The following is a 135,000-nucleotide window of genomic DNA, read 5'->3' as shown; positions in this document are numbered from 1 at the left end:
ACCAACGTCAAGTCTGATTGGACAGAAAGGCAGCGGGGGAGCATCACTTTAGATACGCAATCAGTCACAATTAAGGGTTACAAATACAGAGTGCTCTTTTTAGGTTCTGACATAATCCTGATCCTCAGTTTTTAGAATGTGACGTGCCTCGCAGCTCGCCTCGCAGCTCGCCTCGCAGCTCGCCTCGCAGCTCGCCTCTCAGCTCGCCTCTCAGCTCGCCTCGCAGCTCGCCTCTCAGCTCGCCTCTCAGCTCGCCTCGCAGCTCGCCTCTCAGCTCGCCTCTCAGCTCGCCTCGCAGCTCGCCTCGCAGCTCGCCTCGCAGCTCGCCTCGCAGCTCGCCTCGCAGCTCGCCTCTCAGCTCGCCTCGCAGCTCGCCTCAGGCTGCAATCAGGACCTCTCTGACCTTATGGAGGAATGAGAATAAACGACAATAGATGACAGAAAGGGTGCAGCTGTTTCATGAAAGCTCTGACATTTGGTCGTCTGGACGAAGCGTGTCGAGCGTTTCCTCCAGAGATTTGATTTCACTTCTTTCAACTCGTCAGGACCTATTCTTCCCCAGGAGGCAAAGAGCAGCTTCTTTCCAACACAAAGAGCAAGAAGGGTTTCTCAGGATATAGGAATGTGTGCAGCTTTGATATCCATCCATTTCATCTACTGTAAGAAGAGACACTACATACTGGTATACAGCAGGAGAGGACTCTTTAAAGTGGAGACACTACATACTGGTATACAGCAGGAGAGGACTCTTTAAAGTGGAGACACTACATACTGGTATACAGCAGGAGAGGACTCTTTAAAGTGGAGACACTACATACTGATATACAGCAGGAGAGGACTCTTTAAAGTAGAGACACTACATACTGGTATACAGCAGGAGAGGACTCTTTAAAGTGGAGACACTACATACTGATACACAACAGGAGAGGACTCTTTAAAGTAGAGACACTACACACTGATATACAGCAGGAGAGGACTCTTTAAAGTGGAGACACTACATACTGGTATACAGCAGGAGAGGACTCTTTAAAGTGGAGACACTACATACTGATATACAGCAGGAGAGGACTCTTTAAAGTAGAGACACTACATACTGGTATACAGCAGGAGAGGACTCTTTAAAGTGGAGACACTACATACTGATACACAACAGGAGAGGACTCTTTAAAGTAGAGACACTACACACTGATATACAGCAGGAGAGGACTCTTTAAAGTGGAGACACTACACATTGATATACACCTGAACAGTATCAGGAGAGGACTCTTTAAAGTAGAGACACTACACACTGATATACAGCAGGAGAGGACTCTTTAAAGTAGAGACACTACATACTGATATACAGCAGGAGAGGACTCTTTAAAGTGGAGACACTACACATTGATATACACCTGAACATTATCAGGAGAGGACTCTTTAAAGTAGAGACACTACATACTGATATACACCTGAACATCAGTAGGAGAGGACTCTTTAAAGTAGAGACACTACACATTGATATACACCTGAACATCAGCAGGAGAGGACTCTTTAAAGTAGAGACACTACATACTGATATACACCTGAACATCAGCAGGAGAGGACTCTTTAAAGTAGAGACACTACATACTGATATACACCTGAACATCAGCAGGAGAGGACTCTTTAAAGTAGAGACACTACATACTGATATACACCTGAACATCAGCAGGAGAGGACTCTTTAAAGTGGAGACACTACACATTGATATACACCTGAACATCAGCAGGAGAGGACTCTTTAAAGTAGAGACACTACATACTGATATACACCTGGACATCAGCAGGAGAGGACTCTTTAAAGTAGAGACACTACATACTGATATACAGCAGGAGAGGACTCTTTAAAGTAGAGACACTACATACTGATATACAGCAGGAGAGGACTCTTTAAAGTGGAGACACTACACATTGATATACACCTGAACATTATCAGGAGAGGACTCTTTAAAGTAGAGACACTACATACTGATATACAGCAGGAGAGGACTCTTTAAAGTGGAGACACTACATACTGATATACACCTGGACATCAGCAGGAGAGGACTCTTTAAAGTAGAGACACTACATACTGATATACACCTGAACATCAGCAGGAGAGGACTCTTTAAAGTAGAGACACTACATACTGATATACAGCAGGAGAGGACTCTTTAAAGTAGAGACACTACACACTGATATACAGCAGGAGAGGACTCTTTAAAGTAGAGACACTACATACTGATATACAGCAGGAGAGGACTCTTTAAAGTAGAGACACTACATACTGATATACAGCAGGAGAGGACTCTTTAAAGTAGAGACACTACACACTGATATACAGCAGGAGAGGACTCTTTAAAGTAGAGACACTACATAATGATATACAGCAGGAGAGGACTCTTTAAAGTAGAGACACTACATACTGATATACAGCAGGAGAGGACTCTTTAAAGTAGAGACACTACATACTGATATACACCTGAACATCAGCAGGAGAGGACTCTTTAAAGTAGACACTACATACTGATATACACCTGAACATCAGCAGGAGAGGACTCTTTAAAGTAGACACTACATACTGATATACACCTGGACATCAGCAGGAGAGGACTCTTTAAAGTAGACACTACATACTGATATACACCTGAACATCAGCAGGAGAGGACTCTTTAAAGTAGAGACACTACATACTGATATACACCTGAACATCAGCAGGAAAGGACTCTTTAAAGTAGAGACACTACATACTGATATACACCTGAACATCAGCAGGAGAGGACTCTTTAAAGTAGAGACACTACATACTGATATACACCTGAACATCAGCAGGAGAGGACTCTTTAAAGTAGAGACACTACATACTGATATACACCTGGACATCAGCAGGAGAGGACTCTTTAAAGTAGACACTACATACTGATATACACCTGGACATTAGCAGGAGAGGACTCTTTAAAGTAGAGACACTACATACTGATATACACCTGAACATCAGCAGGAGAGGACTCTTTAAAGTAGAGACACTACATACTGATATACACCTGAACATCAGCAGGAGAGGACTCTTTAAAGTAGAGACACTACATACTGATATACACCTGGACTTCAGCAGGAGAGGACTCTTTAAAGTAGAGACACTACATACTGATATACACCTGAACATCAGCAGGAGAGGACTCTTTAAAGTAGACACTACATACTGATATACACCTGCACATCAGCAGGAGAGGACTCTTTAAAGTAGACACTACATACTGATATACACCTGGACATCAGCAGGAGAGGACTCTTTAAAGTAGACACTACATACTGATATACACCTGAACATCAGCAGGAGAGGACTCTTTAAAGTAGAGACACTACATACTGATATACACCTGAACATCAGCAGGAGAGGACTCTTTAAAGTAGATACACTACATACTGATATACACCTGAACATCAGCAGGAGAGGACTCTTTAAAGTAGAGACACTACATACTGATATACACCTGGACATCAGCAGGAGAGGACTCTTTAAAGTAGAGACACTACATACTGATATACACCTGAACATCAGCAGGAGAGGACTCTTTAAAGTAGACACTACATACTGATATACACCTGGACATCAGCAGGAGAGGACTCTTTAAAGTAGACACTACATACTGATATACACCTGGACATCAGCAGGAGAGGACTCTTTAAAGTAGACACTACATACTGATATACACCTGAACATCAGCAGGAGAGGACTCTTTAAAGTAGAGACACTACATACTGATATACACCTGAACATCAGCAGGAGAGGACTCTTTAAAGTAGAGACACTACATACTGATATACACCTGAACATCAGCAGGAGAGAACTCTTTAAAGTAGAGACACTACATACTGATATACACCTGAACATCAGCAGGAGAGGACTCTTTAAAGTAGAGACACTACATACTGATATACACCTGAACATCAGCAGGAGAGGACTCTTTAAGACCATGTAACTATATTGCACGAACATAAATTGAATGTTTTCAGTGCTTTCATTTGTACAGTTAGTATAATCCAAACAGAGAATAGATGTCTGATGCATGAAGTGAATGACAAAGCACATCAACGACAGAGAGCCTGACGCAGGTTGTCCGAATGACGTCCTCTCAGTGACCCGAGCCTCAAACACACTGTGACATAATGAAGGGCCCCTTCCTTTAAACCTGTAACATACAGTAACATTAACAGTACAATAATAACACAGTCAAACAATAACACTAAGCTTTTAGAAATAACTGTAAAACATGAATTTACGTCATCTCTTTGCATTAGCAGTGAGGAATGTTAATGCAAATATTATAAAATACGGCTTGATATATTCATGCAGTATACATGCATTATGTATGACGTCTTTGTATTCAAGGATGCCAAGGTTTCATGTGTCATACATTAGCTACAGGGTACATGTTGTTGGCAATGAACGGACCAGACACCTGCAACACTGCAACATAAATAGAAAAAGACGTAAAATAATGCAAGGAAATGACACAATTCTGCAATGCTTGCACTATTTTATCAGTTTTATTGTGTTGCACTGTTGGAGGAGGTGACCTAAGATTTGCATTGTCATAACTACACTTTAGCTGTGTACAAAAGATAATAAAAGCCTTGAATCTTGAAAAATGCAGGAATAAATAAAGTTGTGCAGACTGTTGTCTCCTGAGGGCAGGATGTGCTTTGGGCAGAGGAGCGCTGTGATTGGCTGATGGGTGTCGTGGCGATGCAAGGACATGGCTCTCCTTCATCTGAGTCTGAGCTGTTGTCAACAGACAGCAGAGTGACAGCTGACGTCATCCGACCTGTCAATCATCAGAGAGTCTGTCCCCTCAAAGACACATCAGGTGACTCTGCAGCCTCTTATTTACCCAGAAAGCATCATGTTCAGCTTCTCAAATGTGGTGTGGTCCAAGGTTTTGACTGAGATTAACATATCATACACTCAGTTTCCTACTCCCTCACTGCAAGTTGGACCCAGAAACACCTCAACAAAAACACGCCTGTACTGCATACATCTTATATCAAGTTATATCGAATAGAGTACACAGATATATGTTATGTAGGCGTGTGGTGCAGTGGCCTAGTGCGTTGGTGTTCGGATCAGGGGAGCACAGGTTCAAACCCCACTGCAGTCAGCATGTCGTTGTGTCCCTGAGACACTTCACCCCAAATTGCTCCTGTGGGGATTGGCCACAGTATTGAGAATGTAAGTCGCTTTGGATAAAAGCATCTAACAAGTAACATGTAATGTTAGTCTGTATGAAGTAACCTCTCTGCACACTTCACTTCAGCACATTTGGAAGCATTGCTTTCCAGGAAAGTCCAAGAACATGGTAACATCAACTGCAGATAGCTAAACAGTAGAGTTAAACTAGAGAATGCAATTTCTGAAGAAATTGCTAGTGGGAATGCTTTATGCTGAAAAGCTGACGCTAAACTGCTATGCTGAAATGCAATGTGTAAGAAGAAAGTGAAGAATTTAGATTGAAATGATACATGACCACTGGGGGCTTGAATGTGTGATGAGAGAAAAGAAAGTAAAAAGGCTTGGAAAAGCAGCAGAATATTTGAACTGCAAACATTTGAACTAACTTGATGGCAAATGATCTGTTGCCATGCCAACGGCATTTGATGACATCCCATAATATGCTTAGATGCGTTGATGGCTGCATCGTTACCAAACCTGTGCAGTTTTGGGCCGTTTGGAGCATTTTCACTGAAGTTATGAGAAAACCGTGTTTCATGGCGAGCATTGTGTTGCCATGGCAACGGCATTTGAAGAAATCTCAAAACTGTCCCGTAGATGTCTTCACGGCTGGACTGTTAGCACACATGTGAAGTTTGAGCACTTTTTGAACATTTTATAGGAGTTATAGCGACATCGTCTTTTATGGCGAGGGATGCGTTTCCATGGAAACGGCATATGATGACACCCCATAATTGATGTAGAGCTGTTGAGGGCAGGACCATTAACCATTATCTGAAGTCTGCTGCTCTGAGCATGTCAGTTGGAGTTATGACATCATCGTGTTCCATGACACAGGTGTTTATATTTGAGCTAACAACGTGTCCAGAGATCAAAGGTTTCCATGGTGATGGAATTTAATGGAGACATGTTGAAAGTTGTTGTCACTTCATGCCCTCAAGAGGCATTTTGTTTAATTATTTTGCTTAATTTATTTTTATTTTTCAAGCTACGAGATGTTTTCCTACGTTTGTCATGAATAATGATGTCTCAGGAATGTAGGGTTTGGGAATTATGGCAGGTTTAAAAGAAAATATGAAGGCAAAATTAAATCTGTCCTCCACTCTAGCTGTGACATCACGCACTCTAAAATCTGAAGAAGGCCTCTGTACCAAAGTCTGAACAATGTTTAATATCTGTAAAAGTAAGAATCAGATTTAAAAGTTGTGTTACATGAATAATGTCAGAAAGATGTGTGACATTTTAAAGTTGGAATGAGGTTTCTGAGTGAAAGTATGAATGAACAGTTAGCAGTTGAAGAAGGAGCAGTTAGCAGTTGAAGTTGCATGAAGATTGTTGAAGTCTGAAGAGTTCTCCATTGACTTCCATGTTAAAAATGGGATGTATTATGGGATGTATCTCTGGAATTATGAAAGTTATGAATGATAAAAATAATAGCCATTGATTCCCGACCGAGCTGAACGTTTTGATGTTTGAACGGAGTTTCTGCAATGTTCAATGTGGGAGAAGAAGCAGCGCAAAATAACCCGGCGGAATAATAAAGAATTTTGTGCGTAGCATAACAGATAGTGGGAATGCTGTGTCAGCATTCCCACTAAATAAGCATGGTTTCATTAGTGAGAACATTAGATGACAAGTTGTTTAAGGAGTCCATCACAGGAAATGATGTAAGTTATGTGATATCTTTGACTGATTAAGACTTTCAGGGTGCTGGTTTTTCTTGCATTAAAACCTGTGGATCTCAGTCTACTACTACTGTCTCCACTCTCTTTCTTCAGATATCCAGAAGAGAATAGTTATTCTGCCTCAGAAGACACAGCCTATCCTGGCTCTAAAAGGGTGGATTGAGGCCTCAGTTGATACAAGGACATCATCTTTCATCACAGACTGAAAACCCACCTGTTTCGGACCATTAAATGTCATAAAACAGATAAGCATGTATATAAAAACACCTGTGTTAAGATTTTCTTTCAAATAAATTATACCTAAAAGACTTTAAAATTGTTTTAGACAAGTAAATGTCCATACATTCAAGATATACGAGAATATCAAACAAAATACCAGATTATTGGTTCAGTTAACGGCATTGACCTATTATTAGTTTTTATTTCAGTGGAGCACTCTCTCTGCGTCCCTCTAAACTCTACAATATGAAATGTCTTCGGGAAAGCTTTCACTACAGTCCGAATCCCATTTCTGAGTTTAATTACATTACATGTCATTAGATGTCATTTGTTAGACGCTTTTATCCAAAGCGACTTACATACTCAGTACTGTGGACAATCTCCCCAGGAGCACTTTGGGGTGAAGTGTCTCAGGGACACAACGACATGCTGACTGCAGTGGGACTTGAACTTGCTATCCCCTGATTCAAAGTCCAGCACTATATCCGCTGAGCCACAGCCGCCTGTGTTCCCAGGCTATTCACGGCACCTCTCTTAATTAACAGCGGGCAGATAAGCGACTGTGGCCTCGGAGTTATGACTCAGCCATAACACAAAATTACAATGACTCGCTTTTCATAGGAGTGACATATTTTCCCTGATTGCTTTTGCACTGCCAACCCTTCATTAGTCCAGCCGAACAAATGGAGACGCAACTCTACACTCAGATAGTTTTGGACTAGAAATTGTAAATTGAAGGATGGGTTTTTATTATGTACAGATAGGGATTGAATTGCTCATATTCATCCACTTGTTTTTACCGACTTTCCCACTCTTTTGCCTTTTTTTCTGAAGGTATTGATAGTTTCTCAATTCTTCAATGTCCTCCTGTTACTCACTTTACACTTGACATTTATTTAAAGGTCCCATGTCATGGCCATTTCTACTGATCATAATTCCATTGTTGAGGTCTACTAAAATAGATTTACATTGTGCAATTTTCCAAACTCACATTGGTTTCTCATACAGCATCTCTGTATAGTGTGTATTCACTCTCTGTCCTACACGGCTTGTTGGAGCTCCTGCCCCCCCCCCTCCCTGTGAGCCCAGTGTGCTCTGATGTGTGTTTATGTGTTACAATGACATTTGTTAGCAACCAGAAAATGACACCAGCAATGACAAACAGATGAGAATGCTGCGTGGGGTCTGGGTGCCGTGTTGGCGGGACGTTGCGAGGCTCGCTGCTGCGAGGAGCGGACAGTGTGAGCTGGCTTACTGGTGTGGTTTCCTGGTTGCTGCGTGGGGTCGGCGAGACAGCGAGACACAGCGAAACCCAGCCCTAAACCAGCCCGAGCACACACACACACCCGCAGCTTGGCTGTGAGTCTGTGTGTGTGTGCTCACACACACAGACTCACAGCCTCCTGCCGTCTCAGGCTGAGAAATCCGCGGAGCTGCAGCTGAGAAAAGATTGAGTGTGTGCGAGGAAGTCTTAACGTAACGGCTCCGCGGACGTAACATAACGGCTCCGCGGATTGGTCCATTTGGACCAATTGGGTATGGTCACGTCACTGTACCCAGGAAGAAAATGAGAAATCTCCAACGAGGCGTTCTGGGGCAGCATAGACAGGTCTTCTCTGTGTTAGAGTTTTACTCGCTACAGGGTGTACTTTGAGGGTTTATGACTGCAGACCGGTTACATGCAGAAAAAGCTACATAACACACAAGGGGGCGGGTAATAACCGGAAAAGCATGTCATGGGACCTTTAAATAATAATACCTGCAAATTCAGTCTGACTGAGAGCACAGACAAAGCTGCTACTTCCATGTCTACAGCTTAATACAAAAGGTGACAAAGAGAGTGACAATTCCCAAGAGGAAAGAGGCTTTTCCACTGTATTAAATATCCACTCACTCTGAGACATAATGCAGCCGTCGGATGTTAAATGTGAAGCAGCTGGAAGACTAAAGGTTTTTTTTAGACACTAGTTTTGGGACGATTCATGAATTAAGGACATAGTTCTTGCACATTTTACAACCAGAATATTGGTTATTTATCACACTCGTCTCTCCATTACTAGCCCCAAGGTAGCTAGCTAGCGTTATACTGTAAACAAAATAGGTTTGTAACCAGAAATGGCAAGAGGTTAGAGTTGAGCACAACGGAAAGCAATGCACTACTAAACTACTTCTTATTAAGCAATGATACACTGTAAAAAATATCAAGTTTTTAGGATGAAAACACCCACACTGGATAGCTGTTAATCACAATGGAGCTACACCTTATATTATACGCTGTTTTATCATCTATTTGACTCTAAATGGGACATTATATTGGATTGAAGAACACTTAAAACTAGCGATTGGGACAATAAACTCATTTAAAAAATGTTTACGAAGGTGATTAATGAAGTGAGACGTAGAGTAATTTTCTCGTAGACTTCTATACATATTCTACAAGTTGCCGCCTGCTGGCCATTGCAAATAATGCAGATATAAAGCATTGGTTAAACATTTTAAGCATGCGGTTTGATTCTTACTTTTTAAAATTATGTTTAATAAATAAACACATGAGAAAAATCAATACTAACAAAACAAATTGACAATATTTTATAAAAAAATTGTAGAATTCCGAAATCCTGAAAGGCAATTTTTTCAGGCTAGTTTTTCTCCCCTAGTTCTAGTTTTTATGCTAAGCTACACTTATCATCTAGTTGCTCTAACTGCGTAATAAATAAAGTGAGAAGCAGAGTAATTCATTTCTATAGCTGCCCCCTGCTGGCCATTCAAAAAAACTGTTTTGCGACTCGTGTTTTCAGTTATTTTAAATAATTTGAAAAAAGATCAATACCAACAAAACAATCAGACTTAATTATATTTAAATAATGTAGAGTTTTAAAGTCCTAAAAGGCTTTCTCTTTCGGCATTAGGAGAAAGTCATGCTAGCTTTTCTCCCCTGGTTCTAGTCTTTATGCTAAGCTACGCTAATACTCGCTCTACCTTCATTTTAAGCGTACAGACATGACAATAGTGTTGTAGTGATGTGACGTTCGCGAACGATCCAATTCTTTTGAACGGCTCTTTGGTACGAATGAAGGGAACAGAGTCGTACTAGGTGAGAGCCGTTCTTTTTATCGTTGGTTCACTGCCTGCCATAAATCCACTCGCCTTTACGGGAACTTGCTTTCCTGAATGCAAATGTTCCATAGATGATGGCATAACGCATGCTGCTTGAGTAGTAGTTTGGCTGCCTGAGAGATGGAGCAATTATACATTTTCTGTGAGTAGAAAGTAGAGTTCTAGCAATACAGTCAATCATTACCCTGGTGATTATTTTGCAGATAAACCTATTAACCCCGCCCCCTTTAAAAAAAAAAACATCTCTTTTGAACGGCTCTCTTGAACGGCTCTCTTGAACGGCTCTCTTGAACGGCTCTTTTGAACGGCTCTTTTGAACGGGTCTCTTGAACGGCTCTCTTGAACGGGTCTCGGAAAGGAACGGAGCCATAAGATCCAGCTCCCTTCAAAGAGCCGTAATTCTCATCACTATAAGTGTTGATGGTTCTTTTTTAACTCGCTGCTGTGAAAAGCAAATGAACAAATTCCTTAGATGGATCCGCTGGGTCCAATCAAGATGTGTCGCAACGTTTTAGATATTAATTATAAATATTAAGCAGCAAGCCTCTAACAAGAGAGGGAATAATGCTGTCATCACACTGAGTGGATGAGAGTCTGCTGGGAAAAGAGTGGAGATGATGCTTAATGTTTCACTTCAGATCAGAAAGTGGGTTACCCTGCGTCAGTATGACTCATAAAACACTCAAACGATCATAAGAGAGATAAAGCCTCACTGATAGTTACACATTGTTATTATGGTGCAGAACAGTTTCCGGAGGGGATTGTGAGAGGGCGTCTGCATGCGTCACAACATCCATAATGCATCATCTGTCTCTGGTGAGAGTGTTTGTGGCTCATCAGAGGCGGGAAATCACCAACCCAGGCCAAAGCAATCAAACCTTATAAACACAAGTGGTGGAAGAAGAGCTCTGATCCTAAGTAAAAGTAGAAATACCACAGTGTAATCAGTTTTATGTAGAAGTCCTGCATTCAATTTATGCACCAGGTATTTTTTTAACACAGGATAAAAACAATAAAATAATTAAAAAATATATAAATAAATAGTAAAAGATCATTATTATTTCTCTCTAAAAATATTTTTATGATAAAAGATTTTTGTTATATTATTGTCAAAAAACCTTTATTTATTTTGTAAGGTATTATTTGTATTATTATTTCATTTTTTAGAACACTACATTGCTGTGAAAAGCCATTTAGCATACAGGTTACTTCTAATATTGATATTTGATAGTACTACTACTTTTGTTAGGGTTAGGGTTTGTTGTACTTCCACTAAACAAACATCTTCAAATACAGAATTATGACATTGTTGTAACTTGTTTTTCATCCATAGCATTTCTACATTTACTTCACTAAAAGGAGGCTGTGGCGTAGTGGACTAGTACGTTGGTGTTCGGATCAGGGGAGCACAGGTTCAAACCCCACTGCAGTCAGCATGTCGTTGTGTCCCTGAGACACTTGACCCCAAATAGCTCCTGTTGGGATTGCCCACAGTATTGAGTATGTAAGTCGCTTTGGATAAAAGCGTCTAACAAGTGAAATGTAATGTAATGTAACTAAAGGATCTGAGTTATTGTGCCGCCGCTGCTTCACACTGATGCAAAATAAAGGAATGGAGACGCCATGTTAATATCCTGACGTTTCTCAGCGCGGAGCTGTCGAGGATGACAGGTATTGTGCTTTTCACTCCACCACACTCATGGCTACTAGCTAAAACCCATGATATGCTGCTATAATATGATGCAGTACTGCAATAATGTCCACAATATAATCAAAAGTAACTTTAAGTGGCTCAAATTACAAATACTACAACTATAAAATGCTGTTAAAAGTAATTGTGAGTGATAAAAAGACAAAAATAATGTTTTTAGAACACAACAATCCTTCAAATGGTAGTGGAGTAGAAGTATCAAATAAAAATAGTCAATACTAAATTACAAATACTTCAAAATCAACCCAGTCTCACGGCATTTCGTGTTATAGTCACAACATTTAATCTTTTATTTTAAATCGTATAATGTCGGACTTTTTTTGTCATCTGTGAGGAAAAGAAATGGGCCTCAAAATACTGAAATCTGTATTTAAAAAAAAAGAAATGTCCTTCTAATTTGTCATTCTTTTCTAAATAACACACTGTTATTTACTCAACAATAACACACAATTATCCTTGTTTTTATTTATTTGTTTAATTCCATAATCTCTGGGTTTTTTGGCGTTCGTCAGGAACTGAATTTCAAAATAAAAATAACCGGAAACAGACGTAGCCCTATATGGGACATTTCGAGCATCATTGCAACTGTCACGTATTCAGTTTCCGTGGCAGTTCTTCCAGTTTGTCCAGAAGTCTTCTAATCAGGGCTCTATAAATAGAGAACTACGGCAGATGTGTAATATTTAATGCAGCCGAACCGTGTATTACAATGCCGTTATGTGATGACTTTCAAAGAGAAAAGCAAGCACACTCTGAATAAAGTATTATTTTCTTTTTTTTTAAATGTTTCTCGGATTTCATATCGCATAAACACCAAATCCCAACGTGCATTGCGGCTAAACAATCCAATCACCGAGCTTCTAGCTGAGGATCTTGGGTAATCAGTTCAGTGGGTTAGTGGTGTGTATCGCAATGATGCTCGAAATGTCCCTTATAGGCCTACATCTGTTTCCGGTGACTTTATTTTGAAATTCAGTTCCTGAGGAACGGCGAAAAAGGCCGAGATGATAGAATTAAACGAATAAATAAAAACAAGGATAATTGTGTGTTATTGTTGAGTAAATAACAGTGTGTTATTTACTCAACAATAACAGTGTGTTATTGTTGAGTAAATAACAGTGTGTTATTTAGAAAAGAATAACAAATTAGAAGGAAAAAAAGATTTAAAAAATACAGATTTCAGTATTCTGAGGCTCTGAGCCCCATTTATTTTCCTCACAACCAGTGGCGACTGGTCATTAGGGGCAGGTGGGGCACAGCCCCACCTAGTGTCAGCAGAAAGTATTACAAATAATGATTACAAAAAATGCAAAAAACAAAACCCGATCATGCCCCTCCCTCTCACTGTCTAAGTGAATGGTGACTGTAAAAACTACACTGCGCATGCTCAGAGTATTTTCCTATTACGGCCCAATCCCAAACCGCCCCCTACACCCTACCCCTACACACTACCCCTCCGTTTGCGCGTTCGCGCGGAGGGTCCGCCACATTAAGTGCTGTTCCAAACCAACGAGTGTGGAGCGGTGTGGAGGGGGAGTGGAGTGGAGCGGGGTGGAGCGGTGTGGAGGGGGAGTGGGCTATCAAGCCCTCAAACAGCGACTCTGCAGCGGTGCTGACTTGAGACCGGTCTCTACCTGACCGGAGTCACGCTGTGTGTCCGTCAGGAAACACGCTGTTTACAAACAGTTCCAGCAAACATCCACTGATAAACTGCGATGTTAACAACCTCATGATAACCTCGTATTTTTTTAACTTAGGATCATACCTGTGTTTAGTCTAGAAAAAGGTAAATGTGTGCATTTTATTATAAAGTTGTGTATATTTACAGACTGTTGCAAAAACTAAGAAGCTTATAAACATCAGGTTTAAAACTAAAAGAGCTTTACAGAAAAAGTAACACAATGAAAGATGTTTGGAGTTTTATTTGAGTTATTAATTTACATTTTTTGTCTAAGAGATGCTGATTTGAAACCGTTGTTACATACAGTTACGGCATTTCCTGTTTCTGCCGGAGAGAGGGGAGTTTGTCCCAAAGCTTGCCGCTGTATTTACTCCCTCCATCTGACAGGAGGGAGCCTCGTTCAGCTGCGAGTGTGGCTACAGACGGAGTTCACTCCGTCACGGAGGGGTAGAGTCGAGGGAGTGGTTTGGGATTGGGCCTACATGTGTGTGGCAACTAAATAATGACCATAGGGGCACTGAGCTGCCATCCCCACCATACGTCATCTCACATAATTCAGAGCTGATTGGCTGTAAGTACGTGTGCCGCGAAAAGTGTGGTGTGTGAAGAGGAGACGAGAGAGCTGCAGTGACGCGTCCTAAAACCAAGAAGTAAGCTGCGCATGGCTTCCCTCGACAAAAAAGCAATGAGATTTCTCCATAGGATTTTAGAAAATAGCTGGAAATAAGATCTGTGGGAAACGTACCTGTTAGATAAATGCACGTTTTGTTCAGCCGGATAATATCCACATGTCTACCCTACTTTTATAATTTTTGAATCATAAATCTATCGATTAGATTTCTGATAGACTTTTGAAACTACAAGAAGATAAGGAGGACTTTTACAAAAAAGTAATAGAGATTTTTGTCCAGAAGGATAGGCAAATGGACTTCATCTTCAAGTCAAGGTAAAACCGCAATTTTATTGAAAATGGGATCTTACTAAGAGAGAACAATTCAATATTTAAATGATAAAATTACATTTTTTGGGTATCCTTTTGTTGAACTGTCTGTTTAAAATTAATCGAAGCATCAGACAAAAAAAGCTTTTGAAAATAATATTATATTTTGGTTTAGGTCAAAATATAATATTTGTAAACCTGAAGAGTCAGTGCCTCACCAGCCATGACCCTCACTGCACGTCACTGCAGAAGCTTATAGACATCTAAGTTTTTTGTGCCCCACCACTTTTGTACATATAAAAACGCCACTGCTCACAACGGCAAAAAAAGTCAGACATTATACCAATTAAAATAAAAACAATAATCGTGGCTTGATATTGAATAAGAACATGTTTTTATGAACCACACAGCTTCCGGTCTTCCAAGACCCGACCGGACAAAAAGACGTGTTGCAGGCACGAAACATACTACCAATAGAAATACATTGCTTTTAAAATCGTTCCGTGTGACACGAAAAAAAGGGGAAAATCGTGTTGGTGAACACGAATTAATAGATTAAATGTCGTGACTATAACACGAAATGCCGTGAGACTGGGTTGTCAAAATAGGGCTTGGGTACAGCACTGAGAAAATTCACTTTTTAGTACCACTACTTATGCTGATGTACTTCCACTGAATAAACATTGTTGTAACTTGTTTTTAATCCATAGCATTCCTGCATTTACTTCACTTAAGGATCTGGGTTATTGTGACACTACACACTGATGCAAAATAAAGGGATGGAGGCGCCACGTTAATATCCTCCGGCGACGTTTGTGAGTGCGGAGCTGTCGAGGATGACAGGTTTCAACAGATCGGGTTTGAGAGTCAGCAACATGTGCAGCGAGAGAGAATAATGTGCAGAGAGACCGTGAGACAGATGCTGCTCTGAAGAGGTAACCCCATGAAAACTCTCTGTTTTCTGTCTGAAGCCTTCAGTTGTTGCAGTTTAACGTGACAACACACACACTGAGTCTGTCTGGAGCCATGAATTATGCAGAGGAAGGTTTGTACCGTCGCAGGACAAAAAGGAAAGGAGGATGAAGATGAAAGATGGTGATTTGTATGTTATTGCACACAATAAGAGAAAGAGAAGGAAGACCCTCCTGAATAATGATAAATATCACTACTTTATACAAAACACAAGATAAATATACAAACAATTGCTTTAATAATGAAAGCAAACTTTAAGAACGACATATATTCAACGCATAAATATGAAAGGTTTATGTGTGTTTGTATAAAAAAACTGCTATCAAACAGCAGATAAAAGGTATTTAGTAACTTAATAATATTCCCATCTGTATTTAAACTGTTCTGGTGTTTGTGATTAGTGATAAACATGCTAACCTAAGATGGTGACCTTCGTAAACGTTTAGCATGCTAAACAGCAGCATGTTAGCAATGCTAATGTTAGCGATTAGCACAAAGCACAACAGTGTCAAAGACTCAACGAACCACTAACATGACTGCAGGTGCTAACATGACTACAGCATGTTAGCACTGTGTTTTATTTCACGTTAGCAGGCCAATGTTAGCGATTAGCACAAAGCACAACAGTGCCAACGCCTCAACAAGCCACTGGCATGATTGCAAAGACAATGCTAACATGCATGTTAGCATTGTCTTTACTACCTCAACGAGCCGCTAACATGACTGCTGGTGCTACAACCCAGTCTCACGGCATTTCGTGTTATAGTCACGAAATTAATTTAATCTATTGATTCGTGTTCACCAACACGATTTTCGCATTTTATTCGTGTCACACAGAACGATTTTAAAAGCAATGTATTTCTATTGGTAGTATGGTTCGTGCCTGCAACACGTCTTTTTGTCCGGTCGGGTCTTGGAAGACCAGAAGCTGTGTGGTTCATAAAACATTTTCTTACTCAATATCTTACCTTAAAGGTGGGGTAGGTAAGTTCGCGAGGAAAAGAAATGGCTCAGAGCCTCAGAATACTGACATCTGTATTTTTTGTCATCTTTTTTTCCTTCTAATTTGTTATTATTTGGTGCAGGCACGAAACATACTACCAATAGAAATACATTGCTTCTAAAATCGTTCTGTGTCAAAATACTGAAATCTGTATTTTTTTTTATCTGTTTTTCCTTCTAATTTGTTATTATTTACATTGCAAAACGAAAAAAATTGTGAAATCGTGTTGGTGAACACGAATCAATAGATTAATTTCGTGACTATAACACGAAATGCCGTGAGACTTTGTTGGGTGCTAACATGACAGCAGCATGTTAGCACTGTATTTTATTTCATGTTAGCATGCTAATGGTAGTGTTTAGCACAAAGCACAATAGTGTCCAAGCCTCAAAGAGCCGCGAGCATGATTGCAGGTGCTAGCACTGTTTTCTGTTATCAATTAGCATAAATCACAACTGAGTCCAAGTCTCAAAGAGCTGCTAGCATGACTGCAATGTGCTTCCCTGTCTTTTCAATCTTCCCAACACCTTCTTTTTGCAATATTTAAAATGCCACACTAGGTTTAGGGGTATCTTTAAAATGCACCACATCGACACAAAGACAGCTTCTCTGCCATGTGAGTGTAATGTCAATGCACTTCATCAGCAAAACTCTGCAGGGCGTCCACACAGTCTGCAGCCATTCATACAAATCTGCTGCTAAGACTTTGCACAAGAGCTCAGGCTAGCATGGAGATGGATTTAATGTCTGAGACAGCAGGGGAGACATAAATAAGTCATAGGGCATTTTTTAGCCTTGTCTTCTGTCTGTCTGCTGAAATGACATTTTATATATTCCTGTGATGGATTAAAAAGTAATTTATACAAATAAAACGTTTGTTTGCGGCACGTGTCGTTCGTTGATTGTTCTGCAGGGATTAAGGCATGTTTGGGAAAACGTATTAATATTAGAGCTAGACAATTTACGAGGGAATAAATCATTTAAACTGCAGGCATTTTATTTAGTTATTTCTTCACTTGGGTTAGGGTATTAAAGCCTGTTTGCTCAGTGAAGATCAGGACCGTGTGCAAGAGATCATTATTAACAATGATGACATTTGTGTGTGTGTGTGTGTGTGTGTGTGTGTGTGTGTGTGTGTGTGTGTGTGTGTGTGTGTGTGTGTGTGTGTGTGTGTGTGTGTGTGTGTGTGTGTGTGTAATCCAGTTAAGTTATTATCCTTGACCTTGAGTGGCTGTAGACACATTCGTTACTGTCTGTTTTGGCTTCAGAGACAGACAACACCATCAGATAAGAGCCAGAGAGGCAAATTAGTCTCAGTTCAATCACTCTAACATTTAAATAAATATCAATACAACAACATGTTTAGTATCTTACAGCTTTCCACTCAAAGCTACAGCTCATTATAGATGAAACAAACAGAGTCTAAAGCCAAATGCTAACATACCATGCTAAAATGCTCAAAATGCTAAGGTGCAATGTTAAGATATAATGTTTACCAGCTTAATTTCGCACACAACCGAAATGTCTTGTAATATATTTGAGCGATTGGCACAGGTCGGATATCGTGTTTTCAGGGTGTTGGTGAGTCCTTCGGCCCCCTAGTGGCCAAATAAATCGGTTCATATTTAAGACATCACTTAAAGGTAGGGTAGGTAAGTTTGAGAAACCGGCTCGAGATCGCTAGAATTTGAAAATACACAACCGGAGAAAATCTGCCACTTCCTTACAGAGCCCCTCCTCCAACACACACGAACGCGCACATGACCAATGAGGGCACGAGATAAGTTTGTGCACAGATGGAAGGCTGACAGGCAGGTAGGCCATCCAGTTATTTTAGCCGGGCCGGCTCAGATGATTGGTCGTGCTTTTTACAGTACTACAGCTTCCACAGATGATATTTATTATGGATTTGTTGTCAAAGCACTTCAGATATTCATTGCTATCTGGATGTTAAGAGCATTCCATGGAATATAACAACAAGTGTATCTCGAGCCGGTTTCTCAAACTTACCTACCCCACCTTTAACACAATGATTTGGACTCAAATGCACGACTTGACCCTAACGTATGAAAAAACCAAAGTGACTGATATAAATAACTATATCTAAACATGGACTTTAAACTAAACCTCTGACATAAACGTGATTATGTAACTAAACATGTCAAAATCACCAAACTTGACGTGAAGCTACAGAAAAGTACGCATTTTAACCAATTGAAGGTTCGAGGAGAAACCACCACAGCAGGGAGATCTTTAGCCCCACAGGTATTATTAGTCCTTGTGACTCTATTTGACATTAAAGCTGGTTCGTGGTTTGGCATCACAAGTGAATCAGTTGGCCGTGTTCTTGGTGTGTGAAAGGGTCAGGACTCTAATCTGCAACCACCTGATTCAGTAAGGACGACCAAAATCAATCAAAGCTGCACAGAGGAAATCGATACCCATTAAGAGGCAGGATGCAGGAGAGATAAACAAGTAGCAGTGTGTTATTAGGTTTCGGTTATTTGACGTTTTGTGCGATGTTTGACTATTTTCTTTAGTGTTAAAAGTAAAGAGCTGTTCACATGTTCTATTTCGTGCGGAGAAACTGTCCACTTCCTAAGCCTTTATACCGAAAGTACCTCGATTTGAGTTGCAAAATCAACCAACTAATCCTTACCCTTTCAGTCTTATGTCTTTTTAGTGTTCAAAAACTCGGATAAAGTATAAATCTAACCCTAATGTATTGAAAACATTCATTAACATGAACCTTTTCTATCTACAGTATATGTCAAATTGTTATTGTTTTATCTCTAGCACTTTGCAATTTTGCATTAAAAATACAGTAAATGAAGGCCACAGTAATCTGATGTGGTTTACCATATGAACATACATGTCAATATGGTGTCCGTCTCTCACCTTTTGTCTCTTGTTCCATTATTTATAAATATCTCAATTGTGAATTATTCCAATCTTTACAGCATGAGACAACCAAAACCTTGCAGGAAAATAAATAAAATATCTCCAAAGAAATGTAAAAATGTGGATATTGTTGAATAAAAAAGCGTACATTCAGAACTCAAACGCTGCTCAAAATATTTATTGACAAAATACAGTCTATAAAGACTCACAGCCTTCCAACTAACACATATCAAAGTCAATATCAGATAAAAACTCTCCGTCCTCCTGAAAGAGGCCAACACCTGCAGAAAGATCTAGATCATATTGGGAGAAGTTGAATGGGTTAGCGTCCCACGGGTTCCCCAAAAAGAACTCTCCGGTCCGTCGCTCAGGTGGAACTGGGAGTAAAGTCTCCACGATTTCTGCTGGAAGAGGATTGAAATCGGCCTCCTGGATGGATTTAATCATGTCTTCTATTTCCTGTTTCAGTTCATCATCTGGAACTGATCGGTCCGGTGGAGTTTGCTTGGTTTGGACAACATCCTCCTGTTTTCAGAAAGTAGAGGAATAAAAATACTTCGTTACTGTACTTAAGTACATTGTTCTGGTATCAGTACTTTACTCCACTACTTCTTTTTCAATTACTTTTTACTTTGACTTCTTACATTTTGAACCCAAATACCTGTACTTTCTACTTCTTACATGTTGAACACAAATACCTGTACTTTCTACTTCTTACATGTTGAACACAAATACCTGTACTTTCTACTTCTTACATGTTGAACACAAATACCTGTACTTTCTACTTCTTACATGTTGAACACAAATACCTGTACTTTCTACTTCTTACATGTTGAACACAAATACCTGTACTTTCTACTTCTTACATGTTGAACACAAATACCTGTACTTTCTACTTCTTACATGTTGAACACAAATACCTGTACTTTCTACTTCTTACATGTTGAACCCAAATACCTGTACTTTCTACTTCTTACATGTTGAACCCAAATACCTGTACTTTCTACTTCTTACATGTTGAACCCAAATACCTGTACTTTCTACTTCTTATATGTTGAACCCAAATACCTGTACTTTCTACTTCTTACATGTTGAACCCAAATACCTGTACTTTCTACTTCTTACATTTTGAACACAAATACCTGTACTTTCTACTTCTCACATGTTGAACCCAAATACCTGTACTTTCTACTTCTTACATTTTGAACACAAATACCTGTACTTTCTACTTCTTATATGTTGAACCCAAATACCTGTACTTTCTACTTCTTACATTTTGAACACAAATACCTGTACTTTCTACTTCTTACATGTTGAACACAAATACCTGTACTTTCTACTTCTTACATGTTGAACACAAATACCTGTACTTTCTACTTCTTACATGTTGAACACAAATACCTGTACTTTCTACTTCTTACATGTTGAACACAAATACCTGTACTTTCTACTTCTTACATGTTGAACACAAATACCTGTACTTTCTACTTCTTACATGTTGAACACAAATACCTGTACTTTCTACTTCTTACATGTTGAACACAAATACCTGTACTTTCTACTTCTTACATGTTGAACACAAATACCTGTACTTTCTACTTCTTACATGTTGAACACAATACCTGTACTTTCTACTTCTTACATGTTGAACTCAAATACCTGTACTTTCTACTTCTCACATGTTGAACACAAATACCTGTACTTTCTACTTCTTACATGTTGAACACAAATACCTGAACTTTCTACTTCTTACATGTTGAACACAAATACCTGTACTTTCTACTTCTTACATGTTGAACACAAATACCTGTACTTTCTACTTCTTACATGTTGAACCCAAATACCTGTACTTTCTACTTCTTACATGTTGAACACAAATACCTGTACTTTCTACTTCTCACATGTTGAACACAAATACCTGTACTTTCTACTTCTCTCATTTCCCAAACAGGCTGGTTCCTTTAGTTTGAATGTGTGTTTGGTGGCGTGATCATTATTATTTAGAGTCATTGCGTGCCTATTGATTTGAACACGATCTGTGTATCCATCATTTCCTGGTCTTCTCTAAAGAAGAGGGACCAATGAAAACGTTGTCATGTTGCCGTTGTTCAGCATGGAAACATTCATTAGCTAACAATGACATTATTGTTCTATTAATATAAAGGGAGCTCAGGTACTCTTTAACCTCTTAAGCACGACGGTCCCCCCATTGGACCCCTCCCACCGTTTTTTTTTGAGACAATGTCTCAGGGCTTCTTAACATTTATGAAACTATTAATGTGTAGCACCAGATTAACGGGAAGAATCTCAGCTAACTGAAGATATGAACCATTTTTACCAAAACAAAACACAAGTCTCATAAGAAGGGTCTAAATGACCCCTGAGCGAAAACATTCTAACGCACTGCGGCACACAATTCAAGCTAAAGATACCCTTATTACTTATCGTAGCTGCACATACAATATAGCCGATTAAAGCTGAGACTCCACTGATTATTTAGTTATAGTATCATCACTGAGCGATCCGAACTTGCGACAGGGGAAGCAAACACAGACATCACAACACGTACCTTTACGGAGCTTTTACGGCAGATCGTCTCACCGTAGCTGTCAATTAGGTCAAAAGACGTGTTCAATGGCATTAAAACGAAGGAAAAAAAATGCTATAACTGTTGATCCATAGGTTGATAATGTACCTGTGCCTTTGAAGAAATTATTTATAATCCATAATTCCATTTTTATGTAAAAATCGGAGCGGAAAAGTTAGCTGCTAATGGTAGCCACCAGAGTGTATGCAGCTTCCGGTTTTGGTAACGCGTCACTCTCACTCCTTATTTGTTAACGTTTTGGTGTGTATATAACTTTCCCTCGATTCCATTGGCTCGAGCGGTTATAAAGAGATTCCATTCATCAACATCGAGCAAGGGGGGCCAGAGATAGGTCAAATCCACCCAAATGACCCCAGAAGTGGGGTTTTTGGCTAAATCTCTCTAAAAAGGTCAAATGTCACTTGTTTTGCATCAATCTTGATACAGGGTACTTATTATATGTTGTACTTTGGATTCCTAAAGCTTTTAGTCTACTAACCCATCATCCAAGGGTAGTTTGCACTATAAGTAAAAAAGAATTTTTGGACGGACACTATAATTTACAGTTTTTTACTATGTAAAATCTGAATTTTCTTTAAAATAAAAAACATCTATATTGATTCCGACTTTTCTACATCCAACTCACAGGTTTATCATTACTTTGAGAAAAAAGATTATTAATTTAACCCTTTTAGAAGGGAAGATATGGTCATTTGTTCTGGGAATGTCATTTTCGAGCCTGAGACCTGAAAAACAGGCTCAGGGCTTAAGAGGTTAAAACAGCTGCTAGTTATGGGTACTTTTTACTTAAGGACATTTAGAAGCCCATACTTCTTTACTTTTACTTGAGTAAAGAAGTTTATTCAGTACTTTTACCAGAGTATTTTTAAACAAGAGTATCTGTACTTCTACTTGAGTAAAGGATGTGTGTACTTTTGCCCTCTCTGCCTGTTTTACGCTCGCTCCGTCTTCTTGGATGAATCTGGTCGTAGCTTCGGTCTCTGATCTGATTTTCTCTTTCAGTCTGTCATACTTCTTCCTAAAACCCTCCTGTTTTGGTGGTGTCTGAAACGCTTGGTTTGACAGCGTTCCAGGAGAAGGTGGACAAATGTAGCCTTGATAAGTGAAGCTTTTGAGCAGGCTATTCCTTTTGTAAACTGCGATAGAGTCACGTAGTGGAGTCGCCTCAAAACCAGAGTGCAAAGGCAGAGACAACCATTGAGCCGGCATCAAACACAGCAAGTATCTTTTTCCTGATGGTGCATCTGCAATATGATAACACAAAGACAGTCAAATCATTAATAATAAAACACTTATAATAAAACACATGTTTTTTTCAAATAATAATATCAGATTGGGACAAGATAACTGTGCGACATCCACATTTTTCAATTGGAAAACAGTGTGCAGAATTAAAGCAACTCAGCAATGTACAGTAGATTGTTTTAAATGTTGTATTTTAACATACCTATTGTTGACAAGTTACAACTTTCGTCCATGTTCGCGGATGTCTGAAAATATGCTGTTATTTTGGTAAAGATTCTGTCAACCAATGGTCAACAAAATGGTCGTTCCAGCAACCAAATTCGAAGTACAACACTGGAATACATCATGATGAAGATTGTATATTTTGTATAAAAACAAATGAAACCACGCATAGTAACAAAGCAACAAAGATTTACCACAGCGTTTGTTTTCTACCATTTTTTGTGTTTATTATTTTAGATTTTATCGCTTTACTGTTTTGATTTTTCCTATTAAATACAATCTTTGTCCTAAAAGGATTTTAAAGTAACATTTTAAGCAACTGATTGGCTTTTAGCTAACATACGAGCCTGCAACACAGTCTCACGGCATTTCGTGTTATAGTCACAAAATTAATCTATTGATTCGTGTTCACCAACACGATTTCGCCATTTTTTTCTTGTCACACAGAACGATTTTAAAAGCAATAGCCGCGTTCACACCGGAGTACTTTTCCCGTTTAGTTCCGTTAGTACCCCTTATGTCGCGTTCACACCAAAAAGAGTACTTAGTGCCGGGAACTTTTACCCCCATTTTTAGTGCCTGCTGAGAGGTGGTACCATCCTGGGGGGGAAAAGTGCCCCTAACCCTGTGTTGTAGGCGTAATTTCTTAAGCTAACATATTAGCTTGTGTTGTAGGCGTAATTTGTTAAGCTAACATATTAGCTTGTGTTGTAGGCGTAATTTGTTAAGCTAACATATTAGCTTGTGTTGTAGGCGTAATTTGTTAAGCTAACATATTAGCTTGTGTTGTAAGATGGAATGCAGAATCCATTGACAGGGAATTCTGTTGTTGCCTAGCAACGATATTAGAAAGTAAACACCCAGTAAGCTTCCACTAAAAAGGCGTGTTGTGTACGATGTGCTTTTAACCTGCAAACTGCTCTGCAAAATGTGTTATCGCGGCGACACAGAGCCGCCAACAAGCCTTCAGACTGCTTTCTGTTTCACTCGGAAGACACTGTATCTTTGTTGACAGCGTTTGGAAAAGCAATCATAAATACTGACACAGTCAATGCATTTCATGCATTACAGTATGTAATTAAATAAAATGCAATGCACAGCAGGCAGATCATTTGCTGTCAGAGCCATATCTCCGGCCTGTGTGTAGCACGTCTTGTTTCTGTTACTGGCACCAGTCTGCTCTCTTTCCATTTGCCCTGGACATATGGTCTTCTATATTTAAAGGCATTGGAGTAGAGGACTGTGGGCGATTACTTTCTTGGCAGACGGCCAGTTACAGAAGCCATTTATCCTGTGTGTCACTGTGCCTTTACTCAATTTGCACAAACTTGGCTGGGATTTTTTTATCTGAGCTTCAAACTGCCGCGTGTCCCCGGAGCAAAGATAACAACTCCAGATTCCACCGTCAGTTATATTTCACGCTAATGAATTAATGTACCCTTTCCCCAAATTCAGCCTGAAATATGCTCCCGCACCAAAATGAAAAAATCAAATCAGTCTTGTCACTTGCAGCTGATTTGTTGAGGTCGCAGCTCTCTGTCCTGCTGTGTTCCTGTTAGAGACTCTGATAACACCAAAGAGTCAAGCCATTCATATGGAATCACAAACGTCAAGCTGACTCAGATCAATCAATTAAACACTGTATAAACTCAGCATCCATCCCCATCTCGCTCCTACATTACAAATGACTGATTTAGAATCTGAATCAGACCCGTACGAGGAAACTATTTTAAGAAAACTATAATAACATTAACAAATATTAAAAAATATAGTAAATCCTAGCATTTAGAAAAGGAAGTCAAGAATTGAGTTGTTACGTTCAGAGAAACACCGTTCCTGTCCTCATAGTGTTACCTACAGTAAGCGGTGTTTCATGTTAGAAATGATTACATCAAACTGCCAGAAAGATGAGGTAAAGATCCTGCAGGAACAGATGCACGCCATTATTCTGTAAACAGGAAGATAGTTGTTCTGTTTTGTTCACTTATCAAAGCCTCTCACCAGTCAGCAGCAGAGATTGAGACAAACAGCTCATGGAGACAATTAAGCCCCTTGAATTATATAATTGCTGCAATTTGCGCCAAAATTGTACTTCTTCTCTGACTCATTCCTCGAATCTGAAAACAAAGACATGATGCTCATATTTTTAGATTCAGTGTGACGTACAGATTGCGAGGAAATCATTCAATCAAATTTGATGGAATAACAAATGGTTGTTAACCTGCTTGGAGATCATAGGAAAAAGACTCGCCTTCAAATCCAGAACTTGCTCGACAATCATCACGTTTTAAGTCTTTTTTTAGTATTAAAGTAAAAGTAGTTATCTGTACATGCATCAGTACATTGCAAGAAGTAGCTGCTATTACTTAAATTGACATCTATTAAATGGTGCCAATCCACCAAAATGTGAATAAATATTGAGTAAAGACATAATGAAGCTCTTAGGCAATCCTTCTCGACCCAAACTGTCCGAAAGCCTTCAAAGGAAACGTAGGAATTAACAGCAAGTCGTGTCTTTTGTCACTTTAAACATATTTAGGCCAGTAGTTTCCCCTTGATTGTGGTTTTGATGGTTAACGTAAAAGTGTAGTATAATGTAAGTCCATCAGCAGAGGCACTAAATACTAATATCAACCTGAAAATGAAAATAATATGTCCTATGGAAGTATTCGGATTTTTGAATTCTAATTTGACACTTCTGTCCGGACTAAGAGACGGACATTGCCTTATCCCTATCTAACGTTGCCACTGATAAGAGGAAGTGGACACAGCATATATCCCCTTTTCTCCATAATCTGGACCCAGCTCTCCTTATTCCTCCATTATTTTTACCCAGCATCATGTGTGTCCAAATTATAATAGGGATATCCGATTTTCTGACCAACATGCTAGCTGATGGACAATGGGAATAGAGGGAATCTCTCAGCTTTTGCACTCAATGTTAAAGAAGTGTTCAAAGAAACTGTACTAGGTTTGCCATGCAGGAAAAGGTTCATGTTGGACATCATTAGTCAGAGCAAGAACAGATGTTTAGGGTGGTTGTTGAATCTTAGTCTCTTTAGGATCTCTTATATGTAAAAGGCTCGCAGGTATCTGAACACTTCTGAACACCTTCAAAATCAATTAAGTAGGAAAATCAATCTTAGACTCATTGACTTACATAAAGCCATGACTGTTGATTATTTGGCACAGAAAGAGGAACATGGAAAGACAGAGAGGTTGGAGGTCATGTTGCGGATCATTTATGTGTTTTTAACTCGTCCGTTATTTTCTCAAGTGGCCTCCATTTCAAAGGTGCTGTTTCTGAGCTGAATGTGCTGCAGGGTGTCTGAAGTCCTCTCTCTCTCATGGAGTGTGTTTCTGATTCTACGACGTAATAACACAACTGTGTTCCTGTGTTTGTGTACGTGGATTTGATCTTTTTTCTTCTCCCCAGCCGGAGCCAATCGATTCTCTGCAGGCTGGAACCAGAGCTTTCTGTCGGGGGCTTCAATAGCTGGTGGGTGGACGGATTACTTCATTGTGGAGAGAGAGAGATTTCACATTATATGAAATTAAAACCTGTAATTAGGAAAAACAATGGGCTGGAAATTGTGCAACGCTATTTTGTTTTAATGATTAATTTGGTGTTCGGAGCCCTGCGGTTCTCGCGGGGAAATAAACAGTTTTGTTTTGCTGCAGTGAACACGGATCACTGGAGGAAACCCCGGCAATTTAATCACAACGTTGATGCAAAACTCAGCTTTCACTCAGACGGTTAAGATAAATACTGAAGTGTTCGGAGGTTTGAGACATGTCTGAAAGAGCAGATTAGCCCATCAGTAATGAGCAGCAGTTAAACACCACATTTCTGTGTCTTCTGTGTTTGTGCTTAGAAGGAACATGCCAGGTTTAGCACGATTCATTTTCAACAATTCATCCTGATTTTTGACATTTATACTTTATCTTTGAAATGATGTTTTTACATGATTTCTTCTCGGCTTCATTCTCAACCTTTTGACATGATTGTTCTAACTTTCTTTCACTTTATATTCACGTTTCAACAATATCTGCGGAATGGTACTTCGACTTTATGTCAACGTTTTGACTTTAGAATCTTTTGACATTATTCTCCACATTTTCACCCAATTCTCATGGTTTTTACCACATTCTTTTCTCAACACTTCGACATCTCGTCATTTGACATGTCGACATCTTTCTGACATCTTGTTTCGACCTCATCTTGATGGTTTCTACTTGAATTGTCCATCATGTTCACAGGTATGGACTAAAACCCAAAAGCATGACACAGGTAGACAGAACGTTTAAGAAGTTTACTAATACTGCGTTCACACCGGACGCGATGCAATGTTTGGGGACAGACGCAAATTCGCTCCGACGGCGAGCATGAAGCGGTGGACGTGAATTCTGCGGCGTGATTGAGGCGATTGAAGGGGGCCGCGACAAACGCTCGATTTCAATTCTGTCAACTCGAGCGTTTGTCGCGGCCCCCTTCAATCATATTCGCGTGACGCGATCTCGCGATAGCCAATCAGCGGTGAGGATGTCAGCCTGCCATCACTGACGTTCAACCAGAAAACATCAGCCGTTAGCTGTTTGCAGTTAGCACACAGAGCTCACAGCTCCTCATATCTGTTCAGAAACTAGACAAAAGTTAAACAAGTACAAACCACAGACTGCCTGTGTCATGGTGAATACAGTCGCTGGTTTATTTATGTCTGTAGGCCGTTGTTATGAGTGTGGACGGAGCTTATACCGCTTAGCTTTAGCTTAGCCTTGTCGATCCGCTCTTCATTAGCCCAGATCCTAAAAGTTAACAAAAAGTCGTACCACTATTATGCAGATGACACTCAGTTATACATTACAATAAAGCCTGGCGACTACGGACCATTACAACCACTCACCAACTGCATGGAACAAATCAGTAACTGGATGAGCAACAATTTCCTACAATTAAACAAAAACAAAACAGAGACAATTATCTTCGGTGCCAAAAGGGAGGAACGGACTGAAGTAAGCGCTAAACTAGAAGCCCTACTGCTAAATGCATCGGAAAAGGTGAGAAATCTAGGCGTAGTTCTGGACCCCGACCTCAATTTCAAATCTCATATCAACACAATTACTAAATCAGCATACTATCACCTGAAAAACATAGCCAGACTTAGAACATTCATGTCTCAACAAGACCTTGAAAAACTAGTTCACGCCTTTGTTTTTAGCAGGCTTGATTACTGTAATAGTGTATTTACAGGTCTCTGTAAAAAATCGGTTAGAAAACTACAACTAATCCAGAACGCCGCTGCCAGAGTCCTGACCAAAACAAAAATAGTTGAATTGCCTCTGCGTATGAAATGTGCTATATAAATAAACGTACCTTACCATACCTTCATTCAGAAAACAAGCATTTTAAATGGTTTTCCGCCTGCCGTCTGTCTGCAGACTTGTCAAGCATTCATTCATGGTTTTTACTAACTGGTATCAGTATGTTGTTACTTCGGCATCATCTAGAAACGTGTATTACAATTTAATCACGGTAAAATATGTTCATTTTGTTGTAGCCCCAGAGCCAGCGCGTCTTGTTTGAATGATGCGAGTAAACACAGCTGACAGCCGCGGGGAAACTCGAGCGATTAGAGCGATGCGAATACTTGCATCGCGTCCGGTGTGAACGCAGCATAAGTCAAGCGAACGCAGGGTCAAATCATCGATATCCCGCAATTAGCCAAACAAATCCAGTCAGGCAGAAAACTGGAGGTCCGAACTCCGACAGATCAGATATCTGAGTAATTACAAACTGACCGATGGAGCGAAACACACGCTTGGCAAAACAAACAAGAAAATCAGACAGGGAACAAGTGATGGTTTATATACTGAGGGGTTAATGAGGGAATTAGTTGTAGGTGAGATGGAGGAGATGAGATGACTGAAAGTTATTGACATGCAAAACCAAAAACAACTACGATTGTGTGGAAATTTGACATTGTTGACTGAAACAAATTGTAATCTTCTGTCCATTTTAATCTTGTAAAGTAAACAATGCAGGACAGTGTTTTCTTTAAACTGCCTGCAAACTATCAAGCAGAAAAAACGATGCGAGAGACATCGAGAAGCCGATATGACCCTCTAATCCATCTGAGTGTGTTTCTGAATGCAGAGTCAGGGTTGTCCGGTCAAAGACACACACACACACACACACACACACACACACACACACACACACACACACGCACACACAGCAAATCGTATTTACACACTTCAGATAACATCCTCTGAGCTGAAGCGACAGTTCAGTTCGAGGATGGAGGCCTCACTCGGGCGAGGAGAAATATCTCTTGGACAAAAACGTGAATGTCTTATTCCGATAAGTAATCTGCTCTAAGCTTCCCCTTCGAATCCTCTTGATCTTTCAACCTTTTAGTGCCAGTCCACTTCCAATTGTTCACTTTAACCTCTGTGAATCCTGGGGAAGAATAACTCTCACAGTCGATAAAAAAAAAGACTGCCATCAGATCAAATGTGAGGATTTCACTCTGGCTTTTTGGAGAGTGCATCCTTGAGGTTTGACCCTTGAAAATATACATTTCATAGAAATCAATGCAACTTTAAACAGCTAATTAACAAAAACACATACTACGTACTACATACTGATCTACACCTGAACATTAGCAAGAGAGAACTCTTTAAAGTAGAGACACTACATACTGATATACACCTGAACATCAGCAGGAGAGGACTCTTTAAAGTAGAGACACTACATACTGATATACACCTGAACATTAGCAGGAGAGAACTCTTTAAAGTAGAGACACTACATACTGATATACACCTGAACATCAGCAGGAGAGGACTCTTTAAAGTAGAGACACTACATACTGATATACACCTGAACATTAGCAGGAGAGAACTCTTTAAAGTAGAGACACTACAGACTGATATACACCTGAACATTAGCAGGAGAGAACTCTTTAAAGTAGAGACACTACATACTGATATACACCTGAACATCAGCAGGAGAGGACTCTTTAAAGTAGAGACACTACATACTGATATACACCTGAACATTAGCAGGAGAGAACTCTTTAAAGTAGAGACACTACATACTGATATACACCTGAACATCAGCAGGAGAGGACTCTTTAAAGTAGAGACACTACATACTGATATACACCTGAACATTAGCAGGAGAGAACTCTTTAAAGTAGAGACACTACAGACTGATATACACCTGAACATTAGCAGGAGAGAACTCTTTAAAGTAGAGACACTACATACTGATATACACCTGAACATTAGCAGGAGAGAACTCTTTAAAGTAGAGACTCTACATACTGATATACACCTGAACATCAGTAGGAGAGGACTCTTTAAAGTAGAGACACTACATACTGATATACACCTGAACATCAGTAGGAGAGGACTCTTTAAAGTAGAGACACTACATACTGATATACACCTGAACATCAGCAGGAGAGGACTCTTTAAAGTAGAGACACTACATACTGATATACACCTGAACATCAGCAGGAGAGGACTCTTTAAAGTAGAGACACTACATATTGATATACACCTCAACATCAGCAGGAGAGGACTCTTTAAAGTAGAGACACTACATACTGATATACACCTGAACATCAGCAAGAGAGGACTCTTTAAAGTAGAGACACTACATACTGATATACACCTGAACATCAGCAGGAGAGGACTCTTTAAAGTAGAGACACTACATACTGATATACACCTCAACATCAGCAGGAGAGGACTCTTTAAAGTAGAGACACTACATACTGATATACACCTGAACATCAGCAGAGCAGGGTCCCTTTAAGTACAAAGACTAAATGCTTCTCCAACAAATAAGTAGTAAGAGTTCTTTCTAGTACATCGACCAAATGTCCAACATTTTTTCCTTTAAGCAGCTGCTACAAACATGACTTGTATTTCCTATGTACAGATAAATCCTCTTGCAGATCCATCAGTGACTTGCCATGCAAACACGGCCAATGAAATCCCCCTGTTGTCTAACCATGTTTCCAAACAGACTTCCCGATCATCGTTGATATTAATTTGTAACGACTCCTCTCCCCTTTCGGCAGGAGCTCTCCTTCTCTGTGTCCTTCATTGTTCATCTTTCCTTCATCCATCCTGCGTTTGTTCTCGCTGTCTTCCTTCTCTCTCGGTAACCTTGTGAGTTTGCTTTAATATTCACCGTGATTGAACCTGAGGGGGATGTCTCTCTAATTTATGTGAGATTGGCTTCATTATTCAGCCTCTGATTTGATATGCGTTGGTGAGGAACTTTTGGAAAGCTGCTCTCAGAATCGCTGAGCAAAACTTCTGAAGAGTCGGCTGATCGTCTGGCCCTCAGGCAGAAACTCTGTCCTCCTCTTTTACCCCAGCTAGCGGCGTGGCTCTATGAATGGCAATTATTGTCTCTATGTACAACTTAGTCCGGACAGAAGTGTCAAAAATCGGAATACTTAAAGAGGACATATTCTGTCATGTTCAGGTGTATATCAGCATGTAGTGTCTCTACTTTAAAGAGTCCTCTCCTGCTGATGTTCAGGTGTATATCAGTATGTAGTGTCTCTACTTTAAAGAGTCCTCTCCTGCTGATGTTCAGATGTATATCAGTATGTAGTGTCTCTACTTTAAAGAGTCCTCTCCTGCTAATGTTCAGGTGTATATCAGTATGTAGTGTCTCTACTTTAAAGAGTCCTCTCCTGCTAATGTTCAGGTGTATATCAGTATGTAGTGTCTCTACTTTAAAGAGTCCTCTCCTGCTGATGTTCAGGTGTATATCAGTATGTAGTGTCTCTACTTTAAAGAGTCCTCTCCTGCTAATGTTCAGGTGTATATCAGTATGTAGTGTCTCTACTTTAAAGAGTCCTCTCCTGCTAATGTTCAGGTGTATATCAGTATGTAGTGTCTCTACTTTAAAGAGTCCTCTCCTGCTGATGTTAAGGTGTATATCAGTATGTAGTGTCTCTACTTTAAAGAGTCCTCTCCTGCTGATGTTCAGGTGTATATCAGTATGTAGTGTCTCTACTTTAAAGAGTCCTCTCCTGCTGATGTTCAGGTGTATATCAGTATGTAGTGTCTCTACTTTAAAGAGTCCTCTCCTGCTGATGTTCAGGTGTATATCAGTATGTAGTGTCTCTACTTTAAAGAGTCCTCTCCTGCTGATGTTCAGGTGTATATCAGTATGTAGTGTCTCTACTTTAAAGAGTCATCTCCTGCTGATGTTCAGGTGCATATCAGTATGTAGTGTCTCTACTTTAAAGAGTCCTCTCCTGCTGATGTTCAGGTGTATATCAGTATGTTGTGTCTCTACTTTAAAGAGTCCTCTCCTGCTGATGTTCAGGTGTATATCAGTATGTAGTGTCTCTACTTTAAAGAGTCCTCTCCTGCTGATGTTCAGGTGTATATCAGTATGTCGTGTCTCTACTTTAAAGAGTCCTCTCCTGCTGATGTTCAGGTGTATATCAGTATGTAGTGTCTCTATTTTAAAGAGTCCTCTCCTGCTGATGTTCAGGTGTATATCAGTATGTAGTGTCTCTACTTTAAAGAGTCCTCTCCTGCTGATGTTCAGGTGTATATCAGTATGTAGTGTCTCTACTTTAAAGAGTCCTCTCCTGCTGATGTTCAGGTGTATATCAGTATGTAGTGTCTCTACTTTAAAGAGTCCTCTCCTGCTGATGTTCAGGTGTATATCAGTGTGTAGTGTCTCTACTTTAAAGAGTCCTCTCCTGCTGATGTTCAGGTGTATATCAGTATGTAGTGTCTCTACTTTAAAGAGTCCTCTCCTGCTGATGTTCAGGTGTATATCAGTATGTAGTGTCTCTACTTTAAAGCGTCCTCTCCTGCTGATGTTCAGGTGTATATCAGTATGTAGTGTCTCTACTTTAAAGAGTCCTCTCCTGCTGATGTTCAGGTGTATATCAGTATGTAGTGTCTCTACTTTAAAGAGTCCTCTCCTGCTGATGTTCAGGTGTATATCAGTATGTAGTGTCTCTACTTTAAAGAGTCCTCTCCTGCTGATGTTCAGGTGTATATCAGTATGTAGTGTCTCTACATGTCTCCATGCTTTAATGTTCAGAAAGCTCTTTATTTTTCTCATACTATCTGTGCTGCAGCACCTCTTTTCACCCTCTGTCTGAAACCAGAGCCCAGACTGCTCTGATTGGTTAGCTGGCCGGCTCTGTTGTGATCGGTCAACCGCTTAGAGACGTCCCTCCCCTTAGCCAATCACGTACAATGTGTTGGAGCGCGAGCCAATAGGAGAGCGAGGGTTACATAGTGATGCTGCTATGTTCCTCAAGTAAATAAAGGAGTCCAATGGAGGCGCTTCGGCAGTGGCTCAGTCAGTAGGGGCTTGGACTGTGAGCCGTAGGGTGGCCGGTTCAAGTCCCCGGATCGACCTAAATATGGAGTGTGGACCGCTACTTGGAGAGGTCCCAGTTCGCCTCCTGCCCTGCCGTGGTGCCCTTGACCAAGGCACCGGACAACCCCCCACCCCCCCCCACTCCCATTGCTCCCCAGGCGCTGTACACGAGCTGCCCACTGCTCCTAGTACTAGACTCCTGGTGCTAGACTCCTGGTGCTAGACTCCTGGTGCTAGACTCCTGGTACTAGACTCCTGGTACTAGGATGGGATAGAAGCAGAGAACACTGTGTGCTGTGTGCTGTGTGCTGTGTGCTGTGTGCTCTGCATGTGAGAACATTGAAGAGGGGTTTCATCCCTCCGATTCTATTCTATTAAAAAAAAAAAAAAGCTTAAAAGTCCTCTTTAAATATATATTTTTGAAATGTTCTTTGTGTCGTGTCGGTTTTTGTTTGTGGTTTTTGGGATGTGAGTTTAGGTCTTTGCGGGTTATTTGGCAGTTGCACATTTTTCCAATTAAATAAAACGTAATAGAATAAAAATCTTTATCAAATAAAATATACATTTTAAAATAAAACTAGATAAAATGTAAATGGATTAAAATCAAAATAAAAACGTTTGCTTCTTCTAACACGACTAAGAAACCCAGAAAGATTGACAAAGGGAAAAACATGGATTTGATTTATTTGATGGTCGTGCCTGCAGACAGGAACACGGTGTACTAAATGCACTGCATGTACTTTAACCATAAAACACTTTTATATTCAGTAGATATGATCATGGAAGAGACTCTTTATATTTCCACTTTGCACATAATAGCTGATCTTTTGTATTTTACAAAATGCCATAATCTAAACCAATATCGCTGCGATCCCATTCATCACAGCAGCCTCCTCTAGAGTTGTACAGTACGTCCGTGCTCCCTCTCTGACACGTTTCCCTCCGTCTTATCTTTCCCTTTTCAGCTAGTATGCTAAGAAGGTCATTTGTATTCCACACTCAGGAGGGCAGGGTGTGCTTATCTCTTCAGAGGCTCTTTGAAATACCTCTGATTCTGCATGAAAAGGAGACTCCAAAGGCAAACTGGTGACGGGGTTCAGAGTCGACTAACTACACAGAGATCAAATCCACAGGGTGTGATGGCAGAGGAAGGCTTTGGTGCCGAAACAAAGAACTGGGAATGTCTAGTATAGAGAACACTGGGTCTTTGTATCAGAGGAGGGAAGTAGTGCAGTACAAATACTTCGTTACTGTACTTTCTGTTATCAGTACTTTACTCCACTACTTATTTTTCTGACAACTTTTTACTTTGACTTCTTACATTTTGAACCCAAATACCTGTACTTTCCACTTCTTACATGTTGAACACAAATACCTGTACTTTCTACTTCTTACATGTTGAACACAAATACCTGTACTTTCTACTTCTTACATTTTGAACACAAATACCTGTACTTTCTACTTCTTACATGTTGAACACAAATACCTGTACTTTCTACTTCTTACATGTTGAACACAAATACCTGTACTTTCTACTTCTTACATGTTGAACCCAAATACCTGTACTTTCTACTTCTTACATGTTGAACACAAATACCTGTACTTTCTACTTCTTACATGTTGAACCCAAATACCTGTACTTTCTACTTCTTACATGTTGAACACAAATACCTGTACTTTCTACTTCTTACATGTTGAACACAAATACCTGTACTTTCTACTTCTTACATGTTGAACCCAAATACCTGTACTTTCTACTTCTTACATGTTGAACACAAATACCTGTACTTTCTACTTCTTACATGTTGAACCCAAATACCTGTACTTTCTACTTCTTACATGTTGAACACAAATACCTGTACTTTCTACTTCTTACATGTTGAACCCAAATACCTGTACTTTCTACTTCTTACATGTTGAACACAAATACCTGTACTTTCTACTTCTTACATGTTGAACACAAATACCTGTACTTTCTACTTCTTACATGTTGAACCCAAATACCTGTACTTTCTACTTCTTACATGTTGAACACAAATACCTGTACTTTCTACTTCTCACATGTTGAACACAAATACCTGTACTTTCTACTTCTTACATGTTGAACACAAATACCTGAACTTTCTACTTCTTACATGTTGAACACAAATACCTGAACTTTCTACTTCTTACATGTTGAACCCAAATACCTGTACTTTCTACTTCTTACATGTTGAACACAAATACCTGTACTTTCTACTTCTCACATTTTCCAAACGGGCTGGTTCCTTTAGTTTGAATGTGTGTTTGGTGGCGTGATCATTATTATTTAGAGTCAAAGATGCTTAGGGTTGTCAAAGAATAGATTTCAAAATATTGTTGCTGGTTTATAAAGCTTTGAATGGTTTAGGCCCAAAATACATGTCTGACCTCCTGCTAAATTATGAACCATCCAGATCTCTCAGGTCTTCAGGGACTGGTCAGCTTTCTGTCCCCAGAGTCAGAACTAAACATGGAGAAGTTCAGTTATTATGCTCCAAATATCTGGAACAAACTCCCAGAAACCTGCCGGTCCGCTGCAACTCTTACTACTTTTAAATCCAGGCTGAAGACTTTTTTTTTTTGCCGCTGCTTTTAATTGAACTATTCACATCTTAAACTGCACTGTAACTTTTAACTTTTATCCATGTATTTTTTCTTTTAATGTTTATTTTATTATCTTTTCTTTTTAATGACTGATTTTAAATGCCATTTTCATAATGTCTTCCATTTTTGTAAAGCACTTTGAATTGCCTTGTGTTGAAAGGTGCTATATAAATAAACTTGCCTTGCCTTGCCTTACCTAGAGTCATTGCGTGCCTATTGATTTGAACACGATCCGTGTATCCATCATTTCCTGGTCTTCTCTAAAGAAGAGGGACCAATGAAAACGTTGTCATGTTGCCGTTGTTCAGCATGGAAACATTCATTAGCTAACAATGACATTATTGTTCTATTAATATAAAGGAAGGTCAGGTACTCTTTAAAACAGCTGCTAGTTATGGGTACTTTTTACTGAAGTACATTTCAAAGCCCTCTTTACTTTGACTTGAGTAAAGAAGTTTAGTCAGTACTTCTACTTTCACCAGAGTATTTCTAAACACGAGTATCTGTACTTCTACTTGAGTAATGGATGTGTGTACTTCGATCTCTGCTTTTTATGCATATTTATATTGTGGTATTGGCAGACTGAAGATGTTTTTATGTATAAAGGTGACGTCACATCGACCCCGAAACCCATTTTGATGTATTCTGTATACACCGATGGAAAAGAGGATATTTCCAGCTTCCCGATGATTTCCTTTTTGTGTTTGTTTGTCTCCAAATACTCAGCAAATATTTCACATTAAATGATAACTGTTACCGACACACGATTCAGAGGAAAAGGCCTTCAAAGTCTGCTGTTTGATGATTTACTAACACCATTACATTCATCTGTATCACATCAAAACAAGGCTCTCCTGATTGAAGTAACATCATGGAAAATGTACAAAAAAATATTATATTCAGCTTCAGACTCCCATACCTTTATCTGGTTTTATTATTGCATTTTTAACTGTTTGTAAATCAAAATGAACGTAAAATATGTTGTTTTGGGACTTTTCTAACATGACTAACGCTTTTAAATGGTGCATGATGCCAGAAGAAGCATTGAAACTATGCAACAGCAAAGGTTATATTAAGATAAAACATGTTGTGTATATTTATAGTTTATGAGACATTAAGAGGAAGGCATGATTTCCAACTTCCTCAGAACAGAATTAGCATCCTTGGTTCCTTTTAAAGAAGATTAACGGGTAGACTCTGCATGTTTTCTTTAGTTCAATTAGAGGATATTAAATCATGCTGTAAATGTTGTACAGGCGCCTGTGGTCCAGAAGTATCAGAAGTATCAGCTGGTGTTTCTGTGTTTGTTTCCTCCAGCAGAGCGGGTCAACATGACACCCAGAAGCAGAGCTCTTTATCAGATTAAAGGTGTGAAAGCCTGCCAGGAAAGTGTTTTCTGGAGACATTCATCACTGTCAGACTGCTGTATAATGAAGAGGGGGGGAAGTACTCAGATATTGTGGTAAAAGTAGAAGTACTCAGATCTAGTACTAAAGTAGAAGTACTCAGATATGGTTTTCGAGTAAAAGTAGAAGTACTCAGATCTTGTACTTGAGTAAAAGTAGAAGTACTCAGATCTTGTACTTGAGTAAAAGTAGAAGTACTCAGATCTTGTACTTGAGTAAAAGTAGAAGTACCAGAGTGTAGGAATACTCTGTTACAGTAAAAGTCCTTCATTCAAAATGTTCCTCAAGTGAAAGTATAAAAGTATTCTCATCAAAATATAGTGAAAGTACAGTAAAAGTAGTGATTGTGCAGATTGGTCCATTTCAGAATAATATATATGATATGTTTTATAATGATTGATCATGAAAGTGTTCTCAAAGCTGGTAAAGGTGCAGCTAGTTTGAATGACTTTGTATACTGCAGGGTAGCTTGTGGATTTACTCCAGGTGGAACTAAAGTCTGATTTAACACTTGGTTAGATTTCATATCATTCATCCACATCTGTGAAGTAACTAAAGGTAATAAATACATGCAGTGGAGTATAAGTAAAAGTAGCATAACATTGAAATATGACAGAGAGAGTACATGGAGCCCTTCAAAGACACGTCGTTATTGAAAGTGGAATTTTGTATTTAGGGCTAATTTACATTCAGATGAAATTACGCCCACTCACAAATATGTCTGTTTTGTTCCTCCAGGAAGCAACAATGTCCAGGTCTGGGTACAGAGACTGCAGATAAAAAAGCAGCAGCTGCTCGTTTTTCCATAAAAAAGAAACTAATCCTAAAGAAGGACACAGATTGTGAAAGTGTTTTCTCACCAGAAAGCCGGCTCAAAGTAAACCTCAGTATGTTTTGTGTTATGCTGTCATGTATTTTTGAAATGTATGTGTAGTGTTTTGTTTTGTTCTGTTATAACGCTTTGTGTGGAATACTATGTTTAAAATGTGGTCATGCCAATAAAGCCCTTTGTGTTGTATTGTATTGTAAAACCTCACCTGTGTGTCTCTGACTGCATGATACACAAAGTTCTACACAAAGAAACCTGTGTGTAAAGGTTAAGAGAAAATGAAAAGTACATAATTTACCTCCAACTTTCAGAGCAGCTGACACTTTTATTCCCTCTCCAGCTGTTCAGCCCGACAGAATATAACGTTCTGGAGAAAGGGCAACACATGGCAGAACATTTCTCCTCTGGGTTTAAAGGCCGCTCCACACCCACCTGAGACCAAAGAATGCGTACCGAAGGCGTCCCGACTTTTACGTCAGCTTCGTCGCCTGCGTCGGCTACGCCGCCCGCTACGCCGCCCGCCTACGAACACACCGCAGATACTTCAGTCGACGAGTGGCAATAACTGTCCTTACCAGCAGGCAGCGGTAGTGTGAACAGCCAATCAGAGTGATTGCTTGGGCCGACTTTCTCTGACCTCCCGCGGCCGATTCAACATGTTGTGAAAAGGTGTGAAAAGGTGCCGTAAAGAGACGGCGGTGCGGGACACACCAACCTGAGTAGGGCGCCGCGAATGCCCGACTGCCTCTGACGGCCTCTGACTCCCAAAATCGGGTTGGTGTGTCGCCAGCTTTAGAGAGAAAAATAGCTTTCTGTTCACGATGGAATCTGTTCTTCACCTTTATGGAGAGAAACATGGCGTCCAAACGTGCACAGCAAAACATAAATGAACAGAAGATCTATACAGACAGGAAGAGAGGAGGGATGAAGGGAGGGATGGAGGGATGAAGGGATATTACGATGAAGTGATGAGGGGAAGGGAGGGATGGAGGGATGAAGGGATGTTACGATGAAGTGATGAGGGGAAGGGAGGGATGAAGGGATGTAGGGATACATTGATTTAAGAATGAAGGGATGAAGGGAGAGAAGAAGGGGGTGATTGGATAGAGATGAAGGGACGGAGGGAGTAATGTTACTAAGGGAGGGATGGAAGAAGGGATGAATGGATGAAGGGAGGGAGGGAGGGAGTAATGATACTAAGGGAGGGATGGAAGAAGGGATGAATGGATGAAGGGAGGGAGGGAGGGAGGGAGTAATGTTACTAAGGGAGGGATGGAAGAAGGGATGAATGGATGAAGGGAGAGAGGGAGGGAGTAATGATACTAAAGGAGGGATGAAAGAAGGGATGAATGGATGAAGGGAGGGAGGGAGGGAGTAATGATACTAAAGGAGGGATGAAAGAAGGGATGAATGGATGAAGGGAGGGAGGGAGGGAGTAATGATACTAAAGGAGGGATGAAAGAAGGGATGAATGGATGAAGGGAGGGAGGGAGGGAGTAATGATACTAAGGGAGGGAAGAAAGAAGGGATGAAGGGATGAAGGGAGGGAGGGAGGGAGTAATGTTACTAAGGGAGGGATGAAAGAAGGGATGAATGGATGAAGGGATACATTGATTTAAGAATGAAGGGATGAAGGGAGAGAAGAAGGGGGTGATTGGATAGGGATGAAGAGACGGAGGGAGTAATGTTACTAAGGGAGGGATGAAAGAAGGGATGTAAGGATAACGGGATATGATGGGAGGAAGAGATAATAAGGAAGGGAAGGAATGAAGCGAGGGATGAAGGGATGTAGGTAAGGATGAAGGGAATTGAAAGGAAGAGCAAACACGTGTTGAATGGGAGACAAAGGAGGTGGGATGTGTTGACAGGATGTAAGAGCTGTGGTTCAGATAAATACCGTCTATGGCTGAGAAACAGAATCATGGTTGTTCTCCTGCCTCACAGGAAGTGAGCAGGAAACACCAGCTCCATCTTCACTCTCCTCTAACACACTGCAGAGAGTTCAGCCTGGAGACAATCACATCTCATTTCTTCTGACTCCATCACACTGAACACTTGCCTCCTTCCTCATGTTAGGAGTACATTGAAGCTTGTTGGCTGATTAGAAAGGGAAGGTTGTTTTCGTAGTTTCATTATCAGAGTCTTCAGGAAGTGGCAGCTCCCCGGAGAAGAAGAGCGTTTGTTTGAGTGCAGATTCAGCAGCTCTGCACACGCCAACACACTGGACTAATGACACGAGGAGGATGAGGATAAAACCACGCAGAGGATTTGTTTTAGTAGATTTCGTTAAGAATCTGACTCTTAATGGCAGTTTGTGATTTTGACGCTATTTCAGTGAAACAATGCCGTTTTCAACATTTGACAGATTTATGCTTAATTCTCTCAAAAGTTACTGAAAGATACATTTTTGTGTTTATAAGCTGACCACTACAATGAAGTACTTTGTTTTAGTCACAACATGACATGACTTTTCAATATGTTCACAAGGAGAGACAGTACAAACACATTAAACAACAACAACAACAACAAAGGTATAAGGACATGATTTTAAGAAGATACAGGATGAATTTGTTTAATCACAACTGGGTGTTTACGGTTTATTTATTTATTTATTTGGTTTGTTATTTTATCTTTTCTGGATTACCATTGACCTCTTTTATGTAAATGTTTGTTCATTTGTTTGTTTATTTATCTGTTTATTTATTTGTTGTTGTTGTTTTTGCTTTGTTTGCTTTTCAATAACAAATGTATTTCTTCAAGAAAAATAAATAAATAAATAAATAAATATATGTTAATAATTTAGTTTTTGGGAGAAGGGGTGGGATTAAATAAATTTAATTAAAAATAAATATATAATTTAGAGTCAGTAATATTTTTCTTTATCAATTTGACACTGCTTAAGTTCCCATACTATAGTAATTCTCATTATTATTTTTTTGTATCATTGTTTTCCCCTTTCGAAATAAATCAAATCAAATCTACTTTCTATTTTGTAATGTTGTTTTTAATTCTATTTTGAGATGTTTAAATTATAGTATTGTTTATTTCTACTCTTTAATTTCTACTTGTGTGCAATGCCTTGTTTTTGTTTTATGTTTTTTATGCTGCTGCAACGCAAACATTCCCCAATTTGGGATCAATAAAGTACCTCTTATGATATCTTATCTTAAACACCCACGAAACAAAAACAGACCAGGAGAAAAAGACAGAAAACTCATGAGCACTTCTTCTGTTATATTTACGCCCACAGTTATAACACTGGACCATTCCTCTTTCATGTGCTATTGGGACCAGTTCCTAAAACACTCCTCCAGCGTTCCTCTGAACACGTGTGGAAACCTCTCACTTTTTCAACCCCTAATAATATATATCCGTCGGATCTTCATCCAACCATTTCTGCAGTATTTTAATCATGCAAAAGTATTCCAATAATCCTGGAACAAAGTTATATGGATTTAGAGGTATATCTTTCCCAAGCACTTTATTTTCACAACTGTCGCTCCAAAAAAACAACATTTTAGGGCAAATTAAGATGACGATGATACTGGCTTTTAATGTGTAATTGTTGTTTTATTGCTCGATTTTAATGTGATTTTTACTATATTTAATTGTTGTTCTTTTCTTTTTGTTTTTACTACCTCTGTAAAGCGACTTTGAGCACCTGTAGAAGCGTTTACAAAATAAATGTATTATTATTATTATGACAGTGAGTCCCACAGGCGTCTTTTACACCGGGGACACATTAGGAATATGTCCCCACTACTTTGCATTAGGATTAAAGATGTTCTGACAATAGTGTGCATAAAGAGTTGTACACTTTATTTGCACAAGACAACATGTTCAATCTCAAGGAGTGTTCACACGTTCTGGGTGTAATTGTTTGTGTTTTTATCATGTTCTGTTGTTTTACCTCTTAGAATATTTAACCAATTGTACGGTGTCCTTGGGTGACATGAAAGGCGCCTTAAATAAAATGTATTATTATTATTAATTCTTTCTAAACCAAGCGGTGCAGTTTGGACCTGGGACACGTTTAATATGAGTAATAATTGAATAGAGAATAGTAACTAATTGTTGCTCCAGCTTTGCAGCGTAGCAGTTAGTGCACTAGTTGTCAAAAAAAGTATTGTAAGCGTGTTTATGTATGTATTGTTTTCGGGGGGTTTCTTAATGCAGTAGCGGTTTCTTTAAATGTGCAAAAAAACACTTTTCTAACAAAGTGACGCCCATAGCTAATTCTACATTTCAGTATAATGAAGAGCACATGGGAAGTCAGTGTCTCTTTCACCCTGTCAGACGAGTGAGACACTTGCATTGTTATTATCTTATGTGAAAACAGATCTGTTTTTCCCCGAGGAGATTCATTTCCGCCCTTTTCTTGAGAGAGAGAGAGGACACCTTTAGACCATGTTTTTCAATAACAACGAAGAAAACATGAAAACAACATTGCAGCAAATTAAGAAATGCATATGAAGTGCACACTAGGTTAAAGTGGACAAAGGACCAGGAGGTTATCTTTCTACAAAACCACTCGGGGGTTTTAATTGTATTTTACTTGACTTTTAATAACTCAGGTGAAGCCACATTGCATTATAACTGAACCAGCCAATCACAGTTTTAGAAAGCTTTAGGGGAGATTAAATTAAATTATGGCTCTTTTGTTGAGGAGACTTTTGTTGAGAAATACATCCTCTTTCTCACAGGAGCAATGCAGGATTTCAACTCCAAAATGGTCTTATATTTTTAATATTTTATATCAGGAGCAGATATTGCTCAAAACCTGTTTTATAGAATCGGTTGGGCATTTTGGGAAACACCATTGATGTAGTTAGCATAAATGTCAACTAAAAATACCCCAAAAATGTTTTAGTTTTGCTCTTTGTTTGCAAATCTGTAGCACAATACTTCTCAAACCAAATACCCTCTACTTTACAACCCTGTTAAAGGTGGGGTAGGTCATTTTGGAGAAACCAGCTGGAGTGAATTCGAATTTGAAAATACACAACCGGAGAGAATCTGCCACTTCCTTATAGAGCCCCTCCTCCAACACACACGAACGCGCACATGACCAATGAGGGCACGAGATAAGTTTGTGCACCGATGGAAGGCTGACAGGCAGGTAGGCCATCCAGTTATTTTAGCCGGGCCGGCTCAGATGATTGGTCGAGCTTTTTACAGTACTACAGCTTCCACAGATGATATTTATTACAACAAAACAAAAAGTTTATCTCGAGCCGGTTTCTCAAACTTTAAGGTTTTTGGATGAAAACTGCTCTCTTATTATTTTCTTTGATCGTTTTTATTTTGAAAGACATGCACTGGCATGAAGGTAAGATGTAAAATTCCTTTTTTTAAAGCATAGGGATCAGGAGAACTACAGACAGCAGTGCTTTGTTTAAAGTGTGTTGTTGGCGTTTTGAAATGAATTGTTAGATTATGATTTTCAACATAGAAGTAAGACTATTATCTTCAAGTGGTTTATTTGAGAGTTTTGACTCAATGAGACACTTGTGTTCTGCTTTGTAAGATATCACAGGTATTTCATGGAGTCATCTGTAATAATAAGTCATCTGACGGCTTTCTCCTTCCTTATTGTCTTCTTTTGTTTTTTGAAAAACCTGCACAGACGTATCATTTCTCTTTCTAATAAAGCATAGGAATAAAAAGCACTACAGACAGCCGTGTTTTGTATAAAGTGTGTCGTAAAAACATTGTTAGGTTAAGATTTCAGAGCTTCTCTTTGACATAGAAGTAAGACGTTTATCTCCAAGTGTTTGATTTGGCACATTGAGCTTAAAAAAGTCTGCAACCCCCCAAAAGAAACCTCCAAGACACTTCTGTTCATCTTCTGTGTAAGAAATCACAGGTGAGAAATCTCTGATAAGTAGCCATTTGAAAGCCTTCGTAGCTTCTTATTGTATCACACACACACACACACACACACACACACACACACACACACACACACACACAGACACACACACACACACACACACACACACACACACACACACACACACACACACACACACACACACTCCTGAATGCTAATGTGTCCCGACCAGCCAGCTGCTCCACGTTTTATTTAAAGCCCTTTTGTCGAGGTCCAAATGAAAGTCTAGTGCATCAATTACATTTTCCAGAGTAGTAAAGTGTCGCTGAGTTGACTCTGCGGGGTCTGACAAGATTTAGATTTTAAATGTTTGATGGTAGTTGGCTTTAGACCTCGTGCTCCCTCAGCCCCTCGTCTAATTATTGTGAAGTCCCTCTGATTCAGGCCTTATAGCTTATAGTCTTTATTATATTGTTGCAGAGGGTTTAATAAAGTCATTATTCCAAAAACAATGATCATATTTCATCCTTAACATTAACATCTTAAAAATGAAACGGAGTTCTCCAGCTCGGAAAATGATGCTTTGAGCTATGCTAACGTACAGTAAGCATCCAACCCAGTCTCACGGCGTTTCGTGTTATAGTCACAACATGTAATCTATTGGTAGTGTGTTTCGTGCCTGCACCACGTCTTTTTGTCCGCTCGGGTCTTGGAAGACCGGAAGCTGTGGGGTTCATAAAAACATGTTCTTACTCAATATCAAGCCACGATTATTGTTTTTATTTTAAATCGTATAATGTCGGACTTTCGTTGTCGCCTGTGAGGAAAAGAAATGGCTCAGAGCCTCAGAAAACTGACATCTGTATTTTGACACGAAAAAAAATGTGAAAATGGTGATGGTGAACACGAATCAATAGATTAAATGTTGTGACTATAACACGAAATGCCGTGAGACTGGGTTGTGATATCAGTAACCAAGACTCTCCATACGTTAGATTTTAATTTTATTATTTTAATCTTGTGTGAACTCTGTTGCTGCTCAACCTCCTGAATTTCCCCACGGGGATAAATAAAGGTACATTTTAATGTTCTCTTTGATCCTTTCGCCTCTATCTACTTGTCTTTCATCCCTTCTTTATAACTAATGCTGTTGATGTATTGTGATTTTAAAAAGGTGTCTATTATCATCTGGCCAACAGCTGGATATTAGCAATGTTGGCTAAAGCTGCTCCATTTAGTGTTTTCAGTGACAGTTGATCCATGGGGACTTTCCACCACACTTTAAACAGATAAACTTAACTAAAATGATCTTATCCTTTATATCCAGATTTTGCAAGTACTCGCTTCATTTGGAAGAAATGGTACTCTGACAAGAAGTTGATGAGCTCCAAGGCCTTCAATCCGTAGTTTTTCAATATTGATTGATTACAGGAAGTGACGGCAGATCACCCTCACTTTCTAATCTGTCAAAATGACAGCCTTCAGATTTTTCACTGACGATGACTAAAACTTTCGACCTCTGTTCCTCCCGTTGGACTCTGAAGCTAACACCTGTATTGACGGGTTTTACATCAATGTAAGCTTCACCTGCCAGGCTTTGTAACTCTGCTGGCTCAGCCGTTGCTTTCCTCCTGCTTTGATGAAAGCAGTGCTTGCTGTGAGATTACAGTGTTTTCTATGTGATGGCTCAGCACTAAAGACTCCAGTACCTGGTTGGAGCTCTACTGATAGCTGCTCTCAGGAAAGAGGTTTTGTTATATATAAATATCATTACCATCATTACAAAACACTTGCTGCTATATAACATGTGCAATATCATTATTACACATCTCTAAAAACGGGGGAACAGCTGAGCTGATCCAGATATGCGTCCGCTCTGACGTAATATCGGACATGCGGACCCACGGCCCTATCAGAAACGTTGCTATCAGAAACAATGCCCGACTGTAATATGGTCGGTGTTTACATTAGCAAGCATCGCTAACACTCTGAGCAAAACACATCAAAGACATGTTTTTTATATATCTGAGACCCATAATATACTGTATGCCTAAAAATAGCATAATAGGAGACATTTAAGGGATCTAGTGGCTTGATAGAAAATAAGGAAGTTAGCCACGAGGGGCATGAATGTTACATTACATTACATTACATGTCACTTGTTAGACGCTTTTATCCAAAGAGACTTACATACTCAATACTGTGGACAATCCCCTCAGGAGCACTTTGGGGTGAAGTGTCTCAGGGACACAACGACATGCTGACTGCAGTGGGGTTTGAACCTGTGCTCCCCTGATCCGAACACCAACGCACAACCCACTGCACCACACACCTCCATGTTACTCGACCGATTCCCAAAAGACAAGACTTTTCCACTCAAAGATAAGGACCAAATCCCAAGGAATATCTGCAGGTATGTTGGAGACAAAATGCCTCTTGCTGATTAGCCTCATGAGCCTCTTGAATATCCAAAATGCTAGCAGCGGTCTGGTCTCATTAATAATTTCCACTGCCTCATCATTAAGGTGGATTTATGCTGGTGTGAAAGTACGTCCAGCAGAGGAATTAATCTGTATTATATACAACGTCCAGCAGTGAAATATCTCAACCATCCAACTGTTTTTGTAATGTAGCTTACAAAAAATACACATTTTTATTTGTTTATAACATCTGGTTTTATTTTATTCATATTCACAACTGTTGATATGCACCATAAGGAGCATTTAGATGTACTGTATTTAGATATTCAGCTAAACTTGTCACCTGTATTTTTAGAAGGAAAAAAAACATGTATCAAATAAATGGCTAATTATCTTTCAAAATAAACATCATGATATATTGAAAAAATAAAATGTTAAAGGGGCCCTATTGTGCTTTTTGGGGTTTTCCCTATCCTGTAGGTTTTAGTGCATGTAAATGGTCTCCAAAGCCTAAAATCCCCTGTGTTCCTTCCTCCCTTTTTCTGTATCAAAGCATGTAAACATGTCACAGTCGAGGCAGTAACTGTAACAGTCTAAGCAACGTTTATGTTTGGATGTTAATTTGTGTGCCTTTCTATCAATTTATGATTTATGATTTAATAAATTTGAGTGTAATTAGACAATTGTAAAATGTTCAAGGTTCAAGGTTCAAGGTTCTTTATTGTCAATCTGACATAGCTACAGAGTAATTATGCAGTTGAAAATCTTATGTCACAGGCTTCTCCAACAATGCAACATAATAACATAACATAATAACAATAAGAGCATGAGCAATACAAAAATAATAATAGTTATAAAAATGAAATAAAGTTATGATGTGGAATAGTGCAGTATGAGTCTATATACAAGTTATTGGAATGATATATATATATTAGGTATTAGATACATACTACTGAGTAGCAGTTGAATGTTTGATGTTGTTTCAACAGTTCAATTTTTTAACAGTCTCACTGCCCGCGGGAAGAAACTGTCTCCGAATCTTCTTGTCCTTGCCAGGATGCTGCGGTAACGTCTGCCAGACGGCAACAGAAAGAACAGTTTGTGGCTGGGGTGATGGGGGTCTTTGATAATCCGTAGTGATTTCTTCCTGAGCCGCTGGGAGTAAAGGTCCTCCATGGATGGCAGCTCCGTCCTGGTGATGTGCTGTGCAGTTTTCACCACCCTCTGTAAAGCCTTACGATCGAGGTCGGTGCAGCTGCCGTACCAGGCCGTCATGCTGCCAGTGAGGATACTCTCTATCGTGCACCTGTAGAAGTTGCAGAGTATCCTGGGATCCATTTTGAACCTCCTCAACCTGCGGAGGAAGAAGAGCTGCTGTCGAGCTTTCTTGGTGATGGTGGTGGTGTGAAGAGTCCATGTCAGGTCCTCAGTGATGTGGACCCCAAGGAACCTGAAGCTTTTGACTCTCTCCACCGTAGTCCCATTGATGGCGATGGGGGCGTGTCCCTCTCCCTGCTGCTTCCTGTAGTCCACAATCAGCTCCTTGGTTTTGCTGATGTTGAGATGGAGGTTGTTCTCCTGGCACCAAGATGTCAGGTTTTCGACCTCCTCTCTGTACGCCGTCTCGTCATCGTCTGTGATCTGGCCGATGACGGTCGTGTCATCAGCAAACTTCACGATGGTGTTGGAGCTGTGTGTGGCCACGCAGTCGTGGGTGAACAGGGAGTAGAGGAGAGGGCTGAGCACGCAGCCTTGAGGGGCACCGGTGTTGAGAATCAGGGTGGAGGATGTGATATTTCCCACCCGCACTGCCTGGGGTCTGCCCGTCAGGAAGTTCAGGATCCAGTCACAGAGGGCGCTGTTGAGCCCGAGGTCTCTGAGCTTGATGGCCAGCTTGGAGGGCACAATGGTGTTGAATGCTGAACTGTAGTCAATGAACAGCATTCTCACATATGTGTTCCTGTTCTTCGGGTCCAGGTGTGAGAGGGCAGTGTGGAGGGTGAGGGCTATGGCGTCGTCTGTGGACCTGTTTGCTCTGTAGGCAAACTGCAGGGGGTCCAGAGATTCAGGGAGGGAGGAGGGGATGAATAATTTGACTAACCGCTCAAAGCACTTCATTATGATGGAGGTGAGTGCTACTGGGCGGTAGTCGTTGGGGCAGGTGATGATTGTCTTTTTGGGGACAGGAATGATGGTGGAGTGTTTAAAACATGTGGGGACTACATGTAGAGTATTATCTGGATAGCGAAATGTAGAATGTTTCATATTTGGGATGTGGTCGGTGAGTCATGACCACAATCAGGTCAGAGGGCATTGCCATGGCATTGTGGGTAAGAGGCAACATGGCGACAGAAGAGGGTGTACTCATGCCGTTTAAGTAATCAGGGTTCAAGAGTAAATATTTACACGGTAAATATTTCTCATTTGATGATATGTGTGTGTTAATATTTAAGAGTGTGCTTTACACTTTTTTTTGTATTGTTTGTGTAAAATAAAATTATTTTGTGAGTGACCCACGTTTTGATTTTGCTAATGCTGTTTATCTACGGGCATAAGAGACTGAAACGGCAGCAGCTTCTACTGAAGCCTTCAGAGTAAATCGCCAGAACGCCGACACCTCCTCATCTCCACCGCTCACATGTTTTCTTTTGTGTTGCCATAAGTTAGTCTCTCTGCGTTTCTGCGCTGGGCTAATGCTAATGCTAATAATGCTAATGCGAGGATAATAAAATGGCGGCTTCACAAAACTTTTTGGGAGTTTTAGGGGGGCGTGGTTTGCAATCCGCCCAGCCAATCAGACAGAGGAACCTTTTTCTCCCACGAAAGTCCCTGCTCTCTAGGAGGGACGGAAAAGGGGGTAAAAAGGTTCATTAACTCATTTTAGTTCCGTTTTTTTTTGGTGTGAACGCGACATTTCAGATCCATATCTGAACTAAAGTGGGAAAAGTACTGCGGTGTGAACGCGCCTATTGTAAACTTTCAATGGTTCATTTCTTATAGTTTACACGGTGTCTTCGGAGAAAGAGAGAGCGAGAGGGAGAGAATACAACTTCAAAAGACATCCGTATGTTCGTGGCCTTATTTATTGGACCGGTGTAGATACAAATACTAATATCAACCTGAGAATGAGAATAAGAGGGCCCCTTTAACTGAGATAATAAATGGGGTACTACTTTTCGCAGTGAGATCCCACCCTATTGGCTCTTTAGGAGATTGCAGGTTGGTTGCTCTTGATGCCAAAGCACTGAAGCAAATCGACTACAATTGGAAAGTTGGCAGTTCAATCCCCGACTCCCATCGTCTCCGTGTCAAAGTGTCCTCTGTGATACTCTCACCTGCATTAGAGAGGCAGGGTGCCAATCCAGATGCCAGTTATAAAGGGAGAGGGGAGAGAAAGATTTAAGAGGGAAATCCTTGAAAACAATAGCTTTATCTTAACAACAAGTGGCCTTGCAGTAATAAACTGTTTTAAAAAGTTGCAATCGGAGTTTAAATAACATCTGAACTTAAAGAGTCTTTTCTATGGATGCTCATTCAGAACTGAAGTGACGCTGCCTTTTTAACAAACATGTAGAGGTGTAAAGTAACTAACTACATTTAAGTACAATTCTGAGGTACTTGTACTCGAGTATTTCCATCTTCTGCTACTGTGTACTTCTACTCCTCTACAGTTCAGAGGTAACTGATGTACTTCTACTCCTCTACAGTTCAGAGGTACATGGTGTACTTCTACTCCACTACATGTATTTAATCCCTGTAGTGACTTCACAGATGTGGATGAATGATGTGAAATATAACCAAGTGTTAAATCAGACTTTAGTTCCACCTGGAGTAAATCCACAAGCTACCCTGCAGTATACAAAGTCATTCAAACTAGCTGCACCTTTACCAGCTTTGAGAACACTTTCATGATCAATCATTATAAAACATATCATATATATTATTCTGAAATGGACCAATCTGCACAATGACTACTTTTACTGTACTTTCACTATATTTTGATGAGAATACTTTTCTACTTTTACTTGAGGAACATTTTGAATACAGGACTTTTACTGTAACAGAGTATTCCTACACTCTGGTACTTCTACTTTTACTCAAGTACAAGATCTGAGTACTTCTACTTTTACTCAAGTACAAGATCTGAGTACTTCTACTTCTACTCAAGTACAAGATCTGAGTCCTTCTACTTTTACTCAAGTACAAGATCTGAGTACTTCTACTTTTACTCAAATACAAGATCTGAGTACTTCTACTTTTACTCAAGATCAAGATCTGAGTACTTCTACTTTTACTCAAGTACAAGATCTGAGTACTTCTGCTTTGCTCAAGTACAAGATCTGAGTACTTCTACTTTTACTCAAGTACAAGACCTGAGTACTTCTCAGTGTGTGTGTGTGTGTGTGTGTGTGTGTGTGTGTGTGTGTGTGTGTGTGTGTGTGTGTGTGTGTGTGTGTGTGTGTGGGTGGGTGTGTGTGTGTGTGTGTGTGTGTGTGTGTGTGTGTGTGTGTGTGTGTGTGTGTGTGTGTGTGTGTGTGTGTGTGATGCAGTTTGAATGAACAGGATGTGTTTCTGTTCCTGAATCAGTTTCACGGTTGGCGACCATAGGTTTCTGAATCATGGATTATGAAAACACACAGAGCCAATCTCTTTTAATGGAACGATGAATGCTTTCATTTCTCTCCATCTTGGGTTTTTTTTCCCTCCTCAGAGTGAAAATGATTATTCATACGTTAGCGGCTGCTCTGTTTTCACACATTAGTTATGCCGTGTTGTTTGAGAGTACACAGACTCTCTGCTGAAGATAACGCAACACAACCAGCCGCTGCCAATGAGCAGGAATTAGCATTTGCACTCGCTAATTACTGATGATGATAAGAGAGTGATGAGGAAGTGGGTCGTGACCAGAGGTGGGAAGTAGTGGTGTACAAATACTTCGTTACTGTACTTAAGTACATTTTTCTGGTATCAGTACTTTACTCCACTACTTATTTTTCTGATGGCTTTTTACTTTGACTTCTTACATGTTGAACACAAATACCTGTACTTTCTACTTCTTACATGTTGAACACAAATACCTGTACTTTCTACTTCTTACATGTTGAACACAAATACCTGTACTTTCTACTTCTTACATGTTGAACACAAATACCTGTACTTTCTACTTCTCACATGTTGAACACAAATACCTGTACTTTCTACTTCTCACATGTTGAACACAAATACCTGTACTTTCTACTTCTCACATGTTGAACACAAATACCTGTACTTTCTACTTCTTACATGTTGAACCCAAATACCTGTACTTTCTACTTCTTACATGTTGAACACAAATACCTGTACTTTCTACTTCTCACATGTTGAACACAAATACCTGTACTTTCTACTTCTTACATGTTGAACCCAAATACCTGTACTTTCTACTTCTTACATGTTGAACACAAATACCTGTACTTTCTACTTCTTACATGTTGAACTCAAATACCTGTACTTTCTACTTCTCACATTTCCCAAACAGGCTGGTTCCTTTAGTTTGAATGTGTGTTTGGTGGCGTGATCATTATTCTTTAGAGTCATTGCGTGCCTATTGATTTGAACACGATCCGTGTATCCATCATTTCCTGGTCTTCTCTAAAGAAGAGGGACCAATGAAAACGTTGTCATGTTGCCGTTGTTCAGCATGGAAACATTCATTAGCTAACAATGACATTATTGTTCTATTAATATAAAGGGAGGTCAGGTACTCTTTAAAACAGCTGCTAGTTATGGGTACTTTTTACTGAAGTACATTTCAAAGCCCATACTTCTTTACTTTTACTTTCACCAGAGTATTTTTAAACACGAGTATCTGTACTTCTACTTGAGTAAAGGATGTGTGTACTTTTGCCATCCCTAACGATGATAAGGTTATCAAAATGATCGGAGAGTGGTGAGGAAGTGTTAATTCATGACTCTGATGCATTGATCCCTGATGGATGCTGATGAATGGAGTTAAAGGAACAGATTATTATAATATAATATAAGGCCAGTGTGCTCGTCTCCGCTCTGATGAGCCAGTGTGCTCGTCTCCGCTCTGATGAGCCAGTGTGCTCGTCTCCGCTCTGATGAGCCTGTGTGCAGCGGTGGGATTATGCAAATGGAGAAAAAATGGAAGAAGAAGGAGCGGGCGTTTCCCTGGCAGTCGACTTCAAAGCTTCAGGAGAAGGAATTAGTGCTCAGCCTAATCCCACCGGAGGGGGGGGCTTTATTAATGCACCAGCAAGAGAGGAAATATAAAATGGTGACAGAATGAGAGAGTGGGGTGGAAACTCCACAAGAAATCACCATTACACTTTAAAATATAATAAAAAACTCTGTTGTTTTTCATATTCAGTGTCCTTAGTGTTTACGGTTCTTTTGTTTATTAACCTGTTTGACCTGCTGGGAGGCGCTACAGGCGTTGATTACAGTTCTGAATCAGTAATATCTTTAAAAACTACAAGTCCCTTTCTATCAGCTGTGCACCGTTATGGTGTAAATATAACCTATCTACCAATTGGATCAAATATAAAAGTCAGCCGAATTACTATTGATACTGCAAGGAGACGTATTGTGTGAAAAGAAATGTAAGATATTGTTTAATTGTTGATATATTTATGATCCACGTCACGTATTCAGTTTCGGCGACACTTCTTCCAGTTTGTCCAGAAGTCTTCTAATCAGGGCTCTATAAATACAGAACTACGGCAGATATGTAATATTTAATGCAGCCGAACCGTGTATTACAATGCAGTTATGTGATGACTTCCAAAGAGAAAAGCAAGAACACTCGGAATAAAGTATTATTATTATTTTTTTTAAATGTTTTCGGATATCACATCGCATAAACAACATATCCCAGCGTGCATTGCGGCTAAAACATCCAATCACCAAGCTTCAAGCTGAGGATCTTGGGTAATCAGTTCAGTGGGTTTGTGGTGTGTATCGCTCGAAATGTCCCTTATAGGCCTACGTCTGTTTCCTGTGACTTTATTTACGGCTAAAAAGCCCAAGATTATAGAATTAAACGAATAAATAAAAACAAGGATAATTGTGTGTTATTTAGAAAAGAATAACAAATTAGAAGGAAAAAAAGATTAAAAAAAATACAGATTTCAGTATTTTGAGGCTCATTTATTTTCCTCACAGACGGCAAAAAAAGTCCGACATTATACGATTTAAAATAAAAACAAAAAAATAAAAAGATAAAACACTGGCATGTAATTTACGTTAGAATAAATAGAATGGTTTTGAATAATAGATGAGAGTCAAATCTACGTCACTTTACAGCCCCGCCCACTTTTGGGGAAACCAACGCTGTCATTTGAACGGCGATTTTATTTTTTATTTTATTTAACCTTTATTTAACCAGATAAAAACATTGAGATAAAATCTCATTTTCAATGCTGACCTGGCCAAGAAGGCAGCAACGTTACACATAACACATAACACAAACATATAAAATACAGAGAACATAATTAAGAAAACAAAAGAGGAAAAAGCAGTCACTACATTGTGCACATTAGGACAGTAAGAAAAGTACACTACTTATTACTGCAAGAGCAGCTGGTGGTGAGGACTTCAGACAACTTCAATTTAAAACATGCTATAGAGACAAGTGCCCTCAGTTTAAGGCGTGATTGAAGGTCATTCCAAGACCAAGGACCATAATAAGAAAGACTCCTTTTTCCAGCCTCAGTCCGTACAGTAGGAACCTGGAACCGTATCCAGGCACTGGATCTGAGGTTGTAAGAGTCACAAACTGGGGCAGATCTGACACATATGTAGAGTGGAAGCTTTCCTAAAATGGCTTTATACATTAATACAAACCAATGCTGCATCCTACGCATAGTAAGTGAGGACCATCCAGTTAGGCTATACAGTGTGCAATGATGAGTCCTATAGGGTGCATTTGATATATAACCAACCTGGTCTCACCAGAATGCGTGACTCCACCACGACTCCTTAACACTGCATTGCGTGGTGGAGTCACGAACTTTGTTACATTTACGTGTCTGCACCACGCAAACAACCCCAATGTAAAGTGAATGAGGCTCCTTTGTCGTGGTGCACACACGCATTTCTACAACGTCCAGCAGTGAGTTTTTATTCTATAAAACGTTTTTAAAATCTACTGTATAGCTTGTAGTAACTCACAGGAGGCTTCTTTTATTTTATTTGTATTCATAATCATTTTTATTTTTCGTCAGAATGTATTATGGTGCATTATTCACCAATGTTTGTTCTCAAAAAACAGTGCGTTGTGTGTAATACAACTGTGATTTTTATTAAATTAGTTCGTTTTTAAGGAAGGCCAGAGCTTCAGCTGTGTCAAAGAGATTGTTCCCTTTAGTTAACGTTATTTAAAAGATAATTATATTCCTATTTGATTAAGTACCCTTTATTGTATTACGGACCCAAAGAGCTGAGCGTCCATTCCCATTGGATAACAGAGCATTTTACACCCGGAAGTAAGTATTCTCCTTACTGTCCATTGATTTTATTTACAGTGATATCTGCACTACTCATCAACTCAAAAACACCAGATTATCCTTGTTAATTACACAACATTGATTGGTTTAAATTGTGTACAATGCTTTTGTATTTTCCCCTTTCGATTCGGAGAAACAAATATTTGTTCGTAGTGTGTGGATGGCAGAAGGCACTACACTACCCAGAATCCTCAGCTATAGGACTACACCATGTGCTTAGAACGTGTCCTACCCCCCCCTTAGGTCACAGGCTCCTCCAACAGTGCAACACAATAAAACAGATAGGCTACACAGAACAAATAGTGCAAGTAAATACAAAAAGAAAAATAGTAAAATAGTAAAAAGTGAAATAGTGCAATAAGAGTCTATATACAAGTGATTGGAATATGATATATTAGATAAATAATTTCTAAGTAGCAGCCAGATGAATGTTATGGATGTTGTTTCTAAGTTCAGGTGTTTAATAGTCTTATGGCCTGTGGGATGAAACTGTCCCTGAGTCTGGTGGTTTTAGTCCGGATGCTGCGGTACCGCCTGCCAGACGGCAGCAGACAGAACAGTTTGTGGGGTGATGGGGGTCTTTTATAATCCTGAGGGCTTTCTTTAAGGTTAACCTGGTATTTTTACTCCACTACATTTATTTTAGTTACTTTACAGATTTGGATTAATGATGTGAAATATAAACAACCCTTAAATCAGACTTTAGTTACACCGGAGTAAAATTCAGTGAATTCAGCCAACAATCAGGCGAGATATTTGGTAGTGGGTGCTTGAGAAGACTAAATATGTATCTGCAGATCCCTAAAGCATATTCATTACTCGTTATTCTCTACTAATAGTTCATTAAAAACTGTATATAATGGCTATTTTGCACATCCCTTTCAAGATTTCAAGATTTTCTAAGGTTTATTGACATATCATATACACAACTACGGTGTAGTTATGCAATGAATGAAACACTTGGGTCACAGGTTCATCAACAGTGCATCACAAGACATCTATCGATATCTGTGTACCTCCACCATTAAACATATTCTGCACATTTCTTATACTATCTACATACATCTTATAAGAGTATAATTAATATGTATAATATCAGTTAAAATAAGTGCTTCAACATAGTTAACATTGAAGGAAAGTTGATTGTCAAGTTCCAAAACAAACCATGCAATATATTAGACGTTAAGTACTTTGTCAGGCTTAATATCTGTAGATACCCCCAAAGCTTTTTTCTTATTTAAAAGACGACCTTAACCTAAAGTATTCTTTAATGTTTAAATAAAGCCTTATAAGTTTGTCTGTTTTGCACATCCTCCTATCAGGCACTAAACTGTTTTATTGTAGAGATCACTTACAGTATCTTCTTGATATTTTCTATTCTATATTATTTATATCATTGACCTTCCACTTTCCCACTATATTAAGAGTATGTACTCTTAATATTGAAATGTTTTCATCAAATATAACACATTCAAAAGTGCTTTACAAAATGAAAGACATTAAGAAAAAGGCATTTTAAAACAGTCAATAAAAAGCAACCCAATCTACCTGCATTGCATTACTCTAAACGTGTAATAACGTGCTTTAACCAGTAGGAGGTGCGGGTTAAAAAGCTGTCAAGTTTACAGTGTTAACAAAATAAAATATACTGCTGTTTCTGGTTTAGTTTACGACGGATATATTCTGTTATTGTTTTGATATTTGCAACACAAAAGCGATGTAAAAAACCCACAGCAACACAGAAAAGATGGTCTTAACATGACCCAGCGGTCTAGTAGTTAATAAAAAACAATAATATCAAAACAAATTATTACTACTAACTTTATTGTGAAATTAAAATAGAACGGTAAAAGAATAGTTTCCGGTCCATTCTGAGGCCCGATCTCTGTAGATAAATAAAGAACTACGACAGATGTGTAATGTTTAATGCAGCCAAACCATTCATTACAATGCATTCATGTGATGACTTTCAAAGAGTAAAGCAAGCACTGCTGAATAAAGTATGATTTGATCTTTGACGAAACGTTTTTTTCATTGGAATGCAGTTGGAGGTCAACCAATCACAGAGCTTGAGGCAAAGCGGAACAATAGCTGAGGATTCTGGGTAGTGTAGTGTCTTCTACCATCCACACACTCCGAAAACATATTTGTTTCTCCGAATCGAAAGGGGAAAATACAAAAGCATTGTACACAATTTAAACCAATCAATGTTGTGTAATTAACAAGGATAATCTGGTGTTTTTGAGTTGATGAGTAGTGCAGATATCACTGTAAATAAAATCTATGGACAGTAAGGAGAATACTTACTTCCGGGTGTAAAATGCTCTGTTATCCAATGGGAATGGACGCTCAGCTCTTTGGGTCCGTAATACAATAAAGGGTACTTAATCAAATAGGAATATAATTATCTTTTAAATAACGTTAACTAAAGGGAACAATCTCTTTGACACAGCTGAAGCTCTGGCCTTCCTTAAAAACGAACTAATTTAATAAAAATCACAGTTGTATTACTTACAATACATTGTTTTTTGAGAACAAACATTGGTGAATAATGCACCATAATACATTCTGACGAAAAATAAAAATGATTATGAATACAAATAAAATAAAAGAAGCCTCCTGTGAGTTACTACAAGCTATAAAGTAGATTTTAAAAACGTAATATAGAATAAAAGCTCACTGCTGGACGTTGTAGAAATGCGTGTGTGCACCACGACAAAGGAGCCTCATTCACTTTACATTGGCGTTGTTTGCGTGGTGCAGACACGTACATGTAACAAAGTTCGTGACTCCACCACGCAATGCAGTGTTAAGGAGTCGTGGTGGAGTCACGCATTCTGGTGAGATCAGGTTGTATATAACGCAGTGCAGCATGGTAAAGTGGGCGATCAAGCCTGAAGCCACAGAGCTCTTCTCTTACGGCCCGTCCACACAGCGGCTTTGGAAAAAGCTTGCCGGCGGGCGTGTCTGAAGCTCGACCAACATCCAATCACATGAATCTCCCGCCCCTGACACACAAGCAGCGGTTTGATTCGCTAGAGCTTGTACTGGCATATGATTTGATTGGCTGACGCTTCCACCGAAAGCTTCAGAAGCTTCAAAAGTTGAACATTGCTCAACTTGTGCAGCCTGAAACGCCAGGAAAGCTCCGCTCTGCTTCCCACAATGCAGTTCGGCTAAAAGTGACGTCACCCCATTCAAAGTGAATGGGCAGAAGCGTTGGAAGAAGCTTCCAAAGCCGCTGTGTGGACGGGCCGTTACTGTCCTTTCTTCTTAGAGGAAGTACAGAAACACGTAACTCTGGATTTGTTTTAATGTTTGAGGAGCAATAAACGACACAGCAGCTTGTTGGCGTGATACAACTATTATTTTCTGCCTCGCTCATGAGAGTAACAGCTGGAGAAATTACAGCCTCGCCTACTGATTTTAATTTAACCATATATCGAGCCCGATTGTCGATTTCAAATGTGTGCTCTAAAATGATATTTATAAATTACTATTATCATTATTATAAGCAAGACAATAAATGGCAAAGATATGTAGAAAATAAACGTATTGTCCTACACGGCTTGTTGGAGCTCCTGAAATGAGACTTGTGATACATGTCCACAAAAATGAGGAAGCGTGTGTGTAGGTCAGAGTGTGTATTTGTGAATGCGGAGGAGGGGGAAAAGTGCAACACAAGGAGGTTCAAAGGGAATTTTTACAGCATGCTGGGATCACAGGGAACATAAGCCGCGTTCACACCGGAGTACTTTCACCGTACTTTTCGCGTTTTAGTTCCGTGAGTACCCCTTATGTCGCGTTCACACCAAAAATCGTACTTAATCTCGGGTACTTTTACCCCCATTTTTAGAGCCAGCTCAGAGAGCGTACTTTTCTGTGGGTGAAAAGTGCTCCAAAAGTTCCCCAGTGCTGATTGGCTGGGCGAATTGCAAACCACGCCCGTACAACTCTGAAAATGTTGTGTGGAGACGCCATTGTTTTTCCTCGCTACAAAAACACAACGCTCCGTGCGTTGTGTTTGTTTTTGAAAGCAGTTATGGCAAGCATCAAGAAATGATGAGGAGGTGTCGGCGCTTCTGGAGATCTACGCCGAGGACGCGACCCAAGGAATGCTACTGAAGCCAGTTCGGTAGCTTTCACTCGACCTGGGAATTGTGCACAGCCGGCTAAATATAAAGAAACTCAGGACTACAAACAGCGGATTCAGTGGCCAACGATGACTACCACGATGAAGGTAAAATCAACTACATGCACTGGGGTTTTAATCTGCACAATAATGGTCTCAGATGTACTTTTATTTGCTCAGTAGATCAAGCTAGCCATGCTAGCCATAATAGGCTAACACCGGCCCCGGCTAGCTACATCTAGCTAGCTAGATATTCTCCGCTGTATGAAAACGTTTTGACTTGTGAATAACTGTGCAGTGTTTCTGTAATTTGCTTCACTAACTCATGGCACTAATCGTCTGTTTCAGGCGAGGATGGACAACTCTCGGGATTGGAAACAAGTGAGCTTTGCATTCTAGATCACAGCGCTTTGTCGTCCTCCTTACCAGCAACCAAACGCAAAGGTACACACACTGTAACTTTGTCTTGAAAGAACGTTACGCATCGAACTGATGTTCACAATCATGTTTATTTCATAATATTCATCATATTTTATGTTTAACTTGCCTCATAAAATAAAAAAAAGGGAGATTTCAGTGCTTTTTTTACATGTAGACCACATTAGACCAGGTCCTGATCTAAAACCACTATACCTAGACTCATCAAATCTGGACTGGATTATCCCAGAGAGTCAAAAGATTCTTTATAACACAGTTTCAGATTTGTGAAACCTTAATTCTATTTGTGAAAATACAAAAAACACATTCCTAGTATGTTGTAAAACTACATGGCGACTAAACTTGTATATTGTATATTGCTTATTTTCCCCTCTTAGGAAAGCGGACACGGGATGCGAATTTCTTTGACACCGCCCAGGCGTTGGAGGACCGGCGTGCCGTGGTGAATGAGTCGCTGCGTGGAGATCAGATGGTGCTGTTCACCAAGGCCCAGGAAACGGAGGACAAGATGCTCACCTCGATGGAGCGCCAGGCAGCAGATGGAGCGCCAGCAGCACCAGGATGAAGTGTGGGCGCTGCGCCATGAGGAAGCGTCGGCGCAGCGGCAGGATGAGCGACAAACTGCATTTAATAACAGTTTATTTGGTATAGTTTTTGTAAATACTGACACACGACACACAACGTTGCACTAAGGTGTGCATGCTGCTGGGAATATCCCTACACCTGGGACAGTTTATTTTATATTGTTATTACTGTTATGACTTTATTTTATATATAATGTTTACTGACATGTACAACTGACACTTTATTTACATTTAAAATTGTTCTATTTAATGTTATGTCTTGAGAGTGCAATAAAGAAAACCGACATGGCGATTAAGCTTATTTCTCCTGACACTTTATCTTTTGTGACCTGTGTAGCATCCTATACATCACATGTAAGTGATTATTCTGATACCATCATGTTTCATCGGTTATAAACTGGCAAAGCTTTATTTGTCATTTATTTATCATCAATGTTGCAACCTTGTGGGGGAATGGCAGGGGCACATACACAAATATGACAATTTATATAATTTTAAATATTATTTGACCTAAACTTTTAATTCCCCCCATTTCACACAACACAAGATGGAGTGCACTATGGGCCAAAACTAACATGTATGTTTGCATAGTGTTTATGGCAGACGGATGCAGTGGGTCTCAGGAAGATATATAATAAAGGTGGGTTTGCTGCTGAGACTCCCTACAGCTGGGAGTTTATTTTATATTGTTATTACTGTTATTATATAGTACAACTGACACTTTATTTTATATTGACAATGTTTACTGACATGTACAACTGACACTTTAGTTACATTTAAAATATTTCTATTTAATGTTATGTCTTGAGAGTGCAATAAAGAAAACCGACATGGCGATTAAACAGATCCTGTATCAGTTTTTCTTCTTCTCTTGTTTTGTAGCGGGTTGCAAACAACTTTAAGGTGCTTACCGCCACCTACTGTACTTGTAATCTTCCCTCAGGGAAAAGTACTCCGGTGTGAACGCGATCTGTACTAAGTACCCTGGGGTTAAAAGCGCCAGGGCTCTTAGTGCCGGAACTAAGTACAGGAAAGTACTTGGTGTGAACGCGGCTACAGATCCCAGTTCCTGCCAAACCAAATCAGCAGATTTTCACCACAGGAGAGCTGAGGAACGATCGATCGCTGAGCTGCAGACGCTCCAGATGTTAGGAAGGTTTCAGCAACAACAACACACACACATACACACACACACACACACACACATACACACACACACACACACACACAGCAAAAACCAGCTCAATAAATCAAACCGCATGTCTTTTATAATTAACAGTAAAAAGTGTAAACTCTCACCCAGGAGAAAACAGTTTGAATCCCATGTGAAACAGGAATTGATTATCGGTCATGTAATTGTGTAAATGTTGCTATGCAAACACATCTGGAAATGATGCTATTGAAATAAAGTAAATCAACTCGCTAAGTTGTCTTTCATTATTTAATTGCAATTAAGCTTTGTTGCAAAGAAATCAAAGAGTATATACAATTGGCAAAAGTCTGGTAAGTCTGAGGTGTGTGTGTGTGTGTGTGTGTGTGTGTGTGTGTGTGTGTGTGTGTGTGTGTGTGTGTGTGTGTGTGTGTGTGTGTGTGTGTGTGTGTGTGTGTGTGTGTGGTGTGTGTGTGTGTGTGTGTGTGTGTGTGTGTGTGTGTGTGTGTGTGTGTGTGTGTGTGTGTGTGTGTGTGTGTGTGTGTGTGTGTGTGTGTGTGTGTGTGTGTGTGTGTGTAGGATATCATTCAAACCGTAGCATGAGGACACTCTGATTGATCTGAGCTTCTTCACTGAAGGGATACATAAAGCTCAGTCAAGAGAAACAACTCGGAGCATTGCACAACGTTTATTTTCCTAGTTGTTCTAGATCTATTATTCGTGTTGCTCTCAAACAGACATTTCGAGTCCTTTCTGAACACTTTCTATACGTCTATACTGTGATGTAAAAGTAACGCCAATGTGATCCACGTCTCTAAACAACAAGTTTCTTTGTCAACCATTTATTGTAATTGTTCTTAATGATGCTGTTTTGCCATTTTCTTGGTTGCAGGAATATAAAGAAAAAGCCCAAAACCCACAAACAATCAGGCATTTGGATACGTGTCTGTTTTGTGCTACAGTATCTTCTATTTATACCATCTCAAGCCCTCACAGCTCATTGCACTCAAACACTTGCCAGGTGACGCCAATTAAGTCGGTGAGGGTTCATTTATGATCTGGCAACCGACCGGGGAAAAGGGCTGGAATAATTACTGACAGAGGAAGAGCAATAAAGGCAAAAGTCATAGAAACACTGGGAATGTGGCTGAAAGTACGGGGAGACAAAGGTTGAGACAATTAAAGCTGGTGGAGAGTAGTAGCTGTGATATAGGTGATATAGGTGATATTTGGTGATATTTGGTGATATTTGGTGATATTTGGTACAGTATGTTATGTAGCAGAGCTGATTTAAAATGCAGAATCTGTACCCACCTCATGTAGTCATATCCATAAATCTCTTCATGTTGCCCTCAAAGTGCACCAGATTGATGCATTCAACTTCAATTTAAAGAAAAACATCTTCCCGTGCATGCCCCCGGACCCCCCGCCTAGAGGATGTGAGGTCATCACAAATAAAACAGGTTCACATGGATAGGATACTAGATAAGTGTGCACACTCATTATATACACTACACATTTGTCTTGGATTTGTTAACACTATAGTCCCTAATATATTTTCAGAAAGGCAGGAAATGGAATTAAATTGAGAAAATGTTTCATTGCGGAGGACCCCCTGTTTTGTCCCCCCCCCCACTTCTCAAACCAAAGTTACACCCTTGTATGTATGTATCTATCTATCTATCTATCTATCTATCTATCTATCTATCTATCTATCTATCTATCTATCTATCTATCTATCTATCTATCTATCTATCTATCTATCTATCTATCTATCTATCTATCTATCTATCTATCTCCATATCCATCCATCCATCTAATCCTAACTTACCTTCGCTAACCTAGCTAGCGAACGTTAGCTCTATCTAGCTATCCCCAAATGTGTGGATCTCATAATTTAAATAGGAATGAATATTTAACCTTTTATGGTTAGACTTTAAACAGTACGGATATCTACTGTCTACTGTTTAGGCTGTGAGGAATTATGAATCATTATTGACATGTTTTTCTAAGTTAAACGGCTGCTCTCATCCAGCTAGCAGCTACAAACATCGCTGTAAATTCCCCAACAACATAAAGGATATCTTGATAACTAAAGGTGAAATTACTGTTAAATGTTGTGTGAATACTCATAGTCTTTATAGGATGATCCCTGATGATTTAGCTGACCTTTCAACCCTCAATAGAAGTGATATTTGTAGATTTTTGTCCACGCCTATTATTAGGAAAACAAATCTAATTTCTCGGTGAATCAATGAATCCTTTTGTCTATAAAACTCAGACAAACGTGTTAAATGCTGCAAATTTCATAACAGCCCAATTATAATGCATTCTGACGCTTTGTTTTATTAGACAGCACGATTATAACCTCTAATAAATTCAGTTTTTTATTCCAAATGATAAAGAAACGCAACAAATCAGGAAACATTTGGCTATTTAGTTTGAAAAGACATTCGGTTATCGTTCATCAAAGTAATTGCAGATGAATTTACTGTTTGTCTTTACTGATCATCATTTAGTATAATATTGCAAAAAGATCCCATCATTTTTCAGAATAAATAAAGAGAAATGTGATTAATTTCCATGCAGTTGAATAAATAATTCAGCGCTGATCAGTGGAGCTACCCCGAGTTCAAATGCATTTGACTCAGGCATCTATTTATTGCAGATTACATTAAAAACTAGGATTAAATGAGCAAACGTCCGGATGTGTGTTGTTATATTCCTAGCTCCTCATTTCCCTGGTAACAAATGAGACAGGATGAAGCGCTCCAGTGTTTCTGCAGTATTAATGAAATCATTTGGACTCTCATATTGATGTATGAATCAGTGCTGGCGACTCTTTGATATAAACACAGCTTGATTCATGCTGGATAACATTATATATCTGCAGCCTGTGCTTAATCAATAAGGCAGCGTTGATGAATTTAACATAATTAGAGCTGCTGCAAACATGAAAACTGTGGCAGCATTTCCCTGCTCCTCTGCATCAAATCGATTGTCTTGGAAAACAACAAACACTTCACACTTGAAGCGGATCGCCATGTTTTATGTGTGCATATGGTTTCAAATTGAGAGGAAAGAGCAGTGTCAGGTGTGTGAACATGTTGGACTGCAGACTCATATTCCTGACACTTTGCATTATGGGGATTTTCTGCAGGTACAGCAGTCATCTGAAGGTGAAGGAAGTGGTTTTGTTGCCCACTAGCGCCACCACATGGACATTATGAGGTACTGTAGGGGCAGTGATGCTCCCTAAGATAAAATAAGAGGTACTTTATTGATGCCAAATTGGGAATTTTTTGCATTTCAACAACAAAACAAAACAAGGCATTACACACAAGTATAAATTAAAGAGTCGAACTAAACAATACCAGAAATTAAACATCTCAAACAACAGCATTAAAAAGTAGAAAATATACAGTAGCACGTGAAGATAGAAACAAATCTATAAACTTTGACAATGGTGAGATCCATCTTGAGTTCCTGTCCCCAGTGAACGCAGCTTTTATATTAAGCTTTGTGATAACATGTCAATATGTTGTTCACTTAAGGGCAGAATGTAAAGCTTCTTGGACTATTTGTATTGTTTTATGTCTTATATATATATTTATTATGTTTCATTGTTGGAGGAGCCTTGGACTTCACACTTTGATTGCCAAACTGCAGCTACGGTGCATATGACAATAAAACCTTTGAATCTTGAATCTAAAAGTGTTTTTGTTGCATTTCTTGCTCATAGAGTAGAGCAGCGATTATGTATTTTTCTAAGTCGACCCGATGGCATCCCTTCAGAAAAAGTCATCTCTATAGTATCTATAGAAAACACAATACACAGAATCGATAAGAATACACCAACCTACTACTAAATAAATAATGTTATGTAACTAGATGTCTCCCATGAATCGGTAGATGTAGTTTGTGCAGAAGTGCTGACCACAGACAGGAAGTGGATGTGTGTCGTCCTGCAGTTTGGACTGAGCTCTCATTAGCACAGAGCTAGTCCAGCGCTCTGATGGTATCACACACTCCTGTTATCACTACACACACTCTCTGATGTTAGAGAACACACATCTGATCAGTCTGACGAGTGTGTTTGTGTTAGTGCACTACTACGAGACCTTCAGATACAAGAGTCTAAAGCTTTATCGACAAGGCTGGACATGTTGATTATATGTCGAAGGAGAAAAGTGTTGAAGGACAGACGACTGATTCTGCTTTTCTTTTGCAGATACAATGCAACGTTGTTTTAATTCTCCAGTGATATGTTTTGTTAAAAGTCTGTTTCCTTGTTTCTTAGCTGAACATGTGTCCTTGTTGATGTTGCAATGGAAGCTGCTGTGATGCAAGAAAAGTTTCAGACTTGATCTGACAATAAAGTTTCATTTCATCATTTTCTATCGTATTCTTTTAAATTGTATTGAATCCTACCTTTTCTTACTGAGTCGTATCAAATAGATCGAATCAAATTGTATCGTAATGTATCGTTTCAAATTGTATCGAATCAAATCACAACGATCGAATGGTATCGAACCGTATTGTATTGAATAGTTTCAAATGGTATCGTGTCTTATCGTATCGTTTCATATTGTATTGCATCAATTTGTATCTAATGTTATCACATTGAATCACATTGAATCACATTGAATCGCATTGAATCACATTGAATCACATTGAATCGCATTGAATCACATTGAATCACATTGAATCACATTGAATCGCATTGAATCGCATTGAATCACATTGAATCACATTGAATCACATTGAATCGCATTGAATCACATTGAATCGCATTGAATCGCATTGAATCGCATTGAATCACATTGAATCACATTGAATCACATTGAATCACATTGAATCACATTGAATCGCATTGAATCGCATTGAATCACATTGAATCGCATTGAATCGCATCGAATCACATTGAATCGCATTGAATCGAATCATATAATATATTATGGTTTTGTTTCGTATCTTAACGTATCGTGTTGAATCTAACCTTAGTGTATCTTATCTATCGTATCGCATTAAATCACATGATGCTGCATCACATCGTATTGCATCAAATCGCATCGCATCATATCATGTCGTGTTGCAACGTATCCTTTTGTATCGAACCATATGGTTTTGCATCAAATTGTATCTTATCTTATCATATCGTCTCAACTCGCATCCCAATCAGATTGTATCGTATCGTTCTAATCATATATCATATCGCATCCCAATCAAATCGAATCGGATCGAATGCGTGCTAGGACTTTTTCCTTTATTCATAATTTGAGTTACCTCAGAAAGTTGGGATTTTTTCTTGTATTTTATTTGATAACTATTCTCTGCATCCAAAAAAACAAACATTTCCCATTCATTATTTTCTATAATGCAGCTCCAGAATGTAAACTGAATGTCACCAGAGGTTATCTGTGAATCACATGTTGTAATTGATCATTCAGTTTAAACCCAGTGGTTTGTTCCTGTCATTATGGACTGTATTGTTTTACTGCTGCAATGCGTCATCTGTGTCAGCGGGGATCAGAGAACACATTAACCCCGTCCTCTGAGCTGGTGAGAAACACAAACACACATCTTACAGACCTCATGCAGCGATGAAACACTACTATCTATCTATGGGAACATTTATCATGTCAAAAAACACATTTACAACCTTAATATATTGTTTTTATATACATCTTTTTTTTTTTTCCTGCTTCAGTTGATATTCAGTGTCTCATATGATGTGAGCTTACTGCCCTCTGCTGGTTTAATTATCAATGCAAAATACCCTACAGCAGTGTTGGAGTACATTTTCTCAAATACTGCTGTTCAGATAAAAAACATTTGAGGTGCTTTTACTTTATTAGCGTGCACCCATTGTATACGACTTTATAATTATATTCCACTGCCTTATACTTTTTACACCACTACATTAATTCAATTAATCAATTCAAGGATTGTACATATGAAAATGCTATACATATGTATTTAAAAATATATAATATAATTTAAAAGGATATATAATAGGATAATGCAGTACTTTACTATTAATGTATCCAGTCGTATATATAGTAAAACATTTGATACACATGTATGTTGTGTTATATAACACAACATAATATAATATAGTATATTCAAAAATATAAATATGAAAAATAATTGGCAACCTTATGCTCAGCGCAAGTTACTACTCTCTCTCCTCTCAATAAGTGATCGGGGGCGTCACTCCCCAGCTTAACCAATCACTTCGCTCTATTCCCACAAGCCTATCATAGCGCTCTATTAACCCTTTAAAATCTGCTCTCCCGCCTCTGACAGCTGTCATTTCAGGTGACTCGACGCAACCCTCCTCCACCCCTTTTCACCTCCTGTCCCTCTGAATCCAGGGTCAAGCTAAGCCCCTCCCCTTCAGACCGACCCCAACCATCCATTCACCACCACCAGGGTCAAGCTAAGCCACTCCCCTTCAGACCGACCCCAACCATCCATTCACCACCACCAGTGTCAAGCTAAGCCCCTCCTCTTCAGATCGACCCCAACCATCCATTCACCACCACCAGGGTCAAGCTAAGCCCCTCCCCTTCAGACCAACCCCAACCATCCATTCACCACCACCAGGGTCAAGCTAAGCCCCTCCCCTTCAGACCGACCCCAACTAACCATTCACCACCACCAGGGTCAAGCTAAGCCCCTCCCCTTCAGACCGACCCCAACTATCCATTCACCACCACCAGGGTCAAGCTAAGCCCCTCCCCTTCAGACCGACCCCAACTATCCATTCACCACCACCAGGGTCAAGCTAAGCCCCTCCCCTTCAGACCGAACCCAACCATCCATTCACCACCACCAGGGTCAAGCTAAGCCCCTCCCCTTCAGACCGACCCCAACTATCCATTCACCACCACCAGGGTCAAGCTAAGCCCCTCCTCTTCAGACCGACCCCAACCATCCATTCACCACCACCAGGGTCAAGCTAAGCCCCTCCCCTTCAGACCGACCCCAACCATCCATTCACCACCACCAGGGTCAAGCTAAGCCCCTCCTCTTCAGACCGACCCCAACCATCCATTCACCACCACCAGGGTCAAGCTAAGCCCCTCCTCTTCAGATCGACCGCAACCATCCATTCACCACCACCAGGGTCAAGCTAAGCCCCTCCCCTTCAGACCGACCCCAACCATCCATTCACCACCACCAGGGTCAAGCTAAGCCCCTCCCCTTCAGACCGACCCCAACCATCCATTCACCACCACCAGGGTCAAGCTAAGCCCCTCCCTTTCAGACCGAACCCAACCATCCATTCACCACCACCAGGGTCAAGCTAAGCCCCTCCCCTTCAGACCGAACCCAACTATCCATTCACCACCACCAGTGTCTAGACCCCGGGGGGTTTCATCGGACCGGTTCTCCCCTCCAGAATGAGACTCCTGCACAACGGGGCCTAATCGCCAAAACTCCATTACATTCATTTGTGTATTCCTGGCTATAAATATGTATTCTTACATCAACACGTCTCTCCTGATTGAATTCAGGTTATCTACACATGAAAATATATATAATGTAATATAATAATCTATCCATTTGTATATAAATGATCTAAAATGTACTCCACATTGACAAACCAACAAACAAAATGCTAAATAAATCTTATTATAAAACTCTGAAAGGAAAGCAAACACTTTTACTTTTTATACATTTCGATTTGTTTTGTTGGAAAAATTAAAAATAAACCGTCATCTGTAGTTTTTTTTCCCGACACTTAGTCTTTATTGTGATCTCAAAAAGTACAGCACAGACAAATGAAGCACACATTAACAATATATATAATATGAATACTCTATAATACAGAAAGCTGTGACGATAGAAAGAGCATCATGCAGTTCAAGAGGCGTTTAAAGCAGCGCCGCGCTAACAAAGGAAACCGCGTTATATTCTCTACTATAGTGCAAAGCAATTCAATAATAACCTCTGACACGTCAAAGTTATTTTACTCTATTTAAACACAATCAACAGTGCAAGCATGGCAGGAAAATATATGGTACATTTCTCAGAGCAATACATTTGTTCAAGTGAAGAAACAGACGTGAGGTGATTTGATAAAACTGTAAATGACTCAGAGCTGAGAGACGATCAGTGACATGGGGCTTCATTCAAAATAACATTTCATCTAAAACAGGTTTGTTTTGCAAGATTTCCTCAAATGTTTGATTTTTTTCTCAGTGGAATTTGACATTAAAACATTTTTGGTGCAGGTTTCCCTCTTTCCTACAGTCTCATTTGTTTGTAACATTTATGATGATTATATATTTTTTTCCACCAGAAAAACATAATTGTATTTTTTGGTGATTTTGTGACAATTGTATAGCTACTAAATATGTTTGCTGGCTTAACGCCTTTACATTCAGCTTTTTCTAGTTTCACCGTCAGGTTTTTAATTAAAATCACCCACTTAATTATTAACGGAGCAACTGTGCATTTGATATGTTATGTATCGTGCTGTTGCAGACGTGTTGCGTTCATAAGCACATGGTTATTTCTTCATGGTGAGAAAGATAGATAATGATGGAGAAGACTTTTGAGGTTTATCTACCGCTTCCTGCAGCGGCTGTGATTGGCTCCCAGCTCTGAGTTAATAAATCAAACGTTAGTGAGGCACGCTCGGTGCAAAGTAACACATTAATAACTGTGCGCTGACGTTAATGTACATTATTGCTTTGGCTGAAACAACATGTGTCACATTCAATGAATGAAAAGACGTCAAACAATCGGAAACATTCAAAACTCAAAGCAAAGGTTTTTAGGCAAACCTGTAAAAATAATGATCAGTAGTTTAAACTTAAATAGCAAGAGGACATTTAAATACAATAAACAAATAAAATATATATAAATAAGAATAAAATAATTACAAAAATAAGAAAAATATGAAAAAAATGATAAGAAAAAAATAAGGTACAAACCAGTTAGAATAAATTAAATTATAAGCCAAATTAAAATTAGCTGTTAAAAGTATGAAACACTTTAAGTTTCATAACTCCATAAACGTAATTATTATTTCTGAACATTATTTTTGCAGATTTACAAAATGTACATTTGAGCTCACAAGAAACTTCTGCTGTGAATTACATCTCTCCACATTCGATATGTTGGCACGGAGAGTCTGTAATGTGACGTAAAAAAAGTACAATCTACAGCTAACACACACACACACACACACACACACACACACACACACACACACACACACACACACACACACACACACACACACACACACACACACACAGATAATCTGATTGAATCAGCTCCAGCAATACTTCTATTAGCTTCTTTAAAATTAAATATCAATAGCTCTTCATTTACAAAATATCACCTTTGACACGTTTCTGAAAGCCCGACAGCTGATTGCCAAAATATTCTGAACTGATGAGAGCACCACGTCGCTAAAATCTACTTTAAGTGTAAATTTGGTTTGTTATGAGAATAAAAGCACAGAAGTGAGGTGCAGCCTCCTCATGCACAGCTACAATCGCTACGGTCATATCTCTGATGCTGGTGGAGGAGAGGCAGTGTGTGTGTGTGTGTGTGTGTGTGTGTGTGTGTGTGTGTGTGTGTGTGAGAGCTTTTGGCAGTGACGCAACATGACGTTAGCTGAGCAGAGAAGGAAGAGTCTCCCCAGATGTGTCCAGCTTTTTGAAAGATCTACAGATTTAATCAAATTTTTTTTGGCCTACCGGACATCCAGTGTGTGTGGGGGTCTCTCCGTGTGTGAGAGAGAGTGTGTGTGGGGGTCTCTCCGTGTGTGAGAGAGAGTGTGTGTGGGGGTCTCTCCGTGTGTGAGAGAGAGTGTGTGTGGGGGTTTAGAGGTTGACCAGGTGCAGGTCGGAGGCGGTGAAGTGGGGACACAGAGCGGTGTCGAGGTCCTTCAGCTGGCGGAGGATCCGGCGGTGGAACTTGCTCCGGACGCGGTTGAACTCCATGATGTCGGACGGATCCTCGTCCACCCAGAACCGCTGGAACTCCTGCATCAGGTAACCTTCCGCCAGAGAAAGTAGATCCGTTGTTAGAGCAGGGAGGAGGGGAGGGAGGGTCTTAAGATGTTTTAATGAAGTAGAAAAAAAACACAGGGGGGAAATACTCTGATACATGGGGAGTAAAGTGTAGGTGTGTGTGTGTGTGTGTGTGTGTGTGTGTGTGTGTGTGTGTGTGTGTGTGTGTGTCTGTGTGTGTGTGTCTGTGTGTGTGTGTGTGTGTGTGTGTGTCTGTGTGTGTGTGTGTGTGTCTGTGTGTGTGTGTGTGTGTCTGTGTGTGTGTGTGTGTGTGTGTGTGTCTGTGTGTGTGTGTGTGTGTGTGTCTGTGTGTGTGTGTGTGTCTGTGTGGTGTGTGTGTGTGTGTGTCTGTGTGTGTGTCTGTGTGTGTGTGTCTGTGGTGTGTTGTGTGTGTCTGTGTGTGTGTGTGTCTGTCTGTGTGTGTGTGTGTGTGTGTGTGTGTGTGTGTGTCTGTGTGTGTGTGTGTGTGTGTGTGTGTGTCTGTGTGTGTGTGTGTGTGTGTGTGTGTCTGTGTGTGTGTGTCTCTGTGTGTGTGTGTGTGTGTGTCTGTGTGTGTGTGTGTGTGTGTGTGTGTGTGTGTGTGTGTGTGTGTGTGTGTGTGTGTGTGTGTGTGTGTGTCCTCACAGAAGGTCTGCTGCAGGTCTCTCAGACTTGGTGTTTCTGGAGCTACGTTATAAAGATGCGTCTTCAAAGCTCCGCTGATCAGCAGAGAGAACGCCAGGTCCGTGATGTTGATGCCCACGATGGCAAAGGAGTAACTGCAACAACAACAACAACAACAACAACAATATGGTGGATTACAATGTTTTTTTAAATGTCTAACTTCCTTCTCCAAATTCTCACTATTTTCACATTCCTGACTTTTTTTCAAAATGTTCACTTTTTTTAAATTCCTGAGTTTTTACATAATTCTATGTTCATCAAATAGTGTGTGATCTTAACTGTGTGTGTTAAACTAAAACGGAGCATTTTCAGTCAGCTCAGATTTGATCTCTCCTTTTCTGTAGTCTGTGCTCATGTGTTTCAGTGTTGGTGTTTAGCCTGAATACGCTTCATGAAAGGTTTTCATATAAATAAAACCATTTCTGATCCTAAATATCTTCTTCTTTTCTAAGGTCACATTGTTCTGTTGTCTTAGAATATTGTTGATATTTATTTTCTCTTGTGTTTCTTTCTCTTAGTTTGACACTCACCCGATAGCTTTGTCGATGTTCTTCTGTTCCCACTCAGGGCTGTTTGTCTCACTGTGAAGGAAACACTGAGTCATGTTCTGTCTGTGGAACAACACTCATTACAACAATTAACCTCACCAGGGAGTTACCTTTCATAATGTTTAATGTGGGAACAGGTGGTACAAACGTATACAAGTACAAGACTCATACAAGTTACTTCATTTCTTTAAATGTTCTGTGAGGATTCATTTTGTCTGGAATGCATTTTACTGAAGCCTTTTTAACGTTAAATCTATAAATAAAAATAAAAAAGTCAAAAGTCAAGTTTTTTTTTAAAGTAAAAAAATAAAGAAATTGTCAAAAGTAAAAAGAAAAGTAAAATAAAAAAAGGTAAATTAATCAAAAGTTTTAAAAAGTAAAACTCGTCAAAAGTAAAAAGAAAAGTAAAATAGAAAAAGAGTAACATTTGTGAAAAGTTTAAAAAAGTGAAATTAGTCCAAAGTTTAAAAAGAGAATAACAAATAAAATAAATATTCGTCAAAAGTTAAAAAAATATGAAAAATGTAAAAACGGTTTTAATGAATTAATAACTGACTCTTGACTCAATTATTAACTTATTTTAATACTAATTATAATAACACACACACTATATTGTCGCCTGCCATTTCTCTCTTATTAAAGGTGGGGTAGGTAAGTTTGAGAAACCGGTTAGAGATCGCTAGAATTTGAAAATACACAGCCGGAGAAAATCTGCCACTTCCTCACAGAGCCCCTCCTCCAACACACACGAACGCGCACATGACCAATGAGGGCACGAGATAAGTTTGTGCACAGATGGAAGGCTGACAGGCAGGTAGGCCATCCAGTTATATTAGCCGGGCCGGCTCAGATGATTGGTCGTGCTTTTTACAGTACTACAGCTTCCACAGATGATATTTATTTATGGATTTTTTGTCAAAGCACTTCAGATATTCATTGCTATCAGGATGTTAAGAGCATTCCATGGAATATAATATATATTTCTCAAACTTACCTACCCCACCTTTAACTCGAATGTGGCGTATAATATAATAATATAATATTACCCAATCGGAAAATTGTGTTAAATAAAAACAGTTCCCAGACTCTCTCTGTGTGTTTTATGAATGAGATGACAGAGCACAAACATGTGATAAATAAACGGTGCTCGGTGCAGCTTTTAACGCGTGAGGAAGCAATGAACGCAGAGAGAGAGAAAGTGAAATAAAGTACCTTTGCTTTCTGTGTGTGATCCTACCACAGTGCATGAGAGGTGGAGGAAAAGAAGAAGACATCTTTGTGAAATGAGGCGTCTCAGAGATGAGAAACAATACAAGCAGCAGCGGAGATAAAGAAGACATGGAGCTGTAGGGATGGAGTCAGCAGAAAGGATGCAGGGTTATGGAGAAGGTGCTGGCATGTTGGCTCCAGTGAAAGACATGGAGCTGGAGGGATGGAGTCAGCAGAAAGGATGCAGGGTTATGGAGAACGTGCCTCTTTGGCTCCAGGGAAAGACATGGAGCTGGAGGGATGGGTAAAGTCAGCAGAAAGGATGCAGGGTTATGGAGGAGAAGGTGCTGGCATGTTGGCTCCAGTGAAAGACATGGAGCTGGAGGGATGGAGTCAGCAGAAAGGATGCAGGGTTATGGAGAACGTGCTGTTATGTTGGCTCCAGAGAAAGACATGGAGCTGTAGGGATGGGTAAAGACAGCAGAAAGGATGCAGGGTTATGGAGAACGTGCTGGCATGTTGGCTCCAGTGAAAGACATGGAGCTGGAGGGATGGGTAAAGTCAGGAGAAAGGATGCAGGGTTATGGAGGAGAAGGTGCTGGCATGTTGGCTCCAGTGAAAGACATGGAGCTGGAGGGATGGGTAAAGTCAGCAGAAAGGATGCAGGGTTATGGAAAACGTGCCTCTTTGGCTCCAGGGTCTATACGCCTACTGCCTGAATCTGCTTCTTTTTATTTCTATTCCTAATAATTTGGTGTTATCTTCAACATTCTGACACTTTTTCAACATTTTGATTTTCTTTTCAAATTCCTGACTATTTCCATAATTGTCACTTTTTTTTCTCGAAATTCTCACTTTTCTTTTTTAGACTAACTTTTTTCAAATATCTTGACTTATTTCAAAATTCTCACTTTTTTTTGTAAACATGTCTGACTTTCTGTGGATCAGATTTGATGTCTTTGTTAGCTGTTCTGTTCTGTAGGATAATACTTTAAGGGTTCATCTATACAAAAAGCTGATATCCTGGTCGGTTGCCATTGAAAGTGTTCATAAGCTTTTAAATGAACTGTTACTGAGTTATAACCCTTTTTCAGGAAAGAAAATCACCAGTTTGATGACCAACATATGTAATGTATCCATATAACGCATATTAGAGAAGCAAGGGTGTAAAATAATCATTCTAATTTCAATTTAGAGACCCAAACATTTGGCAATAGCTAGCTAGATAGCCACCATCTGCTAGCTAGCTAGTTAATGAATAGCAAACGTTAGATTTGTTGTCAAGTAGATAGTTAGCCTAGTCAGTCAATTTATACTGCAGTTTACTTTCGTGTTAATGTTTGTATCTGATGTATTTTAATGCACCTATGAGCATGAAGATACGTCCGGATGTAGCTTCCAATACGTCTAATCATTGGAGAGTAGAGAGTGTTGTAAGAAAAGAGAGATCATGTGTCAGGGCTGCAAAGTTAGCTTTAGCTTTACGTTGTTTCTATGAACACATGTATAATCGACCTGCTTCATTCATGGATACTCTCCTTCAGCCTCTGATCTCTTTAGAAAATGAAGGTTAAACAGAGAGACTTTCCACCTCGTCACTCAGCGTATGTTTGTGTAAATTGAGTAAGCTAGCCTTACTTGTGCTTCGGCTGCAGAGAGTCGTGGAGCATCTGCAGAGCCGTGGTTTTGTCGTGTTCTGCGAAATACCTGCAAAGATTCACACAGAGAGTTTAAAGAAGAGGAGGATATCGTAGGTTAAAGGTCTCCTATCATACTATTGTTAGGCATATATTATAGGTCTCAGATATATAAAAAACATGTCTCTGAAGTGTTTTGCTCAAAATACCAAACAGATCATTGTAGCCTCATATCCCTCTATTTCAGCCCTGTTACTAAAGGGCTGATTCTGGGTCTGTAGCTCTAAATGCTGCCATGATTAAACGCCATCATGTTCCAAACCACATCAAGGATTATTTCTGAAACAGTATGGAGCTCAAAGGCTTTTTCTCTCGTGAGTCCCTTTTATTTCCTGCTTCTTCACACATACTCTCTCCAGTACAGGTTAGCTCTGAGTGTTAGCATGCTAATGTAAACACAGACCATATTACGTCCAAAACACGTCTTGTTTCTGATAGCAACGTTTCTGGCCGTGGGTGTAAAGCCAGCCCACATTTCAGATCGGCACACGGAGGAAAAGAGAGAGGGTTTTATTGTCTGACACTCTGTGAGTCTCCTGACACTTTGTGAGTCTCCTGACCGAGGACACATATTTATGTATAAAAGACATCAGAAAGTGCCTTTTCCATGATAGGAGAGCTTTACAGTGTGACACTAATAGGTGTTATATTTGATAAAGTGTGTCTCACAGCAGGTTGCTCAGCCCCAGCAGTCCCATCCCTCTGAAGTCTGTCTTGGGGTCGCTGCCCTGAAACCCGATCTCACACCACTGCTTAGAGATCCGTCCAGTGAGAGGAGAGTCGGGACGCAGCTCCTTCCACAGCTGCAACACAACAGGATTATAAAAGACCCCCCATCAAACTGTTCAGTCTGCTGCCGTCTGGGAGGGGGTACCGCAGCATCCGGACTAAGACCACCAGACTCAGAGACAGTTTTATCCCACAGGCCATAAGACTGTTAAACACCTGAACTCTAATAAATGCCTCGAAAAACATTCCTGTTGTCATCTTGCAATCTACTTATTTATATAAATAGTTATCACCGCAACAAACCGTATTTAATTTTGTCTTAATGTTCATTATTTAATTTCATATTCTGTTCTTGTACATATCATATTCTATTGACATGTATATAGACTTCTTGCACTATTTTCTATTTGTATTTTTGTATTTTATTATATATGTTGCATTGTTGGAGGAGACACACACACACACACACACACACACACACACACACACACACACACACACACACACACACACACACACAATTACCTCATGTTACAGTAATCTATAACTACAATCCATGTATCTGCTACATAGTTGGAGTTTCTCCTTTCTTATAAAAAAATCCATCTCTCTCTCTCTCTCTCCCTCCCTCTCTCTCTCTCTCTCTCTCTCTCTGGTTATAGATATACCTTCATGAGCATGTCCTCGTGCTCTTGGTTCTCACAGTCGTATTGTTCTCTGCGTAGTTTCTCCACCTCTCCCACCAGCTTCCTGTAGCCCACGATCTGCAGCAGGCTGGCCTGAAGAGAGATGCCCAGCCTGGGGAGAGAGGAGGAGAGAGGGGGGAGAGAGGGGGAGAGAGGGGGAGAGAGGGGGAGAGGGGGAGAGAGGAGGAGAGAGGGGGGAGAGAGGGGGGAGAGAGGGGGGGGAGAGAGAGGGGGAGAGAGGGGGAGAGAGGGGGAGAGAGGGGGAGAGAGGGAGATCGTGAGAGGGGAACCAGAGCTATCAACGTCCACACACTGTCTGTTCCTCTGAGAGACTCACAGCTCAGTCTGAGCTCTAATGGTCGCTGAGGAAGAGAGCAACACTAAACCATGGAATCAGTGGTACTACCAGAAGTGTTTTTTAAATCTCTGACCTGGAAACAAACTTTTAAAAATGATAAAAGCTAGTGTTTCTGGTGAAATAATTGTATATTCAATAAAATAACTGTATTATTGTCTATATGTTCACTCATATATACATAAATACACACATCACACTCTTATTTTGGTCTTTTTACATTTAATTGTTGTTTTTGCTCACTGTTGAAGTCATATTATTTTGTTTGTGAATTTTAACATTATTAGGAAGAGATTTAAAATAAGCCCAGTGGGTTTCCTGCTCTTTCCTGCTCTTTCCTGCTCTTTCCTGCTCTTTCCTGCTCTTTTCTGCTCTTTCCTGCTCTTTCCTGCTCTTTCCTGCTCTTTTCTGCTCTTTCCTGCTCTTTCCTGCTCTTTCCTGCTCTTTTCTGCTCTTTCCTGCTCTTTTCTGCTCTTTCCTGCTCTTTCCTGCTCTTTCCTGCTCTTTCCTGCTCTTTCCTGCTCTTTTCTGCTCTTTCCTGCTCTTTCCTGCTCTTTTCTGCTCTTTCCTGCTCTGCATATGATTTGCTATTTGTTGTTTGTATTTTTAACAATAAACAATATTAGGGATCATGCAAACGTTCATCTCAAAGAGAGAAAAGACTCTTTGCAGCACTCTTTAGTAAAGTGTTATTGATACTCTTTAGTAAAGTGTTATTGATACTCTTTGGTAAAGTGTTATTGATACTCTTTAGTAAAGTGTTATTGATACTCTTTGGTAAAGTGTTATTGATACTCTTTAGTAAAGTGTTATTGATACTCTTTAGTAAAGTGTTATTGATACTCTTTAGTAAAGTGTTATTGATACTCTTTAGTAAAGTGTTATTGATACTCTTTGGTAAAGTGTTATTGATACTCTTTAGTAAAGTGTTATTGATACTCTTTGGTAAAGTGTTATTGATACTCTTTGGTAAAGTGTTATTGATACTCTTTGGTAAAGTGTTATTGATACTCTTTAGTAAAGTGTTATTGATACTCTTTGGGAAAGTGTTATTGATACTCTTTGGTAAAGTGTTATTGATACTCTTTAGTAAAGTGTTATTGATACTCTTTAGTAAAGTGTTATTGATACTCTTTGGTAAAGTGTTATTGATACTCTTTGGTAAAGTGTTATACTCTTTAGTAAAGTGTTATTGATACTCTTTGGTAAAGTGTTATTGATACTCTTTGGTAAAGTGTTATTGATACTCTTTGGTAAAGTGTTATTGATACTCTTTGGTAAAGTGTTATTGATACTCTTTGGTAAAGTGTTATTGATACTCTTTGGTAAAGTGTTATTGATACTCTTTGGTAAAGTGTTATTGATACTCTTTGGTAAAGTGTTATTGATACTCTTTGGTAAAGTGTTATTGATACTCTTTGGTAAAGTGTTATTGATACTCTTTAGTAAAGTGTTATTGATACTCTTTAGTAAAGTGTTATTGATACTCTTTGGGAAAGTGTTATTGATACTCTTTGGGAAAGTGTTATTGATACTCTTTAGTAAAGTGTTATTGATACTCTTTGGGAAAGTGTTATTGATACTCTTTGGTAAAGTGTTATTGATACTCTTTGGTAAAGTGTTATTGATACTCTTTAGTAAAGTGTTATTGATACTCTTTGGGAAAGTGTTATTGATACTCTTTAGTAAAGTGTTATTGATACTCTTTGGTAAAGTGTTATTGATACTCTTTGGTAAAGTGTTATTGATACTCTTTAGTAAAGTGTTATTGATACTCTTTAGTAAAGTGTTATTGATACTCTTTGGGAAAGTGTTATTGATACTCTTTAGTAAAGTGTTATTGATACTCTTTGGGAAAGTGTTATTGATACTCTTTAGTAAAGTGTTATTGATACTCTTTGGTAAAGTGTTATTGATACTCTTTGGTAAAGTGTTATTGATACTCTTTAGTAAAGTGTTATTGATACTCTTTAGTAAAGTGTTATTGATACTCTTTGGGAAAGTGTTATTGATACTCTTTGGGAAAGTGTTATTGATACTCTTTAGTAAAGTGTTATTGATACTCTTTGGGAAAGTGTTATTGATACTCTTTGGGAAAGTGTTATTGATACTCTTTAGTAAAGTGTTATTGATACTCTTTAGTAAAGTGTTATTGATACTCTTTGGGAAAGTGTTATTGATACTCTTTGGGAAAGTGTTATTGATACTCTTTAGTAAAGTGTTATTGATACTCTTCACAGTCTGATTCAGAGGCTCGATGCTAACACCCTCACAGAAGGGATGAAGTGACAGATATCTCAAGTCTCACTGTGGGTTGGTGTCAGGGTTGATCTTCTTCAGCGCCATGATGTCCTCGATGGTCTTCTCCACTTTATCAGGATGAACGCTGAGCGCAGACTGAAGCAGCTGCAGAGGAAGAGGAGGGAGGAAAACAGAAGATGAAGATGTAATTTGATCAAAGTTAAAAAATGTAACGACACACGATATTCAAACTGAGGATTAAGAGACGTACCGTATTTTTGGAACACCGCAGAGATGATTCTGGAAAAGAAAACAACATTAAGTTAAACATCAATTATTGTTATTATTAATATTACAATAACTCCAAAAACTAGGAAATGATAATCAGGATATTTACACCTCCTGCCATTTAGAGTGTTTTTGTACTTGAGTAAAAGTAGAAGTACTCAGATCTTGTACTTGAGTAAAAGTAGAAGTACTCAGATCTTGTACTTGAGTAAAAGTAGAAGTACTCAGATCTTGTAGTAAAAGTAGAAGTACTCAGATCTTGTACTTGAGTAAAAGTAGAAGTACTCAGATCTTGTTCTTGAGTAAAAGTAGAAGTACTCAGATCTTGTACTTGAGTAAAAGTAGAAGTACTCAGATCTTGTACTTGAGTAAAAGTAGAAGTACTCAGATCTTGTAGTAAAAGTAGAAGTACTCAGATCTTGTTCTTGAGTAAAAGTAGAAGTACTCAGATCTTGTACTTGAGTAAAAGTAGAAGTACTCAGATCTTGTACTTGATTAAAAGTAGAAGTACTCAGATATTGTACTTGAGTAAAAGTAGAAGTACTCAGATCTTGTACTTGAGTAAAAGTAGAAGTACTCAGATCTTGTAGTAAAAGTAGAAGTACTCAGATCTTGTACTTGAGTAAAAGTAGAAGTACTCAGATCTTGTTCTTGAGTAAAAGTAGAAGTACTCAGATCTTGTACTTGAGTAAAAGTAGAAGTACTCAGATCTTGTTCTTGATTAAAAGTAGAAGTACTCAGATCTTGCTCTTGAGTAAAAGTAGAAGTACTCAGATCTTGTACTTGAGTAAAAGTAGAAGTACTCAGATATTGTACTTGAGTAAAAGTAGAAGTACTCAGATATTGTAGTAAAAGTAGAAGTACTCAGATCTTGTACTTGAGTAAAGGTAGAAGTACTCAGATCTTGTAGTAAAAGTAGAAGTACTCAGATATTGTACTTGAGTAAAAGTAGAAGTACTCAGATCTTGTACTTGAGTAAAGGTAGAAGTACTCAGATATTGTAGTAAAAGTAGAAGTACTCAGATCTTGTACTTGAGTAAAAGTAGAAGTACTCAGATCTTGTTCTTGAGTAAAAGTAGAAGTACTCAGATCTTGTACTTGAGTAAAAGTAGAAGTACTCAGATCTTGTACTTGAGTAAAAGTAGAAGTACTCAGATCTTGTAGTAAAAGTAGAAGTACTCAGATCTTGTTCTTGATTAAAAGTAGAAGTACTCAGATCTTGCTCTTGAGTAAAAGTAGAAGTACTCAGATCTTGTACTTGAGTAAAAGTAGAAGTACTCAGATCTTGTACTTGAGTAAAAGTAGAAGTACTCAGATCTTGTAGTAAAAGTAGAAGTACTCAGATCTTGTACTTGAGTAAAAGTAGAAGTAATCAGATCTTGTACTTGAGTAAAAGTAGAAGTACTCAGATCTTGTACTTGAGTGAAAGTAGAAGTACTCAGATCTTGTACTTGAGTAAAAGTAGAAGTAATCAGATCTTGTACTTGAGTAAAAGTAGAAGTACTCAGATCTTGTACTTGAGTAAAAGTAGAAGTACTCAGATCTTGTACTTGAGTAAAAGTAGAAGTACTCAGATCTTGTAGTAAAAGTAGAAGTACTCAGATCTTGTACTTGAGTAAAAGTAGAAGTAATCAGATCTTGTACTTGAGTAAAAGTAGAAGTACTCAGATCTTGTACTTGAGTAAAAGTAGAAGTACTCAGATCTTGTTCTTGAGTAAAAGTAGAAGTACTCAGATCTTGTACTTGAGTAAAAGTAGAAGTACTCAGATCTTGTACTTGAGTAAAAGTAGAAGTACTCAGATCTTGTAGTAAAAGTAGAAGTACTCAGATCTTGTTCTTGATTAAAAGTAGAAGTACTCAGATCTTGCTCTTGAGTAAAAGTAGAAGTACTCAGATCTTGTACTTGAGTAAAAGTAGAAGTACTCAGATCTTGTACTTGAGTAAAAGTAGAAGTACTCAGATCTTGTAGTAAAAGTAGAAGTACTCAGATCTTGTACTTGAGTAAAAGTAGAAGTAATCAGATCTTGTACTTGAGTAAAAGTAGAAGTACTCAGATCTTGTACTTGAGTAAAAGTAGAAGTACTCAGATCTTGTACTTGAGTAAAAGTAGAAGTAATCAGATCTTGTACTTGAGTAAAAGTAGAAGTACTCAGATCTTGTACTTGAGTAAAAGTAGAAGTACTCAGATCTTGTACTTGAGTAAAAGTAGAAGTACTCAGATCTTGTAGTAAAAGTAGAAGTACTCAGATCTTGTACTTGAGTAAAAGTAGAAGTAATCAGATCTTGTACTTGAGTAAAAGTAGAAGTACTCAGATCTTGTACTTGAGTAAAAGTAGAAGTACTCAGATCTTGTACTTGAGTAAAAGTAGAAGTACTCAGATCTTGTACCTGAGTAAAAGTAGAAGTACTCAGATCTTGTTCTTGAGTAAAAGTAGAAGTACTCAGATATTGTACCTGAGTAAAAGTAGAAGTACTCAGATCTTGTACTTGAGTGAAAGTAGAAGTACTCAGATCTTGTACTTGAGTAAAAGTATAAGTACTCAGATCTTGTTCTTGAGTAAAAGTAGAAGTACTCAGATCTTGTACTTGAGTAAAAGTAGAAGTACTCAGATCTTGTACTTGAGTAAAAGTAGAAGTACTCAGATCTTGTAGTAAAAGTAGAAGTACTCAGATCTTGTTCTTGATTAAAAGTAGAAGTAATCAGATCTTGTACTTGAGTAAAAGTAGAAGTACTCAGATCTTGTACTTGAGTAAAAGTAGAAGTACTCAGATCTTGTTCTTGAGTAAAAGTAGAAGTACTCAGATCTTGTACTTGAGTAAAAGTAGAAGTACTCAGATCTTGTACTTGAGTAAAAGTAGAAGTACTCAGATCTTGTAGTAAAAGTAGAAGTACTCAGATCTTGTTCTTGATTAAAAGTAGAAGTACTCAGATCTTGCTCTTGAGTAAAAGTAGAAGTACTCAGATCTTGTACTTGAGTAAAAGTAGAAGTACTCAGATCTTGTACTTGAGTAAAAGTAGAAGTACTCAGATCTTGTAGTAAAAGTAGAAGTACTCAGATCTTGTAGTAAAAGTAGAAGTACTCAGATCTTGTACTTGAGTAAAAGTAGAAGTACTCAGATCTTGTTCTTGATTAAAAGTAGAAGTACTCAGATCTTGCTCTTGAGTAAAAGTAGAAGTACTCAGATCTTGTACTTGAGTAAAAGTAGAAGTACTCAGATATTGTACTTGAGTAAAAGTAGAAGTACTCAGATATTGTAGTAAAAGTAGAAGTACTCAGATCTTGTACTTGAGTAAAGGTAGAAGTACTCAGATCTTGTAGTAAAAGTAGAAGTACTCAGATATTGTACTTGAGTAAAAGTAGAAGTACTCAGATCTTGTACTTGAGTAAAAGTAGAAGTACTCAGATCTTGTAGTAAAAGTAGAAGTACTCAGATCTTGTTCTTGATTAAAAGTAGAAGTAATCAGATCTTGTACTTGAGTAAAAGTAGAAGTACTCAGATCTTGTACTTGAGTAAAAGTAGAAGTACTCAGATCTTGTTCTTGAGTAAAAGTAGAAGTACTCAGATCTTGTACTTGAGTAAAAGTAGAAGTACTCAGATCTTGTACTTGAGTAAAAGTAGAAGTACTCAGATCTTGTAGTAAAAGTAGAAGTACTCAGATCTTGTTCTTGATTAAAAGTAGAAGTACTCAGATCTTGCTCTTGAGTAAAAGTAGAAGTACTCAGATCTTGTACTTGAGTAAAAGTAGAAGTACTCAGATCTTGTACTTGAGTAAAAGTAGAAGTACTCAGATCTTGTAGTAAAAGTAGAAGTACTCAGATCTTGTAGTAAAAGTAGAAGTACTCAGATCTTGTACTTGAGTAAAAGTAGAAGTACTCAGATCTTGTTCTTGATTAAAAGTAGAAGTACTCAGATCTTGCTCTTGAGTAAAAGTAGAAGTACTCAGATCTTGTACTTGAGTAAAAGTAGAAGTACTCAGATATTGTACTTGAGTAAAAGTAGAAGTACTCAGATATTGTAGTAAAAGTAGAAGTACTCAGATCTTGTACTTGAGTAAAGGTAGAAGTACTCAGATCTTGTAGTAAAAGTAGAAGTACTCAGATATTGTACTTGAGTAAAAGTAGAAGTACTCAGATCTTGTACTTGAGTAAAGGTAGAAGTACTCAGATATTGTAGTAAAAGTAGAAGTACTCAGATCTTGTACTTGAGTAAAAGTAGAAGTACTCAGATCTTGTTCTTGAGTAAAAGTAGAAGTACTCAGATCTTGTACTTGAGTAAAAGTAGAAGTACTCAGATCTTGTACTTGAGTAAAAGTAGAAGTACTCAGATCTTGTAGTAAAAGTAGAAGTACTCAGATCTTGTTCTTGATTAAAAGTAGAAGTACTCAGATCTTGCTCTTGAGTAAAAGTAGAAGTACTCAGATCTTGTACTTGAGTAAAAGTAGAAGTACTCAGATCTTGTACTTGAGTAAAAGTAGAAGTACTCAGATCTTGTAGTAAAAGTAGAAGTACTCAGATCTTGTACTTGAGTAAAAGTAGAAGTAATCAGATCTTGTACTTGAATAAAAGTAGAAGTACTCAGATCTTGTACTTGAGTAAAAGTAGAAGTACTCAGATCTTGTACTTGAGTAAAAGTAGAAGTAATCAGATCTTGTACTTGAGTAAAAGTAGAAGTACTCAGATCTTGTACTTGAGTAAAAGTAGAAGTACTCAGATCTTGTACTTGAGTAAAAGTAGAAGTACTCAGATCTTGTAGTAAAAGTAGAAGTACTCAGATCTTGTACTTGAGTAAAAGTAGAAGTAATCAGATCTTGTACTTGAGTAAAAGTAGAAGTACTCAGATCTTGTACTTGAGTAAAAGTAGAAGTACTCAGATCTTGTTCTTGAGTAAAAGTAGAAGTACTCAGATCTTGTACTTGAGTAAAAGTAGAAGTACTCAGATCTTGTACTTGAGTAAAAGTAGAAGTACTCAGATCTTGTAGTAAAAGTAGAAGTACTCAGATCTTGTTCTTGATTAAAAGTAGAAGTACTCAGATCTTGCTCTTGAGTAAAAGTAGAAGTACTCAGATCTTGTACTTGAGTAAAAGTAGAAGTACTCAGATCTTGTACTTGAGTAAAAGTAGAAGTACTCAGATCTTGTAGTAAAAGTAGAAGTACTCAGATCTTGTACTTGAGTAAAAGTAGAAGTAATCAGATCTTGTACTTGAGTAAAAGTAGAAGTACTCAGATCTTGTACTTGAGTAAAAGTAGAAGTACTCAGATCTTGTACTTGAGTAAAAGTAGAAGTAATCAGATCTTGTACTTGAGTAAAAGTAGAAGTACTCAGATCTTGTACTTGAGTAAAAGTAGAAGTACTCAGATCTTGTACTTGAGTAAAAGTAGAAGTACTCAGATCTTGTAGTAAAAGTAGAAGTACTCAGATCTTGTACTTGAGTAAAAGTAGAAGTAATCAGATCTTGTACTTGAGTAAAAGTAGAAGTACTCAGATCTTGTACTTGAGTAAAAGTAGAAGTACTCAGATCTTGTACTTGAGTAAAAGTAGAAGTACTCAGATCTTGTACCTGAGTAAAAGTAGAAGTACTCAGATCTTGTTCTTGAGTAAAAGTAGAAGTACTCAGATATTGTACCTGAGTAAAAGTAGAAGTACTCAGATCTTGTACTTGAGTGAAAGTAGAAGTACTCAGATCTTGTACTTGAGTAAAAGTATAAGTACTCAGATCTTGTTCTTGAGTAAAAGTAGAAGTACTCAGATCTTGTACTTGAGTAAAAGTAGAAGTACTCAGATCTTGTACTTGAGTAAAAGTAGAAGTACTCAGATCTTGTAGTAAAAGTAGAAGTACTCAGATCTTGTTCTTGATTAAAAGTAGAAGTAATCAGATCTTGTACTTGAGTAAAAGTAGAAGTACTCAGATCTTGTACTTGAGTAAAAGTAGAAGTACTCAGATCTTGTTCTTGAGTAAAAGTAGAAGTACTCAGATCTTGTACTTGAGTAAAAGTAGAAGTACTCAGATCTTGTACTTGAGTAAAAGTAGAAGTACTCAGATCTTGTAGTAAAAGTAGAAGTACTCAGATCTTGTTCTTGATTAAAAGTAGAAGTACTCAGATCTTGCTCTTGAGTAAAAGTAGAAGTACTCAGATCTTGTACTTGAGTAAAAGTAGAAGTACTCAGATCTTGTACTTGAGTAAAAGTAGAAGTACTCAGATCTTGTAGTAAAAGTAGAAGTACTCAGATCTTGTAGTAAAAGTAGAAGTACTCAGATCTTGTACTTGAGTAAAAGTAGAAGTAATCAGATCTTGTACTTGAGTAAAAGTAGAAGTACTCAGATCTTGTACTTGAGTAAAAGTAGAAGTACTCAGATCTTGTACTTGAGTAAAAGTAGAAGTACTCAGATCTTGTACCTGAGTAAAAGTAGAAGTACTCAGATCTTGTTCTTGAGTAAAAGTAGAAGTACTCAGATATTGTACCTGAGTAAAAGTAGAAGTACTCAGATCTTGTACTTGAGTGAAAGTAGAAGTACTCAGATCTTGTACTTGAGTAAAAGTATAAGTACTCAGATCTTGTTCTTGAGTAAAAGTAGAAGTACTCAGATCTTGTACTTGAGTAAAAGTAGAAGTACTCAGATCTTGTACTTGAGTAAAAGTAGAAGTACTCAGATCTTGTAGTAAAAGTAGAAGTACTCAGATCTTGTTCTTGATTAAAAGTAGAAGTAATCAGATCTTGTACTTGAGTAAAAGTAGAAGTACTCAGATCTTGTACTTGAGTAAAAGTAGAAGTACTCAGATCTTGTTCTTGAGTAAAAGTAGAAGTACTCAGATCTTGTACTTGAGTAAAAGTAGAAGTACTCAGATCTTGTACTTGAGTAAAAGTAGAAGTACTCAGATCTTGTAGTAAAAGTAGAAGTACTCAGATCTTGTTCTTGATTAAAAGTAGAAGTACTCAGATCTTGTTCTTGAGTAAAAGTAGAAGTACTCAGATCTTGTACTTGAGTAAAAGTAGAAGTACTCAGATCTTGTACTTGAGTAAAAGTAGAAGTAATCAGATCTTGTAGTAAAAGTAGAAGTACTCAGATCTTGTACTTGAGTAAAAGTAGAAGTAATCAGATCTTGTACTTGAGTAAAAGTAGAAGTACTCAGATCTTGTACTTGAGTAAAAGTAGAAGTACTCAGATCTTGTACTTGAGTAAAAGTAGAAGTAATCAGATCTTGTACTTGAGTAAAAGTAGAAGTACTCAGATCTTGTACTTGAGTAAAAGTAGAAGTACTCAGATCTTGTACTTGAGTAAAAGTAGAAGTACTCAGATCTTGTAGTAAAAGTAGAAGTACTCAGATCTTGTACTTGAGTAAAAGTAGAAGTAATCAGATCTTGTACTTGAGTAAAAGTAGAAGTACTCAGATCTTGTACTTGAGTAAAAGTAGAAGTACTCAGATCTTGTACTTGAGTAAAAGTAGAAGTACTCAGATCTTGTACCTGAGTAAAAGTAGAAGTACTCAGATCTTGTTCTTGAGTAAAAGTAGAAGTACTCAGATATTGTACCTGAGTAAAAGTAGAAGTACTCAGATCTTGTACTTGAGTGAAAGTAGAAGTACTCAGATCTTGTACTTGAGTAAAAGTATAAGTACTCGGATCTTGTACTTGAGTAAAAGTATAAGTACTCAGGTCTTGTACTTGAGTAAAAGTAGAAGTACTCAGATCTTGTACTTGAGTAAAAGTAGAAGTACTCAGATCTTGTAGTAAAAGTAGAAGTACTCAGGTCTTGTACTTGAGTAAAAGTAGAAGTACTCAGGTCTTGTACTTGAGTAAAAGTAGAAGTACTCAGATATTGTACTTGAGTAAAAGTAGAAGTACTCAGATCTGTACTTGAGTAAAAGTAGAAGTACTCAGATCTTGTACTTGAGTAAAAGTAGAAGTACCAGAGTGTAGGAATACTCTGTTACAGTAAAAGTCCTGTATTCAAAATGTTCCTCAAGTGAAAGTATTAAAGTATTCTCATCAAAATATAGTGAAAGTACAGTAAAAGTAGTCATTGTGCAGATTGGTCCATTTCAGAATAATATATATGATATGTTTTATAATGATTGATCATGAAAGTGTTCTCAAAGCTGGTAAAGGTGCAGCTAGTTTGAATGACTTTGTATACTGCAGGGTAGCTTGTGGATTTACTCCAGGTGGAACTAAAGTCTGATTTAACACTTGGTTATATTTCACATCATTCATCCACATCTGTGAAGTAACTAAAGGTATTATACATGTAGTGGAGTAAAAGTACACCATGTACCTCTGAACTGTAGTGGAGTAAAAGTACACAGTAGCATAAAATGGAAATACTTAAGTAAAATACAGTAAGTACAGTACTTGAGTAAATCTACTTAGTTGCTTCCTGCCTCTGATTACTGTCGGCTTCATAAACATGACTTTATTATCAGGCAGTGTGAGAGTTACCTATCTTCAGGGTCCTGCGGGCTCCATGCTTGTTGTTGTAGCAGATCCTCTGCAGCTCGCAGCGACCCGTTAGCTTCCTGGTGACGAACTTCAGTCCTCGCCACAAACACTTACAGTACAGGAAGACGAAGAACTGCGTCACCACCCTGCAGATTTCAGAGATTCAAGAATCAAAGGTGTTATTGTCATATGCACAAAGCTACAGTGTAACAATGGCAATTACATTCTTCTGACCTGAGCTCCTCCAACAATGCAACATATATTTTACATTACATCACATTTAGCTGAGGCTTTTATCCAAAGAGACTTACAATAAGTGCATTCGACCAGGAAGATACAAACTTGAAGAAAACAGAATCATATAAGTACATCATGTTTCATAGAGCCAGAACATTTCAAGTGCTACTCAACTGGCTTTAGATAAGCCAGTCCTTTGTTAGTATATAAGTGCTTTGTTAGTAATTATTATATAGATATATAATAAAATATAAAAATAAAAAATAGTGCAAGAAGTCTCTATACATGTAAATACAATAGGATATGTACAAGAACAGAATATGAAATAAAATAATGTAAATTAAGACAAAAGAGGGTGAGATACGGACTTCAGTGTCATCTGTTAAAGTGCTACAAATATAGTCGGTTGAATACTCAATTCTGATTGGTCGATTTGGACATTCCAGAGGTCTGTTATTTTTCGCTAGCAGTCCGTTGTTAAGGAGAGCAGACCGTCGCTAAGGAGAGCAGATCGTTGCTAAGGAAAGCAGACCGTTGCTAAGGAGAGCAGGCCGTTGCTAAGGAGAGCAGACCGTTGCGACGAAGTGCAGACCGTCGCTAAGGAGAGCAAACTGTTGCTATGGAGGATACTCTGATCAAAGGGACTATTTGCATTTAGTATTTACTACTGATATTAAATGGAAATTACATTTAGATAAAAAAATGTTGGTCTTACATGTTAGTAAATTGAATATTTGGGAGTTTTGGTAATAATATAAAACAATAAATGATATTGTTTTGAGTTTATTTACTACTTTTTATGTTTTACAGACCTATATTAACTGCCACTTCAACCTTTAGTGAAAAAACGTAAAGACTTGGTACTCTAAAATAACAATAAATGGGAAAAAAACGTCAAGCTGGTCTTACATGTTAGTAAATTGAATATTTGTTGAGTTTTGGTAATAAAATAAAACAGTTAATGATATTGTTATGAACATTTTCAATACTTTTTTCTATATTAACTGTCACTTCAAGCGTTAAAAAAAAAATGTGCAGCTCCTAATAGTTTCCTTAAAATGTACCCTTATTTATTGCAAAAAAATAGTTTTTTACAGGATTTTACGGATTATTAGCTCAGTATTTTGGGGGATTCATATTAAAATCCCATCCTATTCAGAGTGAAGATGTAAAATGGGCTCAATAAGAGTAAAACAATAAGATTGTGTGTTACTTCTCGTCTCCCAGCAGCAGATCAAAGTGTGCTATTTTTACAGATGACACTGAGGACTAAAATGGAAATGTGTGTCTTGGGAAATGCACAGCGACCCGTTATAAAAACGTGGAGACTAAATGATTTCTATCCTCCTCTGGATTTACTCTGAACGTTAGGAAAGAAGGAGGAACACACTTATGTTGTAGTGATTACATCATCCTGAAACACAGAATTAGGGCCTGTTTGTAACTTAGCATCTCAAATAAAGAGGACTAAGATTCTCAGAATAATGAGTTAGCATAAGGAAATGATTACTTAAAAATATCTTAGCATCTGAAAATACCGACAGCGTCTCATAATATAGACTAAGCCTCCCAAAATAACGTCATATGTCTCATAATAATGACTTAACATGTCAAATAAATGAATAAGCATCTCAGAATAATGAGTTAGCATCTGAAAAAATGACTTAGCATCAAAAAATAACGACACATGTCAAAATATGCATCCCAACATAACTTCTTCTCAAAATAACAACCTAGCATTTCAAATAATGACCTATATCTCAAAATATAGACTAAGCATCTCAAAGTAAGGCCTTAACAACGTTAAATATAGACCTAGCATCCCAAAATGTTGAGTTATATCTCAAAATAACAACCTAGCATCTCTGACAAATGACAATTAGCATCTCAAAATAACGACATATATCCCAAAATAACAACCTAGCATCTCAAATAACGACTAAGAAGATTGTTGTTTTAAGAATAATGACTTAGCATCCCAAAATAAGGCCTTACCAACTTAAAATGTAGAACTAGCATCCCAAAATGTGGACATATATCTCAAAATATAGACTTAGCATCCCAAGATATAGACTTATCAATATTTTGACTAAGCATCCCATTTCTCATTATTTCGACCTGCTATGTAATTTTTCACAGGGTGTTTTTTTTCTGAATAAATGGTTTCCACACACAGAAAGCAACAGCTCTATTAATAGAGACTTGGTGTACATGTGCTCCATAATTAAGAGGCCTCCTTCTCCATACAGCCACTTATACTGGCCACAATAAGATAATCGATCCGCCTTCACTGGGAGAAATGGGAATACACATCCTGCAGTATTTAGTGCAAACAAGACATTGCAGTGGATCGAAATGGACGAAGGAAAACAGGCACAGAAAACGGAGATTTTGAATGAATAAAATGCAAATTAAAGAGTGTCTTTACCTCAGAAAATGCTTCATCTTGGTGTTTTCGGTGGTGTTTCTGCAGAGAGATCACCTGCAGACAGAAAGCAGAGGACGTGTCTGTGTGCAGGATTAACGCGCAAATAATCTGCGGCTTTTCCTCCTGCCTGCACCCGGTGAGCAGCGCTAATATTAACCTGCAATCCGTGCAACGACACAGACACATATCCAAGGAGATATGTGGCTTATTTCCCCTTTAGTGCATCAATAACACATTTTATAAACGCTCCGTGGTCTGCGGGCCGGTTAGCAACCCGGTGCACAAACACAGAATCATCCATAGCGACACACGGTGGCTGTAAATGCTTCAGTGCATGCAATAAAAACACTAAAATCCATGCGATAACACACAATAATGTCCTCTTACCGACGTGAGAGGAGTATAAAGGCTAAAAGAAGATGGAGGTGCCTGGTGTTGTGCTGCTCACTGCTGCAGAGCCTCCATGATGATGACAGTCAGTGTGCAGAGACTCACTGCAGAATACTGAGGAGGACAACATCAATTATACATTCACACAGCATTCCCCTCTCTCTGGGGTATAGAGAGGGTTTACTGTGAACAAAACCTAAATAATGTGATGATCTATGGATAAAATTGCTTATTGCATTCTTTTTAGGCAGGTTTGAGGAGGAATGGATAATATCATGTGATGGGATTACGTAATGGGGATCAACAAAAAAGGTAACTGTATTTTCTTAAAATTACATAAAATAATCTGACTGTCTCTTAAGAATTGCATGTAAAAGTAACCACACATTACATTTTAAAAACCCTCAAAATTATTCCAATAAATAAAATAAAAATGTGTAGAGATGCTAATTATTTTCTCTTAATCTGCTAATTGATCAATCTTTTATTGAATAAACAGTAAACTAAACATTGCAACATATCATAATTTAAAGATATGTTGCAATGCATGTATTTCTTTGCAGACACTTCTGTTATTACAGTATCTGCACCTCGCCTTGAATACATCTCCAGCCTCTTGATTAAATATATATAATAACTGGCTTTTAAATGTAGTATATTCAGAGGTGGGAAGTAGTGGAGTACAAATACTTTGTTACTGTACTTAAGTACATTTTTCTGGTATCAGTACTTTCCTCCACTACTTATTTTCCTGATGACTTTTTACTTTTACTTCTTACATGTTGAACACAAATACCTGTACTTTCTACTTCTTACATGTTGAACCCAAATACCTGTACTTTCTACTTCCTACATGTTGAACACAAATACCTGTACTTTCTACTTCTTACATGTTGAACACAAATACCTGTACTTTCTACTTCTTACATGTTGAACACAAATACCTGTACTTTCTACTTCTTACATTTTCTAAACAGGCTGGTTCCTTTAGTTTTAATCTGTGTTTAGTGGCGTGATCATCGTGATTTGTTCATTTATTTTATGAGTTTGATGTTAGTTTCAATCTGCTGATGAAGGAGGAGGCGCTACATGAACAGAGCTCAGAAGCAAAGTGTGAGAATTTACCGAATGCATTTTTTTATTTACTTATATTACATTTTTATGGATTATTTATTATTAATTTCATTGTATTGTTTTATCCATAACTCCATATATATCCATAACAAAGATTATTATTTTTATTACATTTGTATGGATTCTTTATACGTGGACACAGACTCTGCTCAGCTGCTCATGCATTTCATTTTAAAGACATCACAGAATCAGAATCAGAAAACCTTTATTCGTCCCAGAGGGGAAATGTACTTTTGTTCCAGCAGAAAGAGCCAAAGACAGCTTAACGTTAACTAAGAAGCATACAAACAAATATTAAAGACATTTTTTTTCTTTTTAAATGGCAGAATTTACAAAATACACATCCTGTAGCAGTTCTGAAGACAACACATCTTAAAGGTTTCAACAACATCTGAACACATTTCATAAAGACTACATGCACACAAAGCTTTAGCAGAGTTTCAATAACACCAGGCAGAGCTCCTTCAGAAGAGTTAGGAATCAACGGAAACATTTGAATGGATATTAAAAGTCTCCTATCATGCTATTTTTCGGCATATATTATGGGTCTCAGATAAATACAAATATATAAAAAACATGTCTATTAGGGGTGGGGGAAATAATCGATACAGCATAGTATCGCGATACTTTGCGTGGCGATATTGTATCGATGCACGGATGCCAAGTATCGATTTTTTATAATATCAACTGTAGCATATCCCTCCGAAAGATGGTCGTATATAAAACAGGAAGTTAAGACATGTATACAATTGCAATGAAAGTAACAAAAACAATGCCATCTCCTTTTCAGGTTCAAAGAACACACATTGGGTTATTTACATAAACTATTCATATTGCAAATACATGTTTTAACCAGGAAGGGAAGACGGACATGGATATGACCCGTGTGATTTGCAATATCGCAATATATCGTATCGCAATACTTAGCATATCGTAGAATCGCAATACTATCGTATCGTGGCTTAAGTATCGCGATAGTATCGTATCGTGGGGAGCCTGGTGATTCCCAGCCCTAATGTCTATGAAGTGTTTTGCTCAAAATACCAAACAGATCATGCATTTTAGAATCCCTCATATCCCTCTGTTCCAGCTCTGTTACTAAAGAGCTGATTCTGGGTGCGTATCTTTATACAAAAAAAAAAGAGGAGGGGAAGCTTTTGCCTGCTCAGAATTCTCCGGAGATAAAGCTAAACGCTGCGGTGATTAAACGCCATCATGTTCCAAACCACATCAAGGATTATTTCTGAAACAGTATATGGAGCTCATGGAGTTTTATTTTCTGACACTTTGTGAGTCTCCTGACACACCGGGGACACATATTTATGTATAAAAGACATCAAAAAGTGCATTTTGCATGATAGGAGACCTTTAAATGAACCCGGGGTGATGAACCCAGTGCTTTGATCACAGGGAGAACGTCTCCCCCCCAAACACAGGATTATGGGATGCCTGTGGACCATTTTGAGATGGACACGGGTCAACAGGTAACCCTCTGGGACCTGGAAGAGAAACAGGGAAATACTTTGGTTATAAAACCAGCAGTAGATTGTAGACGGGCTTCTTCAACTGATAGAGGAGAGTATTTGTTCTCACTGGATCAATACTCTCTGATCTGCTCTCACCTCTCTGTACTGTATATACAAACAGTGGTGTGAAGTAACCAAGTATATATACTCATGTGCTGTACTAAAGTACCATTTTGATGTACTTGTGCTCTACCTGAGTATTTAAAGGAGCCTCTAGTTCAGAATCCCTGCTGGTTGAACCTGTTATCTGAACGTATTCATGTTTATGTTAGGCTGACACCATCCTAGGTTAGTATACTGTATAGCAGAGGTTCTTCTGAATGCAGTCCCTCATCAGAACCACCTTTATTTCCAGATACGTTTACACACACAAGGAAGTGGATTTAGGCCTAGGCTCCACGGGAACGAAAACAGGTTGTATCCGCATATTTCTCATGCGTATAGCCCTTTAAGCTCGACGACGACGCCGTAACGGAAATGTAGAAACAGACCCTGCCAACGACAACGGGTCCAAAGGTGGATAGATCTGGGAACGGAGCACTCTGGGGGGTCCAACGGGGCCGTGTGGTCGCCTATACGGTCATCCGTTTCTGATAATGACGACGCAATAGCCCCGCCTCTCCCCGCCTCTGCTGCTCACCCCCGCAAAAGTACACTGCACACTGAATTCAGATTATTTATCTTTATCTCGATATGGACATAAACGCGAGTGAAGTCTAATCTGACAGGACGGAGACACGCAGCTCCTCCCGCTGTGATGCAGCGAGAGTCACACACTTCAAGTCAGATCATCACCCTTAGCTATTTTAATTACCTCTCAAACTAAACTAGTTATAAATATGTTTATTTTTACTGTCGAGTCATCATTACTGGATCAGCTGCTGCATGAGACAGACACTGACGCTGTGAGAAGAGAGGAGAAAGAGAGGCCAGGCTCTGTGTATTTTATTATTATATATCATTATATAGAGTCGTTATTCATTTGTTTTAAAGCTCAATAAATAACAAAGAAGACCTTTGACCGGCACTTTTATAATTTTGTCCGGAAGATTTAAACTTTAACACACGTTGACCGGCGAAAAACTCTGCCCGGTTCCGTCGGCCCCCACGGCGGAGAATAAACAGAAGTGCAGCCATGACAACCATTCTTCTTTGCTGCTTTTGTGGAGGAAGTTACAGCGCCACGTACAGGCTCGGCATATGTACTGCAGCTTTTCCAGCGGTTGGATGTAAACGGAGCCGTCTCGTGGAGCTTGACACAATCCGGTGTATATTGCGTGTGGGCGGAAGGTTTTTTGCGGTTGCGTTTGCGTTACTCCGATGCGTTTTGCCGTATGCGTTCCCGTGGAGCCGGGGCCTTAGTGTCTGGTGGTGCGAACATAAACAACATAAGAAAATAAGTTGCAATAGAAGGTCAAGAATATAAAGATAATAAAAATAAGTATTTTTAAGAAACTATTTACAATTAAAAAAAGAATAAGACAAGTATTTACACCAAATGTAAATGTGAATATACACAGAACCTTAAAAGCTACAACACTTAGCAGAATGAAAATATGACAATATATGTAAAACTACAGAGTTGTATTTTAAAGCAGGGCCGTTTCTAGCTTTTTGGGGGCCCCATGCAAGATGCTGTTTGGGGGCCCCATGCAAGATGCTGTTTGGGGGCCCCATGCAAGATGCTGTTTGGGGCCCCCATGCAAGATGCTGTTTGGGGGCCCCATGCAAGATGCTGTTTTGGGGGCCCCATGCAAGATGCTGTTTGGGGGCCCCATGCAAGATGCTGTTTGGGGGCCGTATGCAAGATGCTGTTTGGGGGCCCCATGCAAGATGCTGTTTTGGGGACCCCATGCAAGATGCTGTTTGGGGGCCCCATGCAAGATGCTGTTTTGGGGGCCCCATGCAAGATGCTGTTTGGGGGCCCTATGCAAGATGCTGTTTGGGGGCCCAATGCAAGATGCTGTTTGGGGGCCGTATGCAAGATGCTGTTTGGGGGCCCCATGCAAGACGCTGTTTTGGGGGCCCCATGCAAGATGCTGTTTGGGGGCCCTATCCTGTCCGGCAGTGGCTCAGTCAGTAGGGGCTTGGACTGGGAGCCGTAGGGTCGCTGGTTCAAGTCCCCGACCAGACCTAAATATGGAGTGTGGACTTCTACTTGGAGAGGTCCCAGTTCACCTCCTGCCCTGCCGTGGTGCCCTTGAGCAAGGCACCGGACACCCCCCTTCCCCCCCACTCCCATTGCTCCCCGGGCGCTGTACAATAGCTGCCCACTGCTCCTAGTACTAGACTCCTTGTACTAGGATGGGTTAAAAGCAGAGGCCAAATTTCACTGTGTGTGCTGTGTGCTCTGCATGTGTGACCATTAAAGAGGGTTTCATCCCTCCCTATTCTTCTATGCAAGATGCTGTTTGGGGGCCCCATGCAAGATGCTGTTTGGGTTAGCTCCTTCAGAAGAGTTACAAATAAATGGGAACATTTGATTGGATATTAAAGGTCTCCTATCATGCTATTTTTAGGCATATATTATGGGTCTCAGATATAAACAAATATATAAAAAACATGTCTATTAGGGGTGGGGGAAATAATCGACACAGCATAGTATCGCGATACCTTGCGTGGCGATATTGTATCGATGCACGGATGCCAAGTATCGATATTTTCTTTATATCAATTGTAGCATATCCCTCCGAAAGATGGTCGTATATAAAACAGGAAGTTAAGACATGTATACAATTGCAATGAAAGTGACAAAAACAATGCCATCTCCTTTTCAGGTTCAAAGAACACACATTGGGTTATTTACATAAACTATTCCAGGGTTCCTGCAGGTTTCGCCAACTCAAATTTAAGACTTTTTAAGACCTTTTTAAGACCACTTTGAATAGAATTTAAGACCTATTTCACGGCAAGAAAGTATGAAGGAAAATTGCTATGAAAGAAGAAATACGTCCCATAAATGTATTCATGTTCAACATAAGAACAATGACTGAACATAACAGCATAACAGTACAGAACTGTGTTAGCGTGTTAGACAAAAAGTGTGTATGTGTGTGTGTCTGTGTGTGCTTGTGTGTGTGTGTGTGTGTGTGTGTGGGCTGTGCAATTAATCATATTTTAATCGCAATTACGAAACAACATAATCGATTATTTTTGCTTTGCTAGGTTGTGACAGTGCACTACAACATATTTGATTAATTAATTTTAGTAAATTTAATTTATTTTTATTTATCATATTTGTATATGTTTAGTAGCTTGTGGAAGTGCGCTCCAAAATATTTGTTGATCTTGTTTATTGGTATTTATTATTTTTGATATTATTTATTTAAATGTATCATTTATTTAATTTATTTTTTCAGTTGAATTATACGTTCAGGGTAATCAACAGTTAAAAAGATACTGTCCAAATTATTATTTGTTTTAAAGTTCAATAAATGGATGTTTTCAAAGTCAATTAATAATTTTATTTAATAATTGTGATATCAATTATTGACCAAAATAATCGTGATTATGATGTTTGCCATAATCGAGCAGCCCTAGTGTGTGTGTGTGTGTGTGTGTGTGTGTGTGTGTGTGTGTGTGTGTGTGTGTGTGTGTGTGTGTGTGTGTGTGTGTGTGTGTGTGTGTGTGTGAGAGAGAGAGAGTGACAAGAGCTATATTCAGAGCGCTGCTGCCTTGGCTACAATCTTTCATCGTTGCTGTTGTATGATTGGTGTTTAACTACGGTATTTAGCGTCTACAGCACCTCCGCTTTTAGGGTTGACGTAGACCCAAACGTTGCCCGGAGGTCCCACTGTGTTGTTGCGGGAGCTGCTGCACTAGCTAACGCTACACTAGCTAACGCTACATTAGCCAAACAAACGCTAATTTATTTTGCAAAAGGTGCAGCGGGCTTTAAACACGTTCCCCTCCCCTGGTTTCAACCAAGCACTAAATTCGATGTTTTCCAACCAATAACGGTTGAACTTACACTTCCCCATATTTATTCGAAGATACATGAGTTTCTGACTGCCGCTAGCTGAAGCTTGGTTGCTAGGTTACTAGATGGGTGTTCTCCAATAAGGGGCCGGCGGAAACAAAGTTAGTGATTACTGGTTCCATGTTGATTTATTTCAATACAAATTGTTGGGGGGAACTGAAAGGCTATTACCGTACTGGTTACTTTGCAGCCCGGACATTTCCCCCAAAACACATTTAGACGCTATCGCAACACAGAAGTACCTTTCAAATCCGATCATTTTTAAGACCTTCTAAATCATATTTAAGACCTTTCTTATTTTTTTGGCCATATTTAAGACCTTTTTAAGGCCTTAAATTCATATTATCAAATTTAAGACTTTTTAAGACTTTTTAAGACCCCGCGGGAACCCTGTATTCATATTGCAAATACATATTTTAACCAGGAAGGGAAGATGGACATGGATATGACCCATGTGATTTGCAATATTGCAATATATCGTATCGCAATACTTAGCATATCGTAGAATCGCAATACTATCGTACCCTAACCCTAACCCTAACCTACCTAACCCTTCCTAAAGCTTTTAGTCTACTAACCCATCATCCAAGGGTAGTTTTCACCATCTGTAAAAAAGAATTTTTGGACGGACACTATAATTTACAGTTTTTTACTATGTAAAATCTGAATTTTCTATATTGATTCTGACACTTCTACATCCAACTCACAGATGTAACCTTGCTTTGATAAAAGAAATTATTCATATAACCCTTTTAGAAGTTAAGTTGTAGTCATTTGTTTTGGGCATGTCATTTTCGAGCCTGAAACATGAAAAACAGGCTAGGTGCTTAACAGGTTAAGAGGAAAACAGGCTAATTTCACGAAAACCAAGCAATTGAAACTTAAAAAGTATATTAAAAAGCCAAACAATAAGGCTCCTCTACCTCAATAAATGCAAGAGATGCAGCATTTTCTCAACAATGTATAATTTACATTTCTCATCTTCCTCAGACGTCACTCATTGTCAGCCCAACGATGATTTGGACTTTATAACCCCACAAACACAAGCCTCAGCTTTGCTATCATTGCAGTTTAGATGTGTTTATATCCTACATTTGATTCTTAAGCATATAATGCTTCACCGAACACAGGAGGGGGCTCGGCTGTCTACAAATAAAGACGGCTCATTTGAATTCTCCCCAAATATATTGAGGCTGAACCTGAACTTTCAGCTTGGGGGCCCTCGTGGGCATCCGCATAGTCCGCCTATAGGAAGAAACGGAGGGAGTGAAAGTGGAGGGCTGTAGTGTTTGGTCATGTTAGAGGATCAGCTGTATGAAGATCCAGGTGTGTGTTCAGGTGAGAAGAACACTGGAGCCTGGAGTTATGAAACAGAGTTAGTAAAGTTCAACTCCAGCTCAACGAACACAAACTACAATAACAGAACATCTAAAGACCAAAGCTAACTAGAAAATGCATTTCCTGCAGAAAATGCGTGCGAATGCTGTAAACTGTGAACATTTGTGGCTGAATTTAGCTGAAAATGCAGAAAAAGCTGAATATGTTATTAGCTGAATGGTAGCTGTTTTTAGCTACAAAAATGCAGAAAAAGCTTAATATTTAAAAGAAAAGGTTTAAAAAAACATGTATAGCCTTGATGTCCTGAAATAGCTGAATAATGTAATAGTTGAATGGTTTCTGCAGCTGAAAATAGGCTGAAGGAGTTAAATATCAGATGTAAGTAGTAGTGAATGAATTTGTATTAAGATGAGAAAAGAAAGTAAAAAGGCTTGGGAAAGCAGCAGAATAAACTACAAACTTTTGAACTAACTTGATGGTGAATTATCTGTCGCCATGGCAACGGAATTTGATGACACCCCATAATACGCTTAGATGTGTTGATGGCTGCATCGTTACCAAACCTGTGAAGTTTTGGGCCATTTCGAGCATTTTCACTGAAGTTATGAGAAAACCGTGTTTCATGTGAGCATTGTGTTGCCATGGCAACGGCATTTGAAGAAATCTCAAAACTGTTAGCACACATGTGAAGTTTGAGCACTTTTTGAACATTTTCATAGTAGTTATACATTACATTAGGAGGTTACATTACTCTCTCTCTTCTCTTGATCGCCCTCTCTCTTCTCTTGATCACCCTCTCAATCTTCTATCGCCCTCTCTCTCTTCTCTTGATCGCCCTCTCTCTCTTCTCTCTCTTCTCTTGCTCGCCCTCTCTCTCTTGATCGCCCTCTCTCTCCTCTTGATCGCCCTCTCTCTCTCCTCTTGATCGCTCTCTCTCTCTCCTCTTGATCGCCATCTCTCTCTCCTCTTGATCGCCCTCTCTCTCTCCTCTTGATCGCCCTCTCTCTCTCCTCTTGATCGCCCACTCTCTCTCCTCTTGATCGCCCACTCTCTCTCCTCTTGATCACCCTCTCTCTCTCCTCTTGATCGCCCTCTCTCTCTCACTCTTCTATCACCCTCTCTCTCTTCTCTTGATCGCCCTCTCTCCTCTTGATCGCCCTCTCTCTCTTCTCTTGATCGCCCTCTCTCTCTTCTATCACCCTCTCACTCTTCTATCACCCTCTCTCTCTTCTCTTGATCGCCCTCTCTCTCTTCTCTTGATCGCCGTCTCTCTCCTCTTGATCGCCCTCTCTCTCTCCTCTTGATCGCCCTCTCTCTCCTCTTGATCGCCCTCTCTTTCTCTTCTCTTGATCACCTTCTCTCTCTCCTCTTGATCGCCCTCTCTTCTCTTGATCACCCTATCACTCTTCTATCACCCTCTCTCACTTCTCTTGATGTGTCTGTGAGAGAGAGAGAGAGAGAGAGAGAGAGAGATAATTGTTACAGCTCAAATGCATTGCAATGACTTCCATGTTAAAAAAAGACTTTAAAAAGCTGAATGTTTTAAAAAGGATAACATATTTTGAAAAAGTTGAAAGTTTCCCCATCATGTGCTGAAAAGGCTGAATAGTTTGATATTTGAATGGTTCCTGCAGCTGAAATTAGGCTCAAGGAGTTAAATAAAGATATTAAATGTAAGTAGTAGTGAATGAATGTTTACAAACACCTGTGTGTGTAAACCCAGAGATGAAAGGTTACCATGGTGGCGACTTATGACGATTTACCAACTGCAGCACTGAGTCCCATTAAGAATGCATTGAGGATTATATCTGACAATTTTGCCACCTGTTCAAAAACTATGGCTCCTATCAAAAAATGACCAGACCGTGAGCATCAGGGAACCCCAATGAACTGATATATGTTGTTTTTTTTGGTTTTGTGTGTACAATGTGGAGATGGGAGCAGTTTGTCTAAAGTGTACTTCTCTCTGTTCTGAAGAAAGTTCCGGAAAGATTTAACATGGGAATCAATTGGGAGCTAGCTGGACTTTTTGTCTCTTCATGCCCTCAAGAGGCATTTTGTTTAATATTTTTTCTTCATATTTTTTTATTTTCCAACCTATGAGAGGTTTTCCTACGTTTTTCATGAAAAAATATGTCTGAGGAGTGTAGGGTTTGGGAATTATGGCAAGTTTCAAACATTTTTTGAGGAGAATTTGAAGCACCCCTCCACTCTGTTTTGAGATCAAAGCACTCTAGACTTAACGAGCTGCTCCATCCACACTAATGTTAAAATCTGAAAAAGGCCTCTCTACCAAGCTCCAAACTAAGTTAAATATCTCAAAAAGTGTAAAAGATATCAAAAATAAAAATTAATTTTGAATAGCTGAAGGTCTTGTGATCATTTGAAAGTTGGAATGAAGTGTCTAGCTGAAAGTATGTGGAAGGAGTAGCATTTGGCGCAAAGTGTAGGAAAAGAGGATTTGAAGGCATCTCCCATTGACTTCCATGTTAAAAAAAGAGTTTAAAAAGCTGAATATTTCAAGAAGTATAAAATATTTTTAAATATTTGAAGGTTTCCCATCGATTCCTGAACAGGCTGAATAGTTTAATATTTGAATGGTTTCTGTAGCTGAAAATAAGCTGAAGTTATGGAGTGCTAAAGTATTGGCTGAAATAATAATAATAACTAGAAAATGCATTTCCTGCATAAAATGCGTGCGAAAGCTGTAAACTGTGAACATTTGTGGCTGAATTTAGCTGAAAATGCAGAAAAAGCTGAATAAGTTATTAGCTGAATGGTAGCTGCTTTTAGCTACAAAAATGCAGAAAAAGCTTAATATTTAAAAGAAAAGGTTTAAAAAAACATGTATAGCCTTGATGTCCTGAAATAGCTGAATAATGTAATAGTTGAATGGTTTCTGCAGCTGAAAATAGGCTGAAGGAGTTAAATATCAGATGTAAGTGGTAGTGAATGAATTTGTATTAAGAAGAGAAAAGAAAGTAAAAAGGCTTGGGAAAGCAGCAGAATATTTTGACTGCAAACTTTTCGACTAAAACCATACGTCACCAATAATGTATAAAATATGTGGAACCTGTTGAAGTCAGTATGAAGTCTCCATCAGACAGAAAATAATAGGCTGAGACAGTCTGTTAAAGTCCAGTCTGTCAGTGTTTGTTTCTGTTCCTGAGCACCTACTCATAACACCCAATCATAACACCTGTGTGTGTGTCCAGAGATCAAAGGTTTCCATGGTGTCTGTTCTGATTAGATGATGTGACTCAGGTGTGTGTGTGTGTGGCTCCAATCTGCCCATCAACACCATGACAACCAACTGCAGCACTGAGTCCCATAAGAATGCATTGAGGAGTATATCTGACAATTTTGCCACCTGTTCAAAAACTATGGCTCCTATACAAAAATGGCCAGACCGTGAGCATCAGGGAACCCCAATGAACTGATATATGTTGTTTTTTTGGGTTTTGTGTGTCAAATGTGAAGATGGGAGCAGTTTATCTAAAGTTGACTTCTCTCTGTTCTGAAGAAAGTTCCGGTCAAATTTAACATGGGAGTCTATTGGGAGCTAGGTGGACTTTTTGTCACTCTGATCACTATTGGGCCAGAACGGTGTGTCCGTTTGATATGATGAAGGCAATTGAGCAGGCCAGACTAATAATGCTCCTGAAATCTTTTGAAATTATTTGAATAGATTGTATATTTTGGCTCTGAGAGCAGTTTTAAAATATGTTTTCCGAAGATTTTTAAGACCCTCTACACTCTAAGTGATGATGTCACGCACTCTAAAATCTAAAACAGCCTGTACATTTACCAAAACTCAAACGTTGATAACTCCAAAACCGTAAAAGATATCAAAAATAAAAGTCAAGTTTGAATAGCTGAAGGTCTTGTGATCATTTTAAAGTTGGAATGAAGTCTGTAGCTGAAAGTATGTGGAAGGAGTAGCATTTGGCGCAAGGTGTAGGAAAAGAGGATTTGAAGGCATCTCCCATTGACTTCCATGTTAAAAAAAGAGTTTAAAAAGCTGAATATTTCAAAAAGTATAACATATTTTTTTAAAGTTGAAGGTTTCCCATCGATTCCTGAACAGGCTGAATAGTTTGATATTTGAATGGTTTCTGTAGCTGAAAGTAAGCTGAAGTTATGGAGAGCCAAAGTATTGGCTGAAATAATAATAAGCAAAAAGAATAACGATTTGAAGTACTATAGTGGAATGCTGTGGCACAGCATTCGCACTAATAATAAGGGGAAGAATAAAGATTCGAAGAACTATAGTGGAATGCTGTAAACAGCATTCGCACTAAATATTCAGATTACTGGGAACCTCTGAGTTCGTTGTTGATTTCCAATGGATTATTAACGAGTTAACATGTGACAGCAGTACCAGCCAATCACAGCAGAGCGTGAGACATTGATCACAGCAGATTAACTGATATATAATTACATATATTTCTTTAGTTAACATTTTTTATTTTCAGGTTATGGTGACACATCTTTGTTCTTAAGAAAAGCTTTAAGTACAATTGATTGTTTTTGTTCATTTAATATTGAAGGCAGCCAACAGGAAGTCTCAGCTGCAGCCTTCTTTCATATTTTCCAAAATGCCTCCTCGCTCCTCTGTACGTCTCAAAGTCGCCCCGTAATAAATAAACTGTAAACAAATAAAACCTGAGCTTACAGGTTTCTCTTGAATCCCAGAAAACACTGACTAATAACTACATTTTATTCTGTAGTGAAACCTCAATAAATAAACTTCACACGGTACGACCTCTCACCTTTCTGTGTGTCTTCACTTCCTGTCACCTGAGAGGAGAAGGAGAGAGAGAGAATAATGATGATGATAAAACATGAAGAGCAACAGACAGAATGATGAAGAGAGAGAAACAAGAGTGTTGTTTTCCTCTGAGGTCATGCTCCATGAAAGAATTTAGTATCTTGCTGAATGGATGATATGGTTTCAGTACTCACAGGTCTTCTGGATCGTGGCTCTGATCGGCTCGTCATTGATCCTGTAGGGATGAACACAATCCAACAGTTTTAGATCAAGTTTAAAATAAGTGTTTGTTCTTTGAGTCAGCTTCAGAGTCCTGACCTCATGCTTTACATCCCATCATATCTTCTCTGCAAACACTACGACTGCCTGCCACAGCTCTCAGCTGCATTACAGGAAGTAACCAGTCATTAGAAACTAAAAACATCCCATAAAAATAGACTACCTTTCCCACTCTTCTGTAAAACCCCATATGTCTGTTAGAGAGTAGATTACTAAAGTGTGGCTTTGCATTTCCAGCTGGCCTTCTATAGTTGATGGAAGAATGAAAGAGCCTGCAGTCAGTGGGTAACATCACTGATCTGTTGTGATTCCCCAGTGAGAGAAACACCTCCCTGTGTTTCATACAATACTGCTGAGCCAGCAGAGACCCCTTACTGACCTGAGGGTCTCCAGTCTGCAGTCTGGACTCTCCAGAAGATCTCTCAGCAGCTCCACTCCTGAATCCTGCAGAGCGTTCTTACTCAGGTCCAGATCTCTCAGATGGATGTTGGACTTCAGAGCTGAGGCCAGAGCAGAACAGCTGATCTCTGACAAACTGCAGCGTCTCAGACTGAATAAAGAAAACATGATGTAACTTTAGAAAACAAAGTTCCTGTTAGAAATAACTCCTGGTTTAATAATCTGATCAGAGTTAAACAGGGTTTGAATTAGGGATGGGAATGATTCATTGAATATTCAAAATGATTCAGGTATTGGAATATGAGTTATGAATATTTGTATTGTAATTATTATTGTTTGTATGGGAGGGGTGCCTAAGTTGATTACATATTATCAAATGGATTAATTAAATGTATACGACCGTGCCATTTTAAATATCTTAAGAAAAATATCAACAAAAAAACACGTGTAACGTTACCAGGGCTCAGCACAGAGGACGATGCTCTGACGTCATCACCCTCACACATTTGTCACATGTTTACAAAAAACTATATATATGTTAAAACTTTTCTCGTTCTTAATATAGACTAAATTTAAAATCGATATGTGTTGACTTTAATTTAAAATAGCAGATCTCTGTGACCGGATAGAGTTTGGCGGCTTAGTGAACGTGTCTCTGCTCCGATCTCTCTCTGTGTGTGTGTGTGTGTGTGTGTGTGTGTGTGTGTGTGTGTGTGTGTGTGTGTGTGTGTGTGTGTGTTGTGTGTGTGTGTGTGTATGTGTGTATGTGTGTGTGTGTGCACGCCATACCCCCCGACCCGTCCTGTAACACAGAGCCGTTTCCTAAACCATGCTAAATGTGTGTGTGTGCATAAAGTGAGTTATGATCACTGCATCTGGTGATGATGAAATAGTTTGCAGTGAGATTTACTCACATACTTCTGGCTATACTCGTGCAGCCCTACAAATGAACTGAGATCTCCACACAAATGATCTTAAGCAAGTGTGCAGAGCAATGTTGATTTAAAATAGTAATTTGAAGGTTGGATATTTGTTAACCTTTTTTTGTTTATATATTAATAATTTAATATATACCCTCGCACCTCCACAGAGAGCCCCCCCACATCAAACCCCAACTTAACCCCTGAACGTTACACTCTAACGGAGAGTCCTACCCAACAAACGAAAATGTTTTTATTATTACAAATATATATTTTATTTATTTTACAGCATCTCCACTGACTCATGGAGCACAGAGTGAGTCTGTTATATCTCATCTTAGCTCTTAAGGTTGCCTTTCTGGTAGGTCAGGTACAACTGGCCAAAAAAGGGGTGGAGCACCAAGATTGGTCCATAACCAAAGGTGAATAACTTAAATATGCAATCACATCCCATAGGCACACTGTGGTAGGCTATGTGGGAGGCATGGTTTCCCTTATTCTGCACTGTGACTGCAGAGCTGCTAGAAGTCCTTCTCTGGGGGATAGACCCATGCATTGGAGGAGAACATCATTTTACTAGATGTTATGTTTGCGTGATTATTCATAATGGATAGAAAGACATAGTTTGGAGAAGAGTTAGCTTGTCTGTTTCTCTTGTGATCCTAATTTTCATATTTTTAAAGTTTGCATTTCTCAAATTAATAATTGTGTGAAAATTGAAGGATAAAGAACAAAAACCAGACCAAGCCAGGCCAGCTGTTTCCCCCATCTGTTTGCTAAGTCAAGCTAACCAGCTGCTCATGGTAGCATGATGACATACAGATGTGATGATATACCAGCCATTAGTCTACAAACTAAAAAACATCACGTAAAAAACATTAAAATAAAAACAGACTACCTTTCCCACTCTTCTGTGAAACCCCATATGTCTGTTAGAGAGTTGATTACTAAAGTGTGGCTTTGCATTTCCAGCTGGCCTTCTATAGTTGATGGAAGAATGAAAGAGCCTGCAGTCAGTGGGTAACATCACTGATCTGTTTCCCCAGAGAGAGAAACACCTCCCTGTGTTTCATACAATACTGCTGAACCAGCAGAGACCCCTTACTGACCTGAGGGTCTCCAGTCTGCAGTCTGGACTCTCCAGAAGATCTCTCAGCAGCTCCACTCCTGAATCCTGCAGAGCGTTGCCACTCAGGTCCAGATCTCTCAGATGGATGTTGGACTTCAGAGCTGAGGCCAGAGCAGAACAGCTGATCTCTGACAAACTGCAGCATCTCAGACTGAATAAAGAAAACATGATGTAACTTTAGAAAACAAAGTTCCTGTTAGAAATAACTCCAGGTTTAATAATCTGATCAGAGTTAAACAGGGTTTGAATTAGGGATGGGAATGATTCATCGAATATTCAAAATGATTCAGGTATTGGAATATGAGGTATGAATATTTGTATTGTAATTATTATTGTTTTTATGGGAGGGGTGCCTAAGTTGATTATATATTATCAAATGGATTAATTAAATGTATACGACCGTGCCATTTTAAATATCTTAAGAAAAATATCAACAAAAAAATACGTGTAACGTTACCAGGGCTCAGCACAGAGGACGATGCTCTGACGTCATCACCCTCACACATTTGTCACATGTTTACAAAAAACTATATATATGTTAAAACTTTTCTCGTTCTTAATATAGACTATATTTAAGGTCGATATGTGTTGACTTTAATTTAAAATAGCAGATCTCTGTGACCGGATAGAGTTTTTCGGCTTAGTGAACGTGTCTCTGCTCCGATCAGTGTGTGTGTGTGTGTGTGTGTGTGTGTGTGTGTGTGTGTGTGGTGTGTGTGTGTGAATGTGTGTGTGTGTGTGTGTGTGTGTGTGTGTGTGTGTGTGTGCCATACCCCCCGACCCGTCCTGTAACACGGAGCCCGTTTCCTAAACCTTGCTAAATGTGTGTGTGTGTGTGTGTGTGTGTGTGTGTGTGTGTGTGTGTGTGTGCACGCCATACCCCCCGACCCGTCCTGTAACACGGAGCCCGTTTCCTAAACCTTGCTAAATGTGTGTGTGTGTGTGTGTGTGTGTGTGTGTGTGTGTGCACGCCATACCCCCGACCCGTCCTGTAACACGGAGCCCGTTTCCTAAACCTTGCTAAATGTGTGTGTGTGTGTGTGTGTGTGTGTGTGTGTGTGTGTGTGTGTGTGTGTGTGTGTGCACGCCATACCCCCCGACCCGTCCTGTAACACGGAGCCGTTTCCTAAACCTTGCTAAATGTGTGTGTGTGCATAAAGTGAGTTATGATCACTGAATCTGGTGATGATGAAATAGTTTGCAGTGAGATTTACTCACATACTTCTGGCTATACTCGTGCAGCCCTACAAATGAACTGAGATCTCCAAACAAATGATCTTAAGCAAGTGTGCAGAGCAATGTTGATTTAAAATAGTAATTTGAAGGTTGGATATTTGTTAACCTTTTTTTGTTTATATATTAATTATTTAATATATACCCTCGCACCTCCACAGAGAGCCCCCCCACATCAAACCCCAACTTAACCCCTGAACGTTACACCCTAACGGAGAGTCCTACACAACAAACGAAAATGTATTTATTACAAATATATATATATATTTTTGTTACAGCATCTCCACTGACTCATGGAGCACAGAGTGAGTCTGTTATATCTCATCTTAGCTCTTAAGGTTGCCTTTCTGGTAGGTCAGGTACAACTGGCCAAAAAAGGGGCGGAGCACCAAGATTGGTCCATAACCAAAGGTGAATAACTTCAATACGCAATCACATCCCATAGGCACACTGTGGTAGGCTATGTGGGAGGCATGGTTTCCCTTATTCTGCACTGTGACTGCAGAGCTGCTAGAAGTCCTTCTCTGGGGGATAGACCCATGCATTTGAGGAGAACATCATTTTACTAGATGTTATGTTTGCGTGATTATTCATAATGGGTAGAAAGACATATTTTGGAGGAGAGTTAGCTTGTCTGTTTCTCTTGTGATCCTAATTTTCATATTGTTTAAAGTTTGCATTTCTCAAATTAACAATTGTGTGAAAATGAAAGGATAAAGAACAAAAACCAGACCAAGCCAGGCCAGCTGTTTCCCCCATCTGTTTGCTAAGTCAAGCTAACCAGCTGCTCATGGTAGCATGATGACATACAGATGTGATGATATACCAGCCATTAGTCTACAAACTAAAAAACATCACATACAAAACATTAAAATAAAAAACAGACCACCTTTCCCACTCTTCTGTAAAACCCCATATGTCTGTTAGAGAGTAGATTACTAAAGTGTGGCTTTGCATTTCCAGCTGGCCTTCTATAGTTGATGGAAGAATGAAAGAGCCTGCAGTCAGTGGGTAACATCACTGATCTGTTTCCCCAGAGAGAGAAACACCTCCCTGTGTTTCATACAATACTGCTGAACCAGCAGAGACCCCTTACTGACCTGAGGGTCTCCAGTCTGCAGTCTGGACTCTCCAGAAGATCTCTCAGCAGCTCCACTCCTGAATCCTGCAGAGCGTTGCCACTCAGGTCCAGCTTTCTCAGATGGATGTTGGACTTCAGAGCTGAGGCCAGAGCAGAACAGCTGATCTCTGACAAACTGCAGCGTCTCAGACTGAATAAAGAAAACATGATGTAACTTTAGAAAACAAAGTTCCTGTTAGAAATAACTCCAGGTTTAATAATCTGATCAGAGTTATACAGGGTTTGAATTAGGGATGGGAATGATTCATCAAATATTCAAAATGATTCAGGTATTTGAATATGAGTTATGAATATTTGTATTGTAATTATTATTGTTTTTATGGGAGGGGTGCCTAAGTTGATTACATATTATCAAATGGATTAATTAAATGTATACGACCGTGCCATTTTAAATATCTTAAGAAAAATATCAACAACAAAATAACACGTGTAACGTTACCAGGGCTCAGCACAGAGGACGATGCTCTGACGTCATCACCCTCACACATTTGTCACATGTTTACAAAAAACTATATATATGTTAAAACTTTTCTCGTTCTTAATATAGACTAAATTTAAGGTCGATATGTGTTGACTTTAATTTAAAATAGCAGATCTCTGTGACCGGATAGAGTTTTTCGGCTTAGTGAACGTGTCTCTGCTCCGATCAGTGTGTGTGTGTGTGTGTGTGTGTGTGTGTGTGTGTGTGTGTGTGTGTGTGTGTGTGTGTGTGTGTGTGTGTGTGTGTGTGTGTGTGCGTGTGTGTGTGCACGCCATACCCCCCGACCCGTCCTGTAACACGCAGCCGTTTCCTAAACCATGCTAAATGTGTGTGTGTGCATAAAGTGAGTTATGATCACTGAATCTGGTGATGATGAAATAGTTTGCAGTGAGATTTACTCACATACTTCTGGCTATACTCGTGCAGCCCTACAAATGAACTGAGATCTCCAAACAAATGATCTTAAGCAAGTGTGCAGAGCAATGTTGATTTAAAATAGTAAATTGAAGGTTGGATATTTGTAAACCTTTTTTTGTTTATATATTAATAATTTAATATATCCCCTCGCACCTCCACAGAGAGCCCCCCCACATCAAACCCCAACTTAACCCCTGAACGTTACACTCTAACGGAGAGTCCTACCCAACAAACGAAAATGTATTTATTATTACAAATATATATTTTATTTATTTTACAGCATCTCCACTGACTCATGGAGCACAGAGTGAGTCTGTTATATCTCATCTTAGCTCTTAAGGTTGCCTTTCTGGTAGGTCAGGTACAACTGGCCAAAAAAGGGGTGGAGCACCAAGATTGGTCCATAACCAAAGGTGAATAACTTAAATATGCAATCACATCCCATAGGCACACTGTGGTAGGCTATGTGGGAGGCATGGTTTCCCTTATTCTGCACTGTGACTGCAGAGCTGCTAGAAGTCCTTCTCTGGGGGATAGACCCATGCATTGGAGGAGAACATCATTTTACTAGATGTTATGTTTACGTGATTATTCATAATGGATAGAAAGACATATTTTGGAGAAGAGTTAGCTTGTCTGTTTCTCTTGTGATCCTAATTTTCATATTTTTTAAAGTTTGCATTGCTCAAATTAACAATTGTGTGAAAATGAAAGGATAAAGAACAAAAACCAGACCAAGCCAGGCCAGCTGTTTCCCCCATCTGTTTGCTAAGTCAAGCTAACCAGCTGCTCATGGTAGCATGATGACATACAGATGTGATGATATACCAGCCATTAGTCTACAAACTAGAAAACATCCCATAAGAACAGACTACCTTTTCCACTCTTCTGTAAAACCCCATATGTCTGATAGAGAGTAGATTACTAAAGTGTGGCTTTGTATTTCCAGCTGGCCTTCTATAGTTGATGGAAGAATGAAAGAGCCTGCAGTCAGTGGGTAACATCACTGATCTGTTTCCCCAGTGAGAGAAACACCTCCCTGTGTTTCATACAATACTGCTGAGCCAGCAGAGACCCCTTACTGACCTGAGGGTCTCCAGTCTGCAGTCTGGACCCTCCAGAAGATCTCTCAGCAGCTCCACTCCTGAATCCTGCAGAGCGTTGCCACTCAGGTCCAGATGTCTCAGATGGATGTTGGACTTCAGAGCTGAGATCAGAGCAGAACAGCTGATCTCTGACAAACTGCAGCATCTCAGTCTGAATAAAGAAAACATGATGTAACTTTAGAAAACAAAGTTCCTGTTTGAAATAACTCCAGGTTTAATAATCTGATCAGAGTTAAACAGGGTTTGAATTAGAGATGGGAATGATTCATCGAATATTCAAAATGATTCAGGTATTGGAATATGAGGTATGAATATTTGTATTGAAATTATTATTGTTTTTATGCTGTTTCCTAAACCTTGCTAAATGTGTGTGTGTGTGTGTGTGTGTGTGTGTGTGTGTGTGTATGTGTGTGTGTGTGCACGCCATACCCCCCGACCCGTCCTGTAACACGGAGCCGTTCCCTAAACCTTGCTAAATGTGTGTGTGTGCATAAAGTGAGTTATGATCACTGAATCTGGTGATGATGAAATAGTTTGCAGTGAGATTTACTCACATACTTCTGGCTATACTCGTGCAGCCCTACAAATGAACTGAGATCTCCAAACAAATGATCTTTAGCAAGTGTGCAGAGCAATGTTGATTTAAAATAGTAATTTGAAGGTTGGATATTTGTTAACCTTTCTTTGTTTATATATTAATTATTTAATATATACCCTCGCACCTCCACAGAGAGCCCCCCCCACATCAAACCCCAACTTAACCCCTGAACGTTACACTCTAACGGAGAGTCCTACCCAACAAACGAAAATGTATTTATTATTAAAAATATATATATTTTTTTTACAGCATCTCAACTGACTCATGGAGCACAGAGTGAGTCTGTTATAGGGATGCCAGAAACTGACCATGATCAAATTCGAAAATCGGACAGCCCTGGCGAATATTAATCGATTATTCGATTATTATATATATAATAATACAAATATATATAAATCAAATCGAATTTTAAAAATAATTTTCGATTATGGAGACTGTAACGAATATTCGAAAAATCGAATAATCGCTGGCATCCCTAGTCTGTTATATCTCATTTTAGCTCTAAAGGTTGCCTTTTTGGTAGGTCAGGTACAACTGGCAAAAAAGGGGCGGAGCACCAAGATTGGTCCATAACCAAAGGTGAATAACTTCAATACGCAATCACATCCCATAGGCACACTGTGGTAGGCTATGTGGGAGGCATGGTTTCCCTTATTCTGCACTGTGACTGCAGAGCTGCTAGAAGTCCTTCTCTGGGGGATAGACCCATGCATTGGAGGAGAACATCATTTTACTAGATGTTATGTTTGCGTGATTATTCATAATGGATAGAAAGACATATTTTGGAGGAGAGTTAGCTTGTCTGTTTCTCTTGTGATCCTAATTTTCATATTTTTAAAGTTTGCATTGCTCAAATTAATAATTGTGTGAAAATGAAAGGATAAAGAACAAAAACCAGACCAAGCCAGGCCAGCTGTTTCCCCCATCTGTTTGCTAAGTCAAGCTAACCAGCTGCTCATGGTAGCATGATGACATACAGATGTGATGATATACCCAGGGGTGCACATAACTGGTACGCAGGTACGCATGCGCGGCAACAATCTGAAATGCGTACCGTCACTTGAGTCACAAAGCGCATTTGCGTACCTACGTACTTGTGAAGCTTTACCAGAAGGCGGTTAGATCACCGGACGACAGAGTCGGTCTCCGTGTGCACAGACAGGGCTGCTGTTAACGTCGGTCTGTACAGCAGCCCTGCACTAAAACAGCTGATCACAACGTTCACAGGCTCTGTGATCACGAAGCTCTGTACTCCACCCCCCCCGTTGACAATCGCGAAGCGCTGTGTGAAGCGCTGTACCCCACTACCACCCCCCCCCCCCCCGTTGACAATCGTGAAGCGCTGTACTCCACCCCCCCCCGTTGACAATCGCGAAGCGCTGTACTCCCCCCCCCCCCCCGTTGACAATCGCGAAGCGCTGTACGCCACTACCCCCCCCCCCGTTGACAATCGTGAAGTGCTGTACCCCACTACCACCCCCCACCCCCGTTGACAATCGCGAAGCGCTGTACTCCACTACCCCCCCCCCCCGTTGACAATCGTGAAGCGCTGTACTCCACTACCACCACCCCGGTTGACAATCGCGAAGCGCTGTACTCCACCCCCCCCCCCCGTTGACAATCGGGAAGCGCTGTACTCCACCCCCCCCCACCGTTGACAATCGTGAAGCGCTGTACTACACTACCACCCCCCCCCCCGTTGACAACCGCGAAGCTGTACTCCACTACCACCACCCCCCCGTTGACAATCGCGAAGCACTGTACTCCACCCCCCCACCCCCGTTGACAATCGCGAAGTGCTGTACTCCACTACCACCCCCACCCCGTTGACAATCGCGAAGCACTGTACTCCACCCCCCCACCCCCGTTGACAATCGCAAAGCGCTGTACTCCACCCCCCCCCCCCCGTTGACAATCGCGAAACGCTGTACTCCACCCCCCCCCCCCGTTGACAATCGCGAAGCACTGTACTCCACCCCCCCACCCCCGTTGACAATCGCAAAGCGCTGTACTCCACTACCACCCCCCACCCCGTTGGCAATTGCGAAGCGCTGTACTCCACTACCCCCCCCCCCCCCCCCACCCCCCGTTGACAATCGCCAGAAGTTGGAGTACCAAACACTGACTCCAGGTACTCATCTGAGTACCCTCACTGAGAAAGTTGTGTGCACCCCTGGATATACCAGCCATTAGTCTACAAACTAGAAAACATCACATACAAAACATTAAAATAAAAAACAGACTACCTTTCCCACTCTTCTGTGAAACCCCATATGTCTGTCAGAGAGTAGATTACTAAAGTGTGGCTTTGCATTTCCAGCTGGCCTTCTATAGTTGATGGAAGAATGAAAGAGCCTGCAGTCAGTGGGTAACATCACTGATCTGTTTCCCCAGTGAGAGAAACACCTCCCTGTGTTTCATACAATACTGCTGAACCAGCAGAGACCCCTTACTGACCTGAGGGTCTCCAGTCTGCAGTCTGGACTCTCCAGAAGATCTCTCAGCAGCTCCACTCCTGAATCCTGCAGAGCGTTGCCACTCAGGTCCAGATCTCTCAGATGGATGTTGGACTTCAGAGCTGAGGCCAGAGCAGAACAGCTGATCTCTGACAAACTGCAGCATCTCAGACTGAATAAAGAAAACATGATGTAACTTTAGAAAACAAAGTTCCTGTTAGAAATAACTCCAGGTTTAATAATCTGATCAGAGTTAAACAGGGTTTGAATTAGGGATGGGAATGATTCATCGAATATTCAAAATGATTCAGGTATTGGAATATGAGGTATGAATATTTGTATTGTAATTATTATTGTTTTTATGGGAGAGGTGCCTAAGTTGATTACATATTATCAAATGGATTAATTAAATGTATACGACCGTGCCATTTTAAATATCTTAAGAAAAATATCAACAAAAAAACACGTGTAACGTTACCAGGGCTCAGCACAGAGGACGATGCTCTGACGTCATCACCCTCACACATTTGTCTTATGTTTACAAAAAACTATATATATGTTAAAACTTTTCTCATTCTTAATATAGACTACATTTAAGGTCGATATGTGTTGACTTTAATTTAAAATAGCAGATCTCTGTGACTGGATATATGAAATTATTCAGGTATTGGAATACGAGTTGTGAATATTTGTATTGTAATTATTATTGTTTTTATGGGAGGGGTGCCTAAGTTGATTACATATTATCAAATGGATTAATTACAACAGCAGCACAGCTGATCTCTGACAAACTGCAGCACTCTTTAACTTTGATCAGAGGTTTAACAGCTCCTTCATCTCCCTCACAGCTCATCAGTACTGACAGCATCTCCACTGACTCATGGAGCACAGAGTGAGTCTGTGGAAGCTCAAACTCTCTCCCTCACACATTCACCTTCTCTTTGTTATTCTGATCAATATTCACTCATTAGCAACAGTGGAAAAAATAACAATAATAATGTATTTGTTCAAATTCAGTAAATCATAAACACAAACAGATCTGTATGAACTGCAGTCAGTGAACTGACCTGAGAGCCTCCAGTCTGCAGTTTGGACTCTTTAGTCCAGAACTCAGCAGCTCCACTCCTGAATCATTCAGATCGTTGTGACTCAGGTCCAGATCTCTCAGATGAGAGGGGTCAGACTTCAGAGCTGAGGCCACGACTTCGCAGTGAGTCTCTGAGAGTCTACAGTGAGTGAGTCTATAATAACATATAAATTACAACATGTGTTCAAAATAGAAAACATTATATTAAACTCAAGCATTTGATGAAAACATATTTGACATGTTCTGATTGACATTTGCTGTTAGTCCATTTAAAGGTGGGGTAGGTAAGTTTGAGAAACCGGCTCGAGTGCACTAGAATTTGAAAATACACAACCGGAGAAAATCTGCCACTTCCTTATAGAGCCCCTCCTCCAACACACACGAACGCGCACATGACCAATGAGGGCACGAGATAAGTTTGTGCCCCGATGGAAGGCTGACAGGCAGGTAGGCCATCCAGTTATTTTAGCCGGGCCGGCTCAGATGATTGGTCGTGCTTTTTACAGTACTACGGCTTCCACAGATGATATTTTTTTATGGATTTATTGTCAAAGCACTTCAGATATTCATTGCTATCGGGATGTTAAGAGCATTCCATGGAATATAACAAAAAGTGTATCTCAAGCCGGTTTCTCAAACTTACCTACCCCATCTTTAATATGATATATAATAATATATAATAATAAAGTTGAATGAGTTGTCAGTGTGATCTGATCACATGTCTGTGCTCCTGCTGTCACTGACTGTTACCATAGAAACAGAAATTAAATAAATCACAATATTAGAGATGTCCATATTTCAATGTGGATGTGAATGATGGATGGAGGATGTTTTGGCTTCTCTGAGCATCTGAACATTTATTGTAGAAACAAACACAATTAACAAACCAATAAAGTTTCAATATGTTCAACTGAATACCATCAGATGTTCTCAGTATATCAGCATTCAGACATAACTCTGTTATTGGTGGGAAATGATATAGATCTTATTTTAAACTCTAATACATTGTGATAGAAACGTGTGTTAAATGATAAAGAAACTACTAGAAAGTAATAAGAGCTTTCTCTGATAACTGTAAGTCCTGCTGTGTGGTGTGATCACATGCTGAGAAACCTCTAGAGTCCTTCATGTGTTTGACATGTCTCCTCCATCACTCAATATGAAGAGAGAAACGGTTCAGTTTAACTATTATTATAAATAAATAGTAGAACAGTGTTGGTTTATTTTGCTCTCAGTATTTAAACAGCAGAAATGTTATCGTGTTCATTTGAATAATTACACTTCTGATTCACATTAGTTTATAAAGTTAATCACATCTGGACTTACTTGGCCTTCCTGCAGTTCCTCACAGCTGGAATCAGTCTCCGTTTCCCCTCATGTGATGTGTTGTACTTCTCCAGGTCCAACTCATCCAGAACCTCCTCTGACATCTGCAGCATGTAGGCCAGAGCAGAGCAGTGGATCTCAGAGAGTTCCTTCTCTGATCTGTTCTCTGACTTCAGGAACTCTGTGATCTCCTGATGAACTGAGTGGTCCTTCATCTCTGTCAGACAGTGGAAGATGTTGATGCTCCTGTCAGGAGAGATTTCATCACTGCTCATCTTCTTCAGGTTATTGATGGCTCTCTGGATGATTTCTGGTCTGTTGTCTGTGCGACCCAGCAGGCCACCTAACAGTCTCTGGTTGGACTCCAGAGAGAGGCCGTGGAGAAAGCGGACAAACAGGTCCAGGTGGCCATTTTTACTTCTGAGGGATTTCTCCATGGCTCCCTTCAGGAAGACATCCAGGGATGGGTAATCCTGATCTCTGCTGCGTTTATAGTCTCTCTGCAGGAAGTCCTTCAGTACCTCTGTGTCTCTGTTGGTGTAACAGTGCAACATGTAGACTGCAGCCAGAAACTCCTGAATGCTCAGATGAACAAAGCAGTAGACTGTTTTCTGTAAGATCAAACTCTCTCTTTTGAAGATCTGTGTACAAACTCCTGAGTGCACCAAGGCCTCGGTGACATCAAGGCCACAGCGCTGCAGGTCTTCTTGGTAGAACATGATGTCTCCTTTCTCCAGATGTTCAAACGCCAGCCTCCCCAGCTTCAGAAGAACCTCCCTGTCAGCCTCCGTCAGCTGCTGTTGACTCGTCTCATGTCCCTCTTCATACTTCTGCTTCTTCCTCTTGGTCTGGACCAGCAGGAAGTGTGAGTACATGTCAGTGAGGGTCTGTGGCAGCTCTCCTCTCTGGTCTGTAGTCAACATGTGGTCCAGAACTGCAGCAGTGATCCAGCAGAACACTGGGATCAGACACATTATGTGGAGGCTCCTGGAGCTCTTGATGTGAGAGATGATTCTGCTGGACAGGTCTTCATCACTCAATCTCCTCCTGAAGTACTCCTCCTTCTGGGCGTCAGTGAAGCCTCGTACTTCTGTCACCCTGTCCACACACTCACGAGGGATCTGATTGGCCGCTGCAGGTCTGGAAGTTATCCAGACGAGAGCCGAGGGAAGCAGCTTCCCCCTGATGAGGTTTGTCAGCAGCACGTTGACTGAGGACTGCTGAGAGACATCAGACACAACCTTCTTGTTTCTGAAGTCCAGAGAAAGTCTGCTTTCATCCAGGCCGTCAAAGATGAGCAGCACTTTGCAGACAGCCAGCTGCTCTGCTGTGACCTTCTGTAAGGTCGGATGGAAAACATGGAGCAGCCTGAGAAGACTGTACTGCTCACCTTTGATCAGGTTCAGCTCCCTGAAGGAGAGCGGGATCACCAGACTGACATCTTGGTTTCCCAAACCCTCGGCCCAGTCCAGAGTGAACTTCTGCACTGAGAAGGTTTTTCCAACTCCAGCGACTCCGTTGGTCAGGACCGCTCTGATGAGAGTCTGTTGGTCAGATAAGGCTTTAAAGATGTCCTGGCACTTGATTGGAGTGTCATGGAGGGGCTTCTTCTTGGAAGCTGTCTCCAGCTGCCTCACCTCATGTTGGGTATTAACCTCTTCACTGAGGCCTTGTGTGATGTAGAGCTCAGTGAAGATCCTGTTGAGGAGGGTTTCACTTTGATCAGTTCCTTCAGTCACACGTTCACATCTCCTCTTCAGACTGAGCCTATGTTCATCTAAAACCTCCTGCAGACCACTCTTTGCTGGAAGAGAAGGAAACAGGAGAGAATCAGGAAAATGCTCTGAGAATCTAATTAAAAAACAGAGTTTCAATGTTTTATAAAACAGCTTAATGTCTATGCTCTACAACAGTATACCTAAACAGGAAGAGGAATAAAGCGCTGCATGAGTTCGGCCTCTTACCTCGTACAGTTCTGGTCTGACTGGCAGGACTTCTCCTCTTCCCTCTGTGGAGATGAACACATCCTTTATAACACTTTACATTAGTGGAGCTGATTCTCACCAATGGGCAGAGCGTCACTTTACACTCAAGATGAAATGTTTCACGCTGCACGAATACACAGGTGACATGAATTTCACATCTTCACTTCCTGTGTTGCCAGGCACAGATCTGGGTTTTGCATTGACTCTACATGTAATCTCACACAACTCTGTTATACAGATGGAGCCTCTTATTTTGGACCCCAGCATACAGCTTCCTGCCGACTGCCAGCCAGTTGCCAGCCAGTTGCCTGCCAAAGACCAGTATTCAGGAATGTTAGGCCCTCCCACTATTCTCCAATTTCAGGGTTTAACCAGGAGATGGCGCTATATATTAAATAACTAAGACTTAGTTTTTCACAATAGAAAATGCAGATATTATATAAAAAACTAAAGTTAAAATCTTGTTTTTAATGCCCCAAGAGCAATAACATCTTGTCACAAGCTTTTTGGAAGAAAAAGACTGACTCAAGAGACCTGTAGTTGACTAATTACAGGCCTCAATAAAGTTCTGCCATTGGTTGTGAAAAACAATGGTGGACATAGTGGAAAGTGAAATTGACATTGTCGAATTTAATAAAAATACAAAATAATGTATCTGTGTACGTGTTTTACTATGTGATCTGCACTTATCAAACATCTAATTAAGGCGAGACACCCCAGGTGAATAGGGTATTTTTAACTTAAAGATATCAGCTAAATATTTCTCCAGTTAATTACTTACAATAAGGCAATTGTTTTTTGTATTACAAGTTTTCTGAAATAGCATGTTTAAATATCCAAATGAACCATTATCTCATGAAATATGCGCATATTTTAACACATTTCAGGAACCGAAATCTGAACTTTGGATAAAGCCAGGATCAAAATTATTGTTTCATTTTGTAGTCATATTAGTATCTAAGGCTTTTACAGAAGGGATTTTGGATATCTCTTTGTATCACTCCATAAATCAGAAAATACTGTCAACAGCCCTAAAATATCAATTTTCACCATGTTTTTAGGTATAAAATGTTATATAATTCAGGCTATGAATTATATATGACCAAACCCTTCTGTAAAAGCCTTCATAATATTGATAGGAATATAACTGGAAGGTTTGGTGTATGTAACTGCTGAGTGATTCTACAATTTAGGGTACATTCCATGTCCATTGATGTCCATTGATGATAATTATAATTATTCTAACTATTTTCTTCAAAAATATCATATTTTGCCTATTATTGGAAAGCATGTTATAATATCACACAAACATTATGTGCATCCTATGCTTTATTTAGCTTGAAATGTGTCATGATGTTCTTAAATTGTCAGTTTTTGCTATGTCCGTTTTTCAGTTGAGGGTGTCTTGGATTCAAAATAATGAATAAAAACCATTAAAGTAAATTTAAAAAATGATTCATTTATTTCAAAAGTCTAAATACTAAAGAATAATAACATATTTTTAATTGATTTCCCCCTTTAAATAATTTAAATATCTTAATATATGAATGTCCGCAAAAGTTCTGTCAACTATGTTACTAACAGAACTTCCCCCTTTAACTCAAAAATTGTTTGTCCCAATACCATGTCACCAGCATCACATGATGCCATGTTCCTCTTTGGCAGACATTTTGAACACACTGTGGTGATTGTCCTCTACATTTTTACAATATTTTATGTATAATAGCACATGGTCAATTAATATACTCATTGACAATCAACAATGTTACGTACATTGTTATGGTTTACAATTGTTTAATGATTTTAATTCAATTATATGTGCAAATGTGATGTTAACCTGTTCAAGAAAATGACATGTGGTCATCCAGGCAAGGCCTACCATTGAAATGATGGGTCAAAATAGGGAAATTGTCAACTAGGTTACCTGTCAACTGAGTTACCCAGTACTGTAATAACTGTAGTAACTTAGTTGACAGGTAACCTAGTTGACAATTTGTACGACATGTAGACGTCATTACACATCATTATCAATGGAATTTTGCACTTCTGCCTTGAAATTAACATAGTGCTGATGGTTAATAATGTGTCCAGTCAACTATGTTATTTGCGTCAAATGTTTGACTTTCATTGTCAACTATGTTGCACCTCATTTTTTCAAATTTAAAATATCTAAAATAGTGCTTCTGATATCCTTTATAGTATAATGTATATCTACACAGGTTGGAGTTTTACATGACATCTCTTAAAACTATCAAAATGACCTGTATGGTAGTTTTATAATACAAAATATCCCTAAACTTAATGACAGTGCTGAACATATCACATGAAAAAACAAAACTTTAATACAATTATTTTTTAAACTTTAAAAAATCTTTGGATATATGGTAGAATAGACTCAAGAGCCTTTCAAATTTGATTTTACTTGAAGTGCAGGACTTAATCAAATGATTGTAATGACATCAAGTTTGTCCGTAACATAGTTGACAAACTGAGTAGTGAAAACATCCTTTCCCTTAAAATAAAAAAATATATAAAAATGTTTAAGCTTTGCAACTAGTGGATATGTTACACTGAGGAATATACTAACTTGAACCACTGATTGTTCTATCTATACATTTTATTTGGCATTAGTAAATAATTATGCACATTTACAGATATTTTACATGATATGAGTGATAACACGTGTTATAAGGGCTATTTCGCACAATAGGTGTGCCTTGAGATTTTTACTTGTCCTTTGGTGTGCCTTGGGCACAAAAAGTTTGGGAACCACTGCTGTAGAGAAATGTAAACGTTCACCATCCCCCACCCGCCTACTGTATGTTGCTTTTTGACATGTAAATGAGTAACTACCCCCCCTCTGAGTGAATACCTGTTGTACCTGTCCGGGGCTAAGCCCATAGGACGATGCTCTGATGTCATCACCCTCGCACATTGGTCATATGTTTACAAAAAACGATGTTAACACTTTCTCGTTCTTAATATATGCTATATTTAGGGTCGATATGTGTTGAATTTACTTTAAAATAGCAGATCACTGTGATTCACTTCTCCGCGGCTCCTCCGTGCAGAGAGGCCCCCCCCCCGTTGACAATTCACGAGCGTCTAACTCTCTCCCCCCCTGTGAAGAGATATCACAGGGGGGGGTTGGGACACACACATTCCGATGGCCAATTCGTTTTAAACAAAGAGTGGGGTGGGGGCTGGTGAACGGTATGGTCAATGTTTGTAAACACTGTGACATTTTGACTTTATTTGATCATTTCAGTTAAAAACTAACGTTCATATTTCATATTACTGTTTTGCCTGGCTGGACCTGTAATTTACAGGAAAGGAGTGCACGCTACTAAAGAGACACGCTACCATGGAAACCAAACAATGGTGTTGCTGTATTGAAGTCCGAGTGGAAACAGTCATATTTGGAGCGTTATGTTAGAATGAAACAGCGAGGTCGTGACTCACAAAAAAAAAAGTGTTACTTCACTAACTGTAAGCTTGTCACTCAGAGTAACCTACAGTTAACTTAACTGTTGGAAAAGAAAGATCAGAGTTAGGAGTGTGAACACACAGCTGAGAGCTGCCGTTTCATTCTGACTGTTTAAAAAACGGTAACAACGGACTATTTTTCTTAGCGGATGCATGTAAATTTAAATCAATACATAGAACTATGTTTTAAATCAATAAAAATATTTTCTAAATCCATAAAAGCATTTTAATTAATATTGGGAGTCATGTCGTTACTTTGTTGAGAATGTGGCCATGTAATAAGCGGGATAATTTGCAGCGACTTGGTCATTATGGGGAAAAATAACACCCAGGGATCAAGATCCCTCCGCGACGCGGAGGGATCAGTAATTTTTAGTGAATTACTGAGTTTAGGCACGTTAATAACATTTTAATGAAGTTGAATACAGTATATTCATATTTGTCAGTGATTTCATGTCAATTCGGCGAACATAAACGATTAAATTAGGATTAAAAATCGAGAGCCGGCTGCTGTTCGTTACGGTAACCCAACTAGGACACTTGACACAGTGGCTTTTGGCAAAGCACACAAAGAAAAAAAAAAAAACCGAGAGAGATGAGTTATTGTTATTACAACGTGACTTCACTATTATTTAACAACTATTTTTATTGGGTTCTTTTATTTGGGGTTAAGTACATTGTCAGAATAAGTGAGAAATGGATTTAACTTCTGTTAGACAGCTATCATACTGAATAAATATTTATGCAAAAATGTATGGCATTAATAATGTATATCTAATTACATTTAAAAATGTATGGCATTAATAATGTATATCTAATTACATTAACTGTGAATGTCTTTCATTTTATTTAAAATGAAATAAAATTACATAAAACATTTTCCATAAAAAAGTTGATTCAAGAACAAATCAGTACTTTTCTTATATGACTATTATTGCTAAATTTGAAAGGTCTTTACCAGCTTTGGAATTATATATATATATATATATATATATAGCACCTTCTGCCATCCCATCTCTACTGACATATGGATCTTAACAAAGATCCGCTATACATTAGTACCAGATATACTGTACACGGACATTTTAGTGAACCAGACCAGCTGTTTCCGCCGGGTCTTCGCTTCCCGGGCATCACGTTGTTTACAAGTGTGTTCAGATGCTAAATGACAAGTGCAAGTGACAATTGTTGTCGTCTTCTCTGTGAACGTTTTTTTCTCCGTTATTTTGCCATTTTCAGATTTAAATTTCGAGCGGAAAGCTAACCAGGAAGTAATAATTACTTAAGCGGAGAACGGAGAAAGTAAACGTTACAGCAGGCATAACAACAGCCGGTGTTTATTTTATTATAATATATATCATTTGTTTTAAAGCTCAATATATAGTTCTATCCGTGACATATGGATCTTAACAAAGATCCGCTATACATTAGTACCAGATATACTGTACACGGACATTTTAGTGAACCAGACCAGCTGTTTCCGCCGGGTCTTCGCTTCCCGGGCATCACGTTGTTTACAAGTGTGTTCAGATGCTAAATAAAAGTTTAGCTTGTACTTTTGATACCCCGCCTCTCGGCACCACAACATCCAGTTTACTGTATTTCACATGAGCGATGTCGAACATTGAAAAGTCCTTATAAAATCTCTGTTATTAGATCAGTACTTTTCTTATATGACTATTATTGACTTGAACACTGAGAATGTATTTATTAACTTCAGACATTTGAAATATTTGAAATCAGATGAAAACAAACTGTAACGGACCCTGCCGTGTTATCTATGATTACTATGCCTTACTGTACATTCATAATTTCAGCCGGAGGTAGGTGGTAGGCGTTGCGGAGGAGCAGATTGCGAGTGAGGTGCCTGTTCTAAACGAACTATTCCAGCTGTTATAAAGCATTAAATAAAATGTAAGCAAGGAATACAGAATGTTTCGTTATGTAACTTTGTTGAGAATGTGGCCATGTACATGTAATACATGGGATCATTTGCAGCGACTTGGTCATTGTGGGGAAAAATAACACCCATCCTGATCGTTTCAATGAAGTTGAATACAGAATATTCATATTTGTCAGTGATTTCATGTCAATTCGGCGAACATAAACATCAATGATGATGATTAAATTAGGATTAAAAATCGGGAGAGCCGGCTCGTTCGTTTTTTCCGACTAAACAACATCTATTATTTAGAAGTTGATTTCACATGACTCCAGTGTGGAACCCCACTGCACCCCCTGGTGGATCAATGATCCATTGCAGCTGGCTTCACAATAATTAAATGTATTTATCATGGGGGCGGTATCAAGTCTGACTGGGGGCCGGCCGGCCATCACGGAACGTGCATGAACCGATCACGACCCTCGCACTTTAAACTGTCCAAAATAAGACGCTTCATCTGTATATATATATTTTTTTTGCCTGTCCTTGTTTGTCTACCCTTCCTCACTGTAAAGCATATTTGAGTTCCAGAAAAGCGCTTTATATATATAATTTATTATTATTATTATATCTGCTAATGCTAAACACAACCAGCTCACCAGGTTATCACTATTATTAATAAACATCTTAATAATACATAAACATGCCCAAGTAGTGAATAATGTTTTAGACGAGATATTTAGTTTTTAGTTAGTATTTATCTATATTTGTGCCATTTAAAACCATGTTATGCCACAGATACAATGATACTATGATTGCATATTGAAATATCCTTAATATATCAGGTTGTATGAAAACTGAATCCTCTTCAGGTCAGTTTACAGCAGAAACTCTTACTTTGTGTCTGAGGGTCCAGGTTCATCTCTGAAGTTTAGAGGTTGCCCTTTAGACCGGTCACTCTTCAGAGACAGACCGCTGGAGACTGAAGATGTGTCCTCTTCCTCATCTTTGAAATCACTCATCTTCTCCAGTCTGACACACACACACACACACACACACACACACACACACACACACACACACACACACACACACACACACACACACACACACACACACACACACCACACACACACACACACACACACACACACACACACACACACACACACACACACACACACACACACACACACACACACACACACACACACGTCAGACTTTAGACAGGCCGCTCTCCATTTTGACTGCGCTGTCACCTGTTATGTAATTTATTATTAGTATTATATCTGCTAGGGTGGGAATCACCAGGCTCCCCACGATACGATACTATCGCGGTTCTACGATATGCTAAGCAGTGTTTCCCCTAGGTTTACTGCTTTGGGGGGGTGCTGCCTGAGCGGGGGGCTGTGGATTATTGTTATTGATTAATGCATCAGTGTTTCTTAGGGTCAAAAACACTACACTCACAACTTCAAATGAAAGCGTTTAGTTTATTTAATAAAAGAGCACATGTTCAATGTGAAAAGTGACAGTAGATATAGATTAGTTGCAATTTGGCGCTATAAATATATATATGTAAAAAAAAAATTATAATTCTTTTTTTTTTTTTAAACTCCTTGACTCCAAGACATTGGAAGGGAAACACTGCTAAGTATTGCGACACGATATATTGCAATATTGCAAATCACATGGGTCATATCCATGTCCGTCTTCCCTTCCTGGTTAAAAAATGTATTTGCAATATGAATAGTTTATGTAAATAACCCAATTTGTGTTCTTTGAACCTGAAAAGGAGATGGCATTGTTTTTGTTACTTTCATTGCAATTGTATACATGTCAGTGTTTCCCCTATATACAAATAGCGGCGGCGGAGCGCCAGCCAGGTACCCAAATCTTTTTCTTTTAATTAAAATAATAATAAGTGGCGACCCTTTTTCATTTTTGATTGTTTGTTATTTGGATTTGTAATATTTGTGTTACTGTATGTTCAATAAAGGTGTATTTTTGCTAAATCTTGAGACATTGCCACTGTATGTACTAGGCAGGGCCGATTTTTGGCATAGGCGGTCGCCAGATCTGGGGGGCGCTGCGCTGGCAGCTCTGGGAGGGGAAAAAACATTTTTGACCGTTGGTGCTCATCCTAATTTTTGGCCTTGATGTAACAACATCATAATTAAGTAATTGTAACACCCTTTTCACCCCGGTTACACGTTTCATTTGCCCCGTACGATGGGCGCTGTAAGTGATGAAAGTGGGGGATGTTAGCTTATCAGGCGCCCGCAGCTCACAGCCAAAGAGCGAGCGAGGGAGAGAGAGGAGAGAGAGAGAGAGAGAGAGAGAGAGAGAGAGAGAGAGAGAGAGAGAGGAGAGAGAGAGAGAGAGAGAGAGAGAGAGAGAGAGGAGAGAGAGAGAGAAGAGAGAGGGCGCACCCGGTACCGGCGCTGTTGTTATTAGAATCTGGTGCTAGCTTCGCTAACGGATATAAGAAGTAGATGTTTCTACAACCAGGGTGGAGGAGAGCTCTCCTGTCAGACTGAGAGGCTCAGTGGGGTAAAGGACTCTCTGAGGGTTTAGATAGTTCACTTTAGTCTAAGTTATCTCAGTGGCTCTCAAACAAATATGTGTTTACAAATTATGTAAACACATATTTCCAAGGCACTCCTTTATAATTATTAGGATAAATAAAAACAGGTTTGAAATCATTCCAGTGTATACTATAGGACAGTAAACCAAAAATATCGTTTAAAGTTGGAGAGATACAAAAATATGCATAAATAAATAAATGTTAAAGGTGGGGTAGGTAAGTTTGAGAAACCGGCTCGAGATCGCTAGAATTTGAAAATACACAACCGGAGAAAATCTGCCACTTCCTTCCAGAGCCCCTCCTCCAACACACACGAACGCGCACATGACCAATGAGGGCACGAGATAAGTTTGTGCACAGATGGAAGGCTGACAGGCAGGTAGGCCATCCAGTTATTTTAGCCGGGCCGGCTCAGATGATTGGTCGTGCTTTTTACAGTACTACAGCTTCCACAGATGATATTTATTTATGGATTTTTTGTCAAAGCACTTCAGATATTCATTGCTATCGGGATGTTAAGAGCATTCCATGGAATATAACAACAAGTGTATCTCCAGCCGGTTTCTCAAACGTACCTACCCCAAGGTAAAATAAGATATAAATGAACAACAAAAATAAAATAAGTTACATTTATTTGTTATTGGCTATGGTAGGTTATTGGTTATGTTCATATACTTATTTGATTATTAAAATGTAAACCGATCTTTTTCAGATGGGTTTTTTAAGTTGTACCCCCTAGATCAGGTCTCTAGTAATTGTGTGCTCAAAGTGCACCAGATTGAAGCATTTTACTTTAAAATGTTCAAAAAAATCTTCCCGGACCACCCGAGAGGAGGTGACGTCCACACCCCAATTAAAACATGTTCATACAATACTGAATACATTTGAAGCCATTTTGACGTATATTATATGTATATTGTTTTTGTAGTGTATTTGTCTTTTGTAGAGATTGTTAGAAATTAAAATCAATGTTTAATAGCATAATTTAGTCTAAAACATATCGTCAGTTTAAAAGCTGTTTTATTGTGAAAAAATCCGGAAGTTCTCAGGAAATCTCAATGCCAAGCTTTTATTCTGAGAATCCTTCATATCCGGTCAGTATGTAGCATGTGGCTAACCAATATGTTTTCTGAATGTAAAGTGAAAATGACATGGAGTGTTGCACACCAAAACCTACGGACTTTAACACTACATCTATAGACGTCGAGATATTATTACTGATGAATATTAAATGAAGGTACAGTTGATCGTAACGTTTTTTCACATACGTGAGTAGCTATGACGTCAGAGGGAGTTACCGTAAATGAGAACTGTGCCGTAAAAGTGTTTCTAGGATTTCTAAACTAACTATTACAGCTGTTTATAAAGTATTAAATAAAAAGTCATGAAAGAGATAAGGAGGAGAAAAGGCTTAAGGAAGTAAGCAAGGAATACCAAATATCGAAATCCTCTGTTTCACGCGATGTTGAACATTGAAAACGAGGAGGGCGGTCCCCCTATCTGCACAGCGGGAGAGAACAAGAAAAGTATAAAGGAGATCGGAAAGGACAACCCGCCCTCTTGTCTTCGCTGCAGCCTCCTGAGAGACAACACCGGCTTTTGTCTCTTCCTTACCTTATGCTTGTTCTTTAACCACGTTACTTAATTAAAGTACCAATTTGAACCTTTTCAGAAACTCCATTAGTCTCATTATTTTAAGTTTCTTTCCTGGGAGCGAGAAGATCACGATTCATCAATAAGATTTTTCATTTATTCTTTATATATAAAATCTCGCCTAGGGCAGCAAATAGTCTAGAACCGGCACTGGTGCTAAGCCTCAAGAGCCTTTCTTGTGCTGGCAGACACATAGAAACAAATTGGTGGGGCGCACTTCGCACGCGCACACACTAAAATATTCCCCACGCTCCACGCTCACATTATGCTGGGCCCATGTGTGACTCCATAGGGGAAACACTGCATGTCTTAACGTAACTTCCTGTTTTATATACGACCATCTTTTGGAGGGATATGCTACAGTTTATATTAAAAGAAAAAGACTTGGCATGCGTGTATTGATACAATATCGCCACACTATCGCGATACTATGCTGTATCTATTATTTCCCCCACCCCTAATATCTGCTAATGCTAAACACAACCAGCTCACCAGGTTATCACTATTATTAATAAACATCTTAATAATACATAAACATGACCAAGTAGTGAATAATGTTTTAGACGATATATTTAGTTTTTAGTTAGTATTTATCTATATTTGTGCCATTTAAAACCATGTTATGCCACAGATACAATGATACTATGATTGCATATTGAAATATCCTTAATATATCAGGTTGTATGAAAACTGAATCCTCTTCAGGTCAGTTTACAGCAGAAACTCTTACTTTGTGTCTGAGGGTCCAGGTTCATCTCTGAAGTTTAGAGGTTGCCCTTTAGACCGGTCACTCTTCAGAGACAGACCGCTGGAGACTGAAGGTGTGTCCTCTTCCTCATCTTTGAAATCACTCATCTTCTCCAGTCTGAGAGAGAGAGAGACACACACACACACACACACACACACACACACACACACACACACACACACACACCACACACACACACACACACACACACCACACACACACACACACACCACACACACACACACACACACACACACACACACACACACACACACAATAATAACACGCTTTTTCCAATCCAAACCAGCATAGTAATAAACTTAGTTGGTCAGACTTCAGACAGGCCGCTCTCCATTTTGACTGCGCTGTCACATGTTATGTAACTCAGATGGATCAGCAAACAGGACTTTAAAAGAGTTTGCAGAAGTCTCATTGGACTCTAGGAGGCTGATTTTTAACATACAGGTTATGTTATCAGTCTAACAGAGTGAATAATGAATCTGTTAGAAAGCAGATATTGGTGTTTACACTCACCCCGTTGTTCTCCTTCTGCTCCGGCGAGCTGTAAAATGGCGTCTGGCTGTCTGACTACTTACTTTCACTTTCAACTTCCCTCCTTGTCTGCAGCTCCTCCCTTTGTTCTATAACCAGCCTTATCAGCCAGTTCACATCCAGGGACTCTGTTCAGTGAGATAGAAATAGAGCTAAAAACAAGCTCAACAAAGTTATTGAAAACATGAATACCACAGTGTGGAAATAACCCAGTAAACATCCTGCATTCAAAACCTCACTGAAGTTAAAGTGTTGAGGTATTTAAGTACTCTATTGTTAACTGTGCATTCAATTGTTCCCTATTATATATATATACATTTGTTTCTGGATTATTAACCCTGCTGCATTTATTGCATATAGTACTGTATTCTCCCAGAATATGAATGGACTTTTTTGTTATTGGCACCAAAACATATTTCTTTCATTGATTTATGATTTCAAAGTTCTAGCCCAGCATTGAACAAATAAAACATCAAATAAAAAGTGAACCATTGATGCCTGAGCTGGACCGATGTTATCCTCACCATTTTGTTTATCTTCCTGCACATGATAAACTCATACTCTATATGTTTTCATTTCACTGTGAATTGAGTTTGTCCTTAGCAGTCTCTTCCTCCACCGTCACTACATATATATACATTACCTTTAGTCTGTGTTTTCAGTTCTTTCATCATTAGTTTTAGCTAACAAGTACCAGATCTGAGTACTTCTACTTTTACTCAAGTACCAGATCTGAGTACTTCTACTTTCACTAAATTACAAGATCTGAGTACTTCTACTTTTACTCAAGTACAAGATCTGAGTACTTCTACTTTCACTAAAGTACAAGATCTGAGTACTTCTACTTTTACTGAAGTATCCGATCTGAGTACTTCTACTTTTACTCAAGTACAATAATTGAGTACTTCTACTTTTACTCAAGTACAGTACAAGATCTGAGTACTTCTACTTTTACTCAAGTACAAGATCTGAGTACTCAAGTACAAGTGTAACAGTTGTGAATATGCAGTGGTGTTTATGTGTAAATCATTTAGTATAATCACACACATTCTGTGTTTTATATTGAATAATTCTGTATTCTTAATTTATTGAATGTTCAATACCTGACAAGGTCGGAGATCAGTGGGCGGAACCTCTGAAATGTAGTCCCTGTACTCAGAAGATTATTTTTGTGTGGACTTCCCCCTTCATATTGTGTCCCTCACGTTTCCTCTTGCCTTGTTGTAAATGTTCCACGTGAGAGGAGTCACTGTGAGGGATAACAAATGTAATACTGATTTGTTGTATTCTGTCAGATTGTCAGTGATTAAACGGATATCGTCTAAACCAGTGGTCGCCAACCAGTCGATCGCGATCGACCGGGGACCGTTAACAAAAAAAGTAACAAAATAAATAAAAATAAAATAAAAATAATGATGTTTGAAAAATAAGTTTTTAGATGTAAACCTATCATCCACCACCCCGTTTGCACGTGCCACTTGATTGACGTATATTTTAGACACCTCAATAATATAATACAGTAACCTACGTACTTACGTGAACCTCATCATGACACAAGAGAGGACGGCAGGACTGCAATTTCCCGTGTTAAGTGAATGCAACAGAGGCATGACACCAGACCAATCAGAGAGTTGCATGGAAATACAGGTGTGCTTGTGTCATTCAAGCTCGGCTCTGTGTGTGTGTGGCAATAGTGCATTAATGGCGCATTTCCATTGCAGCGCGTAGCTCGCTTTAAGCGTGCCGTGTCGTGCCGTCCCCTTTTTTGGTTGTGCTTCCACTAGGCCTCGTTCTGGCGCGGCACGGCGCGGGGCCACTTTTTCCCCTCTTTTCTGGCCCTAGAAAATTGTGGTTCTATCGGGGCCAACAAACAGGGCTGAGTCGGGCTGAGTATGCTAAACTAGAGAGAGGAGCGCTGGCAAGAGGGCTAGAACTACAACAAGATGGACATATTTGACCGTGATTTAATTGTAATACACGTTTCAAAATGATGCCGAAGTAACAACATACCTGATACCGGTTAGTAAAAACCATGAATTAATGCTTTGTCAAGTCTGCAGACAGACGGCAGGGGCGAAAAACCTTTTAAAATTCGTGTTTTTCTAGATGGAGATTGGCTAAGCTAACGCAGTAGTATATGCCCCGACCGTCCACACTCACAACAACGGCCTATACAGACGTAAATAAAGCAGCGACTGTATTCACCATGACACAGGCAGTCTGTGGTGTGTACTTGTTTAACTTTTGTCGAGTTTCTGAACATATATAAGGAGCTGTGAGCTCTGAGTGCTCACAGCTAACGGCTGTGTCTGTGTTTCTGGATTTCTCATTGAAGATGACGTCACGGCTTCCGCCTACACTGCGTTACTATAGTAACTACCCCAGTTCCTAAACTGTAATGGAAGCGCAGCATGAAGTGAGTCGGCCCTGTTAAGGCCCAACGCGGCCAAGCCGTACCGAGCCGTACCGAGTGTGGCCGAGGCCGACCGTGTAGTGGGAAATGCGCCATTAGTGTGAGAGAGAGGGAGAGAGAGAGAGGGACCGGTGCCAGCGGGGACTGTGATGTTAGCATCTGGTTAGCTAGCTGCGCTAACGGACATAAGGAGCTGTTTCCACAACAAGCTGGAGGAGAGTGCTCTCCTCTCAGACTGAGAGACTCAGGTGAGCTAAAGGACTCTCTGAGTGTTTAGATATAGTTCACTTTAGTCTAAGTTATCTTAGTGGGTCTCAAACAGTTTTGTCACAAATTATTCAAAAGATTATTTCCGCGGCACACCGCGGTATTATAGTTATACAAACAATAAGAGAAAAAATGAAAAACAGGTATGAAATACTATATGGCAGTAAAACAAGAATACAGTTTAAAAGGGGAGTGATTTGTAAAATATCCATAAAGAAAAAGAAAATCTGTTTACAGTTCTGTTTCATATGGGTGCTGAGAGAGGTATCCATAGATCTCTTCATGTTGCTCTCAAAGTGCACCAGATTGATGCTTTTAACTTCAATATTTAAAAATATATATTCCTGGGGGAGCATCCCCCCCGGACCCCCCAGAGGAGGTCAGGTCCGCCCCCCACTCATAAAAAAGAGCACTTTACCCCTGCCTATATGCCGTGAGCTGATTATCGAGCCTTCATTGTAACAGTAATTCAGATGCAGCCTATATAAAAGGCCTCAAATTGGAAGCACTGTCTGGGCCGTCTTTTTCACTCAATTCTGCAATAGGTAGATCTCGCCTTTCACCTAGGCCGAGGTCGGTGATCTTGGGCTTAAAAAGGTTGGTGACCACTGGTCTAAACTGTATGCTGGCTCGGGTCTCATCCATGAACAACGCAAAACACAATGCAGAGACCGCTTAACGACACCGGTTACACAAGATCTGAGTACTTCTACGTTTACTCAAGTACAAGATCTGAGTACTTATACTTTACTCAAGTACGAGATCTGAGTACTTCTTCCACCTCTGTTCATTGCTCAGGTGGAAATCACAGAAAAGACTTGAGGAGAAAACAGAGCTTGGACTACCATCTAGTGGACAAACAGAAAACTACACCCACACACTTAGAGCCCAACAGCAGACTGTGAACTATTGGAAATGGTCTGTGTTTCTGACAGACGTGGAAAATACATATAAAAGTACACACACACACAAATACCTGTACTTTCTACTTCTTACATTTTCAAAACAGGCTGGTTACTTAGATTGAATCTGTTGTTTGGTGGCGTGATCATCGTGATTTGCATGTCAGAGTTTTTTCAGACAGGATTTCATTCATTAGTTCATTTATTTTATGAGTTTGATGTTAGTTTCAATCTGCGATGAAGAAGGAGGTGCTACATGAACAGAGCTCAGGGACAAAGTGTGAGAATTTACCGTATGCATTTTTTTATTTACTTATATTACATTTTTATGGATTATTTATTATTATAATTGTATTGTTTTATCCATAACTCTATACATGTCCATAACAAAGATTATTATTAATTTATTATTTGTATTACATTTTTATGGATTCTTTATACATGGACACAGACCCCTGTCACCCGTCAATAAACTGAATCCCCTCTCTGCTCAGCTGCTCATGCATTTCATTTTAAAGACATCACAGAATCAGAATCAGAAAACCTTTATTCGTCCCAGAGGGGAAATGTACTTTTGTTCCAGCAGAAAGAGCCAAAGACAGCTTAACGTTAACTAAGAAGCATACAAACAAATATTAAAGACATTTTTTTTCTTTTTTAAATGGCAGAATTTACAAAATACACATCCTGTAGCAGTTCTGAAGACAACACATCTTAAAGGTTTCAACAATATCTGATCACATTTCATAAAGACTACATGCACACAAAGCTTAGCACAGTTTCAATGACACCAGGCAGAGCTCCTTTAGAAGAGATAGAAATCAACGGAAACATGTGATTGGATATTAAAGGTCTCCTATTATGCAATTTTTAGGCATATATTATGGGTCTCAGATAAATACAAATATATAAAAAACATGTCTATTAGGGGTGGGGGGAAATAATCGATACAGCATAGTATCGCGATACTTTGCGGTGGCGATATTGTATCGATACACGGATGCCAAGTATCGATATTTTTATTATATAAAACTGTTACATATCCCTCCGAAAGATGGCTCGTATTAAAACAGGAAGTTAAGACCTGTATACAATTGCAATGTGAAAGTGACAAAAACTATACAAATATAGTGTATATATAGTAGATGATTTAGTGAATATAGTGTAATGATTGTAGTGTATATATAGTAGATGATTTAGTGAATATAGTGTAATGATGTAGTGTATATAGAGTATGATGTAGAGCAGGGGTTTTTCAAAGTGTGGGAAGGTGAGCCTCCCCTCAGGAGAACATAAGAACAGCCGCGCCCCCCCCCCTCCCAATTATTATTGCTATTAATTATTATTCATTGTTGTTGTTGCTATAATGCAGGGGTATTCAATTTGCATTTCAAAAGAGGTCCAGTAAGATAAAATG

At 39.2% G+C, this 135,000-nt stretch overlaps 2 protein-coding genes and 1 long non-coding RNA gene across 3 annotated transcripts; all 3 read right to left on the bottom strand.

The window, feature by feature from the left end:
- Positions 1 to 69,570: 69,570 nt before the first annotated feature.
- Positions 69,571 to 91,949, bottom strand: elmod1 (ELMO/CED-12 domain containing 1). The gene is made up of 11 exons (XM_034142202.1): positions 91,786 to 91,949; positions 91,399 to 91,452; positions 88,734 to 88,879; positions 80,278 to 80,306; positions 80,074 to 80,171; positions 77,393 to 77,522; positions 76,665 to 76,798; positions 75,937 to 76,005; positions 73,072 to 73,122; positions 72,503 to 72,636; positions 69,571 to 71,865 (listed from the first exon to the last, which is right to left on the bottom strand). The coding sequence occupies exons 2-11, from the start codon at positions 91,413 to 91,415 to the stop codon at positions 71,690 to 71,692; spliced, it is 984 nt and encodes a 327-aa protein (XP_033998093.1). The 5' UTR covers positions 91,416 to 91,452; positions 91,786 to 91,949; the 3' UTR covers positions 69,571 to 71,689.
- A 2,274-nt stretch (positions 91,950 to 94,223) lies between these two features.
- On the bottom strand, positions 94,224 to 105,209 carry LOC117492059. Its single transcript, XR_004556827.1, has 4 exons — positions 105,195 to 105,209; positions 104,731 to 104,771; positions 104,538 to 104,565; positions 94,224 to 94,421 (listed from the first exon to the last, which is right to left on the bottom strand). It is a non-coding gene; the product is annotated as an uncharacterized LOC117492059 (long non-coding RNA).
- Positions 105,210 to 107,248: 2,039 nt separating this feature from the next.
- LOC117492061 (protein NLRC3-like) lies at positions 107,249 to 130,095 on the bottom strand (the record flags this gene model as incomplete). The annotated part of the gene is made up of 11 exons (XM_034142204.1): positions 129,984 to 130,095; positions 129,432 to 129,566; positions 125,359 to 125,493; positions 119,073 to 119,116; positions 118,908 to 118,912; positions 117,109 to 118,877; positions 115,763 to 115,936; positions 114,697 to 114,867; positions 111,622 to 111,792; positions 109,597 to 109,767; positions 107,249 to 107,414 (listed from the first exon to the last, which is right to left on the bottom strand). Coding segments are annotated over exons 2-11 (2,931 nt in total), but the record flags the coding sequence as incomplete, so codon positions are not given.
- Positions 130,096 to 135,000: the final 4,905 nt, after the last annotated feature.

Source organism: Trematomus bernacchii, unplaced genomic scaffold, assembly GCF_902827165.1.
Source record: "Trematomus bernacchii unplaced genomic scaffold, fTreBer1.1, whole genome shotgun sequence".
In the NCBI taxonomy this organism is placed as follows: Eukaryota; Metazoa; Chordata; class Actinopteri; order Perciformes; family Nototheniidae; genus Trematomus; species Trematomus bernacchii.
Note: the sequence above shows the minus strand (reverse complement) of the source record. Positions and strands in the feature narration are given on the sequence as shown.

Coding starts and splice junctions, on each gene's coding strand:
- elmod1 (XM_034142202.1), bottom strand. Junction 72,637..73,071: donor AACATCGACAAAGCTATCGG/GTGAGTGTCAAA, acceptor TTGTTGTTGCAG/TTACTCCTTTGCCATCGTGG. Junction 71,866..72,502: donor AGACCTGCAGCAGACCTTCT/GTGAGGACACAC, acceptor CTCTGGCGGAAG/GTTACCTGATGCAGGAGTTC.